The sequence below is a fragment of the Aphelocoma coerulescens genome, chromosome 18, assembly GCF_041296385.1.
Source record: "Aphelocoma coerulescens isolate FSJ_1873_10779 chromosome 18, UR_Acoe_1.0, whole genome shotgun sequence".
In the NCBI taxonomy this organism is placed as follows: Eukaryota; Metazoa; Chordata; class Aves; order Passeriformes; family Corvidae; genus Aphelocoma; species Aphelocoma coerulescens.
In genome coordinates this window covers 12,269,218-12,412,441 of record NC_091031.1, presented here as the reverse complement: position 1 = coordinate 12,412,441, position 143,224 = coordinate 12,269,218, and the positions used below count along the sequence as shown (strand labels likewise).

At 45.3% G+C, this 143,224-nt stretch overlaps 2 protein-coding genes and 1 long non-coding RNA gene across 5 annotated transcripts in view; all 3 read left to right on the top strand.

Annotated features, from left to right (window-relative positions):
- COX10 (cytochrome c oxidase assembly factor heme A:farnesyltransferase COX10) overlaps positions 1-46,183 on the top strand; it is a 104,266-nt gene extending 58,083 nt beyond the window's left edge. For 2 of the 3 annotated variants that reach the window (XM_069032467.1, XM_069032465.1), the window contains exons 5-7: positions 11,485-11,555; positions 29,773-30,005; positions 43,884-46,183. In XM_069032467.1, the coding sequence (XP_068888568.1) occupies positions 11,485-11,555; positions 29,773-30,005; positions 43,884-44,326 (747 nt within the window). In that variant the 3' untranslated portion in view covers positions 44,327-46,183. The remainder of the gene's footprint in view (positions 1-11,484; positions 11,556-29,772; positions 30,006-43,883) is intronic. The other variant, XM_069032466.1, reaches the window with a different exon arrangement.
- Positions 46,184-58,977: 12,794 nt separating this feature from the next.
- Positions 58,978-89,204, top strand: LOC138119980 (heparan sulfate glucosamine 3-O-sulfotransferase 3B1-like). The gene is made up of 2 exons (XM_069032338.1): positions 58,978-59,601; positions 85,133-89,204. The coding sequence occupies exons 1-2, from the start codon at positions 59,159-59,161 to the stop codon at positions 85,749-85,751; spliced, it is 1,062 nt and encodes a 353-aa protein (XP_068888439.1). The 5' UTR covers positions 58,978-59,158; the 3' UTR covers positions 85,752-89,204.
- A 1,122-nt stretch (positions 89,205-90,326) lies between these two features.
- Positions 90,327-114,750, top strand: LOC138120080 (uncharacterized). Its single transcript, XR_011155732.1, has 4 exons — positions 90,327-90,486; positions 93,573-93,666; positions 113,298-113,364; positions 114,104-114,750. It is a non-coding gene; the product is annotated as an uncharacterized lncRNA (long non-coding RNA).
- The last annotated feature ends 28,474 nt before the right edge of the window (positions 114,751-143,224 follow it).

Below are 143,224 nucleotides of genomic sequence, written 5' to 3'. Positions count from 1 at the left end.
TGACATTTGAGGCACCTGGAAGACAAATGTGAGAAGAGTGGCATTTCCGTGTCAATATTAAAAACTGCTGGGAGTTCACTGCTCTGGTAATATCCATGGCATGAGCTGCAGGAGCTTGAGCCCTTTGGCTGGGCAGGGAGTTCCTGCTTTAATAACCTTTTTCTTGTGTGCAGTTTTGGACACTTGCTTTGATGTGGAGAAGTGCTGCTGCAGCAGCACTCAGGAGCAAGAAGCTGCAGTGGGGCTGAAGGGGACAAAAGCTACCCCAGGTTTCATGTGGAAAGCGCCAGTTTATTCCAACATATTGATGTTCATGCAGTGCTTAGAACAAGTCTTGCTTATATGTCATTATTTTTCTTATTATGCTTTTAAGAATAGCCTTCTAAGATAATCATCCTGTTTCATCTGTATCTTTGACCGCCTTTTGGCAAAAATCTTCCTGTTGCCAGCAATCAGATTAAAATTAATGTTGTTTAAGCTTCTAAGGCTTTTGAAAGGATCACTGGCACAAAATAAATAAATTTACCAAGTGAATAGGTCATTATACCTTAAAAAGAGGGGAGGTAATTTGATTTGGTGTCTTAATTGGTTTCCAAGCTAAAATTAATAGTGTGTGGAATCCCTCTTAGTAACATGACTCAGAACTATTTATTTTTCAACTCCTCTTTTAACTCTAGCTGAGATTGATGGGTGTGTTATCTTAGCATTTGGGAGATGTGAGCAGTACTGGAATGACAAACATTTCTCGACAGCTTTAGAAAGATGGATGGTGTGATGCCCCTGCAACAGGTTTGGGTGTTTGTGCTTTCCAATGGGTCATCGTGAGACTCTTGCTTCACTTTCATTCTTAATGAAGGGGAAGAAAGGGTGAGACCTAATTATGAGTTTGAGATGTCTTTGTAATGTGACTTCTCAGTTTACAGGTTTGTCATCCAGGCCTCAACAGGAGAGCGTAGTGATGGTCATCCCCAGTTCATGGTCCCAGTTTGTGCATTTTGCTTTTAGAAAAGAAGATGGTTACTGGATTTTACTGCAAAGCTGGTGCCAAGTGGTTAGTTGCACCTTGGATATTTGTTGTTATATTGTACCTTGTTACTTTATTTGGCAGTTCTACACTTTCTGTATAAAATCATGTTTTAATGAAGAAAAATCCCTTACCAAAACTAACCTGCTATGGGCAAAATCTTTAGGCTTAACCAGAACCTTTATACATAGATACTCATGAGCATCTCTTCCACGTCTTTTGATCTGCAGAGCTGTGATAGCCTTAGGAGGAGAGAACGCCTTAAAAATCCCACACATGTGGTCTGCCACATCAAAGATCTGTGAAACTGAGAAAAAAGACGTTATTAATATATTGATAGCTTTCTGGTAAGTTCTGTACAGGTGGAAGAGAGTGATTTCTTTTAATTTGCTTTATTGCCAAGATTTAAAACTAAATAAAACCATTGTCATACAAGTGAAGTTGCAACATTGCACTTATCAATGGGCCTGTGGACTAACAATTATAACTCTTTAGTATATTAGAAACTGGGCTCCTTTTGGCTCTGAGAGCACACAGTGGAGGGGAGCAGTGAGGCTGTTCTGCCAGTGCAGTGTAAATCCTGAAATGCCCCACAGGGTTCCCTTGCTCTTTTTAGACATTGGAACAACAGGAGAAAGTTGGGTTTAAATTTTGTTGTAAACTCTCTCCTATAGACTTGATCGATTCCCTAAGTGTGCTGTATATAAAAATGTGACTTGAAGCTCTCCCTCATATAATCTAATATTTAAAAGGAATAATTCCTGAGGAATGGTTTTATTAGGAGGTTTGAGCTATGGGTAAGTGGAACAGGTCAGCTCTGTGACATTTGGACAATGTTAGCATGCTGTATTGCTCAGGCGCATTGGTAAAGGCCTATGCCACTTCACACCCTGGTTCACATTTAAATTTTTTTACTGACTCTGTTACAGCATTCCTGCATTTCATCCATTGTGGGTTTTGGGGGTTTGAGGTTTTTAATATTTTGACCAGAAGGAGCTGTAGATTTTGATTTTGCCAAATATGGCCAGACCAAAGCAAATTCTCTTTCACAGGTGCCAGGAACTTCAAGTATGAAAATTAATTTATTTCCCAAACTAAAAGATATTTTGAACAAGCAGTTTATATGCTTGCATCTACAGAAATAACCCCTGCCTCCCCAAAGGCAGGCAAGCCTGCTGCTGTATGTATGATGCTACTTTTGTCTGTCTTGTAAGAAGAAAAGCCTTACTAATAGAATGTGTCAGCCATGAGCTGTTAAAACCAACACACCTCCGTGTAATATAAGAGATGAGTTTATGGATTAATATTGAGGTTCCTGGCAGGAAGCACACTGCGGTGGATTAGTATTCTTATAGTTTGAGTGACAATTTATAAAAAGCTGATTAAAATGACCTGGATCTGGGACACATGGGTTGGAGCTAGGAGATGTGTGGAAGTGATTTAAATCTCACCTTCCTACTTCCCTGCTCTAATCTCCTGGTCAAGAGCAGAGCACAGTGAGGCTGCTTGATTTTATAGCTCTCTAGTAGTCACAGGGGACTGAAAAGCAGCTGATATTGATGGTCTGGAGGGCTCTTGAGTGACCTGCTCCTTCTACAACTGCCCCGGCTAAAGCCAGGAGCTCAGGATCCTGCTGTAGTTACTAGGGAGAAATAAAGGCTTCACAGCTCCTGCCTCTCTTCTCACTCCTCTGGAGGAGATTCGTGTCTCCTGGTTGACTCTGGATCTCCTGCTTGACTTAAGCACTGCATTGAGCAGCAGAAATACTTCTCCAAGAGTTCCTGAGTAACAACTTTATTCTTCCACAGGAATTTGTCTAAGCCATCTTCAGTATCAGATTTTATCTCCAGTATTGCTCAAAGCAGCTGCACTGTGTCCAGAGGACCTGGCCTGGTGTATTTTAGGACATACAGTAACTTAAACCAGATACTGACCTTGTGCAATTCCTATCTTCAGCAAAGAGATTGTTATTTGAAGTTTTGTTTGTTTTTTAAATTGTACATTTGCACTCATGGCATGCTGGCTTCATGACAAATATGATTTAATGCAAAGGAATCTCTTGAAGAAAATGTCTTTGCAAAGTGATTCAGGGGGTATTTTGGTAAGGCATAAAGGTGGTATTTTTCTTCAATCCTAATAATGGTTCCTAAAATACATAGTAATAAAAGAGTTCCTGAAGAAGCCATGTTACAGATGTCAGATGCCTCTGACATCTGTTTAATGGTGATAATTCATCATTAAAAACATGCAGGGGTAGGGAACAGATGTGGGGTGATCAGAGCTCAGTTGTTGAAGTGTGTGTGGGGAGGTGAAGTTTTCCTTTCTTATTCCGGGGCAGCACAACATGGATGAATGTTGCTTCATTGCCTTGTCTCTGTGACCCTGGAGAGAAAGAGCACTTTAACCCGTCAGTGGGAGACGCACCATTATGCTGCTGTTTCTCTCCTGGCTTCCATGATTCACCAGCACAGAGGTGGGAGCTGAATAACAGCTTCATCCTTTCCTTCTCCTCTTTTTGTGTCCAGGGTGACCTGACCCAGTGACACAGATCAAGAAATAGAAGGATCAGGAGGGAAATTAGCTGATTTTTGGCCAGATGAGTTAATTCTGTGGGTGCAGCTGGTTGGGTCAGCACAGGGGAAGGGCATGAGGTGTTTACCTAACTAAAACACATTTTTTAGCCATTTTCATTTTAAGATGAAAAGGAAGATCCCGACAGCAACAAAACCCAAAAGGATGGGAAGATATTCAGTGCAGCATGTCCTGCACTTGGAAATTGCCTGCTTTGATCAAGGAGCCCAAAAGTATTGATGGGCAAGTGTCCTCCTGGAAGAGGGGCCAAAGGAAGGCTTTGGAGTAAGGAGCTTTGTTTGTGGATGCATTAATTGTGTGCTAAATAAATAGGGCTTGGTGGTGGTAAATTATTATTAGAAGTCTTTGGCAGCTGGCCAGAAAGCAGTGTTCCTTCCCATGGCAGTTACTTCTGTGAGGTGGATCACATGAGGTGAAGCCTGTCTGTGGTATCCAGTTTTCATTTCCCCTGAAGCCATGGCTGACCTCTGTGAGGCCTTGGGAATACACTATTTAGGTGGCTCACTAAGTCAGCAGTTTTCAAGATTAAACAGCTTGTGAGGGGCTGGTTTTATTTTTATTATTATTTCATTTTTGTTACACTATCTTCTAGCAAAATATGATTTTAGTGAGAAGATCCAGGCTCATCGGCGGTCACTTGACCTGTTTCTCATTTACTAAACCAGGAGATTCATGTCTTTTCTCCCATTTCAAGCCTTGGACATTAGGTGCATTGAAAAAATGAGGTTAAATGAGCTGGTTTTTCCTGCACTGGTACTAAAAAACTTGATTCAAAGATGAAGACAAGAAAAATTTTTTATGTGGAGTAAAGTAGATAAAGAATTTTGGTGCAAATGCCATGTTATTTAACTTGTGAAGTTATTCATACACTGAAGATGACATGTACTCCTTAACTATTGTTAATTCCTTGCTCCCTGCAGCAGGCTCAGACACATGCAGTCCCAGGGTCTTTCCTTCCACCCTCGCTCCTCTTCCCCAGGTGAGTGCTACAAGCACATACACACCTGCCGAGCCAGTGGTTTATCCAGCTGGGCTTCCCTAATTACCAGCAGTGTATTTCAGGATGTGTCCGTCATCCTCTCCTCTATCCCAGCCCCTCACTGCTGTGACAAGCCCCACAGATGGCAGCAGTAGCATTAGGAGCATGTTGCTGTGACACTCCACGTTATCACAGCTGTGAACTTTTCAAGCTCCTTGTAATGGCACTTGTGGCATCAGCAAAGGATCTTGTTCGGCCAAAGCATTGAGAAAGGGGCCCAAGCTGCAAGAGCTCAGTGACCACTTGTTTTGTTGTTCAGAGCCACTAAAAGGATTTGGATGAGCTGAAAACAAACACGGAACCCTGTGCCAGGCATGCTGGTGGCTCCAGCCGCTGCTGCCAGTTAAGAATACTGAAATACTAAATGCCACGTAAAGCCTAAAAAATGCCCCATTCTGGGGACAGTGAGTGTCTCTGGGAATCCGTGGAAATCCACACTTGTGAGTGGTCAAGAGAATAACATCATCACCTCTTGAGCACTTAAAAGCAGAGCTGGCACAAGAGGTTGTTAGTCCAGCAGGTCCAATGGGTGCAAACCAATGCGTCTGCCTTCTCCATCCTGAAAATCTCTAAAGTCACAAATATCAACATTTCCTAGAAATTCCCTCCTGTTCTATTCCGTATACAGAGCAATGGGCTTTTAAATGCTGGCTAATAAGAGGAATGTGTCTTTTGTGGGGAAAAAAACATAATAAACTGTGTCAGATCCTTTACATGGCAGACCTTTCCAGTTTTGTGGGACATGACAGTCTGGGGTTTAGCTGCCCTCCTCTATCTGTAAGTAACATTGTTCGGGCTTGCATCAATCTTGTTTTTAATTAGAATCCTCTTTGACATGGAAAATATTAAAGCAGATCTGTAGTAAGACTGGGAACTCCAGAGCCAGAGGGTTTTCAGATACTGCCTTTAAAAAAAAAAAAAAAGAGAAAAAGCTATTTTTCTAATCCTTAAAATATTTGCCTTGCTTTATTTTCATATCTTGAAGACAAACAGGTGCTGTGTGCCCTTTATGATTCTCAAATATACAATCTCCAAGCCAGCAGTCTCCAAAGCCTTCCCTTGTTTGTACAATTAGTGTGGGATTTTCGGAATCACTCAGTGTTGGTCTGTCTCTGCTCTCATTGAAGTCAAACTGCCATTGACTTCAGTGAGAATCGTGTTAGATCAGCACGAGTGCTTTTGAAAATCCTTCCCTCCACTTTTTTTTAGTCACATCTGTGTACAATTGAGTAAAAAGACCTTTGTAATATGCTTTAATTATTCTTTGTCATTTTCATATAAAAGTGATTGAAAGGAAACCAGAAGGAAACCTATAATAATAATCTTGACTTTGATCTTATTTACCATGTATTATATGTTCTGTTTTTCTTCTCCATTTATGTGATTATATATTACTTTATGACAATGTAAGATAAATCACTGAAAACATAAGGAATAGAAATAATTAGGTAATACAGAGGGGAAGAACATTCTTAGAGGAAAGTACTTGACACTTCGTGGTCTGGTGGGTTTCCAGTGTTGCTTAAAGCAACTTTCCTTTGGCTGCATGGGAGAACCAGGAGACTTCATGTGAGAGGCTAATGCTGAAACCTGATGAATTTGGAGGCTGCATGGCCAGCTGTGAGGAATGGCTTTCTGGATGTCACCTTCCCAGGAAACCGCAGGTTATTGCCCAGGTATCCACAGTCTGCTCTGCCACTGTGCTTTCCACACAGTTTTGGTCCACCTGCTCCTCCTTGGTTCATGCACCTTTTCGGTTTCCAGCATGTGTTTCAGTGGTGTTTCTGGTTAACTGCTCTTGGGCAATACCAAGGAAAACCAAGGAGAATCAGAGCTTTCTGTAGCTCAGGGGAATTGGGAGAACTCCAGAAACACCTAATTCAACAAGATCGGTATTTGCAAGACTTGCCCTATACAGCCCAGCTTACCTCTGGCTGTAGATATTCAGTGAAGTGCTCTAGTGAGGCATCCAGCTGTAGTGGTTTTTATTTATATCATATTAATACTTGCTTGGTCTGTAGCAAGAGATTTTAGCTGAGATGGGGCTTTGGCTCATCTTTTGTAGCTTTTATAGCTCATCTCCACCTCCCCATGCGGTACAAAGCAGGGAGGATTTTGCACTCCAGTAGGAGGAGGTGACTGCTTCCTTCATTAGTGCTGAAGATTTACCTGAACTGCCCTTACAGGATGCTTTTAAGAGAGCACATGGAAGCCTGCTTGGATGCAGGGGTGGTTTTGCAATGGGAGGACCTCAGAGTTATGTTAAATTAAATTGTCTTTTAATGGCAGGGTTCCATTCCATCTTTAGGCTCCTGGAATTATTGGTTCTGCTGTAAATATGTGTTTAGCATTAGAGTAAAATGTTATGTCAATACATGGCACACTGGTTGCCTGTTTCAGCCGCTGCTGTTTCCACCACATGTCACCGATTAGAGCTGGGCCTGGCCAGTGGCCAGGCTGGTGCTTGATACACTTGAAATCCAAAGTGGTCTATGAGAGATGTTTATTAGCTGAAGTGTAGCAGATCTGTTTGATAAACTCTGTGGCATGTTGTTCCTCTTAGTGCGCTCTGTCGGTGTTTTCACGTGAACAGGAGTAAAGGTGTTGGACTGTTTGTAATTCAGTAGATGCAATCTCTCCTGCATGACCATGGATGGCAAATGTACTATGTGCTCAGGGCTCCGCTGGCCTAATTAACTGAAAATCGTCAGGCCACTGTCTTGGGAAACTTAATAGGTGGTCTTGGTGTTCAACACCCAGAGGGTGGTTGGGACACTGAACAGGCTCCCCAGGGAATGGTCACAGCCCCAAGGCGGCCGTAGCTCAAGGAGTGTTAGGACAATGCTCTCATGCACAGAGAGGGATTGGTGGGGTGTCTGTGCAGAGGCAGGAGTTGGACTTGATAATCGTTGTGGGTCCCATCCCACTCAGGAGATTCTGTGATTCTGTGAACTGATGGAAGGAGCGGAAGTCGCCTGCAGAGGCACTGGACGCGCTCTTGTCTTTCCCTACCATTAATCCTCAAAGTGCTGGCATAGTGTAATCTGCATCTGCAAGGTGTTGTTATGGAAATCTTGGTGTAGTCTTAATAAAATTATTATTAGTCTGTGAGCCCTCCGGAAGGTCTGAGTGCTCAGCTGTCCTCTGCAGGCACTGCTGGTTCCAAGAGGTAGCTTGAAATTAAACGTTCTTTAACATTTCACTTATAAATGAAGTGGAAACCAATGTGAAGAAGCTGAAGGACAGAAAGCCCATGGGCGTAAACAGCTCTGAGCAGTAATGTGACAGCTATGCTAGGAATTGTGACATATTTAAGATATAATTACTGTATATTAATGAGATGAGATCTGCACAAAAAGCATGATGAGCCTGCCAGAGAAATAAACCACAGAGTACTGGCTGGCCTGATTTATTTTTTTTTCCATCATCATGTTTTAAATGTTCATGCATACTGATTAAAATTTAGGTTAAGCTCTTGAGAGCTGTTGCCAAGTTTGTCACTCACGGATTTTTAGATGCTGTAGATTTAACCCTCAGTCTGCCCTTTTGGTGGCCCAGAATCAGTTTCCCAGATACTGAGGGCACATAATATTATGTCATGTCCAACTGAACCGATGCATTCAGACTTCCTGAGGAAAAAGCCTCTTGAGTGCTTCTAAAATATTTATTTATCTAGGATTCATCTTACTGAATTTACTGTTTGCTGAAATAGGCAGGACTTTGTTGGCCTGGCATGAGATAATATGTTTGACTTCACTCTTTCATTCCTGTGGAATGATATTTGAGATGCATGTCTTTTAAAATTTTTTCTAGAATATCAGGGGAAAATAATTCAAATGGAGAATTTTGCTGAACATCTGGGAGCAAAATGGGAAAAGTTTGATAAATGACATCTTGCTGACATGTAATAGCAACTAGCTCAAGTGAAGGAATCTAGGGCATTGCAAGTAAAAGGATTTTTTTTAACTGTAGTTCAGTTGTAAATACAGCGCCATGCTGTATACATACACTTGACAGTAACAGATGATTCCAATTGTCAGATTTAAAAAAGCGAAAAAATTCAGTCTTAAGTCATGCAGTAATCTTAATTTCAGGAGCAGCCGTGTCTGTATACAATAGACACAGACATTTTTTGACTACTTAAGTCAGCAGAGGAGATTCTTGTTCAAAATTTATATTCTGTTCAGCGGTTGATTACTGTATTAAATATATGGAAATATTTGATACACTAAGCATGGCATCATCAGCTTATATTGATAACCCAACTGCATACGTTTAAATTCTTTCAGGTGTTGGCTATCCAACTGTTCTTCATTTTAGCCATTTTATGTCTGAGACACATTGAGTTTAAAACTTGAACCTTATTTTGATTTTATCCATTGCACACAGATACCTTTATGCATAAGCTTAAATGCTGTCAAATAAGCCAAAATCTCCTCACATGCACAAGTTTAAACTGGAAGTAACTCAAAGCAGTCCGACCTTTGTGAGTAGAAGTAAGACTTGTGACTTACGAAAAAATGTAATTGTAGCCCATATATTTTCTGGAGAACAGACTTTAGCCATATAGAGTTTTTCCCTTGTATTGCTCTACCAGTCTGATGTCAAATGACATTTTTTTCTTCATTTACTGTAATCATCTCTGAAATATAGCAGTGAAACAAACCATTAGCGAAACACGGAGCTGTCAGAAGCAATCACTGGTTTCAGATCCAAATGGGGTGCTTTCCTTGCTCCAGAGAAACTTGTGTCTGTATCCTATAGAGGTTCTTTGTGAAACATCCAAAACTTCCAGGTTAGTAGTGTAGTTGAGAAGATCCGACCTGTCCTTCCAACATGAGGGGGGGAGCAAGGACCCCTCAGTGCCTTTCTTCCAAACCGACATCTTCACCAGCTCCGATGGTTGTTGGGAGTGACCCTGAGCACTGCACATCAGCCGTAGCAAATAGTGGATGACAAATTCCCTGTCAGCTGCCTAAAAATCACTGTAGGAGCTGCCCAGTGCTGTGCCACAGAGTTCAGGCAAAGCAGAAGACGTATGAACAGCCTTCCTTCCTTCCTTCCTGCTTTCCTTTCTTCCTTTGTTCCTGCCTGCCTTCCTCCCTCCCTTCCTCCCTCTCTCCCTCCCTCATACCTCTTGGCTGAGCAGCCTGAGTTTGCTTTACGAATATCAATAATAAAGTTGGAAGGCAGAGATTTCCAGATGTTATATAGTCGTTATGTGAAGGTAATAGATGGGAAAGGTAGTTCCTGAAACTTCATGTGCCTGGAAATGGAGCAGCTTTCCCTTGATGTGCATCTGGAGCGCTCTAACAGGTTCCTACTGCTCCCATGGTCTCTGTCCACTGGCGTTCCCATTGGAGCACTCAGTAAATAGCAGGACCAGTAACATGGCACTGTCAAAATGAAAATGTTTGTTAGTTGAGTCTTTTGTAGCATAAAATGTTAAATCAACTTGCTGGAATAGATTTTATCATGTAGTCATTTATCGTATGATCACCTAAAATCTGTCTGCAGTTTGGCTGCACTGAGCTTACTGTCAGTGTGACTGTTCGGAATTATGGTTTGTTATGGTACTTTTCCTGCATATCCACTAAAATTGGGATCCTACCCCAAAACTTCAGACGTAACATCACTAGAAAATACTCATTCTGTAAATACATCCTACTCTTTCTGTGAGCAAATCTCTGCTTATTACTTGTATTATTGTTTTGCACACATAAAACTGAATGGCTTTAGATTTGTGTGGATGGCAAAGTACATTCAGCTTTTCCAGTAATATTCTTATAAAACAGATCCTGCAGAAGCCTGAAGGAATTCTGAGCGGGCAGATAGTACTGCCTGAATTTTCCCATAGGCCATGTCTAAAGTCAAATTGGGTTGTGACATTAAATAACACCATATGGCGTGTTCACTCCCTCCTGCTCCAGCTGGAGGCTTAGAGCTGTTCCAGTAGCATTTTACAAGAGTTGATTGATTTTGGGGTGGGTTATAGATTCTGGCAAGGTAGGTGATCTTCGAAAAAACTGTAGTGTTTGTCTTTTAAAGACTAGAAGTGCAACATTTGCAATGACAGTCTGTATTAATATAAAACTGGGGTCAGGGAGCTGGGGGGGCTCAGCCTGGAGAAAAGAAGGCTCAGGAGGGGACCTTCTGGCTCTTCACAACTCCCTGACAGGAGGGGGCAGCCAGGTGGGGGTCTGGCTCTGGTCCCAGGGAGCAAGGGACAGGATGAGAGGAAACAGCCTCAACTTGTGCCAGGGGAAGTTTAGGTTGGGCATTAGGGAAAATTTCTTCATTGAAAGGCTTGTTGAGCATTGGAAGGGGCCACCCAGGGAAGGTGGTGGGGTCACCATACCTGGAAGTGTTCAGAAAACCTGGCATTCTCAAGTGACACTTGAGAATGTAGTTTAATGGTGAGCACAGTGGTGGTGCCGGTTGGACTGGATGATCCTAAAGATCTTTTTCAATCGTAATGATTCCATGATTTCCGTGTATGTGTATGCAAATGTTAATTGTGTATGTCTAAAAGCTGTGTCAGACCTGTTGAGAAAAGAACTTGGAATCAAACTGTACTTCAAATGATGAACTTTTGGAGTCTTGTAGAAACTATTTTTGTCCTCTGGGTGGTTTTCTTTCTAAGGGCCTGCCAAAAGCATTAATGCAGACTATCAAAGCGCCATAAAACCCATTTACCATTTTTGTTGTATCCCTGAACCTTCAAAAACAAAGATTAAAGCACCTGCAAAGGCAGACAGGACATTCCATGCATGGCATGTTTTCCGGTATCCTTTAATTCTCATTCTTCCTTTCTTTTTTTAAATTACAGTTCTTTGAGGTTCCGTTTGACTCAAATATGAACAGGACTAAAAACAGGCCACTGGTGCGAGGACAGATCAGGTAAGGCAATGCACACCTGCTCTGGCTAAGGAGGAATAAACCTTTTATCTATTTCCAAGTTTGTCTCCCTCTTCAGATGACAAAAACCAGCACTTTTGAGACAAAACACTTGAGAAAGAAATGCGCCTCTCTGTTCCTTGCTATTTCTTCATGTTTATAATTTTCGTGTGAGGAGTTTGGGTACTCAGCTGTAAAATACTGAATTTTTCAATACAATAGAATTTCCCCTCACATTACATATTTCTTCATGTATGATGACTACGTGCATGGTGTGGCAGCATGCAGTTATGTTCCACTGAACTTTTGTTTTGTAATAATAAATCTTAAAAGTTTCCCATTTAAGAACAAATACAAAAATGTGTGTTGCTTCTTTTGCTTCTACATGTTTAGCTGGGTGAGAACTCACAACTGTGGCATCTTAGGAAATTAATTGAAAAATTTGTCATCATCCGTAAGTAAATTTCTCCCCCCACCATAAAAAAAGTCCTGTATTAGCATAGGAAATTCCTTAAAACAAAAGTCCTCCATTCCCTCTGTTTTCTTGATTATGTATCAGTTCAGTTTCTTAAAGCCTGTTCAGCAGCTAAAACAGCAAAGTGAAAAAGAACATCAACAAAAAACCTCTAACTTATTTGCAAACTGAAACTGAAGGTCGAATTCATAAATGACTCAACAAACAATTTTAGTATTGCATTTCCATGATTTGTGCCAAAGAGTATTTATAACAAAATTATGTTTTCCCTTAGGCTTCTGCGAACAGTTGGTCCTATTCATTTCTGTGTTTTATCCATCCACCTATGGAGGACTGAAAAAAACATGATAGATGAAATTACAAGAAAATTGAGACAAAATAGTCAAGTGAACCTTGGGGGTAAATTCACTCGTGTGGTAAATAGTTAGAGCACTTCAATAAACTTGTTCTGATTTGTTCTCAAAGGTGTTGCTAATTGCAGATTCCCAAGTTGAGTTAATTTTATTTAAAAACATATTTTAGGGACCACTGCAGTGAGGGCATCTGTTGGATATACAGTAAGTCAGGCTTAATTGTTTGATTTAGGGGACCTGCACTTCTGCTTCCCTTGCATGTGGTCCTTAGGCCCTGGGAGGAGGAACGCTTATTAGGAAGAAAAATGATGGGGGGGATTTTTAAAAATTATTTTTTATTTTTATTTTATTATTATAATATACAGTTTTGTCATCACCTGCTAGCATGGCTTGCAGTGCTTCTGGAGTCAAAGATATAACTAGGAAACTTTCTGTCAACTTTTGATTCAGAGAAAGCAATTTATTGTATGTTTCCAGTGTCCTTAAATGAACTTCACTGTCATCTGAATGCACCACAGATTGGCAAAACCGTATTTAATGGATTTTCTTACTTCCCCCCCTTTCATATTTGCTTTCACCACAAAATGGTAATGTTGGGGACATTGAGCAATCACTCACCAATCTATCTACCTGCCTGTCAACAGCTAATTTAAAGTTCTTTAAAGTGTCACTTCCCTTGAATAATGCTGCTCTCGCTCTCTGCAGACCATGGAACACGTAGACCTTGACTGGGGTTATTTCTTCTGCAGTGTGCCAGGGGAGAATATTCCAGTGCAAGTGATCTAACCTTGTTGTATTTTGCCACATATTTCCTGGTGTTCCTTGAACTCTTTCCGTCCTGGCTGATTAAATAAAACCTGTAAATGATTATGCTAAAACAAGTCAAAACCGGATGAGACAGGGATGGATAAATAGTACGTAAGAGACTGGTGTCTTGGAAAGAATCCAGAGTGTTTGGGGAGTTCTTGCCCAAAATTTGTCTGACATTTGAGTTGTGACATTTTCTTCTCTTCAACTGCTTCATTTAATGAAACATTTGCTGCTTTTTTAATTCTGCTGTGTTAAAATATCTGTGCTATCCAGTGCAAATGAGGCATCATTTTCTAATCCATCTTCATTTGCACTGTTTGTAAATATATTCTCTTCTTTTTCTTGCTTTCCTTGCTTTTTATTTATTTGGCATAGTCGTTGTTACAGAACTGGACAATATGGGTAGCAGTTTTTGTCCTGAGCTTGAGATTCCTTTTGAACAGAGAAGGCTGTTAACTCTCCATCTGGTTGGCTCTGCACCTCTTGGAAGGGCTTTTGGTGGTGGCTTTGATGTGATTCCTGCCCACTGAAAACTGCACTGAGGCCAGTGAGAGTTTTTCTAGAGGCTGTGCCATCACAAACAGAAATCTTACAAACTTTGAATGTAGGCCAGGATCAAACTGGTAACCCCAGTGAGAGGTTCTTGGAGTTACTGAGTCATGCAGTCCCTGGATGAGCTGATGTCTCCGTTTTAAGTAAGATAATTCACAGAACTGGCTCATTAGGAAATGTTAAGCTTTTGTAGAGAAACTATTCCCGTGTGTTTTGCTTTGTGGCCTCCATTTGCAGCTTCAGCCCCCAGTTTGTTTAGGGTTAAGATCAGCTGTCTGGTCTAAGTGATCTTGCTTCAACATTTCTCTCCTTTCTTTCTCCCTGAAACTTTGAGAAAACACCGCAAGTTCATCTCAGGGGTTCATTTCCCTGCGTACACATTCATGTGGTTCCCAAACCCTCACATGTCACCCTTTTCTATGAGTTGCTGAGGACTTCCAGTTTCCTTTGGCATCGATGAGGAATCTCAGTAGCTTTCAAAGAAAAGCTCTTTGGCCAGGGCTGCGCTACGGGGCGTGGAGGTCTGGCTGGAGACAGTATTGTTCTCTTACTGGTGGCATTCAAGAAGTGTCTCAGTTGGGCAGCTTTGGCCTGTCCATCACTCTCTGTGAGCCAGGAGCCAGTTCTGCAAAGATCTCTGGAAGGATGGGATTTGGAAAAGTAATTTTCCTCCATCCTTTGTGAAGTCTCTGTATGCATCATCTTGATGGCTGGGACAATTACTTAGGGGCTCAGTGTGCCCCTGCTTTATATTTTGTATATTTGGGCTGGACAATCCATAAAGGCAGCAACACAGAAGGATTCTGCAGAGCTGGGGCTGCTGAACATAGGGACAAGATCACATTTACCTTATTTGCCAGCCCCCAAACCCACCTCTGGTGCCCCCAGAGAATCTTCTGACACTGAGATTTGGGAGATTTGTGACAAACACCACCTGATAGTTCATTGACTTCTTGCTTTACAATGTTCTATTTAATTTGTAAAGCTCTGAAAAAATGTTCTCTTTGAGTAATGAGACGTAACCATCCTTATTCTCTATTCAGGGAGTAATCAGAGACATCCTGTTGGAAAAACAACCCGAGTAGACCCAAACACAGCATGCCACTGAGCGCCATCCATCATCCTGCCTGCCCATATGTCCTCCTCCCTCCTCTGACCCCTGAAGTCTTGTTTGGAAATACAAACAGCTTGAGAAGTTCTTTAAACTTGGGCTGCAGTGTTAAACTCATTGAGCATATTTGTGTTCTGCATTATAATAACAGCTGATGCTGGTTTTACTTCTATGAATTGGTTTTGTGTCATTGACGAGGAAAAATTTAATGTGCTCACACAATCTTAGATTCATCTAAAGTGGCAGCAGCTTTTCCTGATTTCCTGTTGGGTATGATTTATTCCCTTGCTTTTTAAGGTAATGGATTTAATTTTCCTGCAGATTAATTTAAATAAATCTCTGGTATGAGCTGCAGTAGCTGAGGGAGATCAAACTCAAGGGTGACAAGTGTTCTGCTCTGTTACGTTGTGCAAAGTGACAGGTTTTATCACCCTTTACCCAGAACTGCACACACTCCTTCTAAAAAGTGGCTGTTTTATGAACTTAGGGTACTGCTGGATCTGCTGTGCTTATCAGTCATAAAAGTCTTCATAGTTGTACAAGAATAGTTTTTCATCTTAAAAGAAAAAAAGACCTTGAACAGTATGTTCTGAATAACCAATTCACAGCTGTGTAGACATTGTTCAATTCTGCTCCTGCAGTAATTTGCAACTTAGAGCTGTTTTCTGTACCCAGTCCTTTGGCTTTGACCTCAGCAGTGGCTGCCTGGAAGTGGGGCTGGGGCTTCTCCTTCGCTTACCTGGACCACGAAGCATTGTACAGGCAGTTTTAGAGGATGGTCCAGGCTGAAAGGGGCCTTGGGAGAGTTAAGACCCATCTCCTGCTCACAGCAGAGTCAGCTCTGAGGTCAGACCTGGTTGCTCCAGGTCTTGTCTCAAAACCCTTCAGTATAATGGCTTCAAACTGTGAAAGAGTAGATTTAGATTAGATTTTAGGAAGAAATTCTTCCCTGTGAGGGTGGGGAGGCCCAGGCCCAGGTTGCCCAGAGAAGCTGTGACTGCCCCATCCCTGGAAGTGTCTAAGACCATGTTGGATAGGGCTTGGAGCAACCTGGGTTAGTGGAAGATGTCCCTGCCCATGGCAGGAGGGTGGGAAGAGCTGAGCTTTATGGTCCTTTCCAATCCAAACCATTCTGGGATTCTAGGATAAGACTTAACATGCTGTGAAATTTATTGATACTCTCCTTATGCAGATTATTTGCACTCAAGCTACTTTTCTGTACACATCTAAGAAGTTTAAGTCTATTAAAGTGGCAGAAGGCAGCACAACACAGCTAATGCCTTGAATGCTTCAACAGAAATAAATCTTTGTGTCTTTTAGTGAATATTTTTTCTAAGAAGCCCATTAACCTCTTCCCTTAGCAATGCCCAAGGAGCTGTGTTCTGTCTGTGAGCTTTCCACTTCTCATGTTCACAGTTGATGGTTACTGCAGTTAATGGAGGCAGTAACACTTCTGCTTACTGGTATTTCTGAGTGGAGTGTTGACTCAGTTTAAACTGCAAGCCAAACTATTGAAGAATCAGACCAAAAAGGGCTCCTTTGTTAGTATTGTTTCTCACCAATGGCTTATATTTGTGAGTTGTAGTTGTAGTTGCAGATATGCAAGTTTGGATGTTCATGAACTAATAGAAAACTGCAACATGTGAAACTTTATTTATTCAAAAACACATTGTGACTCAAGACTAGTTCTATGTAAAACTGCGTTTTTCCACTTTCTTGCCTGTAGCAGACCTACTATTACAAGTGTAACAAAACCAGTCCACGCTGAAAAAATGTGTGCATTTTAAAACAAAATTCCTCCTGTGATCACTGTGGATAACTCAGGGTAATTAGCTTCATTCTTAGCTTGTTAACACTAATGTAAATCAGGAACATTCCTGGTGATGTTAGTGGAGCTGCACGGATGTAAGTGAGGGAAAATCCATGTCCTGGGCGTTCACTGAGACCTGCATTAAGTGTTTTGCTAGCCCTGGTTAAGCCAGAGGTTTAGAACCTCCCCCAGGGTCTTGCTACAACTTTGTGTCCCATTTAGAGCTTAGCCCCTGCTTAGCTGGTGGCTCTGCTCATTTGGGTGGTCATTTCAGACAGGTTTCATTATACTTAAGTTAAAACAAATAAAACAAAAACTCCATAAATCTACAGTTCTTTAAGAATAATCATTTTTAAGAGATCAGATGCTCATTCCCTGCAGGGGAGCATTCTGATACTTTGTTTAGAAAATACCTCATTTTACAGGGACTGCCCTGAGATCTTTTTGAATGATAAAAATGTTTCTTTTTTTCAGTGGGAGGCTTTCCTCTTGTTTAAACAGGGCACAATTCAAAGCAGACACCATCATGGCAGCCTTTTCAAGAATTTCTTATCCTGCTTGTATTCAGGCTTTATTATTTGAAAACAAGTAAATGCATTCCTTCCCCACCACCACCCTCCTGCCTACATTTTTTTTTTTCCCACCCTGTGTTTTCCAGGAGCTGTCATTGACTGTGTTTGGTAAACAAGAAATTAAAAAAGCAGCTTTAGATTTTTGACATGTACAATTGCTTGTAAAAATGTACTTCTTGCCTTTTGAACAGGGGGGGTATTTTAAATTTTTTTTTCTAGCATGGCCATGTCACAGAGAGGTTGAGGGGAGAAACCTTGGGGCTAAAACATAGTTTAATGAGAATAAAACCCACATCAAAGGATGGTCTAATGAAATGATATCATGCTTACTGTGTCTCTTTCCCAAAGGGGATATGGATGACAGTACTTATATTTCAATTATCTGTTCACTGCCTGCATGGGATGTTGATTAAATGGTTCTATGGTATTAGAGGCCTTTTGTAGAATGCACAGAAAAATGGTGATACTGCACATTATCCTCAGATCAAAATGTGTGTTAGGAGGAAATTACATAGCTCTAACTACGTATATATTTTGTTTCTTAGGGAAATAAAGAGGGTTGTTTTATTAACTCCACATTTAAATTTGTTTCAGTTGAAATGAAGCAGTCTCTGGTTCTCCAGCTCACTCCTGCCCGGGCCTCATTCTGCCACAGCTCAACACAGACATTCCTTTGCAGGCAGCTCTGTTTGGTAAATATAAATCCTGCAGAAACACTTGACCCCTCATGCCTTGCGGCTTTTCAGCTCAACCTATGGGCCTTTACCCCCAAATTATTTATCCGAATATTTAATTGCTTGTGGGAGAGTTGATAAATCGGAGTACATTGTGCCTTGCCTCCCATTAGGAAACATCCCAGATGCTCACATATAAAGCAGGAGTCACGGTGCATTTTGCTAAATAGCTGCTCCATCTGCTTGGGGAGAACGCTGCAGAGAAGTGATACGGGCTCCTAATGGAGTTGTCTTATCCTCTCATGTCAGCTCCTCGCCAGGGGGTAGAGCTGCGGGAGCTGGAGGGAACCGAGCCATTGTACACTAATCCTGCCATCTTTGTGTCTAATATGATTGGGCCTCTTGGACACTGATTGCAGCCATTGCCTCTTTCCTTCTTTAATTGACTAGTGACGAGTTATTTTCTCCAAAGGTGATGTTAAAGTGAGTTTTTACAAGCAAACAATATTTAAGATCGAGGCCCAAGATCCTTTTCCCGGCTTAGAGGCAGTGTTCTCCTGATGGCTCTTCCTCCCATTTATGTCAAACATTTCAGGTTCATGTTTGTAAATTCTGGCTTAATGCAGTCAAAACCCCAACACTTAGTTCCCTGTATTAGTATTGAACCATATCTGGTTTAACCACAACAGCATCATCATTCACCCTGTACCAAGTGGTGTAGGAAATGTCACTGCTCAACAAGTCCATTATGGAGCTGCCTCTGATTAGAAGCTGCCATACCTTGAGATCTGTTTACAGTGAGTCGTGTTAGAAGTGCATTTCTCTCTGTGAAGGACAGAGTTTATCATGTCTCATACAAGTTATAACTTACATGTTATCAGCTTCACAAGTCAGATATAAAAGAGGTTTTTCTTGTGCTTTAATTAGCTGTGTGAACACAGATGCTTGTTCTCTGGTCTCTATGACTAGAAAAGCTGCATTCCTGAGGCTGAGATATGTGGAAAACTGCTTTGATGTGTTTTATTTAGTTCTTTTTGCTAGGAACATAAAATCACCAGGCATACAAAATTATAAATCGTGCTGGAGACATGGTGACTCCTGTTGCTGCCTGTGTGACAATAACTATGTTCTATTCATGCACTTTGATGGTGTATGAAGGGTTTTTCTTTTTGTTTTTCCACTAAAAAAACCCCGTAACTCCAGATGGTAACTGTAGATAATCTACCTCAATAATAATACAGGAATCCCAAAATACAGCCATCCTCATCCTCTTCACCTCTGAGATGAGACTTGGCAGCTAAGAGTTCGCTATAGAGTGTTCCCATGCTGTGGCTGTCAAAGGCATGTTTGCAATGGTGCAGGGGAATCTGCAGATGGGCAGAAAGAATCTGGCTGAACTTGGAATTTGTCAGGCTCAATGTGCTCCATTGCTCTTCCACTGGCTGGTGTCCAGAGACTGGTCCTCTTCCCATGGCAGATCTTTGCTTCTTGTCCTGCTCTCTTTGGCTGTAGGGAATAACTTAATTCCTTCATTTTCATAGCTCCTGGAAAGGTATTTAGAAGCAGTGTTCCTGTGCTGAGATGACTCGACTATCTTCTCTCTTTCAGTTTTTGAAGAGCGGGTTGATAAATACTCTAGAATGTCAGTTTTCTCTGTCTGAATGGAATTGAGATCTGGCCTGAGACTTCTTTACCCACCTGCTTTCCAAATGTTGGCTGAGGGCTCAGCAGAAGCACATGTTAGATTTAATCATTCTAAATCACAGAAAAATGTTCCTGGAGAAACCAAATTATCCATCCTGTTAGTCAGGTGGTATCTGGCTCTTAAAGAGAAAACTGAGATTTTGAAGTAGAATGAATGGATCACTTAACTGCCATGCTCTAAGGTTAGGTTAAAGAGGAGGATTTAGTTTAAATATTATGGGGGACATTTTTCAGATTTACTGTAGGTTTGTCTTGTAAGCACTTTAAAAAAATATTTACATTTTCATGACTGCAGGGAAGCTGTGAATGTTATTATTCACCCTTTCACTCCTACCTAACAAAGCCATATACCACAAGCGTGTTGACACTCCACAGGGTTGCTGAGGGTTGTTATGATTAACATTCTGGTGTGGATGTCAAGTGTATAAGAGCATAAACATTTTGTAAGTATAGGTCCTTTTCATTTGTAATTCTTTACTTCCAAGTGAAGTGATGAAGCCCAATTGGAGTGTCTGCTTCATAACAAAGGGCAGCATTAAAGTTTTTGTTTTGTCTGAACTGCAAGTCTCCCCTTGGTGCACTGAGCTGTCTCATCCCACCTGGGCTCAGACCTCAGGGCAGGCTCATGAAACCATGAAAATACAGATCCTGATATCATTTGCAGGGAGTTAAACTGGTAAAAATGAGAGCAGGAGATGTGGAAGAGAAAGCTTGATGCTAAAGGGTGGGACTCCTGATCTCTCCTTCTTTGGCTGAGTTGAAATTCTTGCATCACCTTAGCATCCACATGGCGCCTTTGTGGAAACCTTCAGCAAAATCAGTCAAGCCAATTTTGATTTACTCAAGCATAAAAAAGAGAGATATGTCCCTTTCAGGATCAAATTATTGTTTTAAATCAGCCGTGTTTGTTTATGATAGTTTTAAAGCACCTCGATCTGGCAGGGGAGACAGAACATCTGCAGCTTGGGTTCTTGAGGAGTGAGAGGAACAAATTGCCCCCACTTTGGATAAAATACAGTGTTGATTATGCTTTTATACAATGATACACAGCCGTGGCAGGGCGGCCTGGGCTCCATGCTTGGTCTGTTTCTTTTTTGGGAGAGAAATGAATTGACACAGGCATTATTTTATCCTAGTCTGTGTTTATTTACGCTAAATACACTTCTGAGCAAGTATATTTGATGGCAAAGCCAGAGCTGGTGGCAATTGAGAGGCAAAGCTCAAAAAGGCAACTCCATGATGAGACTTAGCCAGCGATACGTGTTTATCCATCACTGAACTCCCTTTATGCCAATTTCTCACTGTATGACATTCCTTGGGAGGTTTAGACATCACTCATTGCATCCTTCCCTGTTTCCCTGTGGATGGTCCAGCTGTCATTCAAAGTCACGTCCAGGTTGATGCTGATGGGCCTGGCTGGGCCTTGTGGACAAAGGAAAGGTATTAGGGGTGATTCCTTTCAGAGAGGTTTGAATTTTAAAGAGGTTTATTTGAGGATCAAGTCTGTAAACTCTTTTTCTGCAGACACAATTGTTGTGGTGTTTAAGTGTACTTAAATTCTACCCATTAACCCAGCTCCTTAGATGTTTTGGGAGCACCTACCAGTCTCATACTTTTAACACTGAATTCTTCCTCAGCTCAGATTTTATGTTACACGTGAGGTTTAGAGTTTTTCCATTATTTTCCTTTTTTTTTTTTTTTTTTTTTTTTGGTCACAATTAGGGAAAAATACTGTCCAGTCTGAGATTAGCAACATCTTTATCATAGTCATTACCAAAAATCAAATCACAAAAAAGACACAAACCCACAAGTGAACAGAATTGCAACAAGTGTGTTCTGGCAGTCTTAAAAATTGTGGTACACCCAGTTAAAGGGGATTAGATATAAAATTCAATATTTGTAGTACATGTAGAGTCTGATCTGCCACAGCAACATGTTTTTGGGGATGAAATACCAGACACTGACAGAATGTAGATACTGCTTCGTAAACTGTGAAGACAAAATTAAATAATTCATTAAGAAAAAAAAGACTTGACAAAGCTTCCCATTTGCTTGTCTGTCTTCAGCACTAAATGATAGACAAGCTGTATTCTGATATGTGCAGTTGATGGGGAAAAATTGAATTCCCAATTAAAAGCGTAATTTAGTTTCATGTTTTAGTTCTAAAGTGCGTCATCCTTCATCCCTTCTCATGACTCATGGACTTTCTTGCATGACTGAAAGAGAATAAATGGATATCTATTAAGATCTTTCTCAACATTTTCTCCCTTATAATAGTAGCATTTTAGCTCATTGATACATATTGTTCAGTTTAATATAATTCTGGTACTTTGGAAGTTTAAGCTTCAGTCAGCAGGTTCTTGGGCTTTTCATAATATTCAGCCACAATGTACCTGTAGAAGAGAATATCAAAAGTGAGAGTATGAATTGCTTGTGTTAAGTAAAGCTTCTGATGATGCTGAATCAGAAATACGTGAAAGAAATAGAGGTCTGGCAGTATTTCCATTCTGACAGTGTTACAGCTATTTTTTTTTCCTTTTAATTGGAAAAAAAATCTTTCCTTGAGAAGCTAATCCAATCTGTAATTGAAGGTTGTAGTTGAATGTAAAAGCATTTTGCTTTGAGTCCTTAAAAACTGCAGCCTCAAAACTATGCTAATTAGGGGTCATGATGTATTACAGAATCCCAGAATGGTTTGTGTTGGCAGGGACCTTAAAGACCATCTAATTCCAACCCCTCTGCCATGGACAGGGATGCCACCCACTAGATCAGGTCATCATGTAACCACTTTAATTCAGAATCTCACATCTGAATGTGGATGTTTTTTCTATGAGGTATACCCTCAGTCTGGCTGTAGAGCTCTTCGGGAGTTTTATCTAATGTTTTTTTGAAAAAAAAATTAGAATAATTTTAGTAAAGTCATCAGCAATGAAGCTACTGATCTACGCAGTGTTGTTACAGTTCTAGCTCCCATTAGTAGTGTATTACGATAGAACTTTTACAGCTGACAGTGGTCATGAAGATGGTTTTTATTACTAAATACATAAATACACAGCCTGAAAGGGTTTGTGTGGAAAGTTAAAATTTCATTTCAGACTTGATAGCTTGCCATCATTCAGCATTCTGCCATGATTACTGATTTCTTTTGAATGCTCTGGGCCTTACCTCGAACATAGAAACTGTATGAGGGGATTTTTTAATCTTCCATCAGAAATGATTTCAGGGATGCTACCATTGCTATCTGGGGCAAAATGTGCCTTTTCCAGCCTTCTGGCTCCTTTCTCACAGTCAGCTGAGTTGGCGGCACTTGCGCCAGCAGACGACCCCATTGCCAGTTCCAGGCATCTGTCCATCAGAGGAAGCAGGCTTGGAAATTACACAAATGTAGTCCAGATGTGTGCTTGAAGGAGATGGGCCTGCATCTCCATTACCTCAGCTGTGGGAGCAGGAAGGCTTCTTACATTCTTCGTAACATCCTTGGCTCCTTTTGTCTCCTCCAGATGGGATGGGATTGCCTGCTCTAACTCCTGAGGTTGATGGCCCTCCCTGATTTTTCTGGTAGATCTCTAAAAGCTGCTGAGCAGAGTTCAGCAGTTCTTGGGTACTGATCTTAAAGAAAATAAATGTAAGTTAAAAAAAATACTTTTGGCTGATGCTCCTCCCTCTGAGGGAGGTGATCAAGCCATAGCTCAGTTCTGTAGGACAGTCATGGTGACCACAGGCGCAGCTCCTGCCCTGGGACTTGTTTTTGGCAACTCTTAATATTGCCTGGCTGCAGGAATTGAGAAGATGCCAGGAGACGAGCAAAATGAAATCAGCAGCTAGGGAGAAGTATGGTTTTCTGCATGGGTGTAGGTGGAAATCTCCATGGACGTCTTTCCGCCTTCATGACTGTGGGCTTCAGCAGCCACGGAAACAGTCAAAAGGGTGGTACTTTAACTTCTGTTTGTGTAGCCTCTCATCGCTGTTGGAAAAAGGTGAAACCTTCAGACTGACGCTTTTGTCTGAGTTTGTAAGTGGCATCAGAAGCCTTAGGAATTTATTACTGACATGGAAAAAATTAGGAAAAAGAGGAGAGGGCTTCCTCCAGCAACTTTCTACTGACGAGTAGTCTGGGGACATTTTTAGTACCTAGAGATTCCAGAAATAATAAGCAACTTATGATGCTTCCGCCTGAAATCTGATTTTAATTATGGTTTGGGAACAGCACTGGACTCAGCCTGTGATGGTGAAATGTAGTTGCAGATGAGGATCACACTTGTTTTCTTTGTCTGCCAAAATACCCTATCTTGAGCTCCTGCTATTTTCAGCCCATCTGTGCAGGAACCTAGTTCAGGCTGTCCCTCTTCTTATTACAACAAATTCTTTTGACACTATATGCAGATGGAATTTGGGCCCACAGTAGCAATATTGAAATTATTCTGAGTCATCCGTCTCACCTCTATTGTCTCAGCATTGTTTACTTGCCACTGTGGAAGATGCTGAAGTCAGGGATAATTTAGTACCATTTCTGTGGGTGAGTGAGGGGAGGAAGCACAGTGGTCTTGCTGAACCTGTGTCTTGGATGACACAGAAAACTCACCAAAACCCATACCCAGTTTTTGTCTTGTAGAAAAGTAGGTAAATTGCAGTTTAAAGGGCAGAGTCTGTGCAGAGTATTTGCTGTTACTCAAATCCCACACAGAGGAACACGAGGATATGTATTTGACTTCATTTGGATATGGAAATTAATCTAAATAAAGTTTCTTCTCTTCCTACCCTCCTTCTTTGTCCCACAACCCATGCCTGGATTCTTCCTTCACCATCCCTGCTCTGCTTATTTTAGAGCATTACCCTGCATTTGGCATAACAGATCCATGGTCTTGTGGCCTGAGGGACAGTTGTCAATAATAATGAGATCTAATACAGATTAATCAGCTGGAATTTAAATGTTCCAATCCATTAAGGTACTCCAGGCATGCTGCAGCTAAACAAAAGAGCATTGTTGTTTGGGGTTTTTTTAGTTTATCCTTTTAGAAGTGGGTGATGTGTCTATGGAAGGCTTTTGATGGACAGGGAGAAGACAGGATTTATTGCCTTTTGTATTAGGCTTTGAATCTAATTTTCAAATATATGCACTTATACTTCACCTGCTTTTATGTAAATATGTTTGGCGTGCCCAGTTTCCCATTAACACATGGTCACAAGTTAAGTTTCTGATGTATTTACATAACATCTGAACATGAATTGCATACAACTACTGATTGTATGAATGCACGTATTCAGGATTCATATGGACTTTGTGTCAGCATTTGCATGGGAGTGTCAGTCTGTTCACAGGAATAGGTTGAAGCATTAGATGCTGATACAGGAATTTTCCATATTTTTAAGTATTGATAGGTTTTAAGAAGGAATTGTGTCTTGCTCTTTGTTGGTTTTTATGGGTTTTTTAAAATTCGTTAAACTTTTGCCCATTTTTAACACCACTTTTTAGATTGTAGTTCAAACTCTACTTTGACAGTCGTCTTCATGAAATGTTTTGGCAAAGACAGCACAGAAAAGCCTGTGTAAGTAGTCCCACTGTTGATCATTACAGACATGAAGCTTGCTAATGCTGCTGTGAGATAGGTAAGATACTACATTAATTTTATAGATAGGCAAATGCTTTAATTTGCTTTTGCCTCTTAATTTTTCCGAGTAAGGCTGAGTCAGTAAGTACTATTATCCATGGTTCCAGAGCCTGTTAAATATATTTATTTCCTGCACGTGTGTGTAAGCTCATTATTTATGTATAACCAGAACATCTCTAAGTGGCAACTAGTTTAGAGGTTATGTTATTGCACATGAATTAAAATATGCTGCTGCATTGTCCAAAGTCTCCTTGCTCCTCAGGATGAGGGTCCACATGGATGTCTCATGGTCATGTGTGTAGGAGATACCTGAATAGCACCCATGTGGAATTTCTCCTGCCTGTTCCCATTGCCTCCAGCAGCTCTGGGCTGTCCTTGAGCAATCCTCACCAGCCTAACCAGCAGCATCTCTCCAGAGCTGAATGAGGAGAACATGGTCCTCATCTTCCTCCTGCTTCTTGTTCTCCTCTTGGATGTTCTCAGTGAAGTGTGACTGGGGTGGGGGCCATCTTGGGTGAGCTCTCTGGGAAAGAAATGACAACACAGTTCCTTTGGATCAGGAAAAGTTTGATTATTCACTAGTCAAGCTGAAATTCTCAAAAGCTTTTAGTTGAAGGTGGATGTCTTTTAGCACTTTTATTAGGCAGATTTTGGCATATTTGCTGTCAGTAGTGGAGAGAAGAGGGACGAGGCATAACTACCAGGTTTTGGTTTGCCTTTAGGAGGTGTCCTTTGTGGTGACATACTGGGTATTTTAGAGTTGAAATTTGAAGAGAACTCATTTGGCACTTCTAGTTTTTTTCCAAAGCCTGATTTTAATCAGCCTAATAACTGAAACCAACTCCTCCCAAGAGTCCATCATAAAACCTAGTTTCTTACTCGAGATGTTTGCTTTCTGAGATAGCACAGTTTTCCAATGGAAGATTGCCTTTTTTTTCCCATGGGAGCGATTCTGTCAGCAAACATGAATGCCCAAGTGAAATGAGGCATATGTACCAGCCTCTGTCACCAGCCTGCGCTTACTGCATGGGATGGTTTAAGGATGAAGGAAACCATCAGAGACCCCTCAGCCACTCTCGAGCACCATGTGAAAATTCCCTGGCATTGGGTTACCCAAGGCTGATATGGGCTGCATGGTAGCATGAGGCTGTAGTGGAAGGAGCTGTGTGAACATTTGGTGGTGGGGTAAATCCGGTGACAACTCAGTGTCACAGCCTCTCTCCTGCTCCAGGATGAGATGCTGGTCTCCTATGGTTCCTTGATGAGATGTGGGCAGCCTGGCAATGGAGAGTGCATCAAGTCAGCAAACATCACCCCATGTACCTGAGTACTGACAGACAACATGAGCATGGACATGCACACTGGTCCCTAGAATACATAAACTAGTAGAAATCAGAATACCCCTTGAACTGCTGTGATTTAAGCCTAGGCTCAGTCTTGTCTTAAATCTACAGTGTCACTGAAGCAGAAAGAGCATCACCAGTGACTGAAATCTCTCTACATGTTCATCAAATATTTTCTTCTTCCCGGTGAGGAGTTGCTTATCCTTCTCCTAAACCTTATAAACATGACAAGTTTACATGAGAGTGAGTTGAATTCTCCTCTGCCTCATGTCTCACCATGAAAGAAAGTTCTGATTTCTGATTGCAGTGTCTTTGTGATACCAAATAGTATTTTAAGAGGCAGAAATAACAAAGCTGAGTCATCAGATCACAGTTTGACTTTCTAATCTCAGTTGGAGTTTTAGGAGCAGGCCTTTGTAAGTCAGACAATTACTCTTCTTTGTTGAGGAAACACTAAAGAGAAGTAGAAAAAGTGAAGTAGTTCAGCTGCTTAAGAGGAACCACCCCATTGACTTTATGCCCTCCCCTGAGAGCATTAGGATGATTACAGACACTGATCAAACTGCCTCAGATTGCCCAGAGAAGTTGTGGCTGCCCTACCCCTGGAAGTGTTCAAGGCCAGGTTGGATGGGTCTTGGAGCAACCTGATTTAGTGGAACATGTCCCTGCCTTTCGGATAGAGGTTGAAACAAGATGGGCTTTAATGTCCTCTCAGCACAAACCATTCTGTGATTCTGTGATTACGTACTGTGCCTCCAGGAACTTCCCTTAAAGAGGAGAGGCAAAAAGGAAGAAACTAAAACAAAAATGTGTTCTCATCCACCAGGATCGCATCAACTCTTCTGAAAGTCTCGGCCACATAATTTCACCCTTCCCTTTTGATAAAGCCTTATTTCTTAAAAGTATTTTTCTGATCCATTGGTTGGAAATGAAGGCAGCAGACACCTGAGATCAGGGCTGGAATTGAGGGCTGTCGGTGCTGCAGGGAAGCAGCGTGGGAGAGAGGCAAAACAGGGTTCATACATGGAGGAAGGCTTTTACACTCCCACCCTTTGCCTTCCTGTCTGAGAAGAGACATGAAGGGCTGGTGCCTGCTCATGGTGGGTAGTGTTCATTTGGATTGGAGACATGTAGATAAGTCTTCACTCCTGATTAGTGAGAAAAGTGCTCGTTGCATTAGATAAAACTGTGCCTTCATTTGTGTCTGTGAGCCCTGCAGGGCGGATGTGGGCAGCCTGGCCTCATAGGGTCACACTGGTCTTTTGTCACCTCAAGAGTGAGTATTGTGTGAATCTGGTGTTTACTGTCTGACTGTATTTTGTTCAAGAATCAGTCAAGATAGATTTGTTTAACCAAGCCCAGTCAGGCTTTCACTTTACAGAGGGGCAACATCTACAAAGTACTCCAGCATTTGTGGTCGGCATTGGGACCATTTACGGTACACACTGTGTTTTGGTGCCTTTCTGCAAAGGAGCACCAGAGGCTGTAGAACCACGGGGCACAGTTCTGTATGGCTCCTTTCCTGAAAACAGCCTTAAATTTTATACATCTCTTTGTCAGTGAAAGGCAACGAAAGGGACGTACCCTCCCTCTACTCCTGCTGTATTGGTTACACCAGGGCTGGTAACGCTGAGCAGAAATGTGCTCTGTGCACACTGCATTACCTAAAATCTGTTGATGGTTTGGAAAAGCTGGATAAAATGACTTAGTCAATTTAATTTAAATTGAAGGCAGATCTTTAGCGTAAGATTTGCTCATTTTAGTTCTTCCAGGTATTTAGGATCTCTGTACTGTATTGGCCTAGCAAACATCTTAAATATCAAAATTTGAGTGGCAGGATTTTTTGCTGATAAAACTCCCATAAAATTCATCCCCACCAGCAAATTTTTCTTATGAGGATTGGAGCAGTGCTTGCAAGACGTATTTTAGGGTTAAGGATTTGGCCAGAGGGCAGAGTGGATTGTAGAACACAAAGGCTGCATGGTTTTCAGTTAGACAAAAGGGGTAAAGCTAAACTCCACGCAGAGACCTTCGTTGCAAGCACACATATTTCCTGGTCTTACATGGATGACTACAAGTGTGTATTTAGCCACATGGGTTATTAACTACAACTCGTTTAATGGCATTTTCTTCCCTTCCAGAGGTTGCCCACACCACATTATTTCTTAGAGGCTTTTAGTTCTCTCTTCCTGTTATACCAAACGCCTCGAACAAGCACACGAGAGGAGATCCACACCAGCAGCAAACTTGTTGATCTGGCACAAGGAATCACAACTAAAGCTTCCTTAGGGTTGCATTATCATGCAGCCTGTCAAGTGTGGTTCTGGTAGCCAAACAAAAAATCCTTGTTCATCCTATTTGGATGTTTGTTGTGGAATTTATTAGAAGAAGTTTACATAGCTCCAACCACTTTCTGACAGATTTTAATATCAGTCTCCAACCTTCCCTGAGCTCTCAGCTGATGCGCAGTAGAAAGCCACAGAGATAATTTGTGTATCTCTTGTTTGCTGCTTTCGACCAAACCTAAAATACCTTCAGTTAATTTCAGTCGTGTTTACAAGATAATCAGTTTTGGTTCTGCTGCCAGCATTGTTTTGGTGTGCTCTCCCTACTCAGTACAGTGCATCAGATAAATGGGGGTGTAGAACATTCAGACTTTTTTTCAGTAAAGTCAAAGAATACTTTATTCCTACTGATGTAATTTAAAAATGATTGAATATACTCTTTCTCATAAATGCTTCCTAATTTTGTGTCTAACCCTGTTGTGTTTCAAAGGATCCCTTGGATAACTGCAATCAGTGAAAAATCTGACAAACTGCAACCATTTTAATTTACTCTAAACTCTGAGTGCTTTCTCCAGAGGTTTATATTTACTAAAATTAAAATGAAGGAGGAAGATCTGCTGAAAGCACCAGTTCTCCATAAGGGAGAAGAGTTCTCCCTTACCTACAGAGTTTGGATTTCTTTGGTGAACACTATGATCACAAGTTTAAGAATTACCTCCAATGCAGAGCTGTAGCAAGGTTGTCTTAACATTTTGGAAAGGCTTTTGTTAGGGTGGGGGCTCAAACAGGAAAATTTGGGATGGCTGAGTAAAACAATAACAAAAATTCGATTGTAACTTTGTGGCGGAGACCAAAGGAAAGGGACGACAGCCATTCTCTAAGACCAGCTCCTGCTCAGCATGTGCCACATGTCTCCCCACAGCCCCCTGCTCGCTGTCTGCTTTGCTGCCTCCTGTGGAGTCCCAGGAATTGCCCTGCTCACGCTGGGAGTGAACCCTCTCACCGGGGCCCTGGGAGCCTTCAACATCTTCCTCTACACGTGCTGTTACACACCCCTGAAGAGAATGAGCATTGCCAACACATGGGTGGGAGCTGTTGTCGGGGCCATTCCCCCCATCATGGGCTGGACTGCAGCTACTGGGAGTCTGGATGCTGGTGAGTATAAAACCCTTTCATCAGGACAAGTGATTGTCAGGGTAACTAAAAAAAAACCTACTCAAAAGGCAATAAACTTAGTTTGTTACGCTTGTTGACCTGACCAGGCCACGTTGGACATGGCTTGCAGCAGCCTGGTTTAGTTGCAGGTGTCCCTGCCCATGGCAGAGGGTGGAAAGAGATGATCTTTAAGGTCCCTTCCAACCCAAACCGTTCTGTAATCCTGTGGTAGGGCTTCAAAAGCATCTAATTCTGCTAACATTCTCTTTACACAGGGGTATTTCAGGGCAAACCTGAGCTGATAAAGCAGCAGGTCCTATTGAATATGTGTTTTGACCACCCTAAAAAAAAATCCAGAAGGAAAATAGCATCTTTGGTGTTCACATAGGAGAAAATGTTACATAATTTCAGGATTCAAACCATGTTCAGGATTAAAATCCTATCCAGTAAGATCCAACTTGAAAGAAACTTTCAGCTGGAAAATTCCCAGATGTGTTTTACTGTCTTTCCACAAGCCAGAAAATATCCTGGGAAGATTAATTTATTGGTGTATTTCTTAATTACCCATTGCTAAACTCTAAGCTATAAATGCTCCTTCCCCCCCTCCTTGAAAAGCAAACGAAGATTTCTACTTTAGTAACTGTAAACCATTTTTACATCCCTTGTAAAACACTGATCTCTTCAGCTGCTCAACTCTGACACAATCAGGGCTTGTTTTTCCTGCCAGCTAGAAACTTAAGAATCAAAGTGGCTCCACAAACTTATAGTCTGAAGCAACTAATGAAGTGCAATTAATAGGTCTGTTAAGAATTGTTTTAGCGCACACTCATCCCACAGGGGGGCATATTTAAGGCTTGAATAATACTTTCAACAACAAGGCTTTTAACCAGAAATTACCAGAATTTGTGCAAAATCTGTTCTTTATGCACTTCCTAATAAAAGTCAGCCTGAGTTGGCTTTGTGTCCACATGTTCCCACACAGATCCACAGATCTAAACCAGAGCAAGGATGGACAGCATTGGGGGGGGGGGGGGGGGGGGAAGGAGGGGGTGTTTCAATGTGTGCTGCTTCTGTACAAATATTTGCTTCTCTGAAAGTTACTTAGACCTAGAAATTAATGTAAGCGTATGTATAGTGTCTTAGGGAGTGCAAAACAAACATTGTTAGCAGCTCTGTACTTTAGAAGAGAAGAGGGAACATGACAAAAAAGGCATTGAGGGGCTGGAGTGTGTCCAGGGAAGGGAACGGAGCTGGGAAAGGGTCTGGAGCACCAGGAGCAGCTGAGGGAGCTGGGGGGACTCAGCCTGGAAAAGAGGAGGCTTGGGGGGACCTTCTGGCTCTGCACAACTCCCTGACAGGAGGGGACAGCCAGGTGGGGGTTCGGCTCTGCTCCCAGGGAACAAAGGACAGGATGAGAGGAAACAGCCTCAAGTTGTGCCAGGAGAGGTTTGGACTGGATATTAGGGAAAAAATTTCTTCATTGAAAGGGTGGTCAGGGATTGGAACAGAACTGTCCAGGGCAGTGGTGGAGTCACCATTCCTGGAATTGTTCAAAAAACGTGTGGATGTGATACTTGAGGACATGCTTTAATGGAGAACATGGTGGTGTTGCTGGGGTGATGGATGGACTTGATCTGAAAGGACATTTCCAATCTTAATGATTCCATAATTCTATAGAATTAAATAAAAGCAAAATGTGTATTTCTAAGACCCTTATCATTCTGGCTGCAGATGCTTAGACCTTGGATCTAACATTGTTTAGAGATTTTTGTGTTGGTTTTGCCACTTTATTGCAGAGTTGGTGTCTGAGGATGACTCTCATGGGCCTGTGCTTCACCTGCACAGTTCAGCCTGGAGGAGCTGGAGTGCAGAGCTGCATGTGTCCAAAAGCCCTTGCTCTAGAGGCCAGTGAAAGCCCAGCATGTTAAACTAGCACTGATTGTCATTGTCTTTAATTTGTCAACTTGCTCTTTGAGACCTATTTCGCAAAGAGCAAAACTGTCCCTGTACAGCAGCAGAGAGGGCAGCAGGGAGCCCTACTGGTGCCCAAGTAAGCTCCTCTTCTCTAATTTGCAGCTAAAATGTTGGTATTCGTCCCTGTGCCAGCTCTGTTGTGGAGGGGATGATCCCTGGCAATGATGCCACCAGTGGAAGATGATAACTTTAAACCACCCAAGCAGACTTTGTCAGAGCACGATAATCTGGTGCATAACCAGTGTGTTTTGGGCAGCTAAAACGTTTTATGATCACCTCCCAGTCTGTGTCAGGGAGGCCAGGCAACTTATTTAATAGAGAAAGAAATGTTATTGAGCTGATACTGGTGTTTGTGATGAAGCACACCTGGGGAGAGTCCTGAAAACAGGGACTGGAATGTAATACTTTACTGCATTTCAGTATTAAATGAAAACAACAAAAAAAAACCCAACACAAACCCTACAAACACTTTTACAGAGAAAAGAAATAACTAGAAGAAAAGAATGGCATTGTAGACTATGATTTTCAGTGTTAAACATTATACTTTTGCAAATAAGAGAGTTCAGCCCCTGGCAGCATCGTATCCATGTGGAATACGGGTGCGCATCCATACACAACCTGCAGACCTGTGTCCCTTCCCTAACCAGCCTGGTCTCAGTTGTTGAACTTGTTAATCATGTGTAATTAGTGCGGAGACTTAAACTAGTTTTAGGTAGAGGTGTGAAAATGCCTTTGCACCTCATTTTAAAAAAATCATTCTACTCAATAACAAAGAGGAATGTGAAGGAAGGGAGGCAGGAAACTAATGAGAAGGGCAGTTCTCACCGCTAAAGTGGTGGCTTTTTGAGTTTACATTTTCCTGTGGATTTTCTCTCCTTGTAATCTCACAGCAGCCACATTGTTGTACGTGTTGCTGGTTGTAGGGAAAACAATATTTAAGTGTAGCCCTTTCATTACTGTTTGTGGGGGGAGCCAAGTGTTAAACTGTTGTGTTTAAGAGTTTGGACAGTCATGTCCACTCCGTTCAGGAGTTCCATGACATGGATGCTATGAAATATCTTGTGCTTTGGGAGAGTTGGAGGTGGTTCCTTAGAGAGTTGAAGATGGTTCCTCATTTCCAATTCTGAAGCTAATAACAAAGTATCTCAGAGTGGAGCAGCCTAGTTTTAATTTCTCCTCATTTTGTTTATGACTTTCTTATCTCAAAGATGAATACCTTGGCAGTTTCTTGTACAAGAACCAAATACTGTGTAGTTGCAGATAGAAATCTGGGACCTTTGTATTTCCAGTGATGCAAACACTTGCTGTAATTTATAGAATAATCATAGAATCATAGAATGAGTTGGGTTCATAAGGAACCTTAAGGACCATCTTGTCCCACCCCCTGCCTTGGGCAGGGACACCTTCAACTAGACCAGGTGGCTGCAAGCCTCATCCAGCCTGGCCTTGGACACTTCCAGGGATCCAGGGGCAGCCGCAGCTGCTCTGGGCACCCTGTGCCAGGGCCTCACTGCCCTCTGAGCAATTTCCTACACTACACATCTTTGCAGATCTTGTGGTACTTCCCAGGAATGCTTGCTTCCATTTCTGCCCCATAGGTAACTTTTGTGCTCCTAAGCCTGATTGAACATCCCACCCCCCAACCCTGGATTTTGTGCCAGCGTAATTTAGGGAACACCTCCCATTTCAAAAGCGAAAGATAAGGTTATCTCTGGGAAGATGTGGAATTCTTTGTTGTGGGTTTGGGGAGGGGGTTGTGTTTTTTTAATGGCAGCTGTTTGAAACTTAGGAAAGATGGAGGATGTTAACATTTCCTTGCTGGGGGAGTGAGTGCAGGTGAGACCATCAGAAGTGTATGATAAATGTCATTTATCACATGGCTATCACTGCCACATATCTGGGGTATTTATGCAGAACTTAACTGCCAGTCTGTGATTTGCAGTAACACGTTTGCTTCCTTGAAAGCAGATTTCATTGCTCCTTTGTGGGACTACTTGTTTCTGAAGAGATTTGTTTATCTAGTAAATCAAGACACCTTCAAATTGTTTTACAAAGGAAGGACTAGCAGGAAAATAATGACATTCACTTAAACCTTAAGTGATAGCAGAGAGACAGGAAGAGAGGTCAAACTCCTCTGTGCCAGGTCTTCCTCCTATATGGGATCCACATGCAGGAGAGCTCCTTGCTCTGCCACGATGCTGCTGAGCTTGTGCACAGGGATCCTTAGGAAGAAACAGAGCTATTTATTTTGGTGTGTAAGAGGCACAGTGTGTATATGCTTTAAATTACCCTCACGCTGCTGTTCTCTCTCCCCAGACTAATATCCATTTATACTTGTTATTTCTAGTTAACAGGAAAACTGAGTCTGGAGTAAATGTCTTCAAATGCCACAGCCTCTTTTTTTTGCCTTATACATTTTCATAGAATCCTAGAATGGTTAGGGACCTTATAGATTATCTTGTTCCAGGGGCACCTTCCATTAGACCAAGTTGCTCCAAGCCCCATCCAACCTGGCCTTGGACACTTTCAGGGATGGGGCAGCCACAGCTTCTCTGGGCAACCTGTGCCAGGGCCTCACCACCCTCCCAGGGAAGAATTTCTTCCTAATACCAAATCTAAATTTCCTCTCTCTCAGTTTGAACCCATTCCCTCTTGTCCTGTCACTACAGTTCCTGATGCAGAGTCGTTCTCAGATGTCTTTGTAGCCCCTTCAGGTCCCGGAAGGTGCTGTGAGGTCTCCACACAACCTTCTCTTCTCCAGGGTGAACAGCCCCAATTCTCTCAGCCTGTCCCCATTGGGAAGATGCTTCAGTCTCCTTATCAACTTTGAGGACTCCTTTGGACTTGCTCCAACAGTCCCATTTCCTTCTTATGTTGGGGGCCCAAGAACTTTTGTACTTCTTCCACTGACCATGCTCTGCTCAGGTGCTGAAGGCTGGATCCTGCCGGCAAGCAGGATCAGTGTCGCGGAGCGGAGCAATTTGGTGCCACGGAGTTCATACAAACCACCCAGTGAGATGGAAGTGACAAGCAGGGCTCCTCAACCTAATGTGCTTATCAGCTAAAGGGATTTATTCTGAATAGGTGGTGGTGGCAGAGCAGATAAGGGCCCTGACAGTGCAGCAGACATTGCAGAGTCGTGGTGGCCCAGGAGCCATAGGTATTATTGCACCAAAGAATGTTTATCTCAAGGGACTGTTTAGTTTATCTCAGATGCTCCACTCCTGGTCTCATTTCCCTGAAAGACATCTTGTACTGATTTTCATTCATTTTCAGAAATTTAAATAATTCCTGGGGCTATGGAATTTATAGACTCGGTATCAATTGTAATCATGTGGAGGCTGATTTTTAAATTGCCTTTACTTTGTAATTCAAATTGTGTTGTATGGTAGACATTAATTATGTCAGCCAGCATCTATTTACAAAAGGGGATTTAAAAACGGGCAGTTCTTATCAGCTAGTGACATTTGGCAGACGGATGGTTTCAGTAACAAAAAAAGGAGAATAGGATAGAGGGGGGGCCTGTGCCCAACCTGTCAATGGCTGGAGTCTCTCATACCTTCCCTGGTGTAGCACTTGTCTGCCAGTAGGAGGGAGAGCAAAACAACAACTTAATTGCATGCAAAATAAGCTTGGAGATCTTTGTGTCTCTTCCAGTTAAGTACTTGGAGCTTTCAAAGCTCCTTGATGTGGGAGCAGGTCTGGGAGCCAGCCGCCAGAGCAGGGCAACTCCAGCGTCCTGCTGCCAGAGCAGAGGAGGCTCCTGCTATAAACTCCCACTGGTAAACTCAGCTTTTCAGGGTTTCACTTCCCAGATGAAAGGGGGGCAGAATTTGTGGTCTGTTCCAGAGGAAACGGAGATACTCATGTCACTGACATATGAGACTTGGAGCTGGGGGCCCAGGAGTATGCTTTGTGGGGGTAAAAACTGTAAAAAATGAGGTAGAGGGACAATACTAGTGAGCAGCTGGTCTGAATTTAGGACAAAAGCCTAAGCTATTTTTTTCTTCCTTTCCATCTTCGTAAGAGACAAAAGAAATGGCAGTTCCACTGCTGGGGCACCTGGGGTTCACAGGCAGCCTGCCCTTTGCCTGGTTTTCTACCCTGTATGTGGCTGATGGGGCAGCCCCATGTCCCTGGGTGTGAAACACGACACCCACAGAGAAATCAGGATGGAGGGGTCTGCAGGAGGGACTCCCACCCTTGGGCTAGTGGGAGCCCTGCCAGAGCCTGGGCGAGGTGGCTGACAAGGAGCCCCTGCATGGCTCTGCAGGTTTGCAATCCTCTGCTGAGTCTGGTCCTTTGGTAAATACTTCCTAAACATATTTGCAGAAGAGTGTATTTTCATCTTACTCAACAGGCTCTTCTTTTATGGCATCTGTTGCTGGGGTTAGCTAAGGCGAGTTATGTATGGCGTTGTTGTTTTCTCAGCCTTGCCTGTGTAATGAAAGGTGTTTCCCTGTGAGGCTTTTGGCTGCAATAACCTGTTGTGTGTCGCACAAGAAGTGCGCATGCCTGTGTGTATCCATACACACACAGCTTTTCTCCATGTGGCGAGCGTACCTGAGGACATCTGGCTTCCTTCTGTTAAAGGCAGAAGCCAGGAACACTCTCTCAAGGTGAAAAACTCCACAGCCAACTTCCTTTCCTATTCCTGGTGGACACTGAGGATCCTTTTGTTTTGCAGACAAATCAAACACATGGCCAACATCCCCTTCCCTTTCAGTGCTGTCGCAGAGGAGTCTATTGCAGCCCTTAGACGCTCCTGTTCCACAGGCCTTCTGTGCCACCCTTCAAAAGAAACAGCTATTGAAACCCCTGACCATGAAGCTTTTGAGTTTTCCAGTGTTTTCCTCCTCGCCCTTGGTTTCCATGACGGTGTAACCTTGGAGGGGCACAGTGCGGGCTGGCCTGTGCATCCCACGCTGACAGCTGGGACCATTGTCCCAGCCCAGGGACCTTGTGCAGAGCTTTAGAAGTGATACTTTCCCTTTTTCCCCTCAAGGCTGCTTTGCTGCTCCTGTGGCATCCAGCAGAAGCAGTAGCATCTGCTTTTGTTTGCCAGTGGAAGCAGAAGTGCTGGTTGTTGTCTTGCTGTGGTGCTGATGTGGGCAAAGTAGAGGGGAATTGCATCAGTTTGGTTCAGGTTAGTGTCTAGGTAATTCCAAATGTCTTTGTGTTTAAGAAGGCTTCATAATTGCAAATTAGGTTGTAAATTGTGAGGAGCTAATCCTGTTCTTAATCCTAAAGACAGTGGGAAGAATTAAGTAGCTGGTAACATTTCTCCTCAGGAGGGATGGTATCAGGACAGTATCTTGAACAATTGTAACCGGAGGTCAGTTGATGTAACAATCAGTTTCCATCACTGAAACAAACTGAAGCACAGGCAGTAATGATCGTACCTTCCAGCTCTCCTTCACAAACAGAAAATGCAACCAAGAGCTGAACAAACCAGTCCTTATGGATCAGGACACCACGGTGTGTTCTGGCCATGGCTCTCAAAACCGCTGTGAATCTTTGTACCAATACCCCCAAATAATCCTTAAAGATTACATTGAACCTGAACTAGGCTTTGACAAGATTTTAAAATCTTTCTTTCTTTACCCCCATAATTGCTCATAGAAATCTCCAGGGAAGACTACTATGTTAAACTCGTGAATGAACACAAAATAAAAGACAGAAAATAAAAGTTTTGGACATGTATCCTCTGCATTTTTTGCGAATATGTAAATCCTGTAAAACTCATATAGGACTGTGGTGAAAAGTTTGGGACTGGTTATGTTAAAATTTCTTGTGGAAAAGGCAGCCTGAGACAGCACGATTGTTCACAAGCAGGTGGATACAGCTGGACCAAGTCAAATCTCTGATCTCTAATCTACCTTGTCTGGATTAAAGAGGAGTAATTTGTTCAACATCTTTTAAGGGAAGAGAGCCAGTTGTGCACTATCAAGTAAAACGGTGTGTGGCTGTTTCCTGAGTACGATCCATTAAGAGGCTGAGCTTACACTGCCAAAGCCTTCCCCTCCTTACAGCAGCCAAACTCGTACCCGTTTCCTAGAGACAAAAGGCCAGTGCTTTTCTCTCATAAGTCAGAGCTACCAGCGTCTGGAAATAATTTTAAAATTCCTTCACATTATTCAAGGCAGAAGAATTACTAAAATTGTGCTTTAAGCAAAACATTCTTAGGTTGCCAAGGCAGTAAACACCAGCTTTGGGAAATGCAGTTAAGATTTCAGCATCTGTTTTGGAGCTGATATTTAACTATTCCATGTTTATTTTAATGGCTGGTTGGCCACTTCCCAGTTATACATGCAGCACAAGCAAAGACAAAAGGAGCGAGTCTGTTCTTGAACTGATGCTACAGGTTAGCTCCCATTCCTTATTGGTTTTGTTTTATTGATTAGGTGAATAGGTGTTTGTCCTGCCTGGAACCTGAACGTGATCTGAGAGGTTTGCAGAACTCTGTGCAGTGGGAAAGCACTGTGTGTTCTTTACAGAACAATGAGAAGGGCAAGAGGAGAGCACACATTGTTCCTCTGCAGTGTGTTTTCAGGAACAATGTGTTGATACAGCAGTCCCTGTAGAAAATCTGGGACATGTTTGTCCTGACTTGTATGGACAGGCCCATGTTCACCTGCCTGCCGAGGCTAGTTGGACTCTAGCTGACCCTGCTCCTGAGGCTGGAGCTTCCACCAACACACACTGGGCTCCAGTCTGTGCCCTCCTGTAGCTCAAGTCCTTTTCTTCCCTGGAGAAATTTGTCTTCAGAAATTTTTTTGAGAGTTTCAATTGGACCATCCCAAACTGTTGTGTCTCACTTAAGGCAGACAGCTGAAATAATTATTTGTGGGTGAAACCATCACAGTGGCTCCATGTGCCAACTGAACAGGTATAAAGCTCTTTGATGATGAAAGGTATTGCCAGCATGAAAGAGGCATATTTCAGATCATTACTTAAGAGAGTGGCATCCTCAGCATGAGACAGTCAGGCAGAATTCAAACATTAATTCTGCCCTTTAGTGGTTAAGAAGGTAGGTTTGCAGTCCTCAGGTTGCTTGGTTTGCTCAGAAAGAGTTATGCTGGCACTGATAACTCAGCAGCTGCATGTACTTACTCCTTCTTGAATAGATGTTGTATGAACTTGAACACTATCCTTTATGGGACGTGAGAAGTTTGAGGAATTGACATCTGCATCTGGAGCTTTTCATCGCTGTGGCACTGATGCTAATGTGAGCCCAGAGTGGGCAGGACAAGGAGCTGTTGCTGCCTGAATGCTCTGCTCTCCTCTCCAGATGTTAACCAGTGGTCAGAGCTCATGCTCTGCATGGACTTACACCCTAAAAACCATTTTCCAGCCTCCTGCTCTTGGGGGCTCTTCCTACCCAAGGATTTTGTCTGGCTCTTGCACTGGCACTGCTCTCTCACCTGAGATTTGGACCATCCAGCAAATGAGATCTTCATAAATTGCTCTAGAAGGAACAAACCATGAAATTTTAATCAAGACTTCTAAAAAGCCACATGGCCTTCTTCACACTTTAAAGAGCAGAACTTCAGAGGGGTGTGCTTCTTGCTCTTGTAATTCTGAAAATTAGACTGTCAGCTGCTGTAGTTTGCAAACACAAAGTCACTAGTTGCTTTTGGAAGTCTCATCTCACAATTATTTCCAAGTCTTACCCAAATTTATTGAACTGTAAGACATCCAAGCAGTTGCTGAATGACTGTGGAATTTAGTGTCCTGTTTGTTTTAGGAAAAATGCAATTTATAAAGCTTCAGTATTTCACTAGATAAAAATATATTTACAGAAAAAAAGAACCATTTTCTACCTTCTTCAATGCCAGTTGACATTTTTGCTTTATCTTAGATATTAAAATAAAATAAAAAACTCAGCTTGTTCTTGTTTATTAAAAAGGAGGTCTGTTACTATTTAAATAAATCACGAAGAAGAATTTAAGAAAAGAAATAATAGCTTAACCTTAAAATTCATGAGGAATGATAAAATCTGTTATCTTGAGCTCTGTGGGTGCTTTAGGACCTACCTGGTTCTCTGCAGTCCTGGAACTTTTGAGATTATTTAAGACAGTGAAAAGAGATGAAGGAATAGGAACTCAGGAAGAAAATACTTTATTCTTATTTTGCACACGAGTGAAAGAGTTCTGGAGACCTGGGCCCTGTTTTCCTTAGTTGACTTCATTTTCTCCAAAATCAAACAGGACTGATCTGACAAGTTACTGGGATTTCTAAGTGTCTGCTGGATCTGTCCCAGGCTCTCACACTTGGAGAGAAGAATTGGTCATAAATGGGCTCAATTGCAGCAATTAAAAATTTGGCCAAAAAGGCCCAGGAGTTTGGGATACCCATGAGCCAGCCAGGTACTTGTGGTCCTGCAATTTATGAACTATTGCAAAAAGCAGAGAGATGTGAGTTCCTGTCAGTCTGCCTGTTCTCAGATTTCCACAAGCTGTGGAGGAACCAAGAGACCCCAAGGTGCTGGATGTCCCTCGGTGTCCCTGGGTGTCCCTTGGGTGCTGGCTGTCTCACGCTGCCCAAGCAATGTCTCTGTTCTGACAACCAGCTTTGCTTTTGTGAACCCTGCACCAGGTCCACATGTTCCAGTTGGGAACAACCTCGTCTGATGTTCACTTAATTATAAACTCTGTAGAGAAAAGGGAGATTTGCAGTGATTTAGCTGAGTTCCCAAACTGTTGGGAATGGCACAGAGGCCATAGAGTAGACTCAGCTCTGTTTGGAAACAGATTTGTCTCTAGAGTTCATCTCGCTGTAATATTGCTTAAAAACACTGCTGACTTAATTATGACATAGTTAACATTCATCTAGTAATTAATGAGTATTACAATGTCTCCTCTGGGCTTGACAGGATTCCTACTGTGAGCTCATTTGATGCTGAACTGTACTATACTATGTGCCATGCTTTGCAAGTCATCAGTCTTATGTGACACTTAAAATTCTCTGACAACCCGACAATCTCCGCCTGGGCCGAGGAAATTACAGGATGTCCCAGCACATGGGAACCTAACAAAAAGATTGGGTCAGTTAAAGTCCTCATAATGGGCTATTAAATAGTTTCACTGTTCAGCTTCTCTGTAAAATTTCAATTATCTCAATGGTTGTAATGTAATCAAAGTAATTAAATTCCAAAGGCTTGCATGTGAAAACCAGAGCTTTGTAAATGGGAATCCAGCCTCAAGTATTTTAGTTGGTCTGTTTGTGTTTAAAAGTTTCTCCAGATGACTTTTTTTTAATGGTGTCATAGTAAGGGAACTGTTAAGGGGCTTTGGGTGTTTGAGGTTTAGAGTGTGTTTTGAGCTTGGCTGCACACAACATTTGAACAACCGAATAAGCAAAACCTGTGTTAGAGCTGAAACACAGGGATGCGGACACAGGTCTGGAGCTGTGGGAAGCAGGGACAGGCTCTGCTCCACGTCTTAGGCCCTGGCTTCATCTGCTTAGGTGTCCTCAGCTGATAGATAATTGTAGCTTACCTTTACCTAAATTCTGACAATGACAAGCTAGCGTCTCTAAAGCACTTCAGATGTGATACTTGAAAAATACTGCTCTCTTAGGTGCAGCACATTTAGGATCTTGCCTCCGTTAATGTGTTTTACAGGAATAGGAAAAAGCTAAAGAGTGACTTATGACAAGAACATTTCCCCATTGTTTCTCCTGGTGTAGGGAGAACTGCTCCTTCAGTAAGTTTAATTCTGGTTTATTTCAGCAGAGCTGCTCCCTCAGGTTTCAGCAGAACTGAAACAAATACTGTTCTGTTAGGACCAAAATTACTTTTCTGGCCATGATATTCTGAAATGATTGGTAATTTTGGGGTACATCATTTTCAACTGTCTTAAAAGGTTGCAATTGAGAAAAGGTGCTCATATCCACATCCAAAAAATCAACTTTAGAAGGACTGAATAGCTGGATTTGAAGCATTTTGGGCCATAGACCAGGAAATTGAGTCACCTAATTGTGGCATTCCAGTACCAGGAGGGGCCTAAAAGAAACATGGAGAGAAACTATTTACAAGGGTCTGGAGTCACAAGGGGGAATGGCTTCACACTGACAGAGAGCAGGTTTAGATTAGATGTGAGGAAGAAATCCTTCCCTGTGAGGGTGGGGAGGCCCTGGCACAGGGTGCCCAGAGAAGCTGTGGCTGCCCCGTCCCTGGAAATGTCCAAGGCCAGGTTGGACGGGGCTTGAAGCAACCCGGTCTAATGGAAGGTGCCCCTGCTCATGGCAGGGAATGGAATGAGATGATCTACAAGGTCCCTTCCAAACCATTCTGTGATTCCATGAAATCACCTGGAATCCATGGCAGACAATGTTGTTCTGAAAGCTGCACACCTAAGGTAAGTCTGTCTATCTCTGTACTTCAGGTAATCAACTTCGAGAGGTGCACACTCACCTCAAGGAGTATTTGTTACTCATTCAAAAAAGCAGTGAGATGGGTCTTTTACACCACTACTGGATTTATAAGCTACTGGAAACCTGCGTGAAATCTAATGGAGAGTTCCTTCACTGGCGATAAGCTACAGGAAAAAAAGGCAATTTGGCAAACTGAGATTATTATTAGTTGCATGACAGCACCAGTGGGAGTTGTGCTGTTAGAGACAACAACTAGGCATGCACAGCTTCAAGGAGTAGATGGAGAGGAGATCTGAACCATGAAGCTGTTCAGAGGACACAGTGATTTGGGCTTTGTCAGAGTTGCTGGGGAAGAATTGAGGGTTTAGGGAAGAATTTAAATACCTTAACCTGTTTGCAGATGAGTGTTGCTGTTTCTCTGAGGTCATTAAGAAAATGCTGGACGCGTGGCTCCAGTTGGAGAAGAAGTTTCCATAGAGAATGAGCTCATGGAGGCAGGGAGATACAAAGAAAGCATTAATGTGAGAGCAGAGGGTTTGGGAACTGGGGAAACAAAAGGAAAACCCAGGAATGCTCATAACATTGCAACAGCCTTGGGGGATTTTTTTGTGTCTTCAGATAAAATTAGTTTAGGGAGTTTGGTCTGAGGATCTCCTGGAGGTTCACTGAAATTAGCACATGAGCTGCTTCTGCTTCAGTAAACCCTATAATGTGTCCCCAGGAAAAGCTGTAGAAATGTGGTGCTTCCATAGCTCCTTTTTGAGTGTAAAATGAGTTAATTGGTGTGAATAGTGTTACTTGATCAAACTGATTAGAAGTTTCTTTGGTTTGAAGGAGTAAGTTCTCCATCTCCTGTTAGTACATTAACAGCTTCTGCTGGTTCTGTCCCCTGCCCAGGTCCATGATGGAGCTTGTCCCATACTGGGAGCAGTTCCCTCCCTCCCTCATGCTATGGGCAGACAGAGGGCTTGGCCTTGCTTCAGCCTACCGGGGTGTGGTGTTTCCCCAGGTCTCAGGAGCAGCAGCTTGTCCTCCTTTTCCTCTGTCACTGAGCCAGGCTCCCTGTGTCTGGTTGATGTGACACTGCTCTGCCCACTGGCTTTTTTTCTTCTCTGGACACACCAAATCAGGAACCTGAGAGTAGAATCTAGAGGCTCCCAGGAAAACAGTCTCTTGTCCAATTTTGCTTCATTCCCACCAATCTTCCCTCAGGTAGAGACAGTTGGTGCAGGAACCAATTAGCAGTAGCTCATTAGAAGGAAGCGACTTGCCGAAATGCTTTTCAAATTAAGTGCTCCAAAACCAGGCAAACCACTGTGCTCCAGCCCCATGTGAATGCTATGAAAACCAGAGGTTCCTTATCTTACAGGGCTGCCCTGTCCCTGTACAGAGCAGTGTCACCAGTGTGCAGTGTCACTGGTGTCACAGGTGGGGTAGCACTGCCCTCCTGCAAACAGGGCGTGACAGCTGAGGTCTGTGTGTGGCACTTCCTGCAGGGACCCTCTAACACTCTTTCTCCCACTGCAGGTGCATTACTGTTAGGAGGGATCCTCTATTCCTGGCAGTTCCCTCACTTCAATGCCCTGAGCTGGGGTCTGCGGGAAGATTACTCCCGAGGAGGATACTGTATGATGTCTGTCACTCACCCGGGGCTGTGCAGGCGGGTGGCTCTGCGTCACTGCTTGGCCTTAATTGGACTCTCAGCGGTGGCTCCTGTCCTCGACATCACCACGTGGACTTTCCCCGTCGTTTCGCTCCCTATCAACCTCTACATCTCCTACCTCGGCTTTCGGTTCTACAGGGACGCCGACCGCAGCAGCTCCAGGAAGCTCTTCTTCTGCAGTCTGTGGCACTTGCCAATGCTGCTGCTTGTCATGTTCACCTGCAAGAAATCGGTCCTGGAGAAGGAAGACAAAGGTGACCTACAGGGGAGAAGTCGTGAGAGGGCTATGGAAATTAGATTGCCTTAAATGTCAATACCTGTCATCCTTGTGACACATCAGGTAGTATATTTTAGTAATTGCTAGGGGGGATCCTTTGGGAATCTGTTTTAAGAGGAATCATTTGTGCTTAGCGACCACTTCATGTGATAATTTTCTATTTTCTTTTGACAGGGAATAGTCAGGAGACCTTAAAACATTCAGGGCCTTAGGCCCCTTAACTCATCACAGATTATGATTTAGCCTATGCCAGCAGCCCATCACTTTGGGATGGCCTTCCAAAGTCCCCATGAGTCACAGCCTCTTTTCTCACGGGTAGTTGAGGTTGTTAAGTTAGGAAGTTGCATGTGCACACGTGCCGCTGTCAGCACTGGCAGCCTTGGTGAAGCCATCAGGAAGTGGCCAATGAATGATTTCTCACCCTTCTCCCCAAGCACGCCTTCCTTTAATTTGAACTTTGGGCACATGAAAGGGTGAACTCTTCTTCTCTCAATCTGTGCCATGCCTGTACTGGTATTACACCAAAGCCTTCCGTTTTAGGGGCTTTTTTCCAATCAGCTGCTCTTCCCAAGGTTCCCATTCACCTCAGTAGATTTTTAGCTCTCATACACCTGGCACAGTGCTAAAGGAGCGAAGAAAACTCTCTTTCAGCACAACACACACAAGAATTTAAACAGCTCTCCTGTAGTGTATCCCTTGGACACGCTGAGCCATTCTACTGTATTTCCGTCACAGGGAACTTCTGACTCCCAAGTGATTTTACGTCATTAGTGTTTGAGCCCTGTGTGTCAGATCTTCAGCTGGTAAAAATCACCATTACTGTTTATGGCAGAGAGGCTGTGAATTGTGGAGGAGGTGAGAAGCATATGCCAGAGTCAGGTGGTTGTAAGGCTTTTCCATGTTAATGTGTCTTGTGCCAGCCCATTCAGTCTCAGCATCCTTAGACAAGCTCTGGACTGGCATCAAAAGCTTGAGCTGTGTTTAATTTCACAGTGGGAGTGGTGGCTCAGAAAGGCTTCACCTTGGGGGTGATTAATAGGTAAGGAAACGCATTTTACAGAAAAAGAGCTGGGGATTTTAATCTAACATAATGTTCACTTGCTGATGCAGCCAGTGTCTCTCCAAAGCAATTATTGTGGATGGTCTCCTGAGGAAAGTGCATTATCCCTGTTAACTGATATGCTGAAGAACATTTCTGGTCACAGTCTAACATGCTTGTGATCCTGCTGCTCATCTGTGGCTCACCCTCATCCTCCCTGGATGTGGCTGTGACCTGCTGGGGTGTTCCCAAACACAGCAGCATCAGGGGCAGAGACAGTGATAGTTTATTGTGGTAGGGCCTGTTATGACTTGATGTGTTTTCATGCCAAGAAAACACATCAAGTCAAAATTTCTTTCCCATGTGGAGAGGGACTGGGCAGCAGGATGAGCACTGATCCAAAGATACAGCAATACCTGAAAGGAAGACACTGTCTCGAGCTTGATCTCAAATAAAGCCCTGCAGGAAACGTCACAAATCTGCCACCAGAGGTGTATCACACTGACATAAAACCTTCCCTGGCTGCTCTCATGATCCAAGCCTGACTCCTGGTCTCAGTTATGCTGGTATAAATCAGGAGTGACATGGTTTAACCTCTGTTTTCTGGCAGAGGTGCTCGCAGGAGCAGGGCCACCTGTTTCCATGGCTCTTAAATAATTGGCTGCAAGATTTGGTGACATGAGTGATTGCAGGTGACAAGATGGAGCTCCCTCACTGACAGACTCCACTGTGCTCAAGTTACTGTGGGCAACACTTTGTGGAACTGTATAGAAACTGTGCAATTCCTGAATTTGTTTTAAAAATGCATCCAGTCTTCTCTGCAATAAAGTGCATACTGTCCAAAAAGAGATGAGTGCTCCAAATCTGTTTTAAACTATTCACTTCTTGTTGAAACTCTGGTCGGGTTCAGTTAATTGCAAAAGTATTTGATAGTTTTGGGGCACTTCTCACAGCAACAATGTTTTTGACCACTGCAAGAGCAAGGACAGCTTGTGAAATGCTGATTTATTGTGCAAGCAGCACACTGAAAATAAATTGCGTGTTAGTGGAAAGGGTTTGTGCGAAACCAAAGAATTTGGTCAACCTTTAGGTGGGAGACGAACCTGAAAAGAGCAGATGGCTCACAAAAAAACACAGATTCTCCTCCCAGAGGCAGAAAGTGGTGCTGACGCAGGAGGGTTGTGGGTTTCTCCTAAGTCATTATGGAGCCAGGCTTCAGATGGCCTGCAATTCCTGGGTGCTGCTGAGGAATTCCATTCTGATTAAAGGTCTCAAGGGCATGCCTGTGGTTGTGTCCTGAAGAGAGTCAGCTTCATTTCTTGGGCCAAAATGTGTAACATTCACGGGGTTTGGGGCTGGATGGGAGCTTTATAATCATCACTGAATGTCTGCAAAATGCAGGTCACTGGGTTGCACCATTATTTCCACACCCAGTGGGTCTGCCCTTGAGGGAAAGCATGGCTCTAGAATCAGTGGATCTGGGATTTAAATGTAAGATTATACCTTATTTAAATTTCTTATTTAAAAAGAAATGCTTTCTTTACCTAGAAAGTGTTCTCTGCTCTGCTGCACGTTGGCCATGTGTCAGGTGTGGATGAAACCATCTGCTGCCATTTTACTGCCTTTAGGAGATTTTGCTGTTGCATGTGCTTTGAAAATAGATATCTTCCCAAACTGAAGACTTGGTGGCAGATGGATATTGGAGTAGGTGCTCTCAGGTCTCTTTTTCAGTATTGCTGGTGCCACTATGGAAAATTAAAAATCGTGAACTGTCTGCCATCACCCAAGGATGTTTGTGGTCCCTGTGACCCTCCAGGGGGTACTAATGCCAGCCATCCCCCCCTCCAGCACTGCTGTTACTGCTGCAGGGAAAGAGGCAGGTGAGGTGCATGACATGCCTTGTTGGGATGGATTTGCACAGGAGATAAACCCGGGCTTTCTGCATCTCTGTGCTGGGCTGTGCAAACATCAGGCTTTGAGGGCTCCTTGAACCTGGAACAGCAGTTCCTGCATGGAATTGCAATGTTGTTTTTTCCTTATTCTATTTGGATAACTTGAATATGGTTGTTTGTCACTCTTTATCCTGGTTACTCAGGAACTCCCCGTGAACTGGCCCTGCAGAATCACAGAATGGTTTGGGTTGAAAGGAGCCTTAAAGACCACGTTGTTCCAACCCCCAGCCATGGAATACCTGCTCTTTATGTGGTAGTGAAAAAAACAGTGGTGTGCTGTGTCCCTCCTAGCCCTAGGTCTGCTGGTAGCTGAGAGGGTCCCATCTCGGTGTTGCTGTCACAGGAGGCAGCTCTGCACCACCAGAAGCCTGGACTGAAGCTCATGGAGGAATCTGAACCAGCGACTCAAGAGGATGAAGCCAGGTTTTGTCTATTTGGACTTGAAACCTTTTGTGTGGTTTTGTGGATGAAACAGTAGCCCTAAGGCTCAGGGAATCTTCATTCTTTCCAGATCTCTGTAGAAGAAATGCACCAGCTGTTAAATAGGGATGGAAATACTTCTTGTTGGAGGAGGGAACAGCTCATGTCTCTGTCAGCCCATGCCCATTGTTCTGAACAGCCTGGCAGGGTGAGCGCTGGGTAAGGCTTTGAAGAGTTGCAGGGAGACTGGGGTCTCCCCTTCTCTCTCCTTTGCCCTAACGTTCAGCAGATCACAGAGCACAGCACTGGCCTCGCAGGGTGGTGTGGGGAACTGGGCTACATGACTGGGAGTTGCCCTGAGCTCTCAGGTTCACAAGGAGCCCTAGGTCTTGTATGAACTGTGTGTGGTACCCGAGCAGGGCAGGCATCCTGGTACCCCTGCCAGGGAGGCATGCCAGCACAGCAGGCATCCCAGGACAGCAGGCAGTTGGTGGAACAAAGTGCTCTGCTCTTTGTTCCAGCATGAGTGAGGAAACCCAATCCCTGTGCTCACAGCGTTTTCCTTCTCATTTCCCCCACTGGGCTTTTTTTTTTCTCACTTCGTGGATCAATCTCTGATATAATCTGCCCCAGCAGAGTCACACATTCACACTCTACTGGCTCCAGCAGCATTTCCCACTCAGCTAGGCCACGGCATTTCAGGGCTTACACAAAACACACGTCCTTTTCAGTTCTGACGGTCCCAGGAGAGTAGGAATGGAAACAGTGATACTGCTAGAAATCATTGTCATTACAGATAGAAAGCATGTTGTCCCAGTTGCTCTCCAGAGGTGATTAGATATTCCCTCTTCCTTGGAAATGCAGGGTGTCTACAGAACACTTTCCTATTACAGAGATATCAGCACTATTTCCTACAAGCAGCTCTGCTGGAAGTGGTAATTCTAGGTGCTCCATTGCAGGCTGTCCCCAATAGCATTTTGAGTCATGGAATTTCTTAACCAGGCAAAGAGCCAGTCCCGGTGAGGGCACATGGGATGCAGGATGCCACTTGTGCTGCCCGTGGGACCTTGAGTCAGTTACTTGCCTCTTGGTGCTGCAATTTCTTCTTCCTGTTGTGGCAAGGTCAGTGCTGCAGGGCAGGGCTTGACCCCCAGGGGTACATGTCCAGCACTTGGCCTCGCCCAAGATAAGTCAGAGTCTGGTTCTAATGTTCATCATCTCCCAGACAGCTTGGGGTTAGTTTGGAGTCAAAGGTCACACCTGTGTTGCGAGTTCAGAAGTGTCATCGGTGATGACCCTCCTTCATGAGATCCCTCAGACTGTGCCCTTCTGGGTGATTCCCGCAATGGTTTTTAGTCCCCTCTGAAATAAAAGTACTACAGGCTTCTATGGCTCCAACAGGAGGTCTAGTGAGCTTCAGAGCTGCCTTCAAACCCTTCTGTTCACAGAATCCCAGAATAGCTGGGGTTGGGAGGGACCTCTGGGGATCATCTCATCCAGTGCCGTGCCAAGGCAGGGTCACCCAGAGCAGGTGACACAGAAACAGGTCCAGGTGGGTTTGGAATGTCTCCAGATAGGGAGACTCCACACCTTGTCTGGGAAGCTGTTCCAGTGTTCTGCCAGCCTCTGTGGAAGTAAGTTCTTTTTCATGTTGAAGTGGAACTTCTTGTGTTTTAGTTAATAGCCACTGCTCCTTGTGCTGTCACTGGGCTCCACTGGCTCCATCCTCCATCACCTCCGCTTTTCTGCTTTCAGACTTTACCTGTTTGCACTGAAGATTTTCCAGCCTGGGTCAGCACCTTGGGCTACTTTCCAGTATTTCAAAAAGTACAGTTCATCTGTTTCACAGAACAGGGTTGGCAAAACGAGCTGTTTTCCCACAATGTGGAGATGTTTTCCTACTGTTCCTAACCAGCTCTGGCACCCCCAGGCCTTGGAGTGAGAGCTGACAATTTGGCAGCGGGCTCAGGTTGGCCCATTAAACCATTCTGGGAAGGTGCTGGATGTTTCTCCCAGTGCCTGAAAGGTCGTGGCTCTCAAATGCTTGTTTGAGCATTGCTGACCCTTCCTAAGAGATGCTTTGCATGTGGTGGGCATGGACAGTACTGGGGAGGTGGTGAGGAGCTGCTGCCATGGCCCATGAGCTTTGGGAGAGCACAAGGACTTAAAAAAGGGTGCTAGAAAGGAGGGTGCCTGGCCCTCACCACTAGTGCTGGAACAGCTCTAAATTCATGCTTGTATTCCCATTTTTCTAGGACACTTGACTCCGTCTTGCCCACTGAGGGAGTGAGGTACCTAAAGGGAGGTTTCCTTGTGTCTCCGAAGTGTAGGCAGCCCCCAGGACTGGGGCTGTTTTGTGGTCGAGGTTTTTCCCTTGCTTTTGCTGTTGCAGATGCATCCCATGGTCCTTTCTGCCCCCTGCTCCCCTTTGTAACACTTTCTATTCTAATTAGAGATTCCCTTTCATACATTTTTTTCATTGAATACGTGCTGTAACACACACTGCCTGTGCCCCTCAAAACTGCGGCTCTAGCTGGACTCTGTTCTTCAAGGGAAATACAGACTTTGGGGAATTGCCCTGGGTGATTGGAAACAGCAGGGATTTGATCTCCCACCCTGACCAAACTGTCCCTAACTGGGACCACTGGGGACATCTTGCCCATCTTCCTCACCCAAAAAAGCAAGTAGAGGGAAGAGGGAAAGAGTCATACCTGCAGGTAGGATGCACAGAGACCAGACCATGGTGCTGGGGGATCTCCCAGCCTGGCAGGATGGGCTCCAACACTGACCTCCTTCTGGCACAGAATTGGACACACAGCACTCAAAGCTCATTTGCAAAGAAGTGTCTGGCCCAGAGACCCATCTTTTGGTTTTTTTAACCAAGGAGAAAGATCAAGATTTTTGCTGCTGAGAAAAGCTGGGAGATGTTTGGGGTTTTGTTTATTTTTAAAATTTTTTTTGGCCGTGGAGAGGAGACACTGTATCAAAGTTAAAACAGAGATGCAAACAAGGTAATTAAGGCATTTCTGCAGTGCTTCCAGGGGAGCTGCTGGATGGCATCCAGACCTGGGAAAGGAACAGCCTGAGTTTATCAGGTTAATTCCAAGGTTTGGATGGATATTTGTGCTGCAGAGCTGCCAAGGCCATCCCTGCGCTGAACCACTCCCATCAGCACCAAAGGGAAACTCAGGCATGCCAGGGGGAAACAGGGTGGCTGGGGCCACACTGGCACCCAGCAGCAGAGAGGAATATTATTTAGATCTCTTCTATCTCATCTGATTGCTGTGACCTGGTTGTTACATTGCACTTGGCTTTCAACGGGAGCAAGGACTGGCAGGAGCTGTCAATATGTTGGGAGTGAGGCTGATTAACCCTCCTCACTTCGAAAATGAGCATTGGGGAGAGTGTAATGCAACCATCTGCAGGCAGATGTTCCCATGCTGTCTCTTCACTGTGCTACTCAGAGCTCTGCACAGAGTGCAGGTCTGTCCCCACCCTGGACCCCATGGACCTTGGCCAGGCCAGGCAGTGCCTCCGGGGCTGCCAATAGATGACAAACGCTTCTGTTTTGGGGTGGGAGGGGGTCTGTCCTCTGTGGTGTAACTGCTGCCCGGCAGGTCTGGTCCCCAGGAGTCACCCAGCACTGCATCCCACGCTCCTGCCGGGAGCAGCATCGCTGGGCTTCCTGCAGGGGTTGCTCCGTGGGGGTGTTTGGGAGGTGCCCATGGGTGAGATGAGCCCCCAGGCTGGAAGAAGTGCAGCTGAACGAGGTACCTGCAGACCTGAGCCTTGGTGACGTCTGTCTCTGGAGCCATGACCGTGCCAGAGAAGCTGTCGGACTACACAGCTCAGAGCTCTGGAGACTGTCCAGCGCCGCCCGCCGCTTGTATGCCTTTCTTTCAGTGGGGACTGCAGGAAGGCCGTACTGGACAGATGGCCAGAGGGACAGGGATTGCTCCGCGCGGCTGCCGGGATGTGCGGGCCGAGTCTCGCTTGGCCGCGGTGGCGGGAACTCCCTCTGTTGACTTCTCCCGAAGTTGCATCCCTTCATCCAGTGGTGTCCCTGGCTTTGGTAATAAGTAGCACCTTCCGTAATGTCTGTAGCCCATACTAAACCACAGACCGGACTGATTATTGCTGCTTTTGTAGCCTTTGCAGAGCTGTTTTTATTTATAATTGCACCCCGCTGGTGTGTTCATAATGATTTTCCCAGCTGCATCCCATGCGGTCCGGTGCTGCAAAGCCACATTTTCATAGTAGCTGTTGTTGCTTTTAATCACTTGTTATTTGGATGATGTATTAATAGCAGTATCTCTGTGAAGCTTTAGAGTGTTTTCTTTTTCAAAACATTTACAATAAAAGCTAAGTGTTAGCCCTAATAAAACCTGTTTCCTTTGGCTACCTCCTCCCTGCAATGAATCCAATTAACTGAGTGCTTAGTGGAGAGCCCGTCTCACCCTGTCCTGTCCCACCTCCACCCCAGAGCCTCTCCTGAATTTCTGATTAAAAGGTGTTTAGGACCCCAGTGGGAATAAGGGTGCTTGAAAGGCACCATGTGGTTGGAGGGGTGTGAACTTGTAATTGCCCATGTGCAGACTGTAGGAGGCTGTAATAATCCCACCTATACTTTGCAGATGTTAATTTATGCCTTATGATTCTCCTAAACCCCAAATAACTCATCACACCATATTTCCCAGAGAGGAAGGATGATGAGGCTGGGTGGCTTGATGCTCTTGAGATGAGAAAGCACTAGTGAGAACAGAAATAAAACCAGAGCAGGCTGTTGCCTCCTGAGAATCCTGAGCCTGTGAGTGGGGAGGAGTGGGGTGATGTTCTTTATTTTAGCCATTTATGGGGGAAACAACGCCCCAGCAAAACCTGCCTTTGCTGGAAGTGGTTTAAATGGAGCACTTAACTCACTGGGGATTGTGCCTTTAATTTCATTCAGAAGGCGATGCTGAATGGACTTCTCACCCACTTCAAAAGGCTGTGGCAGTGTGTCCACTGTGGTGCGGGTCATTCATGGACACTACAGGAGATGTGAAAACATCTGCTACATCCATGCCTGCTCCTTTCAGTACAGTTACTCCCCTTGCTAATAATTGTCTGTGTTCTGTCATCTAGAAAGGGACTTTGTGTTCCGTCCAGGTATTCTAATGCTAATTTGTTTAGTTAAAAAGAAGAGGCTAAACAGATGTGAACCATTTGGTTAGGTTGTAGTTCATTTGTTAGGAAGTGCAAAGGATTCTTGGCAGGATATTAAATATTACCTTGGCTGATCACAAACACTTCATATTTCAAGAGAGGAAGGGAGGTAGGGACTGCACTCCATAAATCAGCCTTTTCAAAGAGACAGAAAAAGGCAAACATTTGATAAATCTGTGTCATTATACTTAGAGATCAAAGGGGGTTTTACATATGTATTTATGCAACTGGCAACCTAGGAGACAATAATAACAAACATAGATCTCTGACAGCTTTACAAAAATAAAAATTAGCCTGTTCTAATCTGTAATTATCTGGGAACTGTGCGAGGTAGGAGGTTACTCACACTAGAGCTTTGCTAATGCTGAGACGGTGAGCAAATGTTAAGTCATTCATAAATACATTAGGAAGTTCCGTGGGCAAAGGGTTGCCAAAGCCACTGGGTGGTAGCAGGGCAGGGCCACTGCATCTGCAGCCCTGGTTTTATCCACTGAGCCCACATTAGGCAGGCAGGGGTTGCCAGAGGTCACCAGGGAAAGTAGCGTTTCCCTACGTGCCTTGATGATCATTCCTTTATGATGAAAATATATAATGATGGAAATATAAAGTGATGGAAATATATAGTGATGAAAATCATTCCTTGATGATTTTCCAGAAAATTATCTATGAGGAATCTACCTGAAGGATCCTTGAAGGCAGGAAGATTTCCATCTGGGGGCTCTCTGCTGCTTGCCAGTGAGTTACAGCTCCATGTCTGGTACCTTCCATAGCCCCACATGGCATTGTTGGCCTGGATGAACCCTCCCACTAATCGCAATGGCTGGTCCATTCTATACAGCTCAGTAAGTACAGGACTGGAGCCAGAGGCTCAGGAAAGTCAGGGAAGAAGCCTGAGAAGACCCCAGAAGGGGTTTGCAAGCAGCAGAAGTAAGAGGAGGACTAATGGGGGCTGTAGTGGGTATTGCTTTAATCCAGGGCAGAATTTAGCAGAGGAATTGAAACTTCTCCAAAGCAGCAAGGGCCATTGCATCACACAACAAGGAGAAATCCAGTTGTGTTAAAATAATTTCATGGACAAAGCAATGCAGCCACAAAAAATAGAGATGGAGAACTAGCATTATGTCATCTCTCCTTTCCTTCTGGCCAGTCGCTGGGCTGATTTCCTATTCTCTTGTGCTGGTTTAAAATGACTTCAGCAACTTGGTTTCTGCTCATTCCCATGGGAAACTTCCACAGTCTATAGATTTCGCTGGTAGGAAACTCTTCTTGACAGTCAGACTATATTTTCCTTTACTCAATTCCATCACATCACTCCTACTTACACCTCCTTGGAGCACCCTAAATGCTCTTCTCCATTGAAGTCAGTGCAGTTATGCGAGCAGTAAATTTGGTATGTGGCACTTGGAGAAATAGATATTAAAACCCCAGGGATGAATTAGGGAGCAAGGGGAGGGAGGGCAGTGGGGGAAAGGAAATGGTTTCAGGTTAAGAGAAACAAGATCTCCTCTTACATGTGTATAGCCGTTGCTGCCCGTGGCCCTGGTGGGAGCATGCCCAGGACAATGCAGAGGGACACTGTGAGAGGCAGTGATGTCCCTTGGATGTCCCTGGGATGTCCCTGGGATGTCCCTGGTTGGTGGTAAGGTTACAAAGCCACAGCTGAGGGCTCTAAGGCATTATGTGGCACTTGGACTTGGGTGCAGAGGGGTTGCATAAAGCCCTGGGCACTTGCCTTGCCAGTGGCTGAGCTGTTTTGAGTCCCAGTGATGGTACCTGCAGTCACCCCGTGGCCTGTCTCCCCCAGAGTGGCCCAGTCCCACCATTTGGCTGTTTGCAGCTGGGATGGCCACTGCCTCTACTAGTCCAGCAGTCCTGGTCCAAGAACACTCACTGCAAGCTGTGTATCTATGGGTTAAAGCACATGTGTTTTTCAGGACAAAACCCCAAATGTCCTCATGCCTTTCTCCCAGCTCTTACCTCACTATTGTGACATCAAGACAAGTCCAGCAGATGTGTGCAGTGGTGGAGAGAAGGCTGTTGACAGACACACAAGATTTATCTGTCGGTGATCCTCAGCTTCTGTGTGCTCTGGAACAGCACAGGATGCGCTGCACAGGACGTGTGGCAGAGGTGAGGGGAGGAGACAGCAATAAGGATTTCCTAGGGTGGGAAAAAGTGGAATAAGGAAGTGCAGGAATTCTCTTCCTGGGGCCCTGCAAGGGGGAGAGGGCTGAGACAGTTCAGTGACTGAGGAACATCTCAGAGTATTGCAGTAAGGACAAAATCCCATTATAGATACATATGGATGGATGAGGAACGCAGAAGTCTCACACCAAAGCCCTGCATCTCAGAGTTCTGGGTGCTGTATGTTCCCAAAAAGGGGGTGGTGGTGGCTGGTCACCTCCTCTCCGGCCAGGTCACTGACAGCAGAGCACTCCAGGGTTACACGCTCTAGAATGCCTCATTTTCCCATGATCATGCACTTGATTAACATCATGAAATGGTGAATTACTTTTCTCATAACAGAACTTTAACCATGTCAGGAAAACTGCATCCTGTCTGGATTGGGACCAAGAGCACATTAACTTGATTTTGGGTACTTGCTCCTATTTATCACCCCATCAGGGCTTATTCCTGCAGATCTCTGAAGAGCTGTGTGTGAAGCCTTCATCTTTCAGAAGAGGGAGCGTTTCAGAAATGGCCTCTTCAGTGTCAGAAAAATAACATTTGCTGAAAGGACATACAGATTTTCTGATTGGAAAGAGGGAAGGCAACAAAGTGAAACTCAGCATTCCGACAGGACTGGAGAAGCAGTGGAAACTGCTGCCTTGTGTCAGACTCCCAGGAAAATACTGGAAAGCACATGGCTGCATCTGTAGGACACATGGCCTGGGAAGAGTCACCCAGAGTAGATGTTGGTGAGGTGAGCCAACAGACCTCACTCTTCCTCTCTCCTCACTGTGGATTTGATCACAGGATCACAGAACAGTTTGGATTGGAAAGGCCATTAAAGATCATCTTGTTCCAACCCCCTGCTATGGGCAGGGACATCTTCTGCTAGACCAGGTTGCTCCAAGCCCCATCCAACCTGGCCTTGAACACTTCCAGGACTGGGAAATCCACAGCTTCTCTGGGCAGCCATCATCTTGGCTTGAAGGCCTGCTGGGTTCTCTGCTTTCTGCCCTGCTTTAAGAAGTCCATTTTGCAGAGCTGGGCACTCTCCAGGCCCATCTCAGCAGTGCTCCACTAAGTGCTACTGTGACCTCTTGTCAGGAGCTGCACCTTCCCAGTGCTATCTGTGTAATCAAAAATCATCAAGAAACAGGATATGGAGACTGTACTGATGCAGCTCAATTAGTTACTGATTAACCAGCCAGCAAGACAGCCACTGCTCTGATCCCAGGACACAGAGCAAACCCAGTTGTGCATTTCTGGTTGTACCCATTCCTTTCCAAATTTTCTTCAAAATATTTCTTGCCCTGTGCCCCGCTCCGTGGCCACAGCACGCATGCTCCTGCCGCAACTGCTGCATGGGGCACGTTAAGCAAATTTCAGGAGCCAAGAGCAAGTGTTGAGCCGAGCTGGAGCCCTGCTCTTGAGATGGCAGAAGGAATGGAGGAGACCTGAGTCCTGCCAAGCAGTGGTGTGGGCTCCTGCTGGAGGCAGTGGGTCAGTCTGGAGGATGGAGCTACAGTTGGTTCCCAACCCACTGGTCGAAACCTCTCTCACCCACACTCCTCATTACAGGGAGAGCCCAGCCCTCCTCCTGACCTACCTTAGCATGGATGCTTTTTCTGATCACTTACCCATTTGCCATTCCTTGGGAGAAAACTCCTGACATCCAACTGTTGAAGATACAATTACAGTAAAACCTGTCTTGGGGCTATTTTTCTTAAAAAGCCGATCCGGTTTTTACAAGCTACAGCTGACATATATTAAAAGCTTAAACCAAACTTTCTGTGACATTTTGTTGATGTTATCCTGGCTGGTGCTGGTGGATGTAAGGAACAAGGAGAATTATTTCATCTGAAGGGTTTCCCTGTTAGCTCATGGGTGTAGGAACGTGCAGTGGAGCAATCAGTGTGTGGAAGCAGTAGATTTTCTAATCGGAATTGTACAAAACACCAAGTGCAGAGGTGAGTAAACCTGGGTGTAGGATAGGCACCCATGGAATGATTGGTGCCTACAGCTGTGATTCATGCATTGCCTGGAATTGTCCTCTTTAATTCTCTTCACAATTGCCCATCTGGGGCAGCTGGCAGAGCTTTGCCAGCACACAGAGGGAAACTGGAAAGCAATTCCTCCTTCCTTCTGCCACAGCTTGGCACCTCCATCTCTGCTTGATTTGGGATCACCCTTCACACCACAGAGCCCAGCAGTGCCACCTATTTTATCTCACAGCAGAGAAATGGCGGAATTGTTGGCTGTTGACTCTGTAGCAGAAGTACAAAAGTTCTTGTGTCATTCCAAAATCTACTTTGCAAATACCTGGTCCTGGGGAGAATGGGGACGAGTGACACTGGTACTGATGGAGATCTGTGTGACCCAAGCTCTGTGTTAACCCACTGAGTATCTTTTACAGAAATCATACACCTCTCACGGTCTTATTTCCCCTCTTCAATCTGCTTGGTTTAATTAGTTTGTAAACTCCAGTTTGTAGTTTCAGATTATTTTACAAGATTCTCACACCACAGCCAGTGTGATGGAAGCAGTTCACTTTTGCATAACAGGACAGGAATTGATGTAAAGTTGATATATGAATAAGTCAGGATAGTGCTGTTGCTTCTGACACACAAAATTAAGGCTCTTCGTGGTGAAAAGATTCTCCTCTTGTTTGGGGGAAAATTTAAAAATAAAATGAAGAGGTTTCAGCAAAACCTCACTCTCCCCTCAAAGCAAAAGTGCTCTGAAAGCAGAAAATTCTGTACAAAAATCTATACATCTTTTAATAAAAACATGGTAGAAAAGTAGCCCAAATGCATTGGAGTGGTAAGTTACATGACTGCTGGGAGAATAGCAGCTAAAGCACTTCCATGGAATGTGCAAAATCTGCCTCCGTGGAGAACGCTGGAGTGATCTCGTCCTGGAAAGGAGGGTCCCACAGCTAATGGTGTTGCGGGAAGGATCTCCTCAGACAGATGCTCTTAATTTGCCTTTCAGGACCTGTTGTGTTGGGTTCAGTTTCTGTGTGTTACTCCCATAATGTGGACCACGGCAAATCTCACCAGGAATTTTTACAGGCAGCGATTTCAGAAAATACAGCATGACAGAAGGTGCAGCTGATTGAAAAGCCGACTCATCAAAAGAACAGGCAAAGTGTAGTATCACAGAATAGTTTAGGTTGGAATGGACCAACCTTTAACAAGGTCATATAGTCCAGCCCCCTGCCATGGGCAGGGGCACCTTTCATTAGACCAGGTTGCTCCAAGCCCCATCCACCCTGGCCTTGAATGTTTCCAAGGATAGGCCATCCACACCTTGTCTGGGCAACCCAAGCCAGTGTTCTATCACCCTCATTGTAAAAAAATTCTCCCTAATATCTAATCTAACCCTGCCCTCTGTCAGTTTAACACCATTATCCCTTGACTGTGCTAAAAGGTTTGTCCCCACCTTTTTTATAATCCTCCTTTAGGTACTGAAAGACCACAATAAAGTCTTCCTGGAGACTTTGCTGTCCAAGTATTTGAGGGATATAGAGGAGAAAAAAATGACTGAGATGCCCCCAACACCATGATGCCCCCAGTGCCTGGCCCCCAGCTGGCGATTCCCTGCAGTCGTAGGGGGACATGGCATGGGAAATCCAAGCCTGGAAGTGGATGTCCAGCACACGAACCCCTGCGGGAGCCGCCCCAGGGGTGCCGGAGGGGACCCGCGGCGACCTCTCGGCCACGGCGGGCGGCGGAGCCGCTGCCCGACGGAGCGGCCCCCGCCTCGCGCCACCAGCCAATAAGCGCGGCCTCTGCCCCCTTCGCCCCGCCTCCCTCATTATGCGTGAGCCGCGGCTGTGATAGGCTGAGGGCGCTGCCCGTCCCCCGGGCTCGCGCCCCGCCCCGCTGCTGCATTTGCCTGCGCTGCCGGCGGCGGGAGACGGCGCCGGGCGGGTGGCAGCGCCGGGCACTCGGCAGCGCCGGGCACTCGGCGGCGATGGGGCCGTGCTGAGGCTCCGCGGGTGCCCATGAGGCGCCGGGCAGAGTCGAGCCGAGCCGGGCGGGCTCCAGTCATGTATCCCGGTGCGCCCGCGGGCACATGGGGCAGCGCTTGAATCGCTGCCTCGATGTCCCCGTCGCGTTGCCGCCGCTGAGGCGGAGGCTGCTGCTGCTCTTCATCATGCTCTTCCTCTGGCTCTATATGTTCTACTCGTGCGCCGGCTCCTGCGCCGGGCTGGCGGCCCGCGGGTCACCCGCGCCGCCCCGCGCCGCTCCGCCGCTGCCCCCGCTGCTGCCGGGGGAGCCGGGCGAGGAGAGCAGCCTGGAGGAGCAGCGGGCAGCGCCCGACGCCGGCAGCCCCATCTCCAGCTTCTTCAACGGCTCCGGTACCAAGCGGCTGCCGCAGGCCATTATCATCGGCGTGAAGAAGGGGGGGACGCGGGCGCTGCTGGAGTTCCTGCGGGTGCACCCCGACGTGCGCGCCGTCGGCGCCGAGCCTCACTTCTTCGACCGCAACTACGAGCGGGGACTCGCCTGGTACAGGTACGGGCCGGGCTGGGGCGGGCAGCGGCTCCGCGGCGGGACGGGACTGAGAGGGGTCCCCGCCGTCCTGCCCTCGCCCGCCCCGGTGTGGGAGTGCGGTCGCCCCGGGCTCCGGAGCAGGTTGTGGAGCGCCTAGGGCGAAGAATAAATGTTCCGCTAAATGCTTTCCCCCGAAAACATAACCTCTAAAAATATAATAAACCCAGCGCGCAACTTGCGCTCCCCGTTAGCCCAGGCGGCGGCGGGGCGTCTGCAGGTTTTACACGAACCAAATCATATTTAATCTTTATATAAAGGTTAAATATTAATTTAATATTTTTAAACACTCTTATTCCGCTGTACTTCCATATCTTTTGCTGGAGCGTTTATTTTTCCTCCAGCTCAGGGTGTTACTGAGGGATGACTGGTGTGTCTCCCGGGTCTGCATGGGCTGGCGGGCGGTGCGCTCAGCGACCGTATTACTTGCGGGGTTTTTGACCCGTTTGGTTTTGGGGTTTTTTTTACCCATTAGGGTGGGATTTAACCCGTGTTTTGGGGTTTTTTTCCCCCCTTTTTTTTTGGGGGGGGGGGGCGGGGTGGAGAGGGTTTACCCGTTTGGGAATTTTTTGACCAGTTTGGGAATTTTTGGATGCGTTTGGAGGGGGTTTGACCCGTTCCGGGAGCGCGGCGGCAGCTGGGACTGGCAGGCGACAGCTCTACTTTCCAGATAAAACTTTCTCACTGGCTCCCTGCGTTCCGTCTCCGTTAACTTTCTCCTACCCCGTAATCATCTCTCGAGCTGATCGATTGCCCGAGGTCACGATCGCCAGCCCGGCGCTGGATTGCGGGAGCGGTGTGTAGTGTAGTGGGTAACGGGCGCGTCGGGAACGGGATGAACCCTTGGACTGGGAGAAAATTATAAATTTTTGGCTTGCATCCTGTAAGGATGGATGTAATTCTAAGTGATTTTGCGAGGAGCAGCGCGGTGCGGGATGTCTGGATGCGGGTGGGCTCGGCGGAGCGGGCGGCGGTGGGCGCGGAGGAGAAGCGCGATCGGACGCCGAGCGAGGGCAACCCCCGTTTCGGTACCTTTTTTACCCTTTTCCGATTGAAGTTCCTTTATCGGGAGTATTTTGAATATGTCTTTCTACTGAGTGTTTACAGGAATACTAAAGTAGCAGGGACGGACACTTTGAAGCTAGATGGGAGCTGTGAAGTTACGAATTGTAACCTCTTTGTAGTCTTGAAACTCCCACCCAGCAAGTCTGATTATGTTTATGTCTCTTTTTTAAATGTTGCCATCCCTCAGCAGCTAGTGAAATGAGTGCAGGATAAGATCTGATGAGGAGGAAGTAATTTTTGAAAGCTGTTTCGTTTTAGGAAATTCTGTCATCTCGGTGGAGGATGTAGCATGTTGTCCCACAGCAGCCCGAACGAAAACTTTGTAAATTCAGCTGAGTTTAAAAAAGTGTTAATCTCGCATTTTGAAGGGGAACTTGCATATAACAGAGCAGAAAACCTGTCAGGATTTATTAGCAAAATGGTGTTGTATGTGTTGAACTCTGTTTTTAATTAGGAACCTAAATTAGACCATAAAATGGTTGATTAATCTTTTACAAGTAAGAGGTGGAAGGGGAGAAGGAGAGAATAATGCTATTGATTGAGTTCATCTGTTATCCCAGATATAGTGGGTGAAAGCCAATATTTAAAGGATACACATTATTTTTAAATTTGGAGAACAGGTATCAAAGTTGTGTTTAACTTCCTAAAGTTTTGCCTTATCAGCCGCTGAATTTTGAGCAGTGCGGGCCCTATCCCTGCAAACACCCTATAGTTTTTCACTAGTATCTTTGCAAAAGGGCTGTTTTAGCTGAAATCTGACAAATCTTGAGGTCTGAATGTAGATGCTCTGAAGCAGCAAGAGTAAGTGATGCTGGAAGTCTTGAAATCAGTTGTGTGTGATTCGCCCCGAAGATGGGCGTTTGTCTGGCTCTCTGTGGGACTGGGACCTGGGTCAATTAAGGGAGACTAAATAATGCAAAATACTTGGGGGAGGATGAAAACCAGCAGACAAGTTGTTATATATTGTGCATTATTTCTAACTTAATTAAAATTAGATGCGGAAGTTTGTTCCTAAAAATTTTGTCATTAGAAGTCAGTTCCTATATAGTAGTAACTCCAAGCTCTTGCTGACTTCAGTGAATCTTGGCTTCTCAGCACTCCTCAAGAACACGCTTATTCCTCCCAGACCGAATGAAGCTTCTATTTATTATCTTAGTATCGATAAGGAGATGTGTTTACATTTTCTTGTTAGTGGTTCAATACAGTTGGATTTAAGATGCCATAAAAGGTGCATGGTGTCAGCATCATGCAGTGAGCTGGGCAAGCCTCATCTCTGTTTTTCAGATGCTTATTCTCAAATCAACTGAATTTTTGAACTAGGGGAGTTACTGTGTCCTCAGCACCCGGAGTGCAGTGTAAATCAAATTGCCTGGCTTTGACAAGATGAAGATAGAATTTTTGACCCTTGTCTCATTTAAAGTGTATTTTAGCTAACTGGCTAAATTTGTTTGTATTTGTTAGGAGTTTTTGTTTGTTTAAGTTGTTCCTGCCATCCAAAATCTTCATTTTCAGATTTTCAAGATGCAGAGTCATCACAGATTTACTTGTTTAGCTTGATGAATTCTTATTTTTGGGAGTGTTTCTGATTAATCCTGTTTAACTACTTATTTCTGCCTGAAGTTTTCATCTATCAAAAATAACTTTAGAAGGACGAACACAAACTTGTTCCTTGCTCCATGTTCTGTCAAGTGAAATGAAATCTGTTGGTTTGTTTCCTTTGTGTGGAATGCAGAACAGCATCAAGCTGGCTGAGTACCATTCCTGAAAACAGGAAAAATTAAATGCTTTTCTTCAATAGTGAGATAACTAAACTGTGGTGGAAATAACTTCTGTACGCACATTGCATGGTTTCCCCCCTGTAATGACTACAGCATGTTAACTGCTTCCAGTGAAAATACGTACCATGACAGAAGAGAAATGGGATCCAGCCACTACTGCAAACTAATTTTATGAAGTGCCTTGAATTTCTGGGTAGTAGAGAAGCTCCCTCTTTGAGGCAGTAGGGAGTTCAGCTCCACAGCCTGTGTGCATGTGTCTGGCTGAGCAGCCTGCAGGGATGTCGTTCTTCTCTTTGGGGTTTACTGTAGGGCTTGGTGGGGAGGAAAGAAGTGTTTCTTGCAAACCTAGAAAATCAGTTGTTGAATTTATTTAATTATTTCCTTCATTTGATTCAACAATGATGCATTTTGAAATACCCTAGGGACTTGAAAGCCTGTTGCCCTATAATTAATGTAAGAAAAAAAGATTGTCATTAGCGTTATGTGTTTTGGATTTTTTCTTTTTTTATTACTATTTTACAGCCCAGTGGGCTGTAATGCCCAGTCCCTCCTGCCTTGGGCTGGGTGTTGCCAGCCCTACTCAACATCACTGATTTATATTTTGAGTCTGTAGCTCTCTGCTAGGACCCCCTGTGCCGTGGTGCCGACTGTAACTGTCACAGCGGGGCTAGGCTGAGCTCCTCTGACTCTAGCAGTGCATCAGGGAGACCTCTTGTCCTTTTTTTTTCCTTTTTTCTTATAGAAAATTCTTAAAATGCTGGTGCTTTGTCTTCCCACTGCTGCTAAGTTGCCTTAATTCATTCTCCTTGCTGAGACTGGGTGATTTGGATCAGCAGGATCAGGCCCCGTGGTGTGTGATAAACTGTTTCAAACACGCATTTCTCAGACTCCCAAATTGCTTGGACCTTAGTGTGCAAACTGCTGCTTGACAGCAATTCCTGAATTGGGAGAAACATCCTTATTTTTTTTATATTTCCCCATGAGCCTCCTTTTTTTTCCCCAAGGAATGCATGGGGGTACAAGCTGGTGCTTGCAATTGGCCAGGCTAGGAGCAAGGGAAGAATAAGGAAATGATGGTTAAAAGTTATGGGTGAAAGCCATGATGAACCAAATCTTGAGCAAGACAGAATTTTGCCCCTGTGTTTGGCCATACTCTATAATCTCAACTTTATTGAATGTTTAATACCTGCTGCTTAATTGCCTCCCCAGCACGGCATGGACCGGGCAGCACAGACAGAACCAGGTGCTTGAAAAACTCAGTGTGTTGGTTTCCGCTGAGTGTCACACGGTTTGTTGGCCCCAGGAAGTTTGGGAACAGTCCTGATGCTCCTGACTGGACTTTGGGTGCAAATGACTGCATCTGAGCAAAGACCGGCTCCTACACCACATTCCCGTGAGTTGTGCTGGGTCAGAACTAGCATCTCCTAAAGCACAGTTGTGTTCTCTGGAAAGGTTTTGCCAAACAATATTGGTATTGAGATTTTCTTTTCTTGATGTGAAAAAAATTTTAAAACTCAACTGTTGACCTTGCATTGCGTTGTGCTTAAGCAAGTGGGGACTTTTAACAGTCCCCTCAGAATGTGCATGGAGTTCAGTGCCCCCTTGGCCACTGCAGCAACTCCCTATGACATGTCCTGAGCTGCTGAGTAGCACTGGGAGGAAAATGGCCCCAAAAAAGAAGGGCTGGGCTGCTATAATCAGTCAGCAAGGCCCTTATGTTTGCATGGGATCATTCCTTTAGATCTGAGGAGGGTTGAGTTGTTCAAACAGATGGCAAAGATTATTCGTGTTGCTGGGGTTTCAGTGCACTGCTCTGTTTCAAGCATGTTGCCCGGTATGACGCACGTGACAAGTTCTTCCCAGCACGACGCTAGGGGGGGATGACATTGTCTGCTGTGATCAGGTTTCATGGCCTCACCTGTTGAGCTGCTGAACTTTTCAAAGTTGACCAAGCGTTGGGGGTGACGGATGCGGATGGTGGATGTGCCTGGCTAATCGTGTTAACGCAGGACTGTGCAGCTCGCTGGGGAGCACTGTACTCCTTGGCATGAAAATGATGGGAATGAAAACCCACAGGCTCAGCTCCGGGTTTGGCATTTATTATTTTTTTCTTTTCAAGTGGGCCATGGCAGGTGTCTGTAACACACACCGAACGTTGGATATCTCAAGGCCCTTCCAGGCAAGGCTTTATTTTAAAAGCATCCAGCAAGCCCTGGGTACAGTGGCTATAGGAACTGTACCTGAACCACTGTTCTTTGGAGCTGTATTTCCAATCTGCCTGATGGTAGGATTGTCCTGTATTCAGACCTCTCTTGCTGAGCTTCTCTGTTCACTTGAGCCTGAGTTTGGGGCTATTTATCCATCCCAGCTGGGAAGAAGTCTAATTTAATGATCATTCAGCGTGGGACTCATGTCTCCTGGTGCTGTGACCATGGGTGACCAATGGGTTCAGGGGATAATGAATGGGCTAGGGCTATGTGGGACAGGTAACATATGGGTTCAAAGAACAACAAATAGTGGGACATGTCTCAGTGGTGTAATTAGTGGGTCAGAGGCTATCGGCTACTACTTGTTGTCACCATGTGGTGTGTGAGGACGGGCTGGAGAGGCTTCTTCCTTGGTTTGTGTGAAGTAGTTGACTGAGTGCTGTGCTGGGTCCTGACTTGCTGCTGATGACTGTACTGGGGCTTGCCCTTACCGTTGCAATTCCAGGTCTTTCAGCAGCTTGCTGTGTGTTTAATTAGCTGGTGAGAAACACCATGTGCTTTTTAAAGGTGCTCAGCCCAGCAGCAGCCAGAAGGCAATGGAGTAAATGGACCTTATCTTAGCTTTCTTAATAGAAACAAGGGATCCTGTGATGAAACACTGATTATCAGCAGGCTCAGAGGAAAGGTGGGGTGAATTCAGGACAGGCATTTACCGGTGGTCTAACTTTGCCATCAGGGAGTTGCTCCCAGTCTGGAGGTGGCTGGAAGGTGCGCAGAGACAAATGGAGAAGGGCATCACGTTATGCCATGGGTCAGATGAGAGGAAGAAATGGAGATCAGGAGCACAGTCCCTCTGTCTCCACCTAGGGAGAGCAGGGTCTGCTTGGCTGGCATGTGCAGTGTACCTTAGTCCAGTCATAGTAGTGATCCAAGTGAAACAACCTCTCCTGGTGCCACGCTGGCTTTGAGCTTTCCCCATGGTGGTTTTCCTCTTCGGAATAGCACCGAATGAGGAGCAAAATGAGCTCAGTGATGGTGATTTAGCATGTGGTGCCCTTGTACTGGGAAGGTCCAGAGGTGAGGAGGGACTTGTGGGAGCTGTGAGCTGGCTTGCTTGGCTGCCTGACCTTTCTTCCTGTCTCTGTGGCCACGGGAATCATTCAGAGAGGACCAAAAACTTGGGTGTTTGGGACTTTAGATGATGTTGGTGGGAATGTTAGAGGAAAATAGGTGTACAGGTGCTGCTGGCAGATCTCACACTGATTTCTAGTAAATGAGGAATTCCATTTTAAAAATTTTTCTGTCAAGATATGTGAGCATGGCAGTGCCCTGCTACATGGTGGCTAGGGGAACTTTATTTAGAGAAAAATAATTCCAGGTTCTGCTAAATGCCTTACATCTGCATTAACCTCCTTGGAAACGCCCTGGAACTAGCCTGCTTCTACAGCAGTTTTGTTTTCTCCTCTCCATACAGAAAATGGAGAGAGGAAGAACATCTCTACAGGGGGATGGCATGACCTAGCCCTGGCATCAAGGGAGTCATGGCTCTATTTGGAAGCAGGTCTGACCCAGACTTTAACTTGCAGCCTGTCTGGGATGCAGAGTCGTGTGGCTGACCCTGCCCTCGATGTGGCTTGTACCCATGTGTCACCCATGGAGCCTGGCTTTGCTATCCCTGTGCTGGTGGGGGTCATCTTCCCTTGTTCTGGTCTTGTTGTGAGTGTTGTGCTGCTAAAATTCCATAGGTCAGAGCTGTAATTTGGCCAGTCTTTTCTGCTGGTACTGCTGGGGATTTCTGCGAATCCACCAAAGTGGCTGGTTTATAATAAAAGTGAGCAGTTGTAACCTTTCCCTGAAACTGGCACAGACTTTGCATTCCTGGCAGTGCAGCAGGCAGCTCTTCCAGAAGAAAGGGAGAATTATTGTGTGCGGTCTTTCATCTTATTATGCCAATGTATAATGTTATAGGCAGATGAGTACATTTGATAGATCCTTCCTAAAAATGATTGCAAGGCCAAATCCTGCGTTGCCACAACAGTACTGAGCATGACTGTATTCTGCTACACCAATTCCCTTTAAAAAATACCCTTTTCCACGTGGGAAGTTAGCTCTGATTAGGAGACGGGTCTTCAGCAGCATGTGGTGACAGAGACTGAACCAGGTCCCCAAACGTGACTGTGTTTAATGCAGTCCAAAACTCTTCTTAGGGAAGGGCTCCAGGATCAGACCCTCAGTGTGTATCCACGTGACTGTGCAGAAAGTGTCCCCACAGAAACCAAAATCCATTGCAATTATTTACTTCAATGATGCAGCTTGACAAGCTTTATATTAAAGCCCTGAGCTCTCAGCCTCTTTCAATTATCAAACGCGAACTTGTGTTAAAGCTTGAAAGTCTTGAAACTTGAAAACTTATAACTTCAAGTGTAGGTGAGTGGCACAGGGAGGCATAGGCAATCTTTGGAAAAGTGCTCATTTAGTGAAAGGGCAATTGAATATCAGCAACACACTGCACAGGGGTTAAGCTGCAGTAGTACTTTTGATTCAGAATGGGGTCCAGGGACTGCGGTGGCTGAGCAGGCTCAGAGCATGGATCCTCCTGTCACTAGGGGGAGGACGAAGCCCCAGCGTCTTCCTCATAAAGTGCTTTGCTGCTTCACCGAGCTATTAAATATTTGTTTAAAAACTGGCAAGGCCTGCAGCTTTGGCATGCCTTCAGTTTGTTTTTCTAAAGGTGTATTAGACTTGGAAGGAAATCAGGAGGTGTTGGAGTAAACAGGAGGTGTGGCCCAGCCCTTTGGTCCTGGAGGGACTGTACACAGTCCTCAGCTGGTTTGTACACAGGGCTGGGAATGCTGTTGCTAAATGTGAATTGCAGAGGGACCCCGTGACTGTGCTGTGCCCTGTGTTGCTGCGCATTGGAACAAATGTGATGCTTACACTGAGGTGCTGTGCTTCTGCTCTGAACCCCCTGCACACACCTCTGCCACATTTACTGAATTGTGCCAAATAGGAGCCAGTCTCCAGAGTGCTGGGGGGTTCCCATCTTCCTCAAGTGGGTTAGAATAGGACAAGCTCTTGAAGGTCTCACCTGGGACCAGTGGGGCAGTGGTAGATGTCTGGGTGTCTCTGAGCATCCCTGGGCTCCTGCTCTGACTTCACTGTGGCTGGACCAACAAAAGTGAGCTGCAAAAAACCAAGCAGCCTGGGCATTGCCCCTTCTTGAGGACATGCTTAGCAAAGCCCATCTCCTTCCTTTTTCCCAGTACAATGCACTGAACTTGTTGCAACTTAACACAAAGCTTGTAACTTTTTTTTTTTTCCCCTTTTAATTTCCCTCTTGAGCTGGTCGGGTAAATAATGAGCCTTGGGCTGTCTGCACAGCATGTGAAAAAGCAGAAGGAATAGCTAAGACAGGGTGTTGAGCCGGGAAGGAAGCCTTGGGAGAAGATATCAGCCTTGCCAAAGCAGAAGTGGAATAGCCGGTTAGGGTTTCAACCTGGGTTTGCTGCAAGCCAAGAGGGGCCGGGAGCTGCTGTCTGCTCCGAAGCCTGGTAATTACAGGCTGGCGCTGCCCGAACAGCCGGACACGCAGGAGGAGCCACCAGCCCCACGCGGGTGTCTAGGCACACACCGGAGCCTTGGCCGGCTGCGCTGGCTGCACTGCCACTGCTGCCTCCCCCTAGAGGTGATTTCAAGGTCAAACTGCTCAATGCAGTATAATAATTAATTAGGCTATATATAAACAGAAAGCTCATGTGGTCCTAAATCAGATTAAGAGCCTGTGAGTTTCCTCTTCTCTGCCTTCCTCCCCACAGTCTTCCTCTTCTAGGCTTCCTCTGTGGGTGAGCCCTGCAGTTGTTGCAGGTTTGGCTATTCCAGCAGGGCTCACGAGTTGGGCTAAGCAGCTGCACAGCTGGGTTGGAGCCCAAAAATGATAGGGGCAGAGCAATGCCTGCTCTGCCTCACCCAGTTCCCCCATCAAATGCTCTCCTCCTGGTGCTGGAGGACAGGGCACATGCCAAGTCTCTGCCCTCCCAGAGTGAATCACTTTAGTCAGTGGTGGTGCCTGATGCTGGGAATAGCCCCGTGCTGGGAATAGCTGCTGGCATTTGCCTTCAGTAACAGCGATTCCAAAGTTCCTGTTGCTTTGAGACTCAGTATGGCAAGAGCTAAGCTGGACAGCCTGTTCCCTGTCATGGGGAACATGGAGAAGCCACAGTGTGGGGTTCAAAACTTCCCCGAAGGTACATTTGTGTGGCATTTGCAGAATGGGGGGGGGGGGGGGGGATAAGCTGGGCTGTGTTTCCTGGAAGAGCTACAGAAACTTAAGTTTGTAATGAAGCTTGGAACTAAACCCAAACAATTGCTTGACTTGTGACTCCTGGGGAGCTGAGGTTTGTATGGTCTCAAAATCAATAATGCTCTTTTATTTATTTTCTCATGTATCTATCTAAAGCTGGTCAAAACCCTCTCCAAACTCCAGATGTGAAAATTCAGGGATAATGTTTATTTAAGCTCTGTGTAATTTTCAATGTAGCTGCAGAAACATCTTAAGGAAAATTAAAAATCAGATTTCTTAATCAAGCATAAATGATTGTGTGCTGTCGAAGCAGTTGGAGAAGAGCAGAGCAGCTTCCAGCTCTTCCAGATCAGCCCACATGCCCATGTGCATGCCCTGAACCCATCAGCAAAGTCTGGTCCTTGGTTTTGCACAGGGAAAATCTTTGAAAACCAAAGAGACCCCGTGTCCGGCTCCAGGAGCAGTGGGGGGAATGAGCATCGTCACTGCCCGTGTTCACTCTGGACCCTCTTCTGCTGCTGCCTAGGCCATCTCCTCATGCACATCCAGTTGATTGAGGGCCACCACCAGGAGTGAGGGCTGGTGGAGGAGATGCCCAAGGTGATGGGCTCCATGTGAGAGGTTGCATTTTGGTAGTGCAGGTTGTCCATCTCCAGCTCCCTGGCTCTCCAAGGCAGAGCTGGCTTTTCTCACTTTTCAAGCACCAGGCTGCATCTACATCCAGGGGATAGAGGCAGAGAGAAAAGACTTTGTGAGGCTCACAATGGAGTCCCAGATCGGTTCAGCCTGGGTCAGAAGGGGTTGGGCTGTCTCTTTGAGAACCCAAGGGTGTAGAGATCAAAGGTGTGGGTGAGTCAATTACAATTCACATTTGGTTCATCCATATGTTTGAGTATTTGAAAAGCTTCAATGGTCACCCATTTTATATCTCTTATGCCCATTGATTTGTTAATCTGACACTTGGTTTAATCTGAATAACAATAGCTGTCATTCAGAGTCTTCAGTGTTCAGGGAAAAGTCATTTCACTTGGGTTGTGATCTAAGGCCTTGGCAGACTGGCCCATGGTGCTCTTTATGTAGAAGGGCTTGAAGGACTTGGGGATAATTCAGCCCCATGGCTGGCTCTGGAAGGAAATTGGCTCTGAATGAATGAAAGCAGGGTGGGATGCTGGAGGTTGCTGATGGGCTTTGGCACGTGTAGTTTTGCTCATAAGGTCCTTCCTGGTTGCCATCATAGCCATGGACCTGCCATTGCAGTGTGTGGGGTGTGAGAAGATGGCAGGGTTACACACAAAGACAACCCAAGCTGTCCGAAGTGGGAAGCAGCCAAGAGCTCTCTTAAATACTGCCTGAGTGCTCTGGACTAGATCAAATCATTGGTATGGCCATGTGAAGTCTCTAATTATGTGAATACCTTTTTAATGAGAAGCAGTGCCTTGCATCTGTTGCACTTGCAGCAGAGCATCTCCACCAGCTGAGCCTGCTCTTTAAAGAGCTCTTGGCTGGATTTCATTGACTGTTTATGACCACACCATGATCCCAGGTAATGACTGGGCAGAAAGGCAGTCTGCAGACAGACCTGCTCCTTCATGTTTCCCTAATTGGCACCTGTCTGCCTTCTTCACTGGGAATTTCTCCCCTTTCCCAAGGCTGGTTTGGTTCCTTCTGCTCTACTCCAAGTCCTGCAGTGTCACTGGGGACCCAGGGATGTGGTGGCACCACAAACCTGCAGCCTGATTGCCTCAATGGGCGTGCTGGGTTTTTGTCCTGGAAATTAATTGTATTTTCTGCCTTTGATGTTTGATGTGAGGTTTCAAAGGGAGGGGAAAGTCAGGAGCTTCATCCTGGCCTGACTAGAGATGTTGGCAGAAAAAATCTCATTCTGGACAAATGGACTCACTGCCCTGGTCTGTTTACCATGGAGAGATATTAATTTCCAGTGCCACTCCTTTATGAGTGCAAATCACAAATCCATCAACAAATGAATTGAGGTGACAATCCCATTTGTGTTAAAATGCATTTGGGGATCAGTACTGAGAGGATCACCGGTGTATTAATTTGCCAGGCCTTTTGTTCCAGTGGGTGGCAAAATTAGCTCATCCCAATGAGGGTCACATTGACCTGGCCAGTGACCAGATTACTGATGGTTCAGGTTGTGGTTGGTGCCACCCCTCCCTTCTGAGAAGGAAGCAGGAGACTTTCAGAAGTTAATTAGGTGGCTCAACTGGGAATAAAGTCTGAATCAATTTTAAATTCTTGAGCCACTCAATGAGATGCTGAGGGTAACGAGCAGCTGGTGAGTACTGGACATGCTTGGTTGGTTGAGCACGTTCCTGGTTTTCCTCGATGGGTTTGTTCTTCCCTGCTGTTACTGGCCACTGGTAAGGTCCTCTGATGGTCAGAAGGGCATCCCCTTCCCTTTACCACAGCTGAGGAGAAGCCTCAGTGCTGTACAGTTTCAAGGCTGGTTTGGGTGTTGCTGAAGAGGCAGGTGGAGTCGCGCAGCTGAGGTTTGGCAGCACCTTGTCGGCATTGCTTGGCCTGTGGATCATGTGTACATGATCAGAAAGGGCAGAAAAAACCATAACTTTCTTTTTTCATCATGAAAATGGAAAGCTGGCTGTTTTCTGAGCTGTTGTTTCAAAGGCCGCTGCTGTTCAGGTGGTGCTGGATGCCCATTGGATCCCTTTAGGTGCAGAAAGTGAATTCCTGGAGATCCTACATAGCTTTTTTGAAAAACTGTGGATATAAATGTGTCTCAAGGTTTGTTTCAAGCCTGGCCTGACCCTGGCCACCCTGTGAGATACCTTCCCACATGCTATGGAAGACCTAGAGGTCTCTGGTTCAGATGTGACGTGGAAGATGTTCCAGGGGCTGTCAGTGCACAAAGGAAAGTGCTGCTTGGGTGAATAAAGAAGTGTCCCTGCTCCCCTCCCTTCTTTGTTATGTCCATGGTGAGGAAGAGGAGCCAGGAGCAAAGCTGCCACCAGTCCCATTTTGGGGTTCTAACTCAGCACAGTGGTTTAAGCCTGACTTTAGCATGTCTTGCCCCAAGGGTAGACAAATCACTGGGAATACTCCCCCAGCATTGGTTATGATCTGAAGGGTGGGAGCTGGGGTATCGCTCAGGTCTCCAAAGTTTATCAGGAGGCTTTTTTCTCTAATCATGGCTATAAAGCCCCAGAGCAGGAAGGCTGGGCTTAATTAGGAGAAATGTGTGTCAAGGTGGCAAACTAAGTCCTCCCTGTGCAAATGCTGGGCCACTCATGGAGGTGTTTAACAAAGGGCAACATTATCAGTGTAACTCATTACCTGCCTGTGCAGGCACACAGATTGGGGCATTTGTTTCTGTGTTGGGGAAAATGCAAAAGACCTCTCAGCAGGGCTGTGATTTATGAAGGTTGCATTAGTGGAACATGGTCCTACCCATATCTTGCTGGAGCGACTGTTGACTTGTATGTAACCCTTTAGGGGTTGGTTCTTTGCTATGTGGGTTGGGGTTTTTTTTCCCCACCTTCTGGCAGAGTTGGAGCAGGCGAAATGTGGTGGCTTGGCAGTGCCCCAGAGGAGAAGCAAAGCCTGGGAGGTTCATCTCCTTGTAGTGCCCTCCTGGGTAGAAATTTGTCAGGTGTTTCTGAGTGTCAGCTGAGGTGGACCAGGGTTGGCCTCTCACATTCAGCTGCTTTTTGGTGGCTCGAGAGAGGCTGCTGCCATGGTCACTATGTGGTTACTTAACCAGAAAGTTAATTTGTGACTGCATGCCATAAAAATATATACCCATATAGCTGGCATGGACCCCCACCCTAGAATGGCCCAAACCAGCTGTTTTTGTTTTTTTTTTTTCTTGAACCGACTCCTTTTCTGGGGGACTGGGGAAACTTCCCTATTGCAGCATGGCTACAGAAACAGTGTGGCAGTGTGTTGCTACCATACAGATGACTGGGGGGTGTGAGATGTGACCATCTCTCCTGCATTGATTACACCAGATGTGCCCTTTGAGTCCAAGTCAAGGTGTACCCTGCTTGCTGGGCTCGCCACCTCCAACATACAGCAAAGCAAGTCACTGGAGCAGGGCCTGGAAGAGGAGGTGCTGTAGGGATGAGGTCGGGGGGATAGCCTCCTGTGGGCTACCTGGATTAGGAATGGTTCCTAGTGTCCTAGCCAGGGGCAGGAGCCCCAGGGTGCTCTGGTGTCACAGGTGGGATAAGCCAGGAAGATGTTCTGCTCCATGTGCAGTGGCAGGTAGTTTGGCCCTTGGATGAGTTGTGGTGCTACTTGGTTTGGGCATCTAATTCCTGAAACACCTGGTGCTTCTGGGACAGCAGCAGAAAGCCAACTGGCTGTACTCTTTCTGCAGTGCCAGCTCTGTGTGTCTCAATACCCACTTCTGCCTCCCCCAAATCCCAGAGCCTCACATCTCTGGGGCTTAACCTGATGACATTGCTCCCTTTGCTGCAAGGAAGCATTTTCCCAAGACATAGGAGGAAGAGAGATGTCTTAAAGACCTGTGAGGAGCAGTGCCTGGGGTGGTTTAACATCTTTGAGAGGATTAGTGCTGTTGCTACAATTAAGAGAGCAAATTCCTGGGTGTGGGAGCTGTTTGGGGCTAAGGACTTGACAGCTGAACATACCACCAATACTGGCTGGTGCTTCTGCCGCATCGGTGATTTGTGCCTGGGCCTTGGTGAGAGGGAAGAGGCTGTGGTGTGAGCAGTGAGCATTAGTGCCTCTTGGATGTGACTGGGTGATTGCTGCAAGGCAAAAAAGCTTACAGCAAGGTGTGGGCTTTGTTTGGAACTTGTGGGAACAGCCCAGTTGTTCTCCTGATGGAGTTGAAGCCAAACCCCTGAGATCAGAGTCTCTGTGTTAGTGTGGACTGTGTTAGTCCCATATCCTCTGCCACAGGAGACCCTCCTGTCACCTGGGTACCAGGGATGTGTTTTGGATGTCCCACCATTATGATTTCTTCATCTGCTTTTAAGCCTCTTCCAAGCCAGGCTTCCCTTGCTCAGGCCTACTCTGAGCTAGCAAAAGCCTTGAAAGTGCTGTGGGGGTTTTGTCTTTTTTATTTCTCTCCACAATTAAGCCAGTAACTCCAGACCCTGACTCTCTTACTTTGCTGGTTTTTTTCTGGACAAGGACATACTGTGCTTGCAGGTGCTGACCCAGTCCAGACACTGGTTTCAGCTTCCCATGAGGGCAGGATTGGTGCTACCTAAGTAAAGCGGAGTTCAAGAATTCACATCTCTGGTGCAAGGATGTGTTGAACCAGCACTCTTCAAGAGCTTTGTCTTGCAGTGAATCCATAAGTGGATCTATCAAATCTTTGCATAGTAGGAGACCAGTACACATAATGTTAACTCTAGGCTATAAATTCTTGAGGAAGGAGAAGTTGCTGGTCTTTCTGGTTGCAAAAGAGTAAGACGCAGAGGTAGTCCAGGGAATTTATTTTTTACCCGGAATGAGTTGTAAGCATGGAAATCTCTCCCGATGCCTAAAATTCTTCCTCTTTCCTCCCTTGCAGGCTGTTGTCTATTTAATTTATTGAGAAAAATGTTTCTACTTCTTTGCGATAAACTGTTGCACATTGTGACAGTAATCTTGGCTTGTTCCAAGCCTGCAAATGGTGCATCTCTGGAGTAGTTGCTGATTTCCCAGAGTGAGCAGAGTTGAGCTGCCTGCTTTTGGTGGAAGGGTTGAGGACTCACACTGGTGGCCTCCAGGTGCCAGAAGAGAGGGAAGAGGATTACACTGGTGCAACTGAGGCACTCCTGCAGGGATAAATTCCAGTTAAGCACTCTAAGGGGTGTACAAAGAGGTGACATGGAGTAGGAATAAAACACACAGTTTGGTGTAGACAGTTGGCGTTGCGATCTGCTGATAAAGGGTCTTTAGTCCCAGTTTTCCAGTTAGCTCAGTCATGTTTCCTGCTGAGTTCAGGGTTTTTTCCCCCCTTTAAATCATGAGTTTCACAGAACTTCCCTCTCCCTGCTCTGCGTTTAAACAAAACCAGTCTTCTTGTCCTTTTTGGGCGAAACGGAGACAGATTAGAGTAATCTCACATGACTTGACCAGTGGGCAGCACAGCCCAGTGATGCTGGGCAATATTCTAAAGAACTCACCCATAAACAGCAATTAGCTTTTAATTGTGGCACTGCCGCCGGCCCGAGGCTGCAGGAACAGCACCGGGTGCTCTTTGTCGCTGGAGCGGCACCCGGGGGGACTCTCGGCCATGAAAGGGGAGCGGGGGTGACTGAGAGGAATAAGATGCTCATTTCAGCCCCACCCCCTTACTGCGCTCAAAAGCTCTTACTTTCAGAGCAAAGCACTATTGAAGCGTCGGGACAATGGAGCCCAAATCCTGCTGGGGGAAGGGACATGCTGGCAATTGCATCTTTTGTTGCTTTTCCTTATTTTCCTTGCCGATGGCCTCCCCCATCCCACCCCTCCAAGAAATCCACATAGATGCTCGCTAGATGATAATGCAATCACTTTCTTGGGACCTTGCTAATAGGATTATAATTATTACTGGAGATGAACTGGAGTGAATAGAATATTTACCACTTCATCTTAAATTATTGTAAATCCCTCCAAAGCAGCCCTTTGATATGTAAAGTGCTGCTCCTCTGCCCCCAGTGAAGATAATTATTTAGTGGAAGTTCAGAGCTTTAAGTATGATGGGGAGTAGAAAGAGGCTTCCATGTTTACATAAAGAGGAGGGCCTGTGTAATGAACTGGGGACATTGATGAATATCTTGCCTGACTCCAGCAAAGGAGGAGGGAAAGTTCTTGCTTAGCGGTCATAACATCTTGCGCTGTTATTTGGGGAAGAGGTGAAAAAATAATTGGAAATTTGGCCCTTCATAACCCAAAGAAAGCTCCGCATCCCTGCAGCTTGTGTTCAGTTGGTGCATGATCTACCCAGTGACAGTAGCAACGTTTTAGGTTTATTCTGTAGGGCTGGAGGAATTTCTGTTTGAGGAATGACCAAGTAGCCTGGGAGTCCTCAGCCTGGCAAAGAGATTTCCTAGGGGAAGGTATGGTATTTGCCAGACTCGGAGCTAGGCTGGAAATGGAGGGAGGGATGGACTGGTGTGATGGTGCACGGTCTGGGGCTATGGTGTAGGGGCAGGGACTGGTGAAAATGGGCAAAGCAAGGAGCCTGGATGGGCTGAGCATGCCGAGGTTCAGGAAGAATCATAGAACGGCCTGGGTTGGAAGAGACTTTGAATATCCTCTCATGTCATCCCCCTGCAGGGATACCATCCACTAGACCAGATTTCTCAGGGCCCCATCCAACCTGGCCTTGAACACTTCCAGGAATGGGGCAACCACCTAGACACAGGGTTGGAAGAGAGATCAACTGAGGATTATTAGGTGTATGGAGTGCATCAGGCAAAAGAGAGCCATTGGAGCTGAATTTGGATGGAGGCTGGGAAAGCAGTAGGGGGACAGTGTGCTGCTTGCCCCATTCTTTCTCTGCCCTTTCCCTTCTCTGGCCAGGGCTAGAGATCCCCAGGAGAGGAGAGGGCCACAAGGAGAGGACTGCACCCTGTGGGCACATCCATGTGAGCATCTGCAAGGAGGATGCACTTCTCCCAAGTTTCCAAGGTGTTCTCAGCTCCTTGAACCCTTCCTCCCAGAGGCTACCCTGCATGGAGCATCAGCTCGGGTGGGAAGGGGGATCGCTCCAATTAGCCACCTCCAAGACAACTTTCATGCCTTTGCATCCTTTGCTAAGGAATGGGCATGTGCCAGGAGTGATGGTGACATCACCCATCAGCCTCCCAGGAGTCTTTGTGGAACTGGGCTTCTTTATTGTGCTTCCTGGTGAAAGCATAAGCCTGTCCTGTGCAGACAAGACTCCCACCAAGTGTTTCTGCTGATCTAAGTTATTGCTCCCCTGTAGGTTGCAGCTATGTGGTACACCATATATGGCACTTCAATACAGAAGGCAGCAGCCCTGTGAGGGATAGCACATCATATATTTGTTATGAGACTGCTTCTAATTAACCCATTTAATCTCATGCAGTAGGGGAGGCATTTGGGTGAGAGATGGGTTTTGGCTGGCACGGGGTGGGAGGCTGCCTTTGCAGCAGAGGTTGGTGGAGCTCACTACACCCATTGCTATTCCCAGAGGCACAAACCCTCCAGGTTTTGTGCATGGATCAGACCCTGATTTATCCAGGTTGGTGCTTGGATGCTTCTGCAAACTGTCTGCTCAGCTCTGTGGCTGGGTTAGCTCCCCATTTCCCAGCACAGAGAGGGTCAAACCTCTGTGGTGGCTCCTAGGTCTGATTTCAATGCAGTGACTTTTGAAGAGGTGGATAAAGTCTTTTATTTAAAAAAAAATAAACCCTAAGCCCTGGTATTTGCAGCAGCATATTGCCCCCTCCTTGAGGCACTGCATGCTTTGATTTGCCAGGGATGTTTGGTGCATCCCGGCTGTGCCGCATGAAGTGGGGACGAAAGGGCCATCTGCCGATGCCCTGCATCTCCCTGAACCTTTGATGGGGTTTTATATCCGCATCAAAGGAGCTTAGAACAGACTCCACAGCCAGACCAGAGCCTGTTCCTGTGGGGTACATGGTGATGCCACCTGTGGCCACCGGCTCTTTGGTCCCATTGAAGTCCCAGAGCACCTTCATGATGGGGACTTCTCACACACCGTTACCATCCTCTCCCTCCTTTAATCCCCAAAACTCCCCAAGAAGCGAAGGGCACCTAGCAGATTAGGGGGCAGGGAGCAAGGAGAGTGAAAAAACCAATAATTTTGGGCCGACATCTTTTTCCTCCTTTCCCTCCTCCTTCATCTACTCCTTCCTCACCCCCAAAGTTCATTAATTCCTATCATCTGGTTTGTGTAATCGTCGTGGCGAGTGTTTGACGGAGCTGGATAGGGTTACATCCATTTCAAAAAGGCCGAGGCTGGTTCCCAGCCATTCCCTTTTATTGTTGTATAATTTGCCAACCCAAGCAACAGACTCCTGCTCGAGAGAAAGGCACACATGTTGCTCTTACCACTGGTCATAAAAAGAGGAGAGACTGCCTGCTACTGTACAGGTCTGTGGTGCAACAGCAGCTGAAGTCAAGGAAAATTTTGGTAAGATGATGTATCAAATAATAAAGCAGCAAGCACTCACACCCCCAAAGAGGAATTTGCGATTGTTTCTTTTCTCTCTGTTTCTTCCTCTTCCTCCATTTCCCTCATTCCCCCATCCCATTGCTGCCACCAGAAAGCAGAGTCAAAGTCAAGAAGGTAATTTTGAAGCCAGTTGACCTGCAGGCAGGTGGCAAGGTTTGTGATGCAATTAAAATGCTTTATTACTTTAACAGTCTTTCCCGGAGCTGGTCAGGTTCTTGCTTTTAAGGAGTATTGCTGGTATTCAATGGTTTTGTGATCAGCCATGTAGGGAAAAGGGCCTGGTAAGGTTGGGATGGGACCAGTGTGGTGGCCTCAGGAGCTGAGCTCGTGATGCTTTGGGGTTTTGATTACCAGAGCATCTCTGAGCTCTTGGTCGTGGTCAGGTGCCGCTATGGGGCTACAACTTTATGGTTTTAATCCAGCCCTTACCTGTGGTTTTAATCCAGCTCTGACCTCTACATTTTTCCTGCTTTCTGACAGCAACCTGCTGCCTCAGAAACTGGGAACAACTGGGTATCGCCCTGGCAGAGGGAGTGAGCTGTAAGGCAAAGTTGCCACCAATGGAGGCACCACCCACATCATTCCCTGGGTGTCTCTTTTTCAAGATATTAGAATTAGCTCACTTGGCCTAAATTTATTTATTTATTGAGATGGGGAGGAGAGAAAAGGCAGAGAAGCAGCAGGAATTAGAGTGAGAACTGGCTGTTGCAGTAAAGCAAGCCCTCCTTAAAAATGTTTGACTTAAAGTGACAGATGGACAGATAGATTGTGGTGTGAAATGAACGCTTTGGCTTTGGTGGGATCCTGACTGAAGCAAAGCTGAACAGGACCATGCTGGGATGGGAACAGGATACCAAACTGCCCCTGGGATGGGGACAAGAGAGAGGGAGATGCAGCAGGCTGGAAAGCACTGACTTCTGAGGGGATGCAGCTTTAATCTGCCTCATCTTCTGCACTTGGTTCCTCAGAGCTGTTCCAAGTGGGCACCACTGGGCCTGTTTGTTTTCCAACCTGTAAATTAAAAATGCAACAAAAATCATAAATTCATCACGTGCATTGAATTGTACCATGTTCTGGGTTGTTCTGGCTCTACTTTAGCTTGGTGTCATCTTGGGTTTTCAAACCCCCTGTCATTACTCCAGAGGCTAAAAAATCTGTTTTCACCTAGAATGGGAGAAGAACTTTGGTGTTTACCTTTTGTATTTCTATTCACCTTCTCACCATAACTTTTCAATCTAATTTATGCAGTTTCTTGGACAGCCTTTTTTGGGAGGATTTGGGGGCCATTTCCCCAGAAAAAAAACAGATTGCCAAAATTTGGTTTTCTGAAAAGGAGTCAGTTTTTGTCTTCTTGAAACATCAGTGCGGAATAGGGTAGAAACTGGCCAGAAATAGGTTAGTTGCTCAGTGTGTGCAGTGTGGGGCTGCAAAGCAAATTGTTCTGGATTACAGACCTGAATTTGGCATGGATGTGGCTGATGTCCAAAATAGTTTGACTTGTTTTTTCTCCCATTTCCCATATTTTCCTTGCTTCTAGGGAATGGCTGTGGGGAGAAAGTCTAGAAATTCTGCACTGAAGGTGGTTCTTGCTGTATTTGCTGGCAGAGCTGCTGTGGGGACTGCTGTGAGTGCTCCCCAGCCTCCATCTCATAGCTGCATCCAGGTGCTGTGGTGTTTTAACCTGACCATAACAGCACTTCTCTTGCTTTTTCAACACCCTGTACACAGCTGTCCATCTCCTCCGGGAGAGTTTTGTCACCTTTGCTGAGGTAAATTGAGGAATCACAGAGGATGGAGGAAGAAGTGGGTTGGTGTGGAACAGAGGGGTTTGAGACTGGAAGGTGCCATTGCTGCAGCTGCATCACAGGACAACCCGATTTTAAGATTTATCTGTGGGACTCATTACTTGAATTTGTTGGAGCAGGGGGAACATCTCCCAGATTGATGCTGGGTGGCTCCAGGTGCTGGATAGGAATATATCCAGCACAAAACCTTCCTCGGAAAGGAAAGCTCATCCGCTCAGCTCTGGGGCTTCTGTTGGGCAGCCGGATACCTGAGTGTGCTGGGTCTTGGCTGGGCAGACTGACGGTGACCCCCGCCATGGGCAGACGGTTGTGTCTGAAGCCCCCCAGGCTTAGCCCTGCCATGGGCTCCGGCAGAGTGGGAGGGTTTATCCCAGCAGGTGTTTGCCATGGCAGGAGGTGCGTGGGGGGACCAACAGACGTCCCCGGGGATAAAACCAGCCACCACTGCTGTGCTCTGCCCTCCACTGGTCTGTCCTACCTGTGGCAAATAACGCAACAACAGGTTGTGGGGGTCCCCTCGCCCCCCTGGCTGCTCGCCTGTTCCTTCTTGAGAAGTAGCAGCAGATTAGCCTGGAGCCCCTCTGTGCAGACAAAAGCTGCCACAAAGGGCATTAGGCTTCAGGATTGGATTACCATGTGGCCACCTGTCATCCCCACTTTGTAAATTTATCTCACTCTGGGTCGGGTTTTCACATTGGAGAAGTTTGCACTTAAAAAAACCCCATAAAATACTCTGCCCAGTGCCTCTCCAAGCAGCAGCCTGGCTGAGTTCATTTTAGTATCCCTTCTTATTCCAGGCTTCAGAGCTGTGTGGGGCTGGGGATTAGAGCTGTTTGAATGAAGAGAGCCTTTATTACATTAGTTTAAGTGGTTAATAGGTAAAGTAGGCCAATCCATCTTTAGACTAAGCCTATCACTTCACCTATGAAGGGTGCAGACTTCACCAAGGAAATGTTCATTAAAGGAAAAGCTTTTCCTCTGTCCCTCTTGACATGTTAATAGCTCAGGGTTAGGGGCTTGCTCTTCGCCTGTGCAAAATTCATAGCTGTGCTCACACAGCAACTCCCTCCCCTTGCTGGGACCCCATTGCTGGCAGCTCTGCCCTAGTCAGCAGCACTGAGCCCCTCCCATGCTTTGCTGGCTGGGCTGGGTGGGGAATAAAGGATGCTGGGAGTCTGCTGGTGTTCCTCATCCTCACTTCCTTCTTCCATGCTCAAGAAGCAGGTGCCTCATCCCTTCCCAAGCAGGGAAGTGGAGAGGGAGTTCAGATGGCAGGTAGAGGCAGTGCTTTGGTGCTGGGACTCTGCTGTGGGATGTTCTCAAGGCCAGAAGTATGTGTGGGTTTGAAAGGATTAGACAGTTCGTAGTCGCTATGAAGTGGGATGATTTGGATGCAGATGCTGTCTCCAGAGGTCTTTGAACTCCAGGTTGCCAGAAGGCAGGAGGATAACAAGGCAGGAGGCGTGGCTTGCCAAGCTTTTCATGCTATATTTTCTACTACAGTTTCTGCTATGGCCATCAGTGGTGTCTCCATCCAGCCCTGGGGTTCAGCTGAGCTCCCTGTTTCCCACAGCCTGATTCCCTCTGTCATCTCCATTTGCTCTCCCCTATGGACAGCAGTGGTAGCTGCACCTCTGCCTTTCTCACCTTGTGCCAGACAGTGCTGGCAGGAGCTGCCCATGTCTCCACGGTGCCTGTGGATCCTCCATGGAAACAGAGGCTCCCCAGAGGCCACAAGCTGCTCTGGGGTGATCTGTATCCACCCCTGAGCTGAAAACGGGTTTCTGCTGGACCCCACTCCTTTCTCCCAAGGGGCTGCATCCTGCCAGGGCATCATGGTCTCTCACCATCACAGCTCCTCTTTCCCCTCCCAAAGCAGCAGCTGTAGTTTAGCATGGCCCTTGCTGTCTTGGAGCCCCAGGAGCAGATACGTTTGGCTCTGGATCTGGTCCTCCTTCCACCAAAACGTATGTCCAGTGTGTTGTATTGGAGCTGCAGTAGTCTGTTGGGCCAAATTGCCCTTCTCCCGCTGTGGCTTGAATGGGAATAAATTCTTCTTGGTGACTTTTCCACCACTGTGAGTTCAGACTAGCCAATATACCCGTTCCTTCTGTCCCTGAGGCTCTGCTGTCTCTGGCTGCCAGCATGATGGATGGTGCCTCTGTGGGAGATTATGGAAACCATGGGAAAGCTCCTCACAACTGACATACCGATGCAATAAAACTTTGCTTTCCTGGATGTGGTGTTGTCAGAGGCTCAAACCACATCCATGGGCCACAATATTTGGCTTCACTTGCAGCTGTCTTCCTTTCATGCAGCCACTTTACAAACAAAGCAGTCTGAGATAATCTTGAGGGTCTTAGTTTTGAGCTATGCCTGGCACCTATGGGGGTACAATGAAGGGAGAACAGGAGCAAGGGCCTGAGGGCTGTTTTTGTTGGATCCAGGTCTTGTACATGGGTTGAAGGTTCTGTTTCTACCTCTGCTCACCTCAGCCTGTGTTGGCCAACCTGAGGGCAGTAGGTGTGTCAATGTGCCTTGTTCTGCTTTGCTTGCTGTGATGGGTCACCAGCAAAATGTTCTTAAATTGCCAAGAATTCAGGCTCTCTCCAAAAATAACAGTCTGGGAGGTTTAGACCTGCCCAGAACTGAGTGCTTTCAGCCACAACTGCAGTTCGGGAGATAAACTGCTCTGAAAAGGGACTGACACCAGGCCAGTGGCTGCCTCTTGGGTAAAGAGTTGCTCCCTGCATTCTTCCACTTATGGTGTGCTCCTCTGTATTTGCTGAAATGCTAATTAGGAACCTGTGTTTCCCAACTGGATCAACTGACTTGGCACTCCATCCCCAGCAATTTCCCCCTGTTTCACAGCCCAGCCCTACCCAATGCCTTTCTTGTGCAAGGAGGGGAAAAATAAACCTTGCATCATTCCCAGGAGACTGATAAATACTGACTGTAGTAGTCCTGGAGGACAAACCAGTCCCAAAATGCAGGGCCCCATATAACCAGCAATCCGATGAACATGACCTAAAGCTGAAGGACTTCAGTGCAGTGCGGGCAACCTGAGAGTGTTTTGGGAAGCTTTTGCCTCTTTAGGCAGGTCCCAGGCCATTAAGGACTTCATGGGTGGAAAATGACCTCTTAAATCAAGCTGAAAAGCAGTTGGTGGCCAGTGCAGGATGTAGAACTTGGGTTTAATGCAGCCATAAAAGGAGACACCACTTAATGAGCAAATGTCAAAATCCACATCAGCCCACAATAAATTTAAGAGTTGCTCTGAGTGTTATTGACTGGCCCTATTCTGTGACAGCATTATGGGGTTTCAGAGTTGGCCAGAAAGGTGAAGGATTAGTCAGAGTTTTATTCTGGTTGCTGTTCTTGGCACACACTGGCTTCTGCCTTCCAGAAGCTCTCACATCCCAGGTATCTGGTAGACCAGCGTGTTTTTTATCTGCATGTGAAACTCCACTTGTGTGGACTTGAAATCCCAGCCTTCAGGGTTGCCATCACGCCTGGGCATGACTGGAGGTTTTCATAAGCTGATATCCTCTTCCTCCACAGTCCAGCTTGTCCATCACCACTTCTCCCAGAGACCCATGCAGGGACAGGGACTGTCTCCCACCTTGGGACTATGGAGAAGGGGCTTTATGGCCAGCCTCCAGGCAGAGCTCACCTGTGGGATGGAGGTGCAGCCACTGTGTGCCCCTTGCCTGTAAACACATTGCACAAAGGTAATGCCGGAAGCTGATGAAGTAAAATACCAGGTACAGTGTGAGCTCACCAATATTTGCATAAATAGCTACTGACTAAATTTCGTAGACAAGGGATGATTTTTGATGCAAACAGACCTCTCATTCCTGGGTCCCCTGTTACTTGCCCTCAGAACACATTGGTCAGTTTTCTTCCCTTGAGTTATTAATCAGGGCAACCATTGGCTTTAGCACAAATTATCAGTGGCTGTTTCAATTGCAAGAGCCCTGGTGATCTTTGATGTGGAAGTATAAAAGTAGTGAGGGAGGAGATGGCTGTCGGGAACAGCCTCCATGCGGTGTTGTGTGGCTGAGGGAAGCACAGCTTCAGGCTTGCAGGTCACACACTGGCTGCTTGCTTTTCTGTGCTGGGTGGATGCTTTGAAAACTTAATCAAGTCTTATAGCTTTAATTTTGTGTCTGACTCCCCTTTTGCCTTTTCTTTTCAACTGTCTCACAACCCAGAGCAAATGAGTCCATTTGGGCTATAAAGGGAAAGAACCGGCAAACAGTCTAAAATATTTTAGCTTGCCTAGTGAATGACAGGAAAAAATGACTCTTCCTGCTTCATGCCACTTCCATCATTTCTGCAAGCTCCCTCATGCTTTCCTATGTAGTTAATTAGAAATAGCCAGGGAATAAGGTGGTGTTGCTGAAAGCTTTAAGTTTTAAAAGTACTTTGTGAAAGTATGTCCTGCCCATGGTTGTGTTCTCCATGGTTGTATTCCACATCCTGACCTGCTGTAACCTGTGGGGCGGTGCTGGGGTCCTCATTGTCTCCTGGACTGGGATGTGCTGAAGATGCCACTGGGAGCTCTTGCTGCTCTGTCATGTGAGGGAACAAGTGATAGGGAATAGCAAAGCAGGGGCTGAAACTGGGTGCAAGAGGACACCTGTGAGTGAAGTCCTGCTGTTGGCAAGCCAGGGAAAAATTGCACCCTCTTGCCTGAACTGGGAAAAGATTTGCATTTGGGATGCTGAGGGAAAGTGAGGTAGATGTGCTCCAGTGAGCTGCTGCTTTTCTGCTATACCATCCTCTCATTCCCATGGGGAAATGAGCTCTAGATTGGGGCTGAGGTCTCAGTGGTGTTGACATGAGCCAGGACAGCCACCTGGTGCAGCTCAGGATCCATCCTGACCAGTCTGGAGCTGGTGTGGTACATGTAGACATGGTCCAAGCACAGAGTGTAGCTCAGTTAATCCATTCATGGATAACTGGGAGATTACTCAGATGGATTTCAAATATAGTTGCCTTTAATAATAATCCCCCCCAATCCCTAAACCAGTGGGAAATGGATTTCTCTGTATGAACCAAATGGCCTGTGAAGGCATTTTAGGGAGAAGAATTCTTGTGTATCTATGTGTGAACATACATATAAATGCATATGGATGTTTTTGTTCCTCTTCCTTGCTCTTCTGACCCATGTCTGTGTGTTTTGCTGGCAGGGACCTGATGCCCAAGACACTGGAGGGGCAGATCACCATGGAGAAGACCCCCAGCTACTTTGTCACCAAGGAGGCCCCAGCCCGCATCTCCTCCATGTCCAAGGGCACAAAGCTCATCGTGGTGGTGCGGGACCCCGTGACCAGAGCCATCTCGGACTACACCCAGACACTCTCCAAGAAGCCCGACATCCCCACCTTTGAGAGCCTGACCTTCAAAAACAGGACTACGGGTCTGATCGACACCTCGTGGAGCGCCATCCAGATTGGCATCTATGCCAAGCACCTGGAGAACTGGCTCCTCTACTTCCCCATCGGGCAGATCCTCTTTGTCAGTGGGGAGAGGCTGATCAGTGACCCCGCGGGGGAGCTGGGCAGGGTCCAGGACTTTCTGGGCCTCAAGAGGATCATCACCGACAAACACTTCTACTTCAACAAAACCAAGGGGTTCCCGTGCCTGAAGAAGGCAGAAGGCAGCAGCAAACCCCACTGCCTGGGGAAGACGAAAGGCAGGACCCACCCTGACATTGACCAGGAGGTGGTGCAGAGGCTGCGGGACTTCTACCGGCCCTTCAACATGAAGTTCTACCAGATGACAGGGCAGGACTTTGGCTGGGACTGAGCATGGCACGGGAAAGTCCCCTGTAATTACTTGCCCAGCACGGTTTGCTTATATAAAGAGAGATATATGTATGTAAAATGTACAGAAATCTATTTTATAATAATTTATTTTTAATTCCTAAGCAATTAATTCACTAAGCTGCCTAACCACACTGGCTAGAACGGTAGCCTGTAACCTGTTTAACATTCCACGGTATTTTAATTCTAATATGTCTCTCCTTTCCTTGTTTTTTTTCCCTTCTGCTTTCTCTTTGTTTTGGTTTGTAACAGACAGTGCTTCCACTTTTTCCTAAACAAAATTTGTATTTAAGAATCAAACGAAGCAAGGGAGGGAGGGAAAGCACAAGTTTATTTTTGTTACGGGTATCTGGCCTTTATAAACACTTGCTTTCCCTATTCCAGTGTCCCAGTCTCTGCTCCAGTGTTGTGCTCCCTCAACCCACAGTTTTCTGGTTAGTTCCATGGCCCAGGGGGGATTTCTCTGTGGTGGGTGGGAGGAAGGCTGGGCATCCCTGTACCCCACATACCTCTGCTGAGCAGCAGCATGTTTTCCCAGTGGCTGTAAGCGTGGGAACCCCAAGCCATAGGTCTCCTGCTCAGGACTGCCGGGAGGGCAACGTGCTCTTTTTCCAGCAGAGAAGCTGCAGAGCCTGTTGCATGGGCAGAGCTCTGCTCAGTACAGTTTTCCTTCCTGCTTTTTGTCCAGGAGGTTCTTTCCCATGATCCCTCTATGCATTTAAAATCTTTACTGCAGGACAAATGTGAAATGCTGTGTCTGTGTGTGACACGTGTGGTGCTGGTCAGAGTGACTTGCAGGAAGTGTCGCTCCAGGAATACTCATGCACGCCAGGCACTGCTGGGAGATGGCAGTGCCTGCAGCATGTGGAGCACCCTCCATGTACCAAAGACACCAGCAGAAAACCTCAGGTGTCTCCCTGGCATCATGCCCAGGAGCATGTCCCAGGACTCGGCACAGGCAGTGTTACCTCCAGCCCCAGGGCTACCACAGCACCTCCCAGTACTGGAGGTACTGAGACTGGGGAACATCACCCTTAGCCCTGTTAATTCCCATCACTCTTTGGTCCAACACCCTATCTGTGGTCTCTCCCGAGGAGCATCATTTGCTTAGAGCCAAGAAGAGGTGCTGCTTTACCAACAAGGGTGAATATGTTGGAAGGCAGGGGGGAATCTGGGGCCGCTGGGGTTGGGGTATTTGTGGCAGTCTAGGGGTGCCCTGGCTGAGCACAGGCAGGACAGGAGGCTCCAAGCACGTAACCATTAACCTGAATGAAATCCTTCTCCTTGGGTGGAACCAGTGGCTGTGGGACTCCAGGACAGGTTGGGTGGGCTGTCCTGAGAGCTCTGCCAGTGTTTTGTGAGCTGAGGAGGTCCTGATAAACACCATGTGTGTCCAATGCCTTATCGTTGCTGTCAGAGGTTCTGCCAGCTTGACTGGAACACTTTTGGACCAAGGTGGCGGCAGAAGTGATTTTCTCATTGAATTTTTAACAGAAACAGAGCTACGATGTCTTTGGGCAGCAAAACTCCTCGCACCTCACCTGCAGCACTGAAATGATGCACTGCACTGAGCATCTCCTGGTGTTGCCATGGGAGCACTTCCATAAGCAGTATGAATGAAACTGGAAACAACAAAAGCACCAATGGGCAGAACATCTAATTTTGTATGCATTGCCTGTAGAAATCTGTGCCCTGCACCTCTCTACAGTTACCCGTAGCTCCTCCTTGGAGCTGCCCACTGCTGAGCTGTGTCCAGCTGTGGTGGGGCCCATTCAGTGGTGTTTCCCAAATGTTTGTTTTACTTTTGCAGCCTCCTCGCTCTTGCTTGCCTCTTCCATCTCTCTGCTGTGGCTGTTGGGTGATGAAAATGTTCCTCAGAGCCTGGGCTTCTCTGTCTGGGTCTCAATCTAGTCCTGCTCCGGCAGACAGAGCAAAGAGCAGACTCGGCTCTGGGTCTGTTGCAGGGATCTGCAGGTGCCAGGGAGCTGCCCTTAAGAGCTGTTTAAACCTGAGCTCTTTTGTCTTGGCTCATCAGTGTCACGTCTCCAAAGGGATTTAGGGACTCACAGTGCCATACGTGGGTTCACATTTGGGGTGCAGTGCATGTGGGTGACCTCAAGGAAAGGGAGATTTTAAGCATAACATCATCAGGCTGAGCTGCCTACAAAACTGCTGTGAGCAGGATGCAAATCCTTCCTTGGGGTTTGCCTCCAAACACATCTTCCCAAAAACCAGAGAAGTTCTCCTTCTTGCCCTGAGCCATTTCTAGTGAAGAAATGACAATTTGGGCCAATACAGTCTGACTTCAGGGGGCACAGGTGGGATGTTGGACCTGCTGGGCTGTGCAGGCTGATAACCCCTGCTTTTCCCCAGTCCTGTAAAATCCAGCTGCAGGCCTGAGCGGCTGGGTGAATCTATGCACTTTTGAGGGGTTTGGCTTCAACTCCAGCCAGGTCCCTGGCTCTGTTCCCTGCTGCCAGGACAGGTGATGAATGCAGGAGTGTGTCTGCTTTATCCCAGACCCCGCCAGTCTTGGGTGACTGAAGGAAAGGAGCTGCAGGCACTGAGAAGAAAATACTTCCGTGGAAAACCAAGTGATTTATGGTTCTCAAAACCTTGGTCTTTCTTCTAGCAGCTTACGCAATGCATAGAAAGAAGCTTGACCTCTCCACTTGGCCTTTGGGTGAGCTCCCAGCCATGGCCATGCCACTTCCCAGGGCGTTTCACTGGTGGAGCCTCCAGGCCCTGTGCGTCGGCTTGGGCTCCTTTCCAGGCGCTTCCCTCTGGAGCAAGTGCTGGCTGCTCAGTGCTGCAAGAGTTTTGCATCCCTTACGTCTTCCTTCTTGCTTTCTTGGAAACGAGTTTTTAATATCCGAATGCCTTCCTCGGCTGTACAGCAGAGTGTGGGCTTAATTTGTATAATCAAGTCCTGCTGCAAAAAGCTCTTGTGGAGCAAACTTGTTGGAGAGTGGAAATACAGAGAGTGAATAATAACTCTTCTAACCATAAGCAAATTGTTAGTCCTGACTCAATATCCTTCAGGATGAAATCTGCATTAGACTTTTAATGTAAAAAAGCCTTACCTAACAAATATGACAATGAAGGTGAATCATCTATGGTGTTCATCTGGTTGCTAATATTGGAATCAGTGCATTTTTTTTTAAATACCCCTTTAAAAAAAAAAAAAAGTTAAGCTTGGAAGTGTGATTAGAAGTTTGGTTGGTTGATTTTTTTTTCCACATTGTAACATTAATTTATGGCTGAGTTTCATTCAGTCCTGTATCTGGAAGTGTAGTACAGGTAGTAGTGATGTGTTGTCTGTAACATGGTTCTATAGTGTAGTAGCCAATTTGTAAAAAAAAGAACAAAATGGAAAGCAAAACAAACAAACAAAAAAAGCCACAAAAAAGAAAATCTAAAAAAAATGTATATGGAGTATTTTGTGGTATGTACAACACAAATTAATTTTACACAGAGAAAGATGTTTCTAAGAAAATGAAATTCTGATAATTCATACTATTTGTATGACCAAATAAAACTCTATTTTACTAAGTGACAGGCACAGCTGTGTTCATTTGGGGGGGTTGGAGGTGCTGTCCCCTGTACTGGCACGTCCATCCCAGGACTGTGCGTGCAGCTGTGCTGGCCTGGTGGCAAAGCCCAGGAGCCTGTGCTGAGGCCAGCGGGACACGATCCTGAACATGGGCTCCCATCCAGCACTCAGCTGTTCTGGAGCCAGAGGCTTTACTGGGGGTGGATATGTCCAAGTTTTGCTCAGGCAGTTGTGTGGGGGCTGATCTGTCGTGCTGGACACACCTTCATCCAATGCCATGTCAGGGAAGAGATCTGAGAGATTACCCTTGGCCCTGCTGCAAAAACTCGATGGGCTCAGGGATGCTGCAGGACAAACTCAGCCCTTTACAGCTGCAGTGGGGAACCTCTCCAGTGCCAAGTTACTTTTCCAAAGCTTTGCTCTTACTGTAGTGATGCTGATCCAGCCTCTGGGGACAGTTGCTCCCAGTTGCTGTTGCTCCCTACACACTCAGCATTTTTTTACATAAAACTTCATTATCATTAAATTCAGAAGAGTCCCAGGCCAGTGCTATACAAAGCAGCACCTGAAGAATGATACAGATTTATGTTATGTACTAAATGCTGTTAAATATGAATTGAAATAATTTCATTTTTCTTTGCAAGCCTTGCATCTGGTGCAGAGTAATTGAGGGGACTCTTTCAGATTGTCCATTTTTCAGAGACCTTCTAGAGAAGGAGTCAAAACAGAGCACAAGATTTAATTTAGCAATTTAGGAAGAATTCAACCAGGAAACCTCCAGCTGGTCAGGACTGTAATTAGCTGCTCCCAAACTCTGGCAAAGCTTAAACTCTATAGGTGTCTCATTTTTAAAATATGTAGATTTTGCTTTAACATTCCCATGTAACTTTCAAGCAGCACAGCTGGATGACCTCAGCTTGATGGAGTTGAGCTGCTCCTTACCTCATTCTCACCTCCCCTTGATTTCATTCCAAACCAGGTGTGAATGCCCCAGCAGATGTCAGTCCTGGAGGCAGCCTGGATCTGAGCTCACCCTGATTTTGCAGCAGCTCGTGGACCCCTGTCCCTCATTTCTGTATTTTATATGAGCTGCTCAGTTCTGGGCTGGAAAAAGTGTGGGTGCTTTTCCTTCTCAGAGGAGTTGGTGCTGCAGAGGAAAGGGAAGGTGAGTCCTTGTGGGGTTCAGCATCTGCCCTGTCCTCTGTATCTCCCTGAAAACTATTCCCAGTTGTACCTGGGCTTGTGGATATTGGGAATTCATTCCCCGGTTTGGTTTGGGGGCCATTCTCAGGTGCTGTTTTGGCAAGAGCACCTAGAAGACAGAAATAAGAATGTCTGTGGTTCATGGGGCTCTGAATACAGAGAAGCGATTACTCGGAAGAAGATGGGCTAAAGGGTCTCCTTATAGCTCTGGGAACATCAGCTGAAGGAGGAAGCTCCTGAAGAAGGCAAACAGATTGATAAAGGGGTAGGTGAGGCTGTTGAAAGGTTGCTGCTAAAGATGGTGATAGCCAAGGTGGGTTTACTTTTTCTCTTGGTTGATACAAGAAAGGTGAGAAATAATTTCTTTACCATAGAAATCAAACAGATCTCCAGGTTGTGCAAGTGACCATGGCATTTCTAGGGGAGATGCTTAGGCTGATGGCAGCATCCCAGAGAAGCATCACCTTGCAGGGATGAGAATACACAGAGCAGGTAGGAATTCACCTGAAAGGGTACAGGCTGCTGCCAGGAACATCTCTGTCTGGCACTCGAAGGCTGTGGAGACCTCCCTGAGGAAGGTGAGAAAAGGTTGAAACAAGAAACGATAATCTGGAGAGTCTGTAAGCACTAGGGAAAGGTCTGGGGAAGATCTGTGAAGGCAAGAAGTGCTGGTAAAGCTTGAAGTTGAGTCCATGCTAACAAAGGCATTGAAAAAGTTGGTAGATTTCATAGGTAGAACCACATTTATTGAGCTTCAGGCCAAAATGATTCATTTAAAAGCACCTTGAAGATTGAGAAGGCTTTCACTGGGGCCTGTTTTCAGGAAAGTCTTTATTATATATGTGTATTTTCCTCGTGCCTGGTGTTCAGATGGCTGGGAGTTTGTGCTGCTGGCAGTCCCAGATCCTCAACTACCATGTATTGCAGTTTTTGTTATTTTTTTCTCCCCTTCAAAAATGTTACCTAGCCACTAGATCTGCCTGTAAGTTGCTTTATTTGAAGCTAAACTGTTATCCTCCAGTTTCTCTCTGTGGTTAAGAATCATGGTGTTAAAACTTTCCTGATGCATATATTTAGAAAGGTAATTTGTTATAAATCATTCAAACATTTCTATTGTTCAGCACCTTGTTAAATAGCTTCTTTATTAGAGAGAGGAATTCCTGTGTCAAATGTTAGTGCTGGTACCTTCAGCTAGGTTAAAACCTTATGGCCATTGCAAGTCCTCTGACCTTCCTGTAAATCAGGATTTCCTCCCTTTACAGATTAAAATTGATTTCATTAAAACACCTGATTGTTGCAGGTTCCTACAGCCTAATTCACTGGGAGAGCAGGTGGTTCCAAACACGCAGTAAGTTGGCTGGTCTCACTGTCTCTGAGCTCTTCTCACCAAGCTGTTTATTCTCTTTTCCTCCTGCTGCTTTCCCTTATCTTCCAGAGACCATGATTCCATCCTGCAGGACTTTTAGATCTCAACTTCTGCCTCTGCAATTTACTCTTTCCCCCTGAGAAGGGGCTTACAAATAGGATTGCAAGAATCAGCCGCTCTCACCGGAATAATTTGCTTAAGAACTGGAGAGCATTGTCCTCCAGGAATATTATTTACAACTATTTATAAAGTCAGCTCTAATTGTGAGGTTTAATTCACGCTCATTAAGTCCTCTGAGATGCTTGATGAGCAGCACTGCAGCAGTGCTAAGGGTTCCTGGCTATTTGAGCTGCTCACAGCAGTGAAGGCATCACCATTTTTCTTGCCTTGATCTTTTCCCCATCCCACCAGGGGCTGATAGGAAGAACATTGGTACCAGCTGCGCTCAGGAACAATCCGGATATTGGGCTTTTGCCAGAAATTACAGCCCATGTGCTGGTAGCCACCAAAACCCTGAACAAAAGGATGAAGTTTTAAAATAATATGCTCCAGAAATGGCTTGGCAGAGAAGATACAGCTGGCTGCTTTGACACTGAGGTTATTTAGCTGGGAATTCATGTGTCAAAACCTTAAAAGCTTCACCAAAGAAAATTTAAGAAAGTGCCATGATTCCAGCTAATTAAATAATGTCAGCCAAATATAATTTATTTCTCACCATCACTCATGTCTACAACAGAATTATCTCATTTTTGATTTCTAATTACTTACTCTCTCTCATTAATCTGGTCATGAATTATTTTTATAAACTTTCTGGCATTGAAGCAAAGAAATTTTTTCTTTTTAATAAGGAGAGAATCCCTAGATAATTCTGCATCACCCTTGAGAGGGAGCAGGGAGTGTAGCTTAGGTTTCATGGCACAAGCCCAGCCTCCCTTCCCAGAAACTCTGGTAGGCTCTACCCCAGGTCTTACCCAGGACTTCAGCTTATCCTTGCTCCCAGAGAAATTCCTTCTAGTACCACACTGCATATTCAGGCTCTGGTTTAGGCTTTTATTCTATCAAAAAACAGGCTTTTCCCTGCAGTTTTCATGGAAGTTTTTTCAAGTGCTTTTCGCAGAGCATCACTGGCTTTTTTGTTTCTCCCAGGATCCCTGGCTCTTCTCATAGATACAGGCTGTTTCTGAGGTTTAAAATTTGGTTCCTTCACTTGGGTCATCCATGGTTCTGTCCCAGGCATGTGTGTTCTGGTTATTGGAAGTGTTCGTGTTTCTGCTTTCCTGCTTTGGTTTGTGTGTTGTTTTTTTATCTCAAGTTCAGCTTGTTTCCAAGTCCCTGGAGCAAGTCCCGAGGATGCTCCCAAACAGGACTGGATCAGATGTGTTGCTTTTATCCAGTACCCCACCTCTTATCCCAGATAGCTCCAAGGGCAAGGAACTGGAGATGAACCTTTGTTTTCTGCTGCTCATGGGTGAATCTGTAATGTGGAGGTCTGTGCTCTGCTGGGGTTTCTGTAGCAGTGTACCCCTTGAGCATAACCCAAAGACACCAGCAAATACCCTTAGTGTGAAAGGGCCAGTCCCGGCTACAGAGCAAAGTAACTCAGGTGATTTAGAAAGGCAAGAAAGTGTTGGATGCTTTACATATATTGGCCTGACCTCCAAAAAAATCTCTTTGTTTCTAAGCGTTTCAGAAGCAGAGCCTGCTACCCTCAGCCAGCAAGAGCTCTGCATCCCGTGGGAGGAGCTGCCACTTCCAGCCAGTCTCGGTTGGTGCAAGGTAAGCTGGTTAGCAGGTGACCCGGGCAGACAGCAAGAGTTGCTCCAGCACCTCCCTGGGGAAAGCAGGAGGGAGCACAGCCAGGAATGCCAGGCAGGCAGAGTCTCAGCTGGCAGAGATCCACTGCTTTCAAAGGGTGAGCTGGGAGGAAGCTGCAGGCAGTGAACAGATGGCTGGAGGGTGGTGTGGAGAGTGGGAAAGGAAGCACTGTGCAGGGACAAATATTGGTCTTCTGTGTCCTTTGCGTGGGCTGGGGCTGGTTAGAGGTACCTTATATGTAAGGGTACTTCTGTAACTCAGCAGGTCATGCCCACCTTGACAATAAATGTGTAATTTAAGTTGGATATGGCTGACTGGCCACAGCTCGTGGAACTCACACCAGGAGTGAACTTCGGATAGGAGGAGTCACCTACAGTTCAGCATTTCCCTGGTGCTTCACCAACATCTTTCAAGGGCTATGTGTTTACAGCTGGCTTGGATTTACCATTGCCTTCTTCTCTGACATGATTTAACCCCAGCCAGGATCTCATCCCCACTCACTTACTGTCCCCTGGTGGGATGAGGGACACAACTGAGAGAGTAAATCTGAGAAAACTTGTGGCTTGAGATAAAGACAGTTCAATATGTAAAGTAAAAGCCATGTTAGGAAGCAGATCAAAACCAGTCATGCATTCCCCGCTTCCCATGGCAGTCAGGTGCTCAGCCATCCCCAGGACAGCAGGGTTCCATCAGATGTAATGGTGACTTGAGAAAACAAACACCATTCCTCCAAATGTCCTTCATTTTTACTTCTTCCCCAGCTCTATATGCTGAGCATGATGCAATATCGTCTGGAATATCCCTTGAATCAGCTGTCCTGGCTGTGTCTCCTCCCAACTCTTTGTGCCCCCTCAGCCTCCTAAGTGGTGGGATGGGGTGGACAGCAGAAAAGGCCCTGACTTTATTCCAGCCCTGTTCAGCAGTAGGGGAAACATCCCCGGGTTATCAACACTGTTTCCAGCACAAATCCAAATCACAGCCCTGTACCAGCTACTATAAAGAAAATTAACTCTGTTTCCAGCACAAATCCAAATCACAGCCCTGTACCAGCTACTATAAAGAAAATTAACTCTATCCCAGCCCAAACCCAAATCACAGCCCTGTACCAGCTACTATAAAGAAAATTAACTCTATCCCAGCCCAAACCAGCACACTTTTTCACCTGTGCCCTCCTGGATGACCAGACAGGCTCCAGTGCTGAATTTAGAAAGCTGAGCTCAGGGAGGAACAAGGGGAAAGTGAGCAGGTAAATCAAATTCATGTGGTTGCAGCCCATGTGGCTGGAGGACTCTGGTTGAGCCACGATCTGTCACTGCTGAGAACAGGGAGAGGCTCTGGCAAACCTGCCCTCAGTCCAGGATCCCACATCTCAGTGGGCAAAAGACAGACCATGCTGTTTACACCCTGCTGTAGGAGATGCAGAGCTGCTCTACTCTATGTCCCACTCTCCCCTCCTCCTAAGCCAAAACAAAACTTGAAAATCAAAAAGCCGAACAAGGAAAATGCCTCTAAAATCCAAAGGAGTTTTTGACTCATTTCTCCTCCCCAGATTTTCATTATTTCCTATAGAAAATCCATTTCACCCACAAAAACCTGCTTTGCAGAAACTTCCATGTAGTTAAAAACTAAGAAAACATCTTTTTGGAAAATGGAATATCACTAACGCTTGTGCTAATTCTGGCACAGCAGAAGGCAGCCAGATGGGGCAGTGGGAACCAGGGGGTGAGGACCTTGACAGCTGGATGTGTCTGCAGCAGGAGGGAGGTGAAAGCCCCATGTCCCAGCTGATACCTGAGCAGACCTGCAGCTGAATTCTATCAGGCAGATAGGGAGATGTGCTGGAGCCACTGGGCTGTACTGGTATCCAAATCCACCTGAAATGCTGTTCAGTCATGGGCTAAAACAGGATTGACTGCAGAAATGTCAGACAGGCCTTGGCTTTCTTTGATGATGAGAATCATGGAAAGAGTAAACTTCAGGCCAAGTACTAATACAGCTCTTCCAGGGTGAAGCTCCAGAGCACAAATCTCCTGGGGACCATCAGCACCAAGAAAGCACAGAGATGGCACCCCTGCTGAAGTGCAGTGTGGAATTTAGCAGATACCTACCCAAAACCTGGGGTCACAGTCCTGTGGGCAAGATGGAATGGCTCCAAAGTGAAGGGGGGCAGGTTTACACTAAGCATTAGGAAGAGATTCTTCCCTGTGAGAGTGGTGAGGTCCTGGCACAGGGTGCCCAGAGAAGCTGTGGCTGCCCCGTCCCTGGAAGTGTCTAAGGTCAGGTTGGATGGGGCTTGGAGCACAGCCTGGTCTGGTGGAAGGTGTCTCTGCCCATGGCAGGGAGTTTGGAACTAGTTGATCCTTGAGGTCCCTTCCAATCCAAACCATTCCATGATTCTACATGTTGCATCTCCATCTGCAGCATGGGCTGTGGTCTGCTCAGATGATCCTCAGACATGGGCATAGAACATTACTGTATTAATTTTTTCTCAAGTCTTTGTATCAAATTCTAATGTGGAGAGCCAAATCCTCATTTTGGTATAAATCAGCCCCATTTCACATGCTGCAGCTGATGTTGTCCAAGTAATTTCAGTGGTTCTTGTGGGGCTTACGGCATCTGGTGGGACCTGCTTTTATGGAGCTTCTAAGCTCAAAACACAGCAGCAAACGCCTGGACAGCCAGTCCTCAGCTGCATCCTGAGTAGCCCTGTGGCACTGATGGAGACTGGCTACCTTGACAAGGCCACAGATGTATGAAGTGATAGAGTTGTACAAGAAATCCAGCTTGCTGTCAGTCCTTGGGGAATTCATATGCCATGTGTCAGGCTGGCATTATTCATCCCTGGAGGGGAAACAGTGCTGGGATCTCATTACATTACTCTGTGTATACTTGCTTTATGCCTCTTTGAGAGCATGTTTGTCAACTCAGTTGCTCAAGTATTGTGCAGGAAAATAGTGTTTATGTATGAGCAGTGAAAAACTGTGTGCAGACGGTCAGGGGTACAATTCCAATGGGACAACATTGTGAGGGATGTGGGGGTGAGGGGTCCTGTGCAGGACATCTTGGAGTAAGCAGGTCAGGATGCTGGGATCTGGAGCACAGAGACTGGAATACCTGTAAAATGGGAGTCTATGAAACATTTGTAGAGTGTCTGCATTGCCATTTGTGGCAGAGCCCACACTGCCTGTGAAAGGGATCAACCCTTGTGCTTGTGTGTAGCTCTTTAAAGATGACGCTGAAGGGCTGTATTTGGGTTCTGCACAGACCAAACCATGGGGTCATTGCAATCGCAGAGGGTCACCTCCAGGAGTCCTGACTGTCTCAGGGACTCCACTTTCCACCCTCTCAAGGAAGGATAATAGTGGGAAACTTTGATCTTCTGGGTGTTTCTTGGCATTTTGCAGACACTCCAAAAGATTTATAATGAGGCAATTTTCTTATTCTGTGAATCCTATTTTCAGTGGCAACTTGGTCCCTTGGCACTCACTTTCCTATGGAATACTGATGGGGACTAGTTTTCTATGGCCTCTAGCTTCAAAATACAGAAGAAATTTGCTTACACTGTTAGTTAGAAGCCTATTTATGTTCTGGGCCTCAGGACCAACCATTTCTGAAAATGTTACCTCAAAACACTTCAGCCCAAGGAGTTCGGGTGGTTTTGCTGGCTCTTCAGAGGTTCACAACCCATTTAGGAGGTTATCTAGAAAGTTAAAACAAAATTCTGTGTTTTGGGAGGCTTCATTTATGCTCCTGGATTGTTTCAATGGAGTGTTTTTGGCAAGGTGCTTACCCTGCCAGACCACCTTTGTGTTGTTTCCATCTGGAGAGCAGAGCTCCCAAATCAGCCTTACCATATCCTGACAGAATCATTAGTTCTGAAGCAGCACTTAGATACTACAGATGGATCCATGCGTATCTTTTTTGCAGTCCACCGCCTTCACTCTCCCATTTTAAAGTTTAAATAATGATGTAACCTGGGAATAAACAGTAAATTCAGGAACAGCTTATAATTTAGAAAAGATTGACTAATTCTTGGCAAGGGCAAGTTGGCATAGCTGTGTTGACTTCAAGGGAGCAGAATTGATTGATGTTAACAATGTGGCTGGCCCTGTTTCTCCAGATGTTCTGGTGAATGCCTGCAGATAATGAATCCTGTCTGGAAATCTGCAGAAATTTATGAATATTTGTGGGATAAAGATGTTGTTACATGGATTACTGTGACCTCCTCCAGGCATGGCTCAGTGCAGGGCAAGAAGCAGCTCTGCTCTGCTTGCTGAGGCATAAATGCTGCCAGAGAGACCCTAATTCAGCTGTGGAGGACAAAGCTGTTGCAATCACTGCTGAGGGTGGATTTATCAAGTGAGTGATCGTAGCTCGCTCTGCGCGTGTGTGTGTGTGTGACATAAACATCTCTTATTTTCATTTGTAAAATTTCTCCTTGGCTCACCTCAGGGCAGATACTTCTGAGGGCTCAGTTACAGGAAGTTGTAGTTGCTTGACAACACTTCGGGCAGAGTGCAGGGCTGTGTCCCTGTCAGAGAGCAGATCTCTGTTTATTAATGTACTGACATCAAGCAGTGCCTAAGTCACCTGGGAAGCTGCTGAGCTTCTCACAGGGATAGAAAGAGATGAAGCCTGGAGTGTGAGGTCCTTGTGGCTGTTGCAGGAATTTCCAGTAGGTCTTTGGTCACTTTGAATCCCATTGGGATGGAAGGGCATCATCCCTGTGGAATGGTCAGTCCTTGTCTCCAAAAAGCATTGCCATTCAGACAGGAGAAATTTCATCCCTGCACCACAAGTGCAAAGGGATTTACCCAAAGATGTGCAGGGAGCCTGTGGCACTGCTTGCAATCAAAGGTGGATTCCTGGCTCTCAGCCTGCAGTTCTTTAAAGCATTTAAGCAGATACAAATCCCATCTGAGGATTGGACCTCTGCTCTCCGGAGGGATTAGAGAGTGGAAACTGTCCCTATGTGTTAGAGCAACCAACTGGCACAGTCCCTATGGAGCTTGAGGGCATGGTCCCTGCTGTCCTTCACCAGTGTCTCCCCACCTGGAGGGGTCTAAGGTGAGGAAGGGTCCTGGAGGTTTACAGCACCCAAATGATGCCTTTTGAAACAGCTGTCTAGCAACCTCCTGCTCTGCAGGTGGCACAATGAGGGTAGGAAGGGGCTAGGAGTCTCCTGAGAGTGACCTGAGATCTTTTAAAGGCTTATTTATTTAAAAATTCTTTCATTCTCCTTCTAAAAGCTGGTGGAAGGGGTCTGCGTGGTCAAATGACAGCTTCAGTGATCAATCAGTTCTTCGTAACGACCAACATCCTGCAGCAGTGAAGGGTCACAATCAATCACAACCTATTATTATTACATGATGAAACTGTAGTTATGGGAGGGAAACATGGCATAACACTTCCACATTCATCATCCCGGAGCTTCTCACTTTGGTGACACCTCTCAGACAAGTTCACTGAAGTATTTAATGAAGGTCCTTCCTTCCCCTCTTCCCTCCCTGCTGGTCCCCCTATCCTGGTTCAACACAAGCAGGAACTCAGGACGAAACCAGATGAGGGAAAAATGTGGAAAGAGTTCATTGCATCAAACCTCTTCAGATCAAATCCCTTGCGTCCTTACTGTTCCCCTGGTGCCACAATATGTCACACATCTGTGAAAGTAGGAATAATTTCTTTTTGCTGGAAATTCTAAATATTTTTAAAATTAAAACAATGATATCTTGGCTGACCACAAAGGTTAAAAACAAGAGAAGAATGAGCCCCTGGAGTTTATGTTGCTCCAAGATGAATTATTGTGAGAGAAACAAAGGAAAAGTTCAGAATTGGCTCTTTTCATCAAGAGTTTGATTTCATTTTGAAATTATCTGAAGAAAAGTGCCTTTATAGAGTTTTTATATATAAGAGAAATGAATTAAGTATTTTGGAGTTAGCCAAAGAAAATTTTTGTTTAAAATATTAGTCAGAAACTTCCCTCTCATTCTGAAGAGGTCAAATACTGCCAGAAATGAGCCTTTTGATGAGCAGTTGGATGGATTTAGATGACCTCGAGGTTCCTTCTAGCCTATCTTCTGTGACCCTCTGACATTAATCTCTGTTCTGATGGCCTGATCATCAATTATCACTGGATAAAGGAAAATGTATTTTGATAATGTCTCCTTGGCTGTGTTTGCTCAGGCTGTTTCCTTGCCCTTAGAATGCTGTGCTGGGAAAGGATCTGGAACACACCTGTACTGAGTTTTGGCTTCCACAGGGGGTTGTTCAGAAGCTGTTACAGATCATGGTGGGTTTGGTTATGTTCCTGTAATGCCCTGGAGCACAAGGAGAATAAAATGCCCCTTGTATCCTCACACCTAGACCTCCCCAGTGAATTAAATGGGTGAAGTCCAGTTCCTTGTTCCAGTTCATGAGGGTGGAGGGGATCCAGGTCAGTTATATCCCTGAAGTGGCACCTCGTGGGGTTGAAGGGAGTCTGGACCAAAATAACCATAGGGCTGATCTCTACTCCTAGGGCAGGTCTGATAAACTGGGCAGAGGGTGTTTTCTCTGCAGTAAACTAGCAGTAACTTGAGCTGCTCTGATGCCTGCCCATGAGCAGCCGTTTCTCTGTTCAGCAGAAGACCACAGCCAATGCAACATCTCCCTCTCATTTAGTCTCCAGCCTGCTTTTCCCCAGGGAGTGGCTTCCAACACTGGCAGAAATCTCCCCCGCTCCCATGGATTGACAGCTTTTTCCCTTCCCTTTCTCCCCCCGGTTGTGTTGATATTCACTGGTCAATCTCTTCACTGAGCTGTTTTTGTGCTGATAAAGGGTACAATGATTTTTCCATCACCTATTTTATTTTTCATCCCGTGTTCCTGAATTGTAATTGAAGAAATCTTGCTTGTGAAATCTTCAGCATAAGGGTGGCAAAGCTGGGTTAGAAACAGGGGATTTCTGCTGCAAAACATCCGAAGTGTCTTGTGGCTGTCTCTGCTTGGAGTAGCCTTGTGCAGTGCCAGGAAAACTGAAAGCAGCTCATCTGTTTGTAAACTTCTCTTGATCCTGGAGACTGGGCTCACATGGAGCACTGCCTTGGAGAGGAGGGTGTCATTGGGCTGGAGAAGACCCTGAGTTGCTCATCCAATAAACTTTTGAAGTGTTTCCTACCAGAGGATAAAAAATTCTCCATCACAGAATCACAGAATATCCCAAGCTGGAAGGGACTCACAAGTATCAACAGGTCCAACCTCTGACTCTGCACAGAAATCCCAACAATCCCATCCTGTGCATCCCTGGCAGTGGTGTCCAAATGCTCCTGGAGCTCTGACAGCCTTGGGGCTGTGCCCATTCCCTGGGAGCCTGGGCAGTGCCTCTGAGGGAGACCACCCTCTGAGGGGAGAACCTTTTTCTAATATCCAACCTAAACCTTCCATGACACAGCTCCTGCCATTCCCTGGGATCCTGTCCCTGATCACAGAGAGCAGAGATCAGAGCTGTCCCTCTGCTGTCCCTCGGGAGGGAGTTGTGGCTTCTCTGAGGTCTCCCCTCAGCCTCTTCCTCTCCAGCATGAACAAACTCAGCACAAAACAAGAGAGAGAAAATAAAAAGCATCACTGAGACAATCTTCCTCTTCAATGAACTGCAGAGGTTTTGTGTCTCCAGTTATTTATTCTTAGACCTTTCTTATAAAAATGTTAGTACAGAGTTCACAAGAGCAGAACCCTAATCGACACACAGTGTGTATTAAATAAATAATAAATGGGAATGAAGTATCAATGAGTGGTGTCTATGGCAGACATCTGTTTTCTCACTGGCCTGCAGCCATCCTTTCCTGGGCTGTGATCACACCAGCCAAGCGAGGTCAGCCAAGTTCAGCTCTTGGATGAGGATCAGCTTGTGGATGCAGTGCTATGGGAGCTGTGTGCTGGTACCTGTAGGCTTCTTCACTGGCATCTGCCCTTCCTGAGAGCAGAGGTAATGTCAGGCAGGTCATCAACCTCCCTGGGATGATCATCTTGAAATGCTGTACTCACTGACAAAATCAGTGTGCAGCTGTGGCTGCCCATGGATTAGGAAAAGCTTCTGGCTAAAGATTTTTCCTGAATATTGTGATATATTCATGTTTTTATGTGATGCTGAATGGCAGAAAGGCACGAGACTAGCTTCTTGGCAAGCAAAGAGCATGAACACCCAAACAAATGAGGATTGGTGCTATTCACAGGAAGGAACAAAAGATGTAGAAGATTTTGGAAGAGTTTTAATAAAAAAGAAAGAAAAATCATGGTTTCACAGTGATGAAGCAGTTTCAGATGGTGCTGACTGATGTCAGTGGGGCTTTGGCAGAGTGAGGAGAGAGCAGTCCCTGAGACGACCAGATGTGGCTCTGATTCCACTTAATCTCTGTAGCAGGAGAGGTTTTGGTTCTGAGAACTAAATTCTCCTATCTAGAGCATAGATATGAATAGATGCAAAGGCATTTCTTGAGGTGGAAAAGTATTTTTTTTTCAGCTTTGCCCCCTTCCTCCTAGAAGTAGACTGAGCTGTGCCTCCAGTGCCATTAGAACTGCGGAATTGCCCACTGGAGGAGGCCCACAGCTGTCGGTCAAATGTCCCTGTTCTGCGCACCTGCTGCCAGAGCTCCATTAAGTACTAATGGTAGAAATGAAGTAAAATTAGAAAGCTGAGAGTTGCATTGTAATAGTGTGTGCCCTTGTGGTAGGGACTGAAGGAAAATGCCAAATATAATGGATTTCATGATAAAAATTGCAGGAAACAATGGTTCTGTGTGATGACAACTCCTGGAGCGGAGCAGAAGTTATGTTGATGTTATCATGTACTTAATGAGATGTTTTGAACCCAAAACACTTCACACTGGGGATGTCACTGGCTTCATGTAGTTTTAAGGGAGGGTTCGCAAGTGGTATTTGGCCTCTGGAAAAGGCCAATTAGTTTAAACGACACTTCAGCCCGAATGACAGAACGTGAGCGATCGCCCAGGATCTGGGTAGCTAATGGTGCCTTTCAGTTTGAGCCTGTCTGTTTAAATACTGTCAGGAACCCGGTGTTGAGACAAGCAGTTTCTTGGTTTTGCCTTCTCAGGGTCATGGGAAACGGCTGTTCCTCTCTGGAGTGTCCCGGGAGATGCAGGCACATCCCTGCCCCAGGGATGGAAACGCAGCCAGAGCCCTCTGCCTGCAGCTGGTGAAGGGTCAGGGAAAGATCCAAGGGGCTGAGCAGTGTTACAAAGTGTCACAAAGGTCATTCAAATTCAGGGTCTACTCAGTAACATCAGGATGAAATACCTGCCCTCTCCATTGTTTCCTACCTTCACCCAGCCCCCCGCAGCCCAAGTGGTGGACAGCACCAGGAGACAACCTCACTGGGCATGGGGACATACCACAGCAAAGCATCAGGGCACACAGGTATCAAGTTCCTCCTCAGGTGTTTATCCTTGCTGGTTTCTCACTGGAAGAGGTCAAAATGAGATAACTTCACACCTTGGAAGACCTGGGTTACAGCCCATGAGTGGAGCAGGACTAGGAGGGTCCTAGGAGAGTAGGTCTCTCCTGGCTGCTGAGATGGGCAGCTCTGGAAGTTCCAAGTCTTAGGGATGGACATCTGGGGAAAACACTGATCTTGGTTTTGCCAGACTGATGGGAGGAGCATCAGAGCAGCTTCAGGTGCTCCATCTACACTGTGTATGGAGGTAAGTCAGGCCAAGATGTGTATCCCTGATGTGTTTAATTCAAAATAATGAGCTGTGGAGGTTCACCAGTCTACAAGGGAATCTGAACATTTCTTCAGGATGTTCACCCAGAGAGTAGTCACTGGTTTTGGAGGAAAGATGTCACACACTGTGTCACCTTGATGGGAAACAGTAACCCAGCAGGACTCAGCACCAGAGAGTCCTGTTTCAGTCACCAAGCACTGCAAAAGTGAGAATGAATGGGAGCCTCGGGGCTGATTTCCCCCTCTTGCGGCTGATAAAACTCCACCAAGGTTATAACCCAGCAGCCAGGAATGACAGCACTGAAGCCTCAGAGGGATAAAGCTGGTCTTCCCCCAGCCTGACAGTAACAAATGGGCTCAGGTGGGTCCTTTACCTTGGAATCATAGAATCACTAAGATTGGAAAAGACCATCAAGATCGTCGAGTCCAACCTTCCTGTGCTGCTGTGATGAGCTCTGTAACCTTCCACTTCTCCAGAAACTTGCATCCCGGCCTAATCTTCCTTTAAATTTATCTTAATTATTAATGCAACACATCTGTTAGAAGTCATGTCAGCTCAGAATAAGGGAAGGGATTAAGGTAGGTTTTGGGATATGCTTCAAGTCTCTGTACTTAGCATTTCTAATACTGAAATCTTTAAATGGACAGAAAAGTTTGTCCAGAGCCCAAAGTCATCAGCTCATTACTGAATTTAATGCACAGTGTGACTAATTAAGATTTAGGAGCTTGCATTATATGTAATAGTGCTCTTCCTGGGCTTGCGTGTAGGAAGGGACCCAGCATCAGAGAGCGGTCTCGCCTGCCCAGCCTGTGTGCTGCTGGGTCTGTACCATCCCCTGAGCTGGGACCAGGCACCCACCACCAGGGGTGTTATCCTGCACCTCCCATGGAAGGGCTGGCGTCCCCAGGGGCACACTGGAGCCCCAGTTCTGCCATTGCCCTTGGCAAATGGTTCATCATTCCCTGCCTGCAAGTGGGGGTAATTTCTTAGGCTGTCACCGAGCTGTTAAAAATTCTTGCATCTTCCTAGGAAATAGGGTTGCATGTAAGGGTGGGCAGCAAAACTGAAGAGGAATTGTACCTTTGAAATAACAATGACAGAGCCAGAAATAAATTTCTATAGCTGTGGAATCCCAAATCCATGCTCCCTCAACAGTCAGCAGAAAACTGGGGATACTCCCAAACTATGGCTGAGGAGAGCTGTCTGCGAAAGCAGAGCCGTAAATGTTGGCCCTGATACATTCAGGACAAAGTTAATTATCTCAAAAAGAGTAATTCTGTTGGGTGCAAGCCAAATACTGTTTCGCTTACATTTACATGTTGTCTGAAATGATTTGTCAACAATCTTCTGTAATTAGATCTTGATTTAGGCTAATCAGGGTATGTCTTGTTAACTCAAAGTGTGTATTTAAACCCCCATTGAACGTAGTAGGACACAAGCACATGCTGAAGAAATATGAAATATTTTCACAAAAAGAGTAAACTGAAAGCCTTTTTTGCTGTTTCAACCATTCTTTCCACTGGCAAGGAAAAAAATCCATTATTCTAATATCATGAGCTGTCTCCAATTATTTTGCCAAGCTGGGAAATTTGTGAAAATTCCACTCTGGAAATGTGAAAGCAAAACATGCTAGTATGTTAAAGTGGTTTAAAGCCACTGCTGAGAAAGTGGTGACATGATGGCTTTGTTCCAATTTTCTATCTGTGTTGGGTTTTTTGTTTTGCCTTTTGTCCCTACAGGAATTCCAGGACTGACTCAATTTTGTAAAAGTCACTTGGATTCCACAAGGACTGAATTTGCAGCCTTGCTAATGCAATTAACATCTATTAGTGAGCGTGTGCCCCGAGCAGCTTAATAGGAAAATCTAATAACGTGTCCTATTGGAATGTTCCCTGTTAAATCGTCAAAGTGCTTTTGTGTATGTTTTCTGTAGGCAGCACTATATAATGGAAATGTTACACAAATTAGTATTAGGCCCTTGGTGAAATGGGATCTTTTATTTAATTTGATTTTACAGCCCGGATGCAGAGTGATTGCTGCCTTGGCCTTGCCAGCATGTGGCCAGGCAGAATTAGGTTTTGCTGGGATCACCTTTGGAATGACTCCTCCACAGCCCTTGCCTACAGAGTGGCCGGGGTTCGCTTTTTACCTGACCTGTAAATGGCATTAATAATGTCCTTGTGGAGCAATAGCATGGCAGGATGGGCTCCATAAAAGCAGGAATCCTGTGGCTGACCAGTGTTGTGTTTTACTTTTTTAAGGTGGGTAATAAAAGAAGAAAATTGAAAGCTCGTGCCTTTGGTTTTGTTTGGGAGCAGAGGTGCAGGTGTTTGAATAAAGCCCCCCTTGTTCTTTGGGTGCCGCTGCTGCCCCATTTGCTGGAGCCCCATTGGGTTTACTCAGGGGCTTAGTGGTGGTTAATGGAGCAGGAACAGTTGGACCCTCATGCCAAGTTCTCTCAGTGTCCTGGGACTGCAGAGAGAACAGCTGGGTCTCCCGCTGGGAAGGGACAGAGGGCTAGGAGAGCACAGCCACTGCTCTGCTCATGGGGTGCCAGCCATGAGTGCCCACAGCTGGGCAATGTCTCCATCATCCCTGCTTTACTCCTGGGAGAACTGAGTCGTGAGGAGGGTGATGCTCCCATCCCCTTGGACTTGGGGAAGGGTGAAATCCCAGAGGAGCTGCTTCTCTTCTCAGTAACTACACAGTAACCTTGGTAAGTCAGCAGTATATGCCCACATTAACCTCTTCCCTGCAAAATCAGAGTGGCAAATGTTCATGCTGCATGAAGGAGATGATGGGTTGTCTCAGTTTGGGGTGGTGCAGCTCTGAGAATTCAGTCTCAGCAAAATACTTAGTGAAAAGTGAGATTTCTTCCTCTTTTAGTTGTTTCTCTTCTGGAGAGGAGAAGGGACAAACATCCCCCTGGAAGGAGAAAAAGGAGGGCAATTTGTTAAGAAACTCTCTGAGATGGGCAGCATTCTGCAGTTAATACGTAAGGGGAAGGGTTTGCCTCTCTCTTCAGGCTGCTGCTTTAACTCACCCCAGGAGGAAACCACCAGGCCAGGGGCACTTTAATTTTTCATCAGGCAAACCTGTTTCCTTCCCTATTGAGGAGAATTTCTTCTTTAGAGCAGACTGATTCTGTCCTATGCACCATCTTGTACTTGGGGCTTGCAGCACAGCTCCGGCAGCTCCTTCTGCAGCATTGGGCACTTCTCAGATGTGTCTGAAGTCGAGATCTCCTCCAGGAGAAGCTCTGGGTGTAAATTGGGCTGATTGCACTGCAAGAATAGCAGATTATGGAAGACTTTGCTGAGCAGCCCCCTTGAGTTCTGCCTCCCTTGGAGCAGCAATATGCCTGTCAGCAGCTAACCCTGGGCTGCACAGCCAGTGTCCAAGTGTCCCTGAGCCTGAAATAGCCACGTTTGGTTTGGATTTAATGGCAATTTCCCTCAAAGCAGTGGCCCAGCAGCTCACACATAAATTTGAGCAACCTGGTCTAGAGGAAATTGTCCCTGCCCATGGCAGGGCTTTGGAATGAGATGGTCGTTAAGGTCCCTTCCAACCCAAACCATTCTGGGATTCTGTCTTTCAGAAAAGCACCATGAGCATGGCAGGAGCTTCCCCGGGTACAAATTCTCTCCCAAACATTGAGATGCTAAAATGAAACTGCAAACTCAGGAGCAGACCCAGGCTTCCTGGTTCAGTGAACTGTGAGCTGCTGTCCTGATCCAAAAGAAAACAGGAAAACTGGACTTTCCAAAAATACTGTCAGGATTCTGACAGAGTTTTCCTGCTGGCTTTCAACAGCATTTAAGCAAAGCTAGAACTGAATTGATAGTGCTGGTATGCAAGGGCTGGGGAACAGGGAGGGGGGATAGAGAAGGGAAATTATTTGGGCAGTTCTCAATGGAAAATGATTTTAACAACAACAAACCCATTCTGTCTGTTTGTAAAACAATGAACTTTAAATCCTTGTGCCCTCTAAGTGAAAAGCCCCTGGGCAGGGACAGCTTTGACCAAAATCATTTAACAGGGAAGCCTACACTTGCATGTTCCCATTACCAGTTGCAAGAGCCTATGAGTGTCTTTATAGATTTCTGCTGTTGTAAAGGAAAAAAAGAATTGTTGATTCCTCATACTGATGAGTCTGTAAAACCTTTGCTTGGATTCTTTTGGTTAGTTCTGGTTTTTGGGGGGGAGGGTTTAATGTTGTTGGGTTTTTCTTCTATTTTTATTTCTCTATGAATATTAAAGCAGTTCTCAGAAGCTGGCTGGGTTCACTTTCACTTTGAATTAGATAAGCTGAGGCAAATACTTGCCTAAGATCGTAAAATGGATAAATGACAACATTTGGGGTAGAACCCAAGTTTTTCCTGGTTCAAGCTGGCTGTGCAGAGACTCAAGAGGGCTTCCCTGGAAGCAGGTCAGGACTATTTCCCTCACCTGTGAGCCGAGCTCTCTCCTAGCAGCAGGGCCATAGACCCCACTTTGTACCATTTAACTGCTGATTTATATCTTTACTGGAAGGCCTTACACACAGGCAGACCTGGAAGTAACAGTACTTGATAAAATCCTTCAGTTTTCTTGGTTGTAATTGATGTCAGCAGTTTCATGCCTGCATGGAGCATCAGAGTGAACCATGTGGAAATGACTGATGAGATGTTGGGTCCATGTCAGGAGAAGGGGCAAGAGCTGCCTTTCTCTTGAAGTATTTGGCTTTTATTAGCTACCTGTAACTGCAAACAGTCATATTGGGACTTCTCTGGCCAAGAACCACTTGGTTTAGGTGCAGCATAGAGAGAAACCTTTTTTCATGCCTGTGATGCTGCTGTCTTGGGTCCCCACCACGTTATGCTTCTCTTGGTTGAATATTGCTGCTCAGCTAAATTTAAATTAATTTCTATCCTACGGGACATTGTATTCCATGATGGGAAGTCTTAGTGAGTGCTGGGTGAAAGAGGGATGTGGGTCCGAGGACAGTGCTGTGGCTCTGTGTGTGTGTGTGTCTGCGTGTGTGTCCTCACTGGTGTCACCTGGGCCAACTTGTCCTGGCCTCAAGTCTCCTGAAGGCGTGAGATGGCTACAGAAGCATGACCTCTATGAGACCTTGGAGTCAATCCCATGCATTTGAGAGAAAAACATTGATGTTCAGGAGGAAAAGTAATAGAAACTGCTGTCTGGGGCGGTGGGACACAATGTCCCAGCCACATCCTGGCCATGGCATGTGTTGTGGCCCTGGGTCAGGCTCTCCAAGGACATGCTGGTGGTATTTGTCCTTGTAGAGCCAGCGGCTGAACTTCCTGATGCACGGTTTGGAAGCTTTCATGGTTTGAATCTTCCTGTGATCTGGGGCAGTGAAACTAAATGTAGAGGAGTGAGAAAAAGGGGTGAAAGGTGGAAAAGGAGAGACAAAGTGGAATATTGTGCTAGGTTTTGTCTTCAGCCGAACCCCAAGCTGTGTTTTATCAGATGCTCTTGTCGCAAAGACTGTTTTCTGCAGGGACAGTGTCTGGGTGATGCTGATACGAGCAGGAGTTTGGGATTTGTGATGGGATATCTGGTTTGAATCAAATAAAGAATCACTCTGAATCCCTGCCCAAAGCACAAATGAAGCCTGCAGCATGTTAACAAGATGAGAAAGTCTGGCCAACTCACTTAATCTATTCCAGGCTCCTCTTGGCTTCCAGGTGTTCATCCTGGATCACAAGCCAAAACATCCTGGGAGAGGCTCTTGCTGTCATATTTTCAGCCCATCTGATAAGGCTCTTGCCTCCGAGCCGGCATGCTGCTGCAAGATTCCCACTCTGCCTTAGCCAGGGATGTCAGCTTAGGGCTTCAAGGCCAGATCTAAACTGTAAATAGAAAAATAGAGGTTTTGTCAACTAAATGCCTCACCATCTGTATGCCTTCAACCTCAGAGTTCCCTGGGATATGTGCTTTTTCCATGGATGGGCAACTTACTTTCTTGTCCAGAGCCCTATCAATCCTCATGTCACTTCTCTCTATTTTAAAGGGTGTGCAAGGAACTGGGCAATGCTGGTTGATCTAAGGGAGGTCCAAGCTCACTTCTGTCCCCAGACAAATCTACCTGACAGCCACATGCTCCCTTGTTGACAAAACCATGCTAGGGACATCTTGACTGTGCCTAGGATTCCAGATGGTCTTAAGGAAGCAAGGAGAGGCCCATGCTAAAGTGGGAACGGGTTTGGGGCTGATGATGGTCATACTCTTCATACTACATTCACAATTCACAGCTCTAGACTTGGACTTCCTTGTTCTTCCTTGACTCTCTGGGCTCTGACTTGCTTTGCAAAGAGCAATGTAGTTTTTGGCAAGGCTCAGTAACCCCTGCTGGAAGGAAAAAGCCCCTGAGCTGTGCCCATGACCAGCCTTCTCTGAGGAACCTGGTGAGTGAGGGGGGAGGAGAAGAAGCAAGAAAGAGGAAAGCCTCCTCTCTGATGATTTTCCCAAGCACTTGATGGAGATTGGACTGCCCCAACAAGGCTAAAACTCAACCCAAGGGGCTTGTCTTTGCCACAAACCCCTGGCTTTTCCATAGTTAAATAGAAGATGCTTCAGACTGACTTTTCAGTGTTTCTCTGAATTATCTGTGTGTTCTCCTGTACATTGCAAGTACTTGCATTTTTTTCCCCCAAAGAGCTGAATCTAGTCACTTTTTTCCTCTAGGCTTCAGAGGAAATGGAAAGGTACTTAACTTATGTTTTATTCATTGCAGTCACTATCTCTTGTTAATTTACTTACATTATTTACAGAATTTTAAAGTATTTTGTGTGTCAGGCAGCATCCCAGGCCCTATAAAATGCTAATTTTCAAACTGTATCAGAGGCAAACATCTTTCCTGGGCCTCTAGGTAGACAAAGGGTCATCCCCATTCCTAATTTATTTTTTATGATTCTATATTTAAATGCAATAAAGCCTGCTTGAATGGCAGATCTCAGGCAACCCACTTCTCTGTGCAGTTAAGTTTTATGAAGATCCATTGTGCTTGTGCTACTGGTACAATAAATTTAATTTTTGATCTAGTGTCCTTAATTACTAAGGATGACTGAACCTGGTTTAAATACAGGAATAACTATCTTGGATTTTTGCCCTCAATGGGAATGAACATAGGGTTCCGAAAGTTCAAGTAACTTTCTGAAAAGAAACTAAGTTTTATTTTCACAGTGGCTTCTTTGCACTTCCTGGTTCCAGTGAGAGAGGAAGTGGGGGAAAACTCAAACCCCAGAAGGGTCTTAATGTTTTAGGTTTTAATCTCATGTCTGTGAGCTCTCGGCAAATTGGTCCATTTCCCAGCCTTGGGGAGTTGGAATCTTTCAAAGTGCTGGGGCAGTGGACACCATAAAATTGAGCAACACATGAAGATTTAGGGACATTTTAAGATAGTCTGAATCACTGTGACATGCCTGAACCATGTGTTTCGTACTGCTCAGTTCACTCTCAAGGTTTAAGGCCTATGAATAGGAAACATGAGACAGTAGATTCCAGTGGCTTTTGTCCTGGCAGAGTAAGGCCAGAGGTGTGTGGTCACCACAGCACACCCTATGAGTGTCTCTTGGTCACAGTGGTTGTCACCACTGGTGTCTGCTGTACTTCTCCAGGTGTCTCTGAGGCATGCTCTTCTACCCAGCTAAGAAGATATGATGGTCCCACTGTGGCAGGGAGAACAGCTTATCCAGGCCTCTCCTGATAGCTCTGGAGAAATCTTAGGTGAAAATGAGATGTTCTGGTGTGAAGTATCACATTTCTGCTTGCTGAATGTGGGAACAAACAACCCCACAGGTCTGGAGCTGCTCCAGGAGAAGGGAGGCCGAGGCTGTGGTGCAAAGGAAGTTAACAGTGAGGTTAGTGCAGGGTCAGGCATGATCCCAGGAGTGGCCAGGGCTGGATGGGCACTGGAACACCATCCAACTCTCCCTTGCAGACACTGTCCTGGGCTCCTGCCATGGTTTACAAGACAGACAATTTCTCCTTGGCTCCTCCTGAGGTCTGCCTGAACCAGGATGCCAGTTCCCCATCTGTTCAGCCTCCAGCAGTGCTGGTGTGCCATGGCAGCAGCTCCTTCATTCTCTATGGAGAGGTCACATCATGATAAGTTAAGTGACCTAATCTCAAAATTAATGTAAAGGTGGCATTGAATGCTCTGACATAGTGTGTCTGATCAAAACATGTTGGCAGACTTGAAGACTGCCAAGTTTGAGCCTTGTAGCCGCCCTGAGAAACATTGCAGGGTTACCACACATTGTCATCACAATTATTTTTCTGTGCTTGGAGTTTCAAGAAAGTTTCAAGATTTTTCTAGTGAAGGTATCATGGAATTTAATGTACAATGCTGCTGTGACTGCCTCCTCCATTCAGTGCAAGGTTCAGGGCTTCACTGGGCAGGTGATCCTGCTTGAGGTGTAGCACTGCAACCTGCAACCTGAGCTCAGGCAATCTCTGGATCACCTTCAACCCTCACTCCTTGGAGGCCAAAGCCAAGTTACCATCGCCTCACAATACAGATATTGCTTCATCTGTAAAAGGAGGTCAGTGACACGAAATGGTGTGAATAAATGGTGTCAGCAGAAGGGGACGTGGCCCTGCTGAGACACTCTTGATATGTGATATTGTGATGTGAAAGGCTCGGCCCCAAAATAGCACCAGGGCATCCTGTGGGTGTGAGCAGCTGCTCATGGAGTTCTCAGTGGAACAGCTCTGCCAGCAGCTGGGTGGTGATGATGTCCTGCTCTATCCTATCCCAGTCACAGCCACCTTTCTGGCCCAGCTTCTTCCTTTCATAGCACTTTTTTCAGTACTGGGGTTGTTTTCAGTGGAACAGGTAAAGTTCTCATGAGGCTGGTTGATGCTCCAACACAGGTTTTTGGAGGGAGCAGCTGTGATGTTTCCAACTGTTATGATATCTCTTTTGGAAAAATGACAGATACTTTTTTTGGAAATGACTGGGAAACCTTGGAGCTTTTCTACTGCTGGAAGCCAGGGAGGTCTCGTGAGGCTGCTACACTCTTCCAGTACTCACTGTGAAGAGAAACATCTGAAAAAACACTGTCCAGTAGACACTGTGGTCCTGACCACCATCTCCAAAAGAGCACAAAATCCTTTTGTAACTTTGAAGTTCACTAGTCCATGTGTCCATGACAGACACTCACAGGACAAGCTGTTCCATTCTCCTGGACTCTAAGAGGATCTGGGTGAAGTGCAAGGCCGTGCAACACTGAGGAGTCTGCTAACCACAGCTAGCTCAGGTTTTGAGTTGTATCCTTGATGTTAGATTTTGGTTTTTTTTTGGGGGGGGGGGGCGTATTTTCTAAGTCAACAACCTGCACATGTGGCATTATGCTGCTCAAAATTTCCTTGTGTGTGCACTGTAGCCAGAAGGAATACACTTAACATACAAAAGCTGTCATTCTACTGAGGAAAAAAAAATCCCATTTACAAGCTTGTTTGAAAGATTTCCTCCCCCTTTCATCTTAACCAAGAAATTGGCATGTTAATAAATGCAAGCCCCAAGAATCTGAATGCTGCTCAGACACTGTGAACAGGTTTCTCTGCAGCAGTATGAAGCTCCCTGGGAGCCTGAATGCTGCTCACCCAGCCCAAGAGCACACCCTGCTCTGGAGCTGGTTCTGCCACCTCCAGTCAAGTCAGGGACACAGTCCTGGCTTAGGATGTGTTAGATTTATCAGCAAAGCAGAGCCAATAGTATATGAATTTTGATAGGAGTTAAGAATATGATAATTTTTCAAGTCATTCTGTATGAAGTCCTTACGAAGTGGGGAATGACATCTAAAGCTGCCCATTGGAAATCACTGGCAGCTAAATTTAAATATGTTCCTCTTCCATCCACAGTCTTGTCACTATCTTGCTGCCATATTCCAGTGAGCCCATGGATCTACGTCACCTTCTTTCACCATGAGTAAGACCACCAATTCCTGCAAACGTTCTCTTCAAGTTGACTCAAATATACATTGCCAAATATTTTCCTTTTCCCTGTCTCACTATGAGGGAGAAAATCCTTCCTGATGGTTTCCTAAATACACACTATGTGTCATTTACCAACATTGGTTAAATCTAAATAATTAAATCCTTCTATTCCCCAAAAAAACCTGTTTGTTCTGTGATGTCAAAGCCTGGCCTTGGTGACATCATTAATCATCACAGGAATTGCTGTGATGCCCCAGGAAATTACTGGCTAAAGAAGTCATGAGCCATTCACTGAATGGAGGAAGAAAAAGATTCTCTTCAGATAAGAGCATGGGAAAAGAAAGAATGGAAATTTAGAATAGGTTAAAGGATCTTTTAATGTGCAGAATGTAATATTTCCTTGTGTGTGTCAGAGACAAATTTTTTTTTTGCAAGGTAAAGAATCTCCAAGGAAATACCTTCTAAATAGGCTTATATATCCAGGTACAATAGGAAGAGAATGCTATAATTATGAATCTGTGTACCTGGAGATAAATGAAAGGGGGCCGCTCTTTCTCTGAGGGCTATACTGGAATGCTTCCTGATCCCAGAAACCTCCTTTATGCACATGAAAGTTAAGATATTCCAAGCTGGATCTCCCATCTGATCATTTCCAGTGCACTTGCTGCAGTGTATTATACATCCAGGATGTAATTTGCTTTCGTGAAATTGTCATTTTTATTCCTAAATAGCTGGTGACCACTGGGCTAAAGACAGCTCTCCAAAAGCGACCTTGAAGATTGCACACCATTACCGACGCCTTGTTTAAATTGCAGAGAAATGCTGGGGCTGCATAATAAGATGCTGATTGTCAGGCTGAGCAAGCAAACTGAGATGAAAATGATGTTGGGAAGAACTGCTGCTTTGACATCTCCTCCTGCACTGTTCAAAATGCTTTTCTTGATTCTCTGTTCATCCACTATCTTTCCTCTGCAAACTTCCTGGAGATAAGTTTCTGCTCTTCTTGGACAAATATTTTTCAGAATAAACAGGGGGGCAGAGGGAAAGTGTTTGTTTTATACCTTTGTGAAGTGATGAAAAAAATCTCCATGTTCTGCAGCCCTTGAACCATTGTTCTTTTGTGGTTTTGGCAGAAATGTTTGAGCTGTATTGATTTCTTGTAAAATGAAATGTTAACAAATGTGTAGCAACAATGGAAGTTGTTTCCTTCTCTTTCTTGTGAATTTTCTGAGCCTGGAGGATTTTTTTGACCTTTATTCCCTAAGCTCCTGGTTGGAAATTGAATGAAGTTCATGGGAAAACTCAGTGTAGCAATTAGTGGTGTGTTCAGCTGGCTTCTCCCTCCTTGTAGTGTCTGTGTCACATGAACCTGCCTGACATGGTGAAAATAACAACAATTAAATATCCACAAAACTTTGGATGTGAGGCAGCATAATAATAATTGTTAACTTCTTTTTCTTATTATTTCAAAATTTATTAATGAATATTCTCTTGGAGGGGGAAGCTCCTTGACAAGTTAATCTCACTCCTGGCTTAGCACTGGGTTTTCTGCCATGCTATGAGCCCATACAAGCTTTGCAGTGCCCTGCAAGCTGAGGCAGCTGCTGACAACAGCCTGGGAGCAAAGCTGGTCCCACACCATGCTCCAGAGGTGCCAGCACCTGTGGTGGAGAAAACCTGAACCTTCCTGTGCTATTTTCCATCTCCTATCAGAAAAAATGCAACCAAGGGGAAATTAATGGGGATCAGCTCATCCTGGTGCCCCCTGACCTGTTGGTTTTAAGCTGCAGATTTTACCTAAATCTCGGCAAGGTGCATCCAACCCCTGTGCTTTGTGTTGTAGCACTCAGCTCCTGAGCTGCCCTCCAGCACTGCTGGATCTTCCCTGCTCTAATGAATCAATCCCATAATATTCCACTCCTGCATGCGTGACCTCCGTGCACTGTAGGGCTGTTTGCAGGGTTATCCAGGTGCACCGCCGAAAGTACAAGCTCCCAACACTCTCTCCCTCCTGTAGTTTATAGCTCTCACTGTTCTGGCAGGGAACAAAAGGATCTGACCTTCCTGAGGGCGAGCAGGGAAGTTACTAAATAACCGAGTTCTCCTTCCCCCAAAAGGCTGTAAATTGTGCTGAAATAGTGTTTCCACGATATGCCAGATGAGAAGCTGTTGTCGGCCACAGAATGATTTTTAATTGAACATGAACCAGAGGAAATGCTTTACCCTGGAAAACTCCCACCTTCTCTCTCCTGTAGAGCACATGCATGCTGCCTGCTTTTCTCTCATCCTAATGGAAGCAGTGCCAGGATCCCGTGGGTCAGGGAAGGTTCTGGTCCACCCCCAGGAAAGGACACAGAGATACCATCCAGCTTTCAAATCACTGCTGGTGTCTCCTTGGAGTGCTCAGGGACAGCTCATGGTCTTTGGACCTGCTGAAGATTTGGACATGTGATGGGGTCAGGGAGGGCAGTCCTGGAAAGCCCACAGCACCTTGTGGGTTTGGGTGGCTTGTTTTGTTTTGTGGACAGCCTAGAAGGGGCATTGAGCAACCTGGTCTAGTGGGAGGTGTCCCCACCCATGGCAGGGAGTTGGAACAAGGTGCTCTTGGAGGTCCCTTCAAACTCAAACTTTTCTGGGATTGTGTGGCAGGCCCACTGTGCCAGAGGGATTAGGAAAAATACAGGAAATGGCTCTGCTCTGTTGAGAAAACCTTCATTAATGGTGGCAAAACAAGGCCGCAAAGCCAGAAGGCGAATGAACTGGATTTGTCCTCCAGCTGCAGCTTATATTTCTGAAGAAGACAAGACAAAAGTGCCACAGGACACTTCTCTTTTTACCTGTGCAACTTTTATTGAACACCCTAAAAATCTTCCCTTCTTTAGAATTTAATCCTTCAAAAATGGCTCTTACACACTTTTTCTCCTCCTCTTGGTTATTTTTTTCCATGCTTCGACATTATTAAGTGAGGAACATTACTGAGATCCAAAGTGTGGAAGAAATGGTTCACAGCCAAAATGTTCCGCTGGAAAAAAAAAAAAAGAAGTATTTCCATGGCTCCTCTAAATGCAGCCAACTTGGTTTTCTGTGGCTCCAGTTTTATAGGAGAGATTTCTGAAGTCCTACCCTGAGGTCACCAACTTGTGGGAAAGTACTTGTGATTTCTCCCTCCCCAGCCAATAAGTATCAGTGCTACTTTTCACACTATTGCAGAATGACCCTAATTAGGCTTATTAAAGTTAGTTCTATGCTAATGTTGTGGCCATGATCCTGCAAACACCTCTGCATATGTACAGTCGTTATTGATGTTAAGAGTTCCTGCTAAAGCCAGTGAGGCTGTATCTATGCTGAAAACTGGGTGTGTTTGTCAGGTTGTCAGGGATGGTGAGAACAAAAGCTGTGGCCAGATATTCACTGCATTTTGTTGTAAGAGAAGACTTTCTGATCACTGCTGAAATGTTTAAGATTGGTTGTCTAGAGATGGAAGCAAGAGTTTTACATAAAATAAGACCTGAACCAATAATTTCCTCAAATTAAAGCAGAATCCTGAGGGTTTGTTTTTTTTCCTGTCAAGGAAAAGATGAATTTAACATTTTTATACCATGTTATTGTGTCTGAGCACTATACTGGTGTCTTCATTCCTCCCTACCAAGCATTGCCGCTGCTGCACCAGTTGCAGTTTCCTCATGACCTTCTTCTTCTTCGGGGCAGTTTCCCGAGGAAGGAGCAGCACTGGGAAGGCTGGCTCGTGCCTCATGCAGCTTTACCACCCAGAAATTTTGTTCGTACCCATCCTGGTACCCCTAAAGTTAGCAGTAGCTGCAGGAGGTGACAAGAGGCTTGAAGCTGTGTCAAGCCTGGGTGCTGCCAGCTGACCCGTAAGTAAAGCTGGCCTTGCACCCTCCAGGGCTGGATCTCTGCCTTGGCCTGGGATCAGATGTCCCTGGCGATGCCAGTAGCCTGTCTCTCACTCGTTTCATGCCTCTATAAGACAGAGCACTTTTTTCTCATGCAACTTCTGAGCTTTCTCCTTATCAGGTCTCTGCTGCTGGGTTGTGATTTCCAGGAAAGGCCTCCCGGTGTCTGTCTTTGTTCTTTGGCTAACTGGTGCCTCAGGAAGGAGATGTGCATGGTGGACATGAGTGTGCCCCAGGTTTGGTTTGCCATAGCAGGTCCTCTTGAGAACTTGTCAAGCTTCACCACTGCTGTGACTCACCATGTGTTTTCTCCTCTGGGTTATGGTTCATTAAGTGATTAAGTAAACTTATTGCTCCTTTGATAGAGGCTACATGAGAACTTCCCATTGAGTTTCTTAAGAGTTCTTGGTTTTGGTGGTTCTGAGCTATTCAGAAGCCTGGTGTTGAATGTGTTGGAACAGATGGAAAGAGTTCAATTGATTTTGGGGAGAAGTTTGCTTTAGGCCACTCATGAAGAAGAAAGGATACTACTTAAAGATGTTCTCTGAAAGTATTTCTTCCTTCCCACTAATTTTCCAAGAGCTGAGGAAGTGGGCAGTCTGATTATGCAGAAGAGCCACCACAGGTCAAGGGAAGCCCTCAGCCCTTGCCTGGACCCAGAGGGCAGCTGCGTGTGAACAGTGGCTCCTCTCACAAATCCATTGCTACTCTTTGCTGTGGAGATCCCTAATTAGACAGGAGCACTGGAATCTTTCCAACACGTCTCCCCTGCTGGCTGCCCTCCCATTTGGTCATGCTAAACGAGTAGGTAAATAGGCTTTTCATGAAATCTAACACCCGCCCTACCTAATCCCCCCTGCCTTCAAACTGTGGGGCTAATCAGTTGTTTTGACATAACTGGGATCCAAATTCTATAAGGAACATTGCCAAGAAAAGTTCAAATCCAAGACCAAGATTAATGAGAACTTCAAAGAAATTTGCCACCAAATGTTACTAATTTAGTACACCCTCTGTTTGAAACCAATGACCTAATTGGAAACTATATTCTTTAAAAGCCTTTATGTTCCAGCTCTTTAGTATTCAGGAGGTGACTTCTGAGATCAGAGTGGGTTTATGTCATTTGGTAGGACAGGACTGTTGATTTCCACTCCCACCTCCCTAAAACTGGGATAAAATATCCTGCATTAGGTGATTGTGCTCTAAATGCACAATAAATAACAGATTTGTAATCAGACAAACAATTTCCTTCTTCTCTCCAATAACTGAGTATAATATTACAAATCCCTTAAAGCTGGTTAGAGAAATGAAAGGTCTGACTGACTTTGCTGCTTAACATGTTGCCAAAAAATCAGCACATCAAAAAACTGTACTTAGTGTAAAAATACACGTTGTTTCACAGGGCCATTGATAGTACCTCTGCCTTCCCAGAGTTTCACCGAGGTCTAAATGACTGTATCTTCTGCACTTGGCTATGGATTTGGGAAGAAAACCTGAGGGGAAAATCAGATCATTGATGCCTTAAGCAAAGATCAATCAACCTGCGGTGGAAGTCAGGCATGCTGTAGTCAGCTCAAGCACTTCTCTGTGCCTTGTGTTCTTCCCAGTACTCCACAGAGCTCCACATTTTCCTGAGAGGGTCCTGCTGTCACCTGTGATGGGGTTGCTTGCCCTGCATCCAACTATGCTGATCCTCACCCGTAGGGCCAGGACAGAGGCAGCTCATGCTGGAGACCCCGCAGGGTTTTCCCAGCAGATGAACTCAGATAGAATGAGGTCAAGGTGGGACTTGTCTCACCTGCTGCTGTAGGTGGAAGTTTTGTGTAAATATACATTCTAAATCACTGCTTTCGGTATATTTGGAGGAGGAAAATTTCTCTACATTGGCCACCTACTTTAGTGTGAACTTTACCATCCTCTGGTACTGGCTGTTTCTCTGCTCTGACTGCAGGGAGACTGTGTGACAGATGAGGGTTGTATCTTCGTGTCCTGAGCATCAGTGAGGATCAGAGAATCACAGATTCCCAGAATGGTTTGGGTTGAAAGGTACCTTAAAGCTCATCCAGTTCTACCCTCTGCCATGGGCAGGGACATCTTCCACTACCCCAGGTTGCTCCAAGCCCCATCCAAGCTTGCCTTGAGCACTTCCAGGGCAGCCACAGCTTCTCTGGACCACCTGGGCCAGGGCCTCACCACCCTCACAGAGAAAAATGTCTTCCTAATATCCCATCTAAACCTACTCTCTGTCAGTGTGAAGCCATTCCCCCTTGTCCTGGCATTCCAGGCCCTTGTAAACAGTCTCTCTCCATCTTTCCTGTTGGCTCTTCAGGCACTGGATGGCCACAATGAGGTTACCCCAAAGTCTTTTCTTCAGGCTGAACAATCCCAATTCTCTCAGCCTTTCCTCACAGCACAGCTGCTCCAACCCTCTGGTGAACAGGAAGCAGCTATGAAGCAAAGTCTTCTCAAAAAAAATCCTCATTGGTTAACTGGGCAGAATAACAGCTCTGGAAGGATCTGTAGAGAAGATTTTGATCCATACCCCTGAATAACCATAAAGTGAATTATTTGGGATATACTGCAGCTCATTTCAGACACTAGAGGACCTGGGATACCTAATTTGCCAACGCCACCATCTCCCATGAAGTCTGTACCACAGTGGTGAGGCAACAAACATACTGTGGAAGAAGTAATGTCATATTTTGACATAAAGCCAGGCTTGAGCATAAAGCCAGATTCTTACCTGCCACTGCACAGGAGGGAAAGAAGCTTCTCTGGAGCCAGGGGACACAGCATTCAGACCTGACACACTCTGAGGATTTTGTAGTAATTTGGACATAAAAGTTAGTTTTTAATGGAGGTTACATGATCTCTCAGGCTGAGAGCTGGTGTTTTCTGTTCCTAAATCACAGTGGAATTCCCCCTTTCTGCATTAATTAAACTGCAGAGAGTAGTTATCAGTTTAAAAATAAATAAAGGAATAGCAAAAAAGAAAGGGCTAGAGCAGTTTGGATACATTCAACCTTTAAGAAAGATTCCTTGTTTTCACATCAGTGATATTTTGCCAATAACAGCTTAGTGAACATCAAGGAAGGTTTTTCTTGGGTTATTTTCAGAAAACAGTTTAAAAAAATTTTAAAAGCCTAAACCAAATGTGGTCCTTTGCTGGCTGAGGAGCTGATTCCTGCTGGGTGTATGTATGGTTGGATACTCAACCTGATGGTAATTGGTGAGGTTTGAGCAAGTCCAGCTCAGCTGCAGGATTCTCCCCCACCAAAGACGTTTCTGTGCATGTCCAGAATTACCAAACTCATTTATTAGATGTTTATTAATTTATGCTCAATGAGGATCCTTCCCCACTGCAGTGAGGGCAGCATCCCCTGGCAGTGCTCAATGCTGTGTTAGCAATCCTGCATCTGCTGAGGAGAGCTGGATATTGGAGTGATTTCCTCTTCAGGCCTTACAGGCCTTGTGGGGTTCATGCCACCTTAGGAGTCTGGGCAGAGTTTGAAAGGCTTAAGTGTAGGAGAGACCAAATTTCCAAGGAAAGGGAAATTTGTGTTTTATAAACCCCACAGTACCCATTTTGCTCACATCCATTTTATTATTATAATTACTTAGATTATTTTTTAGAAGAGGAAAAACAATATTGAAAGAGTAACTAAAAAAAAAAGCTCAGGAAAAAAGAAGGAAAACACTGTGGTTTCTGTTCAGAAATTTTAACCCTTCAGCAAGAAGAAAGGCTGGATTTTTAGAGGTGATGGAAAAGGCTGATTTGTAGCTAAATAGATTCCACTGTTTCAATCTGCTCTTTTCTTCATTCCTGCCATTAAAGAAGGGTGAATCTCCCATGCCTTTTCTGTGCTTAAATGAGTTGTGACTCTCCAGATGTCTGCAACAAAATTGGGCATTATAAATACACATATAAAATAAATATTAGATATATGCACATGCATGATAAATATACATGCATAATGCAGTTCAAGTGGGTTTAGAGGGCAGGTCCAAACTCCAGAAGATCCTTTCTGCCTTTACCTCTGTGTGATGGGCACTAGAAAAAGCTTACCCATGGGGAGTCTGTGCTTCTGGCTGCTCCACCACAGGCAAGTTACTGGTGCACAGGGCTGCTGCTGTGGGGCTTTTGAGGGGAATAAACCCCAGAATTTTCTGCCAATGGGAGGTCTAATTCCCACAGGAATGCCTGTTGCGGAGACACCCGCTGTGTCCATCCTTGCTGGGGTGCACTGAGAGGGGAACACTGGAGCTCAGCCCAGGAGAAGTGGGATTGAGAAGGGGATGGGGTGCTGCAGCAAATCACCTCTGTCGGCTAATGGAACATTAATGGATCATGCTCAAGCAATGGAGCAACTGTCTCCACCCCTGGCTCATCTTGTCTGATTTCTTGCAGGGCTCACTGACTGATGTTCTGTACGTGAGGCAGCACCAAATGTCTGTGACCCCCTGCCAGGGCTGCCTGTTAGGCTCTGAGTCTGAATGAGGATTTTCAGCCTCAAACAAGTGATTTTATGTGAACTAGATAAATAATTCGTCTGTTGGTGTTTGAGGCCTCTTTTCAGATTCCAGCAGAGAGATTATAATCCTGTAAATGCTTTGGAGTGTGATAATTTCCAAAGTAAGTGAAACCTCAAACCAGGGATGATGGTTGCTGGATACCCTGTTTTCTCATAAAGACCTCTCATCCCTTTTTCGGTTCTCTCCGTCGTGGAAGCTGCTCTTCCTTCTTGTAAAATACCGAAAACACCCCAATGTATAGGAAGCTTGATCTTTCTGGGGGCTTCCACCGCCTAGGGCTGTGCTTGAGTGTTTGAGATGCCCAGAAGTCAGAACACCACAGGTATTGCCTGAGTTGCCTGAGTCAGGTTTACTGAATTTTATTGATCTTTTCTGGGTGTTTAACCCAAAAAAAGGACACAGCATCCTTTTCTGGATCGTGAGCCCTGGGAAGCAAATGCTGTGAACCTTTACACCCACTACAAAGGGCATGGCAGGCTGCAAGGAAAGCAAGCAGATGTATTGGTTTCTCTGCAGTGGCAATCAGGAAGGGAATTAAAATTATGATATGTTGCCATGGTAATGAAGTCCCAGGATTTGGCTAGGAGGAAAAGTGAGGTTGTAGCTAGTTGCTCATGAATTCCTCAATAGGCTTTTCAATACTCTGTTTCCTTTAAATGAAATTGGAGAAAGACTAGCAGTTCGTAGTGGGGATAAAAATTTTATGAAGCTAAATCTAGGCAGTGTTTTAGTGTCAGTCAGCATTAACCCACAGCATGAACACATAAATAATTGAAATTTCAAATACCCCTGGATTAGAGCACTGGCAGCACTTGAGGGCCAGTGTTCCATGGGCGTCCCAGAAGCTCTCCAGCCTCTTTTGCAGCATCCTGGGATGAAAACACCCATTCCTGCATCCTCCCCTGCCCCACCTTTTACAGTATTTCTTCTAGCAGAATAAAACAAGACAAATACGACAGTTCCTCTGGCTTGGAGCGGGTGAGTTGAGCTGCTCAGGGAAATATTTGCAGCTCTCCTGAAGACCAAGTTTCTCCTTATCCATAGGATCCTGGCTGTGGTCAGCAGGATGGATGTGGGCTGGAGTTTGTGTGTTTGACATCCACTCTGCCCCTGCCAGAGCCCAAATAAAGACAATCCTTAGACAGATGAACAGAAAAATAAATGCATTAATAAACAGAGGGAAGAGATTGCAAAGCAGTCCTTATTTGTGAGGAGGGTGATGTTTGGTTTTGAAAATTAATATCCTATGGAGATTTTTAAAAATTTGAAAAACGTTTTTGTTTTTTGGACCAACCATGGCCTTAGTTCTTTCTTTACATCTATGACAAGTCAGGCAGGCTGAAGATTAATTTGGAAAGAGAAAAAATAATGATAAGACCCAAGGTTTGAATATTTTTGGTAAGAATAATACCAAGAAAAAGAAACTGGCCCAAATATTCTCTCAAAAAAATTTTTTTTCTGATTTTCCCTTCCCATCTCCCCTTTTTAGAGGCAAATGAGGAAAATGAAGGGTGAAAACAGATCACTCATCTGCAGGACAGGACAGAGGGCCAGTGGGAAAAGAAAGGGGGTTGGAAATGGAAAATCACTATGAGGTGATCTGTGGTGAGAATCTTTTGTGTAAATTTTTTATCTTCCATAAACCTCCAAATTTGGCTTGTTTTATTTAAATTAAAAAATCAGAAATGCCCCCATTAACCTGCTTTATTTTTTTTCCATTATTTTAAAATAATATTCCTCAATAACTGCTTAGATACACTTTCCATTTGCAGTACAAACATGAATATCAGAATAAACTTGAACATTTCAAACAGAAACAGTTGTGACAGGCAAATTTACAAGGTGCTGATCCTGGACAGAGATTTTTGAAAACTCTTCCATTTGAAAGGTTTGTCATTCAAATGTTTTCTAAGTCAAAGCTGACAATCATAAATCTCTAGTAGCATGTTCAAGAAAGGTGTGTTAATAAATCTGAGGTTGGGATTGCCTCTAATTTCCTGCCAGTGACCACGGTGCATAAGCTAAATAAAATAAACAGGGAGAAGTTAAATCTGAGCAGGACTATAGTGTTATTTAAGAACAATTTTTACTTAGGCAAAAGTTTTCCAAAAAGTTTTTTTAATGGCCTTGTGTGATAAAAGCTCCCATTTAGGTAAGTTTCTCTCTAATGTTTTGTCAAAACAGTAAAATTAAACTGTTAGAACCCAAAAGGTAACAACATGCCACTTCAGCCAAAACAACTAAAGTTTCCAGCTTAAAAACAAACTATATTTTACTGGAAGAATGAAAACTTCCAAAGGAAATATGAACTGCTTCTTCAGAAGAAGTGGGAAGCGGAAAGACCCCCCACTTACTGAATGTGTTCTTCCAGCAGAAGCAGTCTAAAACATATTCTCATTTCCCACTGTAAATGTGCACATCTTCTGTCAGCTGAAGGACATTGTGTTTTGGCATTAAAAGTAGTTGCTAAAAGATCTTAACCAGAAATTGGATTGGATCAAGGGAAACTCCCATGGGATGTGTGTTGCTTCCCACTTGCTGGAGTGTCAGGAAGGGTCTGACTGGGGGTGGCAGGTCCGTGGTGTAGGGCTTAATGAGGAAAATTGGTACACAAATGCAGGTCTCTCATGGCAAGCCTGCAAGTGTCAAATCTTTATTACACTGATCATTATAATCAGTGCCTGGATGGTCAGATTAGGTCTGCTTGCTCTTTTTTGTGAAATCTCTGCAGTTCAGCATTAATGCAGGTCTAATTTTACAGTGTTATTGTTACAGAAGGTAATACAAGACCCAGAAACTGCCAAGGACATAAACTTTTGAGGTCCATGCCAGTAGTCGTTCTCTGAACTAGTTATTTACTAACGGGTAAATGAGATCAAACAAAACTTTGACTTTCAGCTCAAATGGAGGCATCATCCATTTCCATTAAGTCCTCCCCAATGTTTTTTAATTATATTTCTGTTCTTTGCAGTTCTCTGGCAAGAGAAACTCACTGCAAGGGTGTTCTGGTGAATGGATGAGTTGGCCCAGGCATTATTTGTGAAGGTGGGACTAAGGCTGAGTGGACATCAGGATGGGTGGTGGTAAGCTCCTGGGGCTAATGGTGATGGTTGGCAGCACTAAGTCTGAACTCCCTTTCTCTTGTGGGGAGCCTGCATTGAATTAGAACAGACTTGGTCAATGCTTCTTGAAAATTTTCTTCGTCCTGTGCTTACATATCTTCATTTCCTCCCCAAGTCTGTCCTTATTATAAAAGGAGATACCAAGGTGAATCCAGGTATAACATCATGGACATCCGGTTTCTTCAGAGCCCGCTGTGTGTTTGACTTGGGTAATGTTTCTTTCTCAAGATCCATTAATGCCCATCCTGTTTGCCTTTCTCTGAAGAGAAAATAGATAAAATAACCTCCCTCCCCACTCCTCCTGGGATTAGGTTCCAGATCCAGCCAGCCCAGCTGTGACAAAGGACAGGTGTAGGTCTGCAGGCAGGTTTGGGCACTGGGAGGTCCCTGCGGGTGCTCTTCTTGCGAGATGAACAATCTCCATGACCAGTCCAATTAGGAAGGGCCTCCGCTCCCCGTCCTGCTCAGCAGGCTCCTCTTGTTTGGGGAGGAAAACTGGAGGAGGTTGGAAGACATTACTGTTTGGGGGAAGTATGGATGGGAGAGCAATAGATGTGAGGAAGGGGGAAAAAAGGCAAGAAAGTATTCCAAGGGTTGTATTAAGAATGGATAAACTGATAGTGTGCAGTGTGAGGCACGCAGTGTTGCTCATTTTGGTGGTGTGCTTGTTGCTCTAAACTCTCTCATTTCTCAGACTTGGTTGTGTGCAGTCCTGTGCTTGTTGGGAATGGTCTAGAAAGCAGAGGATACCCCTGGCTCTGCAGTGTCCCTAGAAAGCCGAGCACAGACCCACTGGGGCTGCATAAACTGGCAGAGTTACAGCCATGGAGCAACCAAGACAATCGTGGTCTAAGAGGTACAGCCTGATGTAGACGTGGCTTTACTTCTTCACTCATCCAGGCTGAGACAAAACCCAGAACTGCTTGTTGTGGGCCAGGGAAAAATCCAGAGCCGAGCTGGGACAAGCTCTTCTTGCAGTTGCATGGACCAGGCTGCTCTCTTACACTCTAGTGCCAAAATTAATCTCCTTTACCTGTGTCAGTGCAGAGTCTTGCAACAAGGCTGAGCACAAACCCCATACTGAAAGATTTTGGTGAAATAGATGTGACTTGTTTTTTCCTGCACTGCTGTATAGTTTATGTGTCACTATAGATGTCCCTGCTGTGGTCTAACACCAACAATGCTGGGAAGACAAAGCCCCAAAAATGCAAATTCCCTTGACGAGTTATGTTTGGAGGAAGGCAGAGAAAGCAGAGAGAAACTGCAGAACTTAACCTAGGTTAACTAAACAGACTCTTAAACTCTGTTTCAACATAAGACTTCTAACATTACCTGCTTGGCATGTCACAGCCGGGGATAAGAGCCACCACCCTGTGCACAGTTATTCACAGAGCCAGCTGCCCCCAGATGCACAGAGACGTAAAGCTTGTGAGGGAGAAAGGGGGAGCTCTTTCTCTGACATTCTTCATGACACAAGAAGAAAAATGAATAAAGGGTGGGAAATCTCACATGACAGGGCAGACACCAGTCACTAAATGGAGCTGAAGTGCAAATTCTTCTACAGAATGTCTTATGCCATAAAGTCTGGTGGGGCTTTTTCCCCCCCTTTTATTTTTTCTTTCCTGACTTTGTATAGCAGTGTAAAAGGTAGCCACGAACTTAGTCCTTCAATTCTTTTGATTCTGCCCAAAATAGGTCCCACTGTCTTTTTAATGTATCAGTCTTTATCAGAAATGTGGAACTAAACCAGGCATGTCATTCTGCTGTCATTGGCACACCAAAGGCAGATCAATTTAAGCTCTTGCGTCATCTCATCCTGCCCTAAATTCTTGCTCTTATTTCTTGGAGAGTGACTTCTTGACCACCACATCCCATTTTTTTCTGTTAATATGGACACTGAGGAGTGGCTCTGGGGCTGCTTTTCTCAACTTGTGTGTTCTTAGCAGTAGAGTCCAGACTTGCCAGTTTTGGTCTCTGCTTTTGGACTTCGCTTTGGTGTAACTTCTGCTGTTTCTGCCATATCCCTTTCAGAAGTTCCCCTTGGAAACTAAACCTCTCTGAATGTCTGCACTGATTTCTTACAGCCTCCTTTTCTGGGCATCTCTGCAGGTACCTAAATGAAACGCTGGAGGAAATACAGACTTTCTTTGGGCAGCTTCATGGTTAAAGACACTTGACAGAGACTTAAGAGTGTTCTTTCCCCAGCTCTGTGTCACTGACCTCCAGCAAACCATTTTATCTTCCTGTTTCCTATCTGTGACGATGATAGAAATGTTCCCTTTCTTTCTCCCTTTGTCTGTCTTATCTATTTATATTTTAAGGTCTTTGGGGCAAGGACCGTCTCTTGTCAGTACAAAGGCTGACAGACAAAGGCATTGACCTTGCTTGGGATCTCTAAGTGTTAATGTGATAACAGTACCAGAACAGGGGATGAGTGCTAAATAGTAGCACAGTCTATTTTGGAAAAGAAAGCAAAGTATTTTCCCTTCCTTCTAATAGCTTTTGAGATGCAATAATTAAGGCATCAAATAGAAAGTACATAGGGCTACGTGAAAAACTGCACCTTCTACAAAACACTCTGAGTGAAACTGTTTTGTCAAAATTGAGGTTATCTTCTTCAGATTTCTAGGGGATTTGCTTGTTTGTTTGTTTGTTTGTTTGGATGTTTTTGGTGTTTTGTTTTTTTTTTTGTTTAAAGCAAAATCCAGTCTCTGAGAAGGGGAACACTTGTAGCTTGCTAAAACCTTTAGGTCACTTTGGCTATTGACTCTGAGACAGCAGCTTTGTCACTGAAGAAAGCTTTTGGGAGTACATGGTCCACAACCCCCTAGCTGAGCAGGTGCAGGTGTGTGTGCAGCTGGCTGTTACCTGGCATGGGAGAAATGGCTCAGACCATTTTCAACCATATAAACATGCTTTGGAGTTTACTCCTAGAGGAGGTTTTTTTTCTGTTGCAATGCAGAGAAAAAACTTGCAAATCTTGCTAGAAAATGGAGTTCTTCCCCTCGAGAAGGAAAATGTCCTCTCATCTCCACAGGTAACCTATTTTTTCACACAACCAGGAGAAAAGTGCTAATATGCTGCTCATTAGCAATCTAAAATTTCTGCTATCCTATCCCGCATCCTACTCTAAACACATTTCATCTCTTTCTTGTACAGAGAGCCGAACAAAAATTAAAATGCTGGTTTTAAAAGTAAACTCAGCAGGAAATCCAGTTTCTCTCTTCAGCTGTAGATGTGGTTTTGACCTCCTAAAATGTGACTTTTTGTGTTAATTTAATACTAAATTCCCATCAGATTAAGCACAATCTGAAGACACAACAGGAGAATGGCAGAGGAGGGGAAGCGAAGCAGCACTTAACGTCATCTTTACTTGTGTTTCCTGCTGAAAGATCAGATCAGGTAGTGAATTATTAATGCTGCAGTCTGGCACAATCCTGGGTGTGCAGCCTGCCAAAATGCAAAAAGTCCATTGCAAAGGCAGGATATTGGATCCCATCGGTGCAAACAGGCGTGCTTCCATGTTTGAAAGTTCACAGTGGGAGAATTCAAATCAACCTCTGAGGTTGGCTGCAGATTAAACTCCTCTATTTTTAATTAGGTGCCACGCAAAGGACCTCACGTCAGGAAAAGAGTAACACTAAACCCATGGAAATATCCGTAATAATTGTCCTACAGGCTCAGTCATTGTCGGTGGGGTAAAACATTAACATCCTTTTATCGTGCTTAAGCATTTGCTTGGTTTGGGTTTTTTTTTCAACAACTTTAAAGCCTAATGAGTTAAGAATTGCCCAGGATGATAATGGGGCTGCTCAGAGTCTTTAATGATTGGCACGGCTCAGGAAGGGGAGAAACAAAACTGGAGGAGGCTCCCTGGGGAAGGGGGTAAGGCCACAAAGGGTTGAGTGGGCAATGTGGAGAAAAGGGCTATTGCTTACACACTCTTTTGTGTTTAAAGGAAGACAAACCCTGGCCACAGCTGACTAATTTTGGCTAATTGGAACCTGCCTGGAGGCCTAGGTCCTGTTAGGTCAGGGCAGCATTCATCCTTGGGCTCTCCTCAGAATGTGGTCCCTCCACAGCCTGTGACAGCAGTCATGAGATGGCAAATGGGTGGAAAACTATTCCTTGTGGAACATCATGTTCCACCCAATTGTCTTTGCTTTCCCATAGATTGGATGGACCAAACTCGTGGGCTATCCTGGCTTTTACAGGCTCATGTGGTGACAGGACGAGGGGGAATGTATTCACACCAACAGGGAGTAGGTTTAGATTGGATATTACAAAAAGTTCTTCCCTGTAATTGTGGTGAGGTGCTGGAACAGGTTGCCCAGAGAAGCTGTGGCTGTCCCATCCCTGGCAGTGTCCAAGGCCAGGTTGGATGGGACTTGGGGCAAGCTGGTCTAGTGGAAGGTGTCCCTGCCCACAGCAGGGGATAGAACAGGATGCTGTTTAAGGTCCCTTCCAACCCAGGCCATTCGATGATTCCTTCTGCTGCAGGGCCAGCAGGTCACTGCGGAGCCTTCCTTCTCTGATGATTAATCAGTTGCCATTCACCCACTGCTTGTCTCCTGCTGAAATCCTCATTAAAAGCTTTCAGCTGATGCTGGTGGGTTTTGGTCCTTGACAGGGGTGGCTCCAGTCCAGGGCTTCATCTTGGGAGTGGAGCTGAGTGACTCAAATTGCCCGTTTGCAGTTTTGGTTCAAAACTGTGAATAAAAGAGCCTTTCTTATGTAACAGCACTTCCATAAATGTGGAATCCTCCTACAAAAGGTGGAGGCTTGCGTGGGGTCGGCTACGGGGAGAGCTGGGTGCTGGGGATGTGCCTGCTCACTCCTGCAGTGTGAGGACTGGCCTGGTTTGGGGCTGTGATTTTCAAATATATTAATCCTAAAACACGTCAGGGAAAAATATAATTTTAATGACATCTCTGCTCATTTTCACTGCCAAAAGATTATCACACTGTGCGCTTATTTGGTAGAATTCATGTTTTTGGTAAACGCAGTGAATTATTTGGACACATTAAAGACTATTATTTATTATAATTAATAATAATAATTAATAATAATATTTTGACTGAGGTGCAGGACAGAGGAGGATGGATTTTTCAAGTATGTCCAATATAAATCTCATGGTAACCTGAGAATTATAGTTAACAAAGAGTTTCAGTCTTTCTTTTTTAAATACAACTAAAGTATTAGTTTAGGGGGATTTTGTCATTGTTAGTAGGGTTTTTTTACTTGTTTTAATTTTTTAAAGGAAATACCAGAAGGACTTATGAATCTCTCCAACAAACTTTAAGTCAAATCCTCTTCTGTGCTCTTTTTTTTTATATAAGTCAAGAAAAAGGGGTAGCTGTCAGATAGTTTGGGATGTCAAAAAAATCTCTATGTAGATGTTTCCACCTGCCACTTGCTGGTATTCAGTACTTCATGGGATTGGACAATGATACCAAATCAGAGCTTTTCCTCAAAATAGCCATGAATATGAAGTAAATTTAGAAGAATTTGAATGAGGGATGTAAAACCATTTCAGATATTATTGGTCCCCGCTGTTTCCTTTTGCACTTGGTTTCTGCTACAGTGTTGTTGCCCTTTGACATTGCTAAAACCAGCAAGTGGAGGAAATGACACCGTGGTATTTATTAACCTGCAGTGTGGATGTTAAACAGAGGAGATTTCCCTGAGAGTGGCATAGAGCTGCTCTGTGAGAAAGTCCTTTAGCGCTTACCTGGATGAAAAATACAATAAAACAGGCTTATGATGAAAATAATACTGGGCTGCAATTGAGTTGTGATTACAACATATTGCAGCAGTTCTTTAGCCGTAACAGGTCTGCCTGGTCTGGGAGTCTGGTCTGCTTTATTCAGAGTTTCAGCTCCAGTTATCTCCCTCCCTTGCAGCTGACAGCTCATGTGCCAGTGAGGACTGATCCAGTAGCCATCCCACAAGGAATATGATGGCTTTGAGATGGGGTGGTCAATACCTTGGAAAGCCATTCTGCTTCCCTTTGGGTCAGGATTTAACGTTTCCATCAGACATTGTTCTCATAAGAATTTCAGTGGAGATCAAAGCAGCAAAGTTGAAGGGAGAAATTGTTCTGGCTTGAGTTATGCTTTTTAAAATAAAAGAAAATCTTCACTTTTATTTTGGGAGTTGAGTTAAAGGTCTCGTTAAAAACAAGGAAGGTGTGTGATGCCTTTTGTGTCCCAAATCCTTGGGTATCCAAGACAAAATGCATCAAACTGGATTCTTCTTCTGTTCCATTCTCCAAGGAGGAGGAAGTCAGAAGTAAATGTGTTCCCACAGGATGAGCTACGGGACAGGGACGGGGTGGAAGAATACATTCACATCTCAGCAAGGCAGCAAGGTCCCATCCTGGGGAGGCTCTCAGTGCCAAGTTATCCCCATGACTGAGCACCTTCTGGGCAGGATTTAGGCCATAGGATGAATGCCTGCCAAGTGTTTTCTCTCGTTCCCCTCCTACTGTGAGGCTTTGAGACTTTGAAGCTATTGCTATTTGCAATTGTACTAAGAAAAGTCAAAGAATTGCCCCTTATGCTTGGAGGTACAAGAGCTCCAGGAAGTTCTTCTCAGCCAGGATAGATCTAGAATCCCTTAATATAAGGATAAGAGGATCCTGGCCAATGTCAGAGTAAACAATGTCAATGTTAAAACAATGTCAGAGTAGAGTTACATGAGAGAATGATCCATTTTCTCCTTGTCTCACCTTCCAGCCTGGTGGAGACCTGCAGGGTGCCTGCTGGAGGAGGAAATGGGAGGGAACAGGACTTTCCTTCCTGGCGTTTCGCTTAAAAGGCCTCTTCTTCCTACAGAAATTTTTCCTCGGCATGGCTCCCTGGTATCTTGCGGGCAGAGGTGGCACTGCTCACAGGCTGCTGTCCACACTGCTGAGAGTCTGAAATCCCAGAGGGATTCCTGAGAAACCTCAGCAGTTCCTGTGGGCTTTGCAAAGGAATATTTGTGCAGAGTCATGAGTTAATCTGGTTAACAGCAAAGGGAGAAGAGCCATTTCCACAAAGTGCGGCAGTTATTGGAACAGCACCCAGCAGGAATGAAGGGTTCAGCTCTCCAGAAATGCAGCTTGGGTTCCACCCTTTCTCCCAGGCCAAAACATTTGGTTTGGTTTGCAGTTTGGTGTATTTATTCACTTTCTCCTCTTAACCTGAATTCTCTTTTCTTTGTTTTCAAGACTACTTCTGCACACCACATTTAATAAAGCTTTAGTTTTTTTTTCCTGTGAAACCTTCCCTTTTGCTGATTATTAGTTTTGTATATAGGTAAGTGGAACACAAAAAGTATTTCATATTTCTTGATTGTGTAGATACTCCTGGAATAAAGATATATTACCACTGCCTATAAGATTGATGTATGTGAGCCCTCAGGAGGAGTAGTGATCACTTAAAATGAAATTTGAACTGTTTCAACTTCTCTTAGGGTTCAAAAACATGTCAACCAGCTCTAAAGCTGCCAGTTGTTTGTGACACAGCACTTTTACACTCTTTGAAGGGAGTAGAACTGGATGCTCCAGCACTTGTGGGTGGACATGTCCACATTGTACAACCCAGCATGGAGCTGGGATTGATGAGCAGGATCACACTGCCTCTGGGATTGGAAATACCTTGGTAGCAGGAGGATCATCCTGTGTCTGGAGGACTTCATGGTGCTGAGAAAAGCAGCTCAGAAAAAAGTAACATTGGGATTAGGAAACTTTGCAGCATCTGAGACCTGAACTTGTCCCCTTGAGCTCCTCACTCAGAACTGTGGTTGTGCCAGCACAGTCCTTGTGGTCCCCTTGACAGCACATGTGGCCAAATTACACTTTGATCACTCATCTTTTAAAACTAGTTCTGCAATGAAATAAAATTAGTCCTGTGAAGACCATGGTGTACCTGGAGAAGGTGCTGTAGTAAAATAGGAATGGAAAAGCTGCTTCCTGTGGCTGTGACTTCAGTTTGGAGATGAGAATGCTGAAATGCAGTATAGGAGAGGTTTGCAAGATGGTGAAGGTGGCAAATCAGCAGATTCAAATGGGAGTTTTGAGAAGTCATGCACAGAAGCTTAATAAATGGACACTAAAATGGCTGGGCAGGGATATGATGTCAGAATCCCACATCCAGCAACTGGGGATGCCTGTTGTACAAAGGGAAGGAGCTGCAGGAGTGGTCAGGCTCACAGGCTTTCTCTAAACAGCATCTCCTGCTGCCACTGTCAGACCAATGACTGTCCAGGGCAGGGGAGTTTGAGCCAGTAGAGTATTTTTATGTGATATAAAGCAGCTTTAGGAATTGTGGAGGAGTGAAATCTGTGCTTAAGACCTGTGCTGAAGGCAAAGATTTTGCTGGCAAATCTAGTTTAGCTCAGTCCAAACTCCTTTGCTGCAGAGCAGCCCAGAGATGGCAGGTAAATCTCTTTTCCATATGGAAAGCTGGAGGGAAAGGGCAGATGTCAGGCTTGTGTCAAGTGTTTTATACATTTGGAAACATTCAGGTTTTATATTGAATCACAACTTTAATTGGCTGGTTTTTAATCACGTTGAGCACTTGGAAAGAAACACCTTTTTAATAGATTAGCTTTTGTAATTTCTCAGCCCTACTTGAAGCAGGGAAACCTGCAACATTGCTTTAGTCTTTCAAATGCACCAGCTCTTCTTACACAGTCAGAAAATCTGTGCTGTGTATTTACTGATTTAGGAGCTGAAGTAGCTAAAAGAGGAAAAGAGCAAAGTAGAGCCTTAAGGTTTGTCATTTATCTGAGGGGACACACATTTGTCTGCTCTCTAGAAGTAGCAGTATTTTAAAAGACTCTAAGCCTGAAATGATTAATCAAACAGAAAGAAAAGGGTGTTTCAGAGAGTTTGGCAAGGCATACTTGAGAAACTATGCTTTCCATCCCATTGAAATGTAAATACTCAGAAGCACAGTCCCTTCAAAAGCCAAGCTTTTTTTTCCTGGGGATCCTTGTTATGTGGTTATTACTCTTTTTCCTGTGATCACCAGCTAGGTAGTGAGTGTTTCTGCCTAAGCATGGCAGTAAGAGAATTAAATTAATGTCACACCACCAGAGACCTTATGGCTCAATTTACAAATGATTTGGCTCCTTATCATGAAGGTTTTCATGTTATGTCTCTTTTTGCAGACCCAGCCTCCTGACACCAAAGTGGCAAAATCTGTTTCAGATGTGACAGCTGTAAACAGCCTGGAGTCAAAATGATTTCATTTTGTAGACACATTTAAAGAAGAAAAAAGCCTTAGACTCTGCTGTGATACTTTCACTCCCCATCCTTGAGCACCCTCTGTGCAGGGATCCCTGAGCACTGGGAAAGGTTGGCCCAGGGTGCTGGTTCAACGGGCTGGGCTTTAGCAGGACCCACAGTGGCTTTTAGGAAAGCCCAGCTGTTGGCATCTGTTCAGGTCCTTGCAGTGTTGGTTTTGGGAGGTGGAAAAGCAGGGAGGGGGGGATCAACATCAGCATTTACGGGCCAGAAAGGCTTGTAGAATTAATGTCACCTGTTTGTGCAGTCTTTGTGTAAATTAGCTCAAAGTGAAATCCTGGGTTCCCCAAAACCTTAGGGTCAAATATGTTGTGGACCACATCGTTCCAGGGGGAATGGAATAAGGACCATTACATCTCTTTTATTGCACCACTGTCTGTGCCCCCAGTCTGGGTTTTGGTTTTAGCAGGACTTGCTAAAGCTGAATTGGATTGATCTGAACTTTTTTGGGCATGGAAAGAGGGAAATCATTGCAATGCGTTTGATTTGTTTTGGTTTTTTTTTAATTTGACCATCTGATCCTGAGTAATCCAGAAAATATTTTGTTGGATTTAAGTTTTCAATTCTTTTAATTTCTTTCTGTAAATAAAGATTGTTCTCACCTCAAAAACAAGGACACCATTTCAGAAGAAAACGGAAGTATTTTGCTTTGTAAACACCAATAATTTTATTTTATGGATTTTTCTTTCCCAAGCAAGACATATTTCAAGTATAAACAATTTGAGTTTGCAGAAAAGTGTGCTTTTTGATGGATAATACATTCATTGGGAATGCTTGCCCAGCTCCAGATGGCAAATAACACCTCTGGGAGGTGGCTGGGATGATATACCTTGAAATCAACCCCAGAGCTGGCTGGGGGAGCTGGGGACATTCAGCGCTGGGGCTCCCAAGCCCTGCTAACCAGCACTGCGTGTTGACATATGGACAGGGGACCAGTGGGGCCAGATGTGGGCACATGTAATTTACTGCCTTGCCTGGGGAGATAGGCCTATCAGGGGCTGTGCTTGTACAGCAGGGGCCAAATTAAAATCTTTTGTGATGAGTCTGAATTTGCTGCCAGGCAGCAGCAGATCCCCATTTTTGCCTCTGGCTCTGAGCTGCTTTTTCCCCCACCACCACTGAATTTTGTAGCCTTTCTATGTGTGGGTAGGCTTTAGTCCCAAACAGGCTTTTATTTCTCTGGGTAAAAGGCCAAAATTAATAGAGTTTTGTAATAATTTACGGTGGCCCAGGGAGGTCTATCATGCCAAAGGCAATAGCATTCACCCACTAAGCAACCTCAAGTGAGACCCTTGTCCCACTGATGGGAATGGCTGTGATCCTGTAGCTTTATGGGGTCAGGTGTTCACCCTACTGCTCCATGAATGGAACTTGGGCTCAGCAAAGGAGGTAATTCTGGGATTAGCAGTAAGACTTTTGGGTGCTCCTCCTTGTACTATTTAGGAAACTGATTTGAGAGTTTCCCAACAACTGCTCTTAGCACAAACACAAGCTTTGTGTTTTATTGCCAGTTGAAATGGTAGTTGGCTCCTTTATTCTTTCTTTTTTCTTTTTTTTCTTCTTCCTTTTTCTTTCTTCTTACAAAAAATAATAAACTGTTTAAACTCTGCTTGGTTAGAAATCTTCCTGTGAGCAAAACCCTGAGGTGGACTGTATGGTTTCGATCAGGAATAAATTGCATATAAAAAGGCTGGTAATCCAGAGATCTGGGTGATAATCCTAATTCTTTTGTAGGATTTCTGTGCAATATTAGATAAAGCACTCGAGGACTCTCTCCCTCTCTTTCCACAGCTAAGAAACCATGATGGATAACGCTCAGCCCATCCACACAAGGGTTGTGAGGCTTAATTGTATAACGTTTACAAAGCTTCTGGAAATCCTCAGATGTGGACTGGTCCATGGGTGCTCCAGTACCAGTGTACCTGTACCAGAGCTGTGTCTCTGAGAGGTGGATGCTGGCTAAGCAAGATGTTTATACTGAGCTGACTGCAGGGAGCAGGAGGAGGCCAGGGCTTCACTGGCAGCATGGGGCTGTGAAATTGCAATTTGAGGACTTGTTTCAATGGACTTGTGTTTAGCTTTGTCTGGAGGGCTCTTCTTCCTCTTGTCCTGCCTGGGAGCAGTGTGTGCTGTCTGTCTCTGGAGGGTGATGCTTAGAGGAGAGGTGACATTGGCAAATTCTGTGCCTGGTCCTGCTGTGCCGGCAGGGAGCTCATGTCCATAGTCTCACTTTCACAGCGATGCTGAGCCCTTGCAAAGAGAGCTGGGAATGCAATAACAGCAAAACATGCTCCTTTAACCTACTCGGCACCAGCGTGTAAAATAATACCCCAGATAGGTACCCTGGATGCTTTTATAATTTATTCATTCAACAATATCTTTTGATGTAGTTAATGTTGTATTTCCCTGGCCAGGGCTGGCACATGAAGCGTGAGAAATCCTTATGGACAGATTGCTTTGCCTTTCCAAAAACAAACTCGTGTTATCTGCTGAGTGGCCTAAATGAGCTGATTCCTCTGGGATGTGCTGCCAGGCCACGGGGGATGCACCGGCTGGCTACTGGAGTGTTCAGGCTCGCCTTTAACCAGGGAAGGGGTAAAAGAGACCAGCGTCCAGAGAATTCTGATCCATTTTATCCAGTCTGGTCAGCACCTGAACCATTCCTTCTCTTCTCCAAAATTTTAAATTTATGTAAATACCAATAAATGGGAAAAAAGCATGGTTGATGTCCCCAGTGCACAAGTCTACATCAGCTTGCATCCATGAAAACATTCCCTTTCTCCCATTTCTTTTCCTCACTAAGAGATTTCCCTGTACAAAACTCCACTTTTATCCTTGTATTATCCTTATCCTTCTGTCATGTTTTGTGCTCCCTTTGTCCTCCTGCAGCAGTGGAGTGCAGCAGTGAGTGGTTTTCTCTAGTCGAATTTGATGAACTTGATTTCCATGGTTTAGGTATAATCCTTAAAATGTCAAGCCAGAGGAATCAAAGAGGATGAATGTATGTCAATGGTTTTCTTTTGGAGGGAGATTTGTATTTTTTACTTTTCACAGCCTGTCCATTCTAGTCCACTGAAGAAACTAGAGGTATTTTTAGACAGAGGGGTCCCTGAAGCTGTATATTACCCCCAGAGTGAGAACTCCAAGGGTAAGTGTTAATCTCAATCTGATTTCATGTGCAAAACAGCTGCTTGCATCTCTTGCCCTGCATCTGTCTCAGATGGGGCTGGTTTCAACCACTATGGTTAGTGCAGCCAGAAAGTTAATTTAGCTCATATTGGGAAATTCCTCAAACACCATGAGACTTAACACCCTTTTTCCCATCCAACCCTTGAAGTTTGTGTTGATATTTAGAGGTGTGAGACTGCAGGGCTGGGGAGTGGAATGTTTCCCTAATTTATTGGAGGGAGTTGATCTGGGGTGTTATCTCCATAGACCAAGCTGTTATTGTTTCACTTACAGGTTAAGTGCAATATAACTCAAAGTCACAAAGCGTTCCCTGTAATGCAAGCCCCCTAACGCTCTGCTGTGGCTGACACCTGAGGTAAAGAATGTGTCTGCCAGCCTCCTTGAATAACTTGCCAGTGTATTCTAATTTGGTTTACACAAGGCCCAAGTTTATTTATAGATGTGCTTTCAAGTGCATTATCCAGTGATGAGAGTGCTACTTTGGGAATCGTGAGATGGGAGCTCTTGGGCTGACTTTGCTCCTGCCTCTGCTGTGCTTTTGGGTGACTGTTTGATGACAGATGTGCCTGTGGGTCTTTCCGGGGTCTCACAGCCTGAGCACCTTAGCCTTACCCAGCACAGTGCAGTCCCCAGTGCAGACAGTGGGAAATGCCAGTAACATAATTAGAGTTACAGAAACATCAATGCTCCTTCAAGGAAAAGGTCTGAGAAATCTGATTATGAGAGAATCACTCTCTTTGGCTCAGAAGAGGAAACGAGGGTCAAAAAGCACAGAGCTGTTGCTTTGGAGTTCCCAGGGCTCTGTGCAGGGGAGGTTTCCAGGAGGAAAGTGAGGAGCTTGGCAGAAGGGAGAGAGGACCCATCTGGCTCTGTGTGAAAACAAGGGCTTGTTTGGAGAACCCGATAACAGTTCAGCACAAGAGCAGGAGCTGTGTAATTTCAGTCCCCCCGACCAGCTTCAAGCTCAGGTCACTTCTGGCCGTCCCAGGGTGCCCCATCTCAGTCAGTTTTAAGGCTGGATCTGTGTGAGGAAGTGCTGCAGGGAACAAGCAGCAGTCAATAAAGGGGTGGAGGGCACCAGCACCTGCTGCACATCAGTGTCTCTGCTACAGCTAATCCATAAAAACCATGGTTATTACAGAGAGGAAGAAAACTGGAGGTGGCCTGGAGGAGACAGCAGACGGGAGAGCAGCAGGAGAAGGAGCAGTCTGCGAGTGTTCAGATGTGCCCAGTGAGGGGCTGCTGGACAGGGTCCAGAGTCTGGTACTTACAGCAGCTCAGGGTCATCTCCAGAGGGTTCACAATGATTGAGAAATGTTCCTCTGATAAATAGGCACATCAGTCCCTAAACAGGGATGCACTTGGGGGATGGCAGAGGGCAGGGATGGGCTGAGAGGTTATGTACACCTTCCCACCCTGCTGCTGGCCCAGTCAGCAACTGCAGAGTGCCCCATTATCACCTGGATCATTGAATCCGTCCAATCACTGTGGTGTGGGAGAAGGTCAAGTTCTGACCTCAGGGCTGTTACCTGGGATACCTTGTGCCAGCAGATGAGCAGCAGCGTGACTACATCTATATATGGGTTATTATTTTCTTCTTCTGTCTCCTCTTCCCTCTCTGCAGGGTGGTTCTGCTTTTTTTTGGAGAAAACCCAAAACCAACCCTGACTTGTCTGTGGTTCTGCTTTTTTTCGGAGAAAACCCCAAACCAACCCTGACTTGTCTGTGGTTCTGCTTTTTTTCGGAGAAAACCCCAAACCAACCCTGACTTGTCTTCTTTCAGGCAGCACGGAGCAGGTTTAACATGCTCAAAGATGGGTGGGCTTGGGTGTTTCAGGGGCACTTTTGCTCCTGCCCTATAAAGCACAATCTCAGCCCTCTTTGTCTTGGGACCCAAAAGCTGGTTTGGATCTCAGTCCTACCAAAACCCTGCTCTGAGGATAGCTGATAGGCTGAGAGCAGGGCAAGCAAGCTGTGGAGACACAAAAAGGAGCCTCAAGATCCTGATTTGCATATAAACCAGATTTTTTTTTTTTTTTAAAGAAGAAAAAAGCTCAATCCCACTCACAGTTTTTTATGGGGATGGAGGAGGTTACTCAGTAACCCGCATGTTCACAAAGGCATTTTTGTTCTTAATAGGGACTGAAATGTTATGACCTATTGTGTAACTTCCCCATTTACTCATGTAGCAGCATCGAGGTTACTCTGTAAGGGCATGAAATAGCTGCTCCTTAATGAAACTGCAGAGCAGTAGCCCCGGCACCTACTTCAGGAGGAGGGATGTGCCAACCTGGGCATGCAAACAGCAGCTCCTCTGAGCTTCAGGCAGGGCACAGTCGTGGCATGCTCCTCATCAGCGGGGCTGTCTGGCTCTCAAAAACCTGCTCTGTGCATGGGCTGGGACAGAGGAGCTCAGTATCCAAAAAACTGTGATATGAAGCCACCTGACCATGCCTGGGAATTGCCGGCAGATGATAAGTGGGAACTGGCCTCTCCCTGCAGCCAGAGGGGGTGTCTTGTTCAGAAAAATCCGAGTTTCTTACACTTGTAAGGTGCTTTAGATTTTTAAGTAGTTTAAGGCTTTAAGGAAAGTGAGGCATCCCCATTAGAGACAGGCTTCCTCCACTACATGGGAAAATAGTCTGGGAAAACTAAAGTGGTCCATTGGAGAAGTGAGTACAAAACTCATGCTTTATCTCCTTCCCCAGCCTATGCCTGAGCCCTCCTTATTACCTGAAGTTGTGACTGTCACTGAAACAGAGATATTGTTTGCTTTTCTAATCCCAGCAGGGGATTAGTTCGAAGCACAGGGACCAGGAGCCTTCATAATATGAGACCTAGGCAGCAAAATTGCAGCTGATGCTGTTATTCAACTCAGTAACTGAGTCTTTGAGGAATTATTCTGCATTATTTGCTTCGCCTGTATCGCATGGCAGGAAGCGCCACAGGATAATTACTCACATTAGAAATGCTTCCTTTGGTCTGTTTTGAACATTTCACGTTTCATCTTCCCGGGTGCCCTGTGTCAGAGAAGGGTCCCAGGGGCTGCAGGGTTCTTTTGGGGTGCTACTGTGGAGAGGACTCCTGGAAAGAGCTCAGAGAGACCTAAAATGCTGGTGACAACAGGGCAAGGATCAGGGAAGGTGGAGACAAGATGATGCCATCTGGTCTGTTGCCAGATTTTGTATTAGCTTGTATTTTACTGATAATGTCTAATAATAGACACAGCTTTTCACACCTTTATGGGGAAAATTTACTTTGTTAAAGAAGGTGAACTGGGAAATGAAATGTGTCAGGAGGGCACAAAACTGCAGAAAAATTAATTTGGGGGGCTTTGTTTTCTTTCTTTTTCTGGACATACTTTCAGTGCCTTTTATCAGGATGCTCCATCCCTGGACGTGTCCAAGGCCAGGTTGGACGGGGCTTGGAGCAGTCCGGCCTAGTGGAAGGTGTCCCTGCCCACAGCAGGAGGTGGAACTGGATGAGCTTTAAAATCCTTTCCTCTAACTGTTCTGTGATTCTATGATCTTTTTATTTTATCAAATCCAAGTTTAGAGGAAAAGCAAATTTTCTTGGGTAATTTCTACTCCTGTCCAAGGACCAGTCAAGGACCTCTGGGGCACCATCTGCAGTGTGTGGTCTAGCAATGCCTGTCCATTCTGTGCCCCCGAGTGTCTGGAGAGGTATCATTAATTCCACAAAGTCTGCTCATCCCCAAGGCAAATTCCTGAATAGCATCAAGCCTCAACTTACCTCCAAGTGCAGACTACAGCCAGTGGGACGAGGTGAACATCCCCTTCCTGGCAGCAACAGCAGTGCTTTTCCAGGCATATATCCATGGGTTTACTTCATACAGACACTCCTGACCTTGTTTACTTTTTTCTTTATCTGCCTGGCCTTCCAGCAAATATTATTGCATTTGTCAGAACAGACCAATTAAGTGGCCAGAGGCCTTAATGAAAACCTTGACTTTTCTTTAACCTTCCTGAGGAATTGCTCATTAGTGGGAAATGCTGCTGCTGATTTGTAAACACGGGCAGAGAATTCTCCAAACCCATATCCAGGTGGGATGGCACCAGCTTCCAGCAGCAGGAATCCCAGTTGTCCCATTCTTATGGATGCTGACAGCTTAGAAATGGCAAAAATAGACCTTTGGTGCCCTGCCAATAATGTGCACCTGCGAGATCTTCCAAAAGAAACAGCTGAAATGAGTGATTTGCAGAATGATGGCAACTCTGGGTTCAGGTCTTTAGCCATAAAGGGATCCCACTGATGCACAGGGAGGGGAAAAACTATTTTGCTTCTCCCTGCTCTTCTTCCTTTGCACCTCAGTGAGAAAATGGGTCATTTTGTTCTGTTCCAAAAGCGAAATAGTAAGAAAAGCTTTTTTTTCTTTTTTTCTGCCTAATTTTAGACTCTTGCGTGCTTTGAAATGCTGGACTCCTAACGGAGAGCACAAGTTTCCTTTACTCACTTCATCTCCAGCTGCTCTGGTTTCTCATGCAGGCAGAGGACTCCTGCTCTCTACCTGCTCCCCAAAAAAAAGAATTAAACCCCACATGTGCATATGTCACCACAGAGTCCAAGCACCTGTGTGAAGTTACTGAAATACTTCTGACAGAGAACTGTTCATAATAGTGAATTTTTTTAATGAAGCTTCTTTTTTTAAAAAATCATTAATCCTTGAGAAAATATTTCTCATCTTCCAACTTGTGTTGATATAATTTGGAAACAAATACTTTAGCAAAGCTGTTAGAGACAGATCTTGGAATAATTGGAATCAATGCAACTGAAACGCAGTTTCTCAAGGCTGATGTTTTTCCCTTCCTTTCTCTTGTTATGCTCCACAAGCTATTGTTCCAGTGGGAAACAGGTGGAAGGAAAATTGAGTTTTCATTGCATTCATTTCTAATTATTGCTTTTTATCTCTAATGTGTGTGGAATGCTTAATCTTTGAACTAAAATATCAAAACATATTTGCTAGATAGATCAAATTAAAATAATCCCTCTCCTTATTTCTTCCAGCATAGTAATTGCTCTGTTTTATTTATATATCATGGACAGATTAACAGTTAATCACTCTTGTTGTATTCATATCCCAAATGACTGTGCCCTGGCTAGGAGAGGATGAAATGGCAGCAGGTGTGTTACAGCTCTGGGGTTGGGGATGCTCTCCTGTACCTGCGATGGTGACTGAGTGACACCAGGCTAGGTTACTTCTGAGGAGGTATCAGAATTACAGAATGGTTTGGGTTGGAAGGAACCTCAAAGATCATCTCCTTCCAGCCCCCTGCCATGGGCAGGGACACCTTCCACTATCCCAGGGTGCTCCAAGCCGCGTCTAACCTGGCCTTGAACACTTCCAGGGATGGGGCAGTCACAGCTTCTCTGGGCCACCTGGGCCAGGGCCTCACCACCCTCACAGAGAAAAATATCTTCCCAATATCCCATCTAAACCTACTCTCCATCAGTGTGAAGCCATTCCCCCTTGTTCTGACACTCCAGGCCCTTGTAATGGAGACTTCGTCTCTCATCTCTTCATCTTTCCTCTTGGTTCCCTTCAGGCACTGGAAGGACACAATGAGGTCACCCCAAAACTTCTCTTCTCCAGGCTGAACAATCCCAATCCTCTCATCCTTTCCTCCCAGCAGAGCTGCTCCACCACTCTGATCATCCTGGTGCCTCCTTTGGGCTCCCTCCAGCAGCTCCAGGTGCCTCCTGTGCTGGGCCCCAGGGCTGGGGCAGCTCTGCAGATGGGGTCTCCTGAGATCAAGATACTCTCTTGTACTGAGGGATGGAACC

Bases quoted from the DNA above. Each gene is read 5' to 3' on its own strand.
- LOC138119980 (XM_069032338.1), top strand. From the start codon at position 59,159: ATGGGGCAGCGCTTGAATCGCTGCCTCGATGTCCCCGTCGCGTTGCCG. The intron at 59,602-85,132 runs GTACGGGCCGGG...TTTTGCTGGCAG, and splicing joins CGGGGACTCGCCTGGTACAG to GGACCTGATGCCCAAGACAC.